This window comes from Coturnix japonica, chromosome 5 (assembly GCF_054131305.1).
Source record: "Coturnix japonica strain WE chromosome 5, WE-NBRP24, whole genome shotgun sequence".
Lineage (NCBI taxonomy): Eukaryota > Metazoa > Chordata > Aves > Galliformes > Phasianidae > Coturnix > Coturnix japonica.
This window is the reverse complement of record NC_140667.1, coordinates 44710691-44854869: the sequence shown is the minus strand read 5'-3', so window position 1 is coordinate 44854869 and position 144179 is coordinate 44710691. Positions and strand designations below refer to the sequence as shown.

At 38.0% G+C, this 144179-nt stretch overlaps 1 long non-coding RNA gene across 1 annotated transcript; it reads right to left on the bottom strand.

Annotated features, from left to right (window-relative positions):
- Positions 1–29436: 29436 nt before the first annotated feature.
- LOC116653545 (uncharacterized) lies at positions 29437–126697 on the bottom strand. The gene is made up of 3 exons (XR_004307634.2): positions 126433–126697; positions 31260–31346; positions 29437–29562 (listed from the first exon to the last, which is right to left on the bottom strand). It is a non-coding gene; the product is annotated as an uncharacterized LOC116653545 (long non-coding RNA).
- Positions 126698–144179: the final 17482 nt, after the last annotated feature.

Here is a 144179-nt window from a genome sequence, read left to right as displayed (position 1 = left end):
CATTTCCAGCAAGATACTCTTGCCTGCACTGCCAACCCTTAAAGGAGGTCTGGGAAGTTGGGGATCCTGGATCCTGGGTACCCTTTGGTGGATTGCATGCACCTGAGCTCCCCTGGGTTGGTCATGCCTTTTCAGCAGGTGCCCAGTCACTGTTTCAAGCCATGTTCACTAGTGCTTTGCAAAGATTAAATCCATAGACCAGATATGAGAGAAGTCAGTGTTTCTCTTGACTAATGTAACTTCTTCCATCTGATAAGGAAACAGGTGTTAAAAGCTGTGAACTCTGGCACCTGAAAGAACAGAGGATGATGACAACAAAGGAAAGAACCTGAAAGAACAAAGGTGGGCAAAATGCAAGAATTACTGGGTTTCAAATGCTATACAACACATACATAAATTCCCTCTATTGCAAACTTTCTTATATCTGTGTTTTTAATAATCAATTGCCAAACACTGTTATTAAATAGCAAACATTTTGACAGGATAAATTCCCCTTCTCTCTTTTGTTCCTTCTCCCATATAAATATTACAACTAATTAACATCACTTCTATAAGAGGAACAGAGTTCCTCCACCCACGAGTTGTTCTATCATTTGAAGCCTAGGTCAAATATCTAAAATGTCACACTATCATCATTAAATTGATGTTTTAATCCTCCTTAATACATGACAGAAATGAGCTGTCAATTACGAGAGGAATATTGACATTTTATTCCTGACATCAGTTTCAATGGAAGGAATAAAACACCAATTAAACAACAATTATACACCAAAGTATGACATGTTATATATTTGACACACAGTATAATAATAATTATAAAAAAACATTTCTCAGTAATAGTAAGGAGAATGGGAGTTTATTAAGAACATCAATTACTACTTGTTCTGATACTTTATCCTTGTAGATCTTAATACTCCTGTGGGAGTTATGGTCCGAAAACACAGCACCAGCCACTTAAGTTAGGAATGAAGAAAAAGAAAATAAAGGGAACATCAGAGGAAGCAGTGACCAATTCTTAAACTTGATTCTTGACAGTTCCAAGAAGGCCAGGAGCCTTTTTGCATGGACAGAGACAGAACAAAAAATAAAAGCAAAGATTACTATATGAAGACCAATTTTAGGCAGGCTACTTCCATTTGCTGTGCTTCCTCTTTGATCACTCTGGTGGTTGCAGGGAAAAGGCAAGTACTGGTCAAACTCAGTTGCCATTTTAGAGATAACAAATGGCTACAACATTTCAGGTCCTTTAAAACCTCCAATAGCAGCTCTTTGTGAGAAGAGCATTTAGTCTTTCCTCAAGTCTGTCTTGAAAGAACCTCATATTCGGCTATGACTGAATTTAGGACAGTTAGAATCCTCTCCAGACTGCTGAAATCAACATCAGAAGGTTGTTTACTTGTTTTCCCTGATGTTAAGAAAAAAAAAAAAAAAAAAAAAAAAAAAAAGATTTCAAAGAATTGCTTTCTATTTGAGCAGGGTAGAAAAGATTCAGAATCTATTTCATTTGCACTTATGATTTCATCATCGATTCACTAAGATCTTGATAAAGTCTTATATAAAGACATTTTCTTAAGGTTGTGACATAACTTTTTGTTTGTTTGTTTGTTTGTTTCTTTATCTGTGGACAACAATATGACAAATACCAAATGGAGACTCCACAGATTGTGCAGATCTCAGCAGGACACTGTTATGAATTCTAAGAATGTCTTGCAAACTGAATTCAACAGCATACAGTCAACAGATAACACACTCCACAGCAGTTGAGTTATTTATATTTGGGTGAAAGCTTCATTATTCTTCTGAAGGTAAAAGGAAACTGTAATATAAGAAAATTGGTAACTAGATTGATTATCTCTATAGATTCTGTCTAATTGTAGATGTTATTTCTCTTACAACCAAACTGGCAGCAAACAACGAAAATACATTTTTAGTTATGAAGCACCCAAGAAAACTTTGTTTATCTACTTGCAAAACACTGTAAGGGGTAAGCAGTAAATAGAAAAGAGAACATAAAACTGATGAGCACTTACCCTCTATTCCCTACTGATGCTTCTACTTAGCCCTGCTTAGCATTTCAATCTATATAAAGTCAATGGGCCATATAACCTTCTTCTATATACACTAACCAATTAACATTATTCTTTAATAGGAAGAAGTTTAGGGGATTCTTTTTTCCAGTTTGATTCAAAGTAACATTGTTACTAAGTAACAATGCTGATGGGTGCAAGATGTGAGTGTTAGAGGAAGATTTCGGAATACCTAAACTACCGAAAGCATGTACTAGTTTTTAATAATAGAGGCAGTTAAGTGAACAGTCATAGATTCTTGTTACAACAGTTACATTACATTATTAAACATACAGGGCCACTTAGGTAGCCATTAATTTAAACATTTTTAAAGGTAAAAGAGACTCAGTGGGGTTAAAATAAACAATTACCTTGTTTGTTTGTTGTTGTGGCTTTTTTTTTTATATGGTAATGAAAATGAAATTATTAAGTCCACTTTTATTTAGAGCACATTTATTATCCATTTAACCTGTAGTTCGAGCATTACAAATAATGACTACTTGCTTGTCAGTTCTTCAAAAGAACTAGATCTGAGATTTTTGGTGGTGTGTTTATAGGTTGATCAGGTTTGGTTTTTAGCTTCCAAGTATCTAAAAGAGTTTATCCTATATTACTTCTAGGGAACTTTTTCTTCTTGGAAAAGAACAGATTCAGTAATTTTAGTCAATATAAGCTTTTCAGTATTCTTTTCACCTTGATGCTGCCATATGGAAGTAAGATTATTTGAAAATATGTTGTTAGCATCACCCACAACCCACAACCAACGGTGATACTTTAAATCATCTTTGCTCATTCCACCATCATTTCTTTAGTCATTACTTTTAAGACCATTACAGAGGCTGTTTGCTACATTATGTCAAAGACAATGTCTCAAAAGTGAGAAAATGTTAATTATTTCAAGAACATCATACTATACCAGTGGGATGTTTGCCCACACCTGAAACAAACCCATATACTTCTCAAGATTCTTCCCTGCATTTCTTCTAACCTGCTTTTACTTTTGATACAGTAAAAATAGGTGAGACTACTTCTTATGTGGAATGGTATGTAGAAAGCATTCCAGCCATCTTCTCACTGGATTCTCACATACAGATCTGATCACCACTGATAGACTTAAGGAACAACACACATATTATGTGCTGCTATGGAGTGGGAGAGACTACAACTAGAATTTAGGCTTGATAAGAGTTTTTACACAGATAATGCAGGAAACCAACAAATCCACATAATAACACAGCAAAGTAGCTCAGTATTTTTAACCTGACCACTAAATCAAGAATAAGCAAATTAGACATCTTTTGAATAGTTAGTAAAAAAGAAGAGCCCAGAAGGTCAAAAAGGACAAAATTTATCACATTAATAATGCAAATTAATAATGCTAGCACCGGCCATCCAAAATTTCCTTGGAAAGAAGCAGTGAAGAATCTAGATTTATGCAGAGACGGTAAATAGGAAGAAAGCCATTTCGGAGTTAATTGTGCTCTGTTTAAAGATTTAAATGTGAAAAGTAATTTTAAAGTTACTGTAAGAAGATGGCAATATGAAAAATGTTTTTTTAAAAAAGTAAATATTAGTAGTGTAACAGAACTCACAAAGAAGAATTCAGAAAACTTGAAAAAATAGTAACTAAAATCCAATGGAAATGTGATCTATGTAAAATACTACAGAAGAGAAAATACCTGAAGGCCTTGCCACATACAAAGGATTATTATAAGGATGGGAGCAAGACCACCTTGCATCCACTGAAGACAAAAATCAGTAAATATGCAGGAAAACAAAGTTTTTCAGATATTAAAAACCTTTCTGTGTATGAGAAATAAAAAGTGAACCAAGGTATCTATGCAAAGCACTGTCTTGAAAGTTAGAGAAACATCTACTATGGACAATTATGTATACATTTTAATACTGCTCTAGAATGTGACTATTTTAATATTCTCCCTTTCAGTTTACATTTCCCTTTTCACTCCTATCCCAAAGCTAGACTGCCCTCCAGACAGTAACTTTTCTTCTGTATTTCTTACTGATAATTCACTCCAGATGCAAAAGTACACTTGAAACACAGCTGTATAAGAATCATTTTGCCATCATTCAGAAAATAAGTTTTAAACCTGAAACAGAATTCAAACAATGAAAATTTCAGACAATCCCCTAAAACACATTATTTTCAGAGAAGATCCCATGCAAGTTTTGTTATTTTGACCAGCGAACTACTGAGCATCAGTTTTGGAACTCCAGATGGTTTCTGAGCCTTCTAATCATTTTTGAAATATGTCAGAACTATCTCAGTCACTACTGTTCTACAGTGATCTATAGTTCTGATTTTACTTTATAATTTTATTTCTGTTCATTTTCATATGGATAAGAGACAGTTTCCAGCTAATTATTTGTCTTTTCTGGTATCTGAAGTTCTATGTCAGTAAGCTACTGAAGTAAGGAAAGATTATTTCACTTTCCTTCACATGTTCTTAATGGACACTATCAGCAGACTTAATCATATGAAAAATCCGCAGTCATACTCAAAATAAAACTTTCATCTGTGTTTCAAACCATTCTTCTACTGCAGCATATTATCATGAAAGTATACACTATTTTCTACCACAGATTAATTTCTTCTACTGATATCTTAGGATGTGAACTTAGGAAACATCCATTAACCTCCCTGAACTGTCTCCAGTTTAGATTGTTGATCTGGTCAGTTAATATGTTCACAAAGCATGAAAAGATTGTAGGTCTACACTTGGAAAAGGAAAAAAAAAAAAAAAAAAAAAAAAAAAAAGAAAAGGAAAACACGACAATCTCTTTCCCCTGAAATCTGGAGTTTGGCAGGATTAAAATAAGTTAATTATAAATGTAAATTGACAGAAATATATTAAATACCCAATAAAATATTAACTATCCAATTAAAACAATCGGTATACTCCATCAGACTTCTGGATGTGAATCAACTGGAAGGACTCGTCTAAAGTGTACTGCTACTATTACTCAGTAAATGTGAGCCAATTAGCAGATACTACATATTGGGGGAGAGAAACACAACTAGTTTAGCATATCCTGAAGGCAAAGTTCAGCTTAGGCTTCCTGTTCTATAAACATAAATTTACAGTGCTGCTTACACGAGGCCTAACAAATTTTGGATTCAGTTACTGTACTGTACTGTACTTCCTTATAACCTCCACTGAAAAGGATGTTGCCAGCTAGAGACAGGGTATTGGACAAGAGAGATTTAGAAAAATCTAGCCTGGAATCCTAGGTAAGAAATCTACAAGAGAGCTACTTAGCTGAATTTCAGGAATCAAGCCAGTTCCATCCACCATGACCAACAACAAGTGCACAGCTACAAATAGTAAATCAATTACTTTCTGATACCAGTCAAGTCTGGGATGCTCCTCTGAACCTCCACAGTCCTTCTGTAAAAACATTTCTATTTCCTAACATGCATCAGTTTGGAAGGCCATCATTTAATGGACAATTTTCTCCCTGAATCGCATGAAAATATGCAGTGTCAGAATCACTTTTACTCAACAGCCACATGGTATTCCCACAGTAAAAGAAATTGTACATATTTTCAATTGCAAGCTTTTCCTGTGAATAAGATTTATTTTTAAAAGAAAGAGAGCCTGTACGAGTCAAAAGGTTCATTTACAAGGCTGTCATGGAGACAGCATTTTTAAATAACCACAGCTACATCAAACGATAATCATCAAACCAAATAAACTAAATGCCAAAATGCTCTGAAACCTAAAAATAAAAGCGGGGTCTAAATTACTCTAATTTCTATGGCTTTATAACATTTCGAAAGGTAAGTCACGTTCTGAGTGTATACTCTTTGTTTTTCATTCTTGAAGAGTAGAGAAGTGGTTTGTGAATCAGGCTTTTAAGACATTTGGCTGTAGTAAAACTGTAATACAAAATGCATAATGTGTACTTAAGAAGGAAAGTAACACCTCTGTCATAAATTGGTTCTTTGAAATATTTAAATTAAAAAGACTAAAGCACACTATGCTTGAATAAAACAGAATTAAACAGCGTGTAACTTAGATACATGGGTTTCCTCACAGGGATAAATTTAAAATTGGGATTGCTCAAGGAAAGGAAACTTTTTTCAAGACAGTATCAACATTGTTAACAGGATTTTCTACAATTCAGACTTGCTTTTGTCATTGTTTGAGAGAACTTCCTCTGCCTTGTAATTCATAGGAATTATCATTAACAATGAAAAAATTACTCATTTACTTATGTTCCCTTTTGAATAGAAATTTCATTGAAATAATAATAAAAAAAGCCTCCTTTAATGAACAGCAGAGGATATCTCTACAGCTTAATGTCTTGTTCTACTCTGAACACAAAACCTTGAAGTCCTTATACTCAGTTCCCACTCAAGTATAATTCCCACTCAAGTAAACTGGTATTTTGCCTGAATAAAATGAATAACACCACAGGAGTTCAACCATGAGATTGTATCAGTTTATTGCAATATCTTCCCACAGACCACAAGGAAAACTCTACTCTAGATGACAAAATAGGGCTGCCCCTGGCACATATGCACATACTACTCCCAGCACATATGCAGCTACTGGAATTCTGCCAGTTGGGCAATATCCATTGTATCCCTCCAGTGTGGAGCAATAAACATACCATGAAAGATAACCAAAGCCAAAGCCTAGGACAGAGATAGTTCTGCAAGAAAAGACATATTTCTTTCTAGGTTCCATATTAAAATGTTTGCAAGAGACATTAAAATTAAAACAAGATACAGGAAAGAGACATACTCCAAGTTCATGACAGTGCATCTATTTTCCAGTTACCAATTAATCCTAACATTGAAACATGATCCTGCTTTGCAGAGGGACAATTTGGCCTTTTGCAATTTTACTGTCTTATCAGGAGTTCAAACAGACTGTAGATCAGGCTATAACATATATTGCACATAAATGGATGCAAAATCATTATGCCCAGAATATCCCATTCAGAAAAGGGAAAGTGAAAAACAAAGTAAAAGTAGCTAAAAGTATATAGAATTCCTCCCTTCTACACATGTGTTTCTCTCTTCTCTCTTAAGGAGTTTGTCTGTTCCATTCAGTGACTTTTATGTAGAACCCCTGCATGTTTTGTTTTGAATTCTTCTGTATTTGTCTCAATTTAGCCTCTTGGAACCTGTGGTTATTAGTACATTACCAAGGAAAGTCCAGATCTAAAATGAGAACCACCTCTATGGGCTATAAATACAACACAATTAACTTCAACAGTGAATTTATTGCAAAAGGCACCAACTCTCTTGTACCATATTGACTAGCAATTCAGAGGAAAAACTGTGTATCAGTAAACATATATTTATAATTGCATTCATTCTGATTATCATGTATATCTCACATACACAAATGGAATTATTAATAGCCTTCTCATTATCTGTATTTTCAGTGGATAATAAAAACACTCTATTCATCCTATATATCTTTTCTTGTTCAAAGTCACTTCACTGTGTATGACTGAAAATCTCCTGAAAAAAGAGCAATATTTATTAAATATCCAATTAAATGCATGTATTATATAATTTCTGTTTATGACATGGTAGTAAGGAGATGTCACCCTTCCCCTTACAAATCTGCTTTTCAGACATTTATAATTACAGTGTAAAATTGACCTCTTTCACTATAAAGTTTCAACTTGAGAAAAAAATAATCTGTAAAGATCTACTTTCAGCAAGAACTAGCTGGACTTCCCAATACACAGTGGTTAAACATGGAATTATTTTTCATTAATGAACAATGGTATTCAGAATGTATCAGACTTTTTTTTCTGTAATTTTCAAAGTGAAATGAACCTGGAGTCTTCAAACCTGAATTCAGCACTTTTGACCACCAGTTCCTACGTGGATTCTCTTGGGGGCTGCATGAAACAAGCAGGTACACAGTCCATGGACCATTTTGTCCAAGCCAGGATCTATAATGGCTTAAACAAGAACATATTCTTTCCAAGTACTGAAAATGTATAGTGACTCCCGTTCCTCAAACAGTGCGGTCCCAGAAAAACTTGTCTGACCTTTCAGATGTTAAACAAGACTTCCTAACCAGTAAAATGAGGAAGACTCCAGTTTTCACTGGCAGTCCCAAATAAGAGTGTTCTTATTGCAACAGAGCAGAGCACTTTAAAACAAACAAACAAAAAACATAAATAAAACCAAGCATATTTATGTGAGGTGAAATTTCATTGCAGAACTTGATGTGAGAATGGGTCTGCATAGACCTCTGAGAATGATCACTCCAAGACTACAAGCTTTGGTATAGCCTATTACTACCTATTCCCTGCCTCTTTCTTCACTTCCTTTTTGTTTCCTAAAGAAAATAAAGTTTTTCCAAGTAAAATATTTTCTTCTTATCCAATGTCATATATATCTCTCAGAACACAAATACAGTTACACGTACACATAGAAAGAGAGAGCCTTTAAAAACTTACAAGAGTTTCCCTGCAGCTACCTTCCAATCTCATCTCTTCTATTTTTTTCTCCACTTCACTTAAGTATACAAAAAATAGAACTGAGCCAGCATAAAAAACTGATGAAATCAGTTCTTAGAAGGAAATCAATTCTGTACCACAGTATAACCTAGATCACCTTAGAGGCACCACATTAGCAACTTGAGGCTGTACTCTAATCTGCTAAACTGTCATCACACTCCATGCTCCAACATTTCCCTCACTGGGCTCTTTCTGTCCTTGGTACCATCTGGCTTGCAAAGATGTCCTCATAAGTCCTCATTCTACAAAGACTACTATGGAGATACTGTCTTCCCAAAGAAACTGAGCTCTGAGTTTTTAGGAGCATACAAACTCACCCTAGATATTTAAACATCGAACAGTAGCCCCAGAATTCCACCTTGAATGCCTTGTCCTCCTATGTTACATACCAGTTGCTTTTGTTTGACACATGGCTGCTGGAATCAAATCGCTAACCATTACACCTCTGCTTCTGCTAAAACAGCAATAATTCCAAGCCATCAGAATTAGTAAAGAAAACTAGTGAAATTGTGAAAATGTGAAATTGTCTTTTCCAAAAACAAGGAGGCAAGTAAAAAGAGCTTCAAACATACTGTGTATTTCAAGACACAGGAATTTCAAGTTAGACTCCTGATTTTTGGCCAATGGTTGGACCTGGCAATCTAGACTAGCAATTATAGCTACAGCTACACCATGGCGCAGCTGAAATAAACAGAGATAGCTCTCCCTCAGATTTGCCAGTGTAACTGCACATGTAGCTGCCCCCTAATTCATCTGCTGTCAAAGTGGTAGGAAGTAGGGCTTTACAAATGCAGCCAATTCTGACTTACGCAGGTTAGACAGGAATACACACATAAAGAAACATAAAATGAAAGCATACAATACTGAAGAAGTACTAATTCAGTTTTAAGAAGTATTAACAGATTAAAACAGAGGTGGAATCATCTTCAGATATCTCAGGTATGTTCAGAACAAGAAGCTGAAGGTCATCAAGTTCATTTAACACAAGACACACTAAGATAATAAAAAGTATGATTCAAATAAAGCAACCAGATAGTTGTTTCAACAAAAATCTTTTCCACAATCAATTTAATCACAACCTGTGACATAATTTTGTTTTTAATTTTTAGTTATTAAATTAAAAAGTGATTTTTAATTGTTCATATAGTATTACAGCATCCGGAACTGCTGCTGCAGTTACAAACTGACATCTTTAAAAGTATTTTTCTACTTGCTGTCATAAACGATTCAATGATTGCTCCAGAAGTTATGTTCACTCTTTTTTTTTTTTTTCCTCCAGACACAGCCCAGTTAATATTAATTCAGCATTAAAGATAGGTATCACAATGGGATTTTATGTTATGACTTAAAAAGGAATTTGTAAGCACATATGCGAGCAAAACTAATCTTTCAGATGCAAATAAAGAAGCAACAAATTTCACCCAAAATTTTCAAACTGTTGTCTTTCAGGACAGTTCCACACCCTCTGGCAGCTAAAAGGAGTATGCCTGAGAGTTATGTACAAACCTGAAATCTTCAATATACCTTGCTTCCTCAATATCCTTATTACTGAGTGACTATGCAGTCCAGCTCTGATATTTGAGTCCAGTATACAGTGCTCCAGACCAGCTTTTCTGTCTTTCATGGAATTTCACAGCAGTGCTACTATAATCAGAATATAAGCTTTGTGCCATAGAAATAAACATTGTCCATTTGGAACTTAAGACGGGTAAGAAGAGCAGAGTAGAAAATAAAACCAGTGAGCAGTAATTCCAAATCAAAAATGCATTAAAAATACTGCTTTGAAAAAGTTTAACTGTGTATGTAGACAGAGTAAATTGACTGATTACATTACCTTCTTTACTACTGAAAGATGTTTTCACTGTGGAGCTTTGCAGAGAATAAAAGCCGGATGGCCCACAGCTGCTTATCCAGCAATCTAACAAACATGTTTTCCATAGAGTTTGCCACCTTGAACCACTTTATTCCTAAAAATCCAAAGGATTTGTTATATCAGGGCTTTCAAAACATTTTTTGCCAGAAGTGTTAATATGTGTCATTAAAGCTGCCAAGTTGCACATAACAGAGAGACTCTCACTGGAGTTTATAGAATCTGACACAAGAATGTTAAAGAAAACAGAGCACATATATGAAGAGTGACAGCTGATTATTTATTTCTACATATTTTTCAACGTATCAATAAATCCATCTGAAGCTTTATGGGCTTTATCTGTTCTAAGAACAGCAGTCCACTAATTATTATTTAGTAGCATTTGTCCTCCACATACAAACAGCTTCCTCCCAACCCCCAAGGAATCTTAAATATAAGATATGACTTAAAATAAGCTTTTAATAAAAATAAAAAAAATAAAAATAAAAATAAAAAATCAGCTTCCAGGAATACCTAGAAAGGTGCTGGTGAAAGAAAATTATTATGCAATGTCTACCGTACAAAATATTGAAAACTATTTAAGTCCCATTGCTATCTTAAAAGTTCAACAGGACAATTAAAATAATAGTGATTTGTTCCACTGCAACTTGAGAATGCCTCTGAAATACCTAACATGACAAGTTCAGAGAGCCACAATTAGAGGTGAGGCTGCCAATTTAAGGCAAGACATCATACAAAGCTAGTTATCGAATCTCACCATATTTTAATAATTCGGTTTGCTATATTTCTTATTTGCCATTTCCTTCATGTGTTGAAATTTCAGGGCACTATATTTGGTCACTGCTGCAGCTTACGGCACCATATGCATTTGGTCAAGTAGTAAGCTTTTAATAGAACAGAATGTTGTAAATGCTTGACAAGAAACTTTTCAGAGCTCTGCAGCTCCTTAAATATTTTGAGCACAGAAACCTTAACGTCCGTTTAAACTCTGGGGTCAAATGATCTTTTCAAATGACTGCAAGAAACAGCTATGAACATGAAGTACAGTGATGAGAATTTGAGTCTGCTTATTTTGCTTTAGCCAAGATCCCTGGATTGCAGGCCAATTACCTTTGAAGATGGCATGAAAACGTGCTTGTGGTCAGGACCACAAGCATAGGGGAAGAGAAAACACTGCTGCTGAAAGCAGCCCTTCCTCATTGTTCTCCTCTACTCTTGCCTTTTAAGGTCCCATCTGGATGGAGTACTGTGGGGGCCCTAACACAAAGAAAACATAGAGCTGTTGGAGCACGTTCAGAGGAGGGGCCACAAAGACTATCAGAAGACTGGAAAACCTATCCTATGAAGAAAGGCTGAGTCAGTTGGGCTTGCTCAGCCTGGAGAATAAGCTCCTAGAAGACCTCATCGCAGCATTCCAATACTTAAAGGGAGCTCATAAACAAGTGGGAGACCAACTTATTACACTGATAGTGTTAGGACTAGGGGGAACAGCTTTAAGCTAAAAGAGAAGAGAATTAGGTGGAAGGCAGTGAGGCAGTATCATGGTGTCTAGAGAAGTCTTGGGTGCCCCATCTCTGGAGGCATTCAAGGCCACTTTGGATGGAGTTCTGATCTGGTAGGTGCAACCAGCCCGAAGCAGGGGATGTAACTAGCTGGACTTCAAAGGTCCCTTCCAACCCAAGCCACTCTTATTCTCTCCCCTCAAGCAGCAGCATGACTATCCCAGATTCTCCTCTCAGATCTGCTTCTTACTCTTATGCTTCTTGCCTAACAAAAACAAAAAAAACAAAACAACAACAAAAAAGGAAAACACAGCCATGATTAATTCTTTATCTATTTAAATTTTTCCTACAGAATTAAAAGGCCTTGAAGAGGCTCCTAAAACAAAGTTGGTTCCATAATGTTCTCTCCCCTCCTTTGGTCTCAATGGACTGTAAACCTTGCATACCACAGAACAATTCAAATACAGCTGAGAGATTGAACAAAAACTGAACTTATTGGAACAGAAAGAGGGAAAGCCTATGAAATAATCCAGCTTCAGATAAAAAACTGAGACTGGATGCCCCAAAAGAAGGAGAAGAAAATAAGCAATAAGTTCAAAATAAATAACATGCCATATATTTCCTCTAGATATTTTGAAGCAATTCCTCACTTTGGTATTTACTTGTCTTTGGAATGCCAAGGGACACAGGGAGTAGATTTCACTTACAAGGACGTTATGGCATCTCAGCCCAAAACTGAAATGTAAAATCTCTCTGCTCATATACTGCTCATCTCAGAGAACTTTACAATCACCACTGCTTCCCTTAGTGCACAGGGTTACCACTTTTTAAATGCCAAAATTTCTCCAATCAGTGTGGCTTAGTGCTCATCTTCATCTGGGATCCACAAGAGAAATGCAACCTGCAGAAGACTTATACTAGGCTTGACCTAGCGTTTTGTCTGGTCAATGTAAGAACGTATTTTGTGATAATCATTTACCAACTGTGTAAGCAGAGAATACAGGTCTCCAGGGTCCCCATTACAGTATCATCTCAGAGCATAAAATTTCATGCAAAAATAAATATATCAAAAAGAAAATCTGTATTAATTAGTGACATGCTAGAAGAAAAAGATTTCCTCTTCTTTATTAAGAAGTTGCTATATATTACATCCCCTTAGAGCTTGGCATTTAAATATAGTTGTTTTCTTTGTTTCCAATAACATCTCAGCCACAATTACTTAATAAATTATAAATCACAATGTAGTTTTTATGTAAATGCATTTTTGTGCTCAAGCACAGGATTAATGTTTGTCTATGCAAATGAATAAAGGATATGTTCAAAGAGGTCGTGGTTCAAATCACTGCAAACTTTAAAATGCTTTACTGTGTTAATGCTTGAATATGACAGCATTCTCTTTTTCTCCCTTAACAATTAATAACTTGTTTTAAATGTACCTGTTGCTAATACCTAATTCCTGTTAAGTACAGCTTCATGGAAAATATGGTCATGTGTCAGTGTATAGTTCCTGCTTGATGTTGCATATAATTCTTATAATATTCTGAATGGCATGTGCTAATTATTTAGCACAATAGCTCATCTTATGGAGATGTAAGGCTGTAAAAGAAGGGTGGTAATTACTTAGGATGAAATGTCTTTTTTTTTCCCCCTTTTTTTTTTTTTTTTTGTAAAAACCAAAGTGTGGGAGGCAAAAATTAAAAAAAAAAAGAAAAAAAAAAAAGGAGGGAGCGGGGGGAGAATGACTGAGTACCAGCTTAAGAGGGCCAGAAGGATTAATATTTTTATGTTTAATTATCTTTAAGTCAAGATCTGAAGCTTCCAGTGCAGACAAAACAGAGCACAGAAATACAAAGCAGTTGCTTAATGGCCAAATTCTATTCTTCCATGACTTACCATGTGACTGATGGTGCTTAAGTTCTTACCTACTTCTCTCTTAAAACTTAACTGGAAGAGCTTAGCTATACACTCAGTGCTGAGGACTAAAGTATATGACGTTTAGAAACATTTCAGAAATCCACACACAGAGAAAACAGCCTAAACTGACACAGAAGTAAAGAAACCACACAAATGAAAGCAACCAAGAAAGCAGGTTCACACTGTTATATACAAACACTTTTACAATTATGCTAGGCCTAGATTTTAGATCTATATAATCTTTTATATATATAAAATGTATTATCATATATAATATATGATATGATATATATATAATAATATAGATAATATAGTATTATCTATATATATTATATTTAGATAATAAAAAACACATATACATAGACTAAATAGGATTTAAAAATATAACAATTCTTTGTGTTTCAGAATATGAATTCTCTAAGTCCTGAGGACCACAACTGCTTCAAGCTAAAACAAAAGGAGGAAATACTTGAAATCTCATTTAGAAAAAGATGAAATCATGACTAAACTTGGGATTTAGACAAATTGCATGGAATACATACAATTTATTAGTTCAATTTCACCCATAGTGATTGGTCCTAGTGCTTTTAATCACAAAATCTTGTCAAAAAAGTTACAGAAAGTCGTTGGACATATCATGATAGACAATGAAAATATAGATTGAATATAAAAATAGACACACAAAAAAAAGAACAATGAGACTCTTTTAACCCACAGAAAGGAAAAACTCAGTTTACATTCTGAAAACTCATAAATTGTATGGAGATAATAATGTATAAAATTGTAAGAGTGCTCATTTAAATCTACATATAAACACACTCCAGTGTTGGTTCTGCAACCAAGATTAATCAGCTCAAATGTTCAAGAGCAGTGAACCTTCAGATTCTCTGTGCTCACTGAGATACAACTTAAGAAAAAAAAAAAAAAAAGAAAAAAAAAAAAAAAGAAGAAGAAAAAAAAAGAAATTTAAAAAAAAAAATAAAAAAATCACTTTCCAAAATCCTTGCACTGGAAAGCTGATTAAAAGGCTTCCTCTAATCCAGATGAAATAGACACAAGGCCATGAAAACCACGTCACCAGAAACAACTAAGCTATATATTTTACATTTTTTGTGTGTGTGTATTAAGGATTAATTGTAAGCTTCAGGTTAAAAGGGAGGAGGTGTGGGCTGCTCAGAAAAATCTGCTTCCGTGAATTTATAAGAACAGGATAAATGCAGAGAAAATTGCAATTTGCTTGTGAAGATTTGTTTAAAGAAACCGGTAAAATCCATTGAATAGGTTGTAATGACAGAGCTTAGATGACATTTAAAATATCAATACAGTCCTCAGAGAGGTCAGATTGCTGATATTGAAACTGAAATAGGATAAACTAATATTACCTTAAACTGCTCTATATCATCATCTCAGAAATAGAACACAACACGATTCAGCTTAAGCTGAAATTTTACAGAATATTTGTGAATGGATGATCCAGATCTCGCAGCTAACTCTATGCTGAACATATATCTACTGCAGGCTTCCTGCTTCTACTGATGATGTGAACATTAAAATTGCCACTGACTTCTAACAGAACCAAATCAAATACTATAATTATACACTTTGTGCTATCTGTAGTGTACTGTATTATTATCTATAATTGATTATTCAACTCAGTAACTATTGTTCTTTACAATGCTTTTGACACGTTGTTTTATACAGCACTTTTCCTGCAAAGTTGATGAGCACGGACATTTCAGACATTTTACCACATGTAAGGATGAAGGTAATGCAATGCAGCCTAGTTCAACTTCTGCAAAGCCACAAGCAGCTCCTATGAGTCCATGTTCCACAGTGACAGCCTTCAGATAAGAAACAGAGCTCAATATTCTTGATACTGTGGAAATGCAGTAAGAGAAAAAAAACGTAATACAAAAAAGAACTTTGCTAGATGGATGAGAAAACTGATTAGCATGGGGGAAGAATGGCTGAAAAAGCATAGAGCAGTTGGTTATTCAACAAGGAGATGCAGCATCAGAAGTCACAACTCATGTTTCTGAGATCCTCATCACCAACCACAGTTAAGAGTGATTTCCATCCGGTGCGAGCCGACAGAGACACAAATTCCTGTCTGCTCCTGTGTACCTGCTCCTGCCTGGTGCGTTGTACCTCTGCTCACATGACCATGCACATGGTGGGCTGGAGCAACTAACAGCTCTCTGAAAAGTACTGGTTTTCTTTCTCTGGGCTAGTATTTAGTTTTGGCCCTCAGCCCTTAAAACATACAAACAGGAGATTTTCAGGCTCTCTTCTAAAATGATATATTTAAGTATCCACTAGGAAAACACTTGATTATATTCTCAAGAGAAGAAATCCCTGCAGCCTGTCCCCTCAGATTCCTTTATATCAACCTAAATAGAGAAAACTGTTTCTGCATTTCCCTTCCTAAAATGCCAGTAAGATAAATAAGAGTTGGATTTTTAAGATATCTAAAATAGTAGGCTTAGTTCCAAGTAGTTTCAGTATTTCCAAGAATGCCAAAGTAACATCTACATTACTTTCAGTTTAAGAAAAGAACCCTGAGGATAATACACACACACACACACACATATATATATATACATATACATATAATTGGAGTGTAACAAGTTTCCTAATCACAAAAATATTTATTTTTGTATCTTCAGAACATATACTACTGCTTCCCATAATTAACAAATGAGATTAAATGTTAACCAGTTTAAATCTGTCAAAATATTTTAATAAGGGGGGCAGATGTTCTGTTTTGTTAAGTATCACTATTTACTTTATGAGGTAATAATAACCTTACCTTTTCTCTGCAATAGTTAATAGTAAATGGTTAGAGCTTGCCAAAGAGCAAATAAATCATTACACTAAATACAGGTTGTCAGGCTAGTTTAGTACCTTGTACACTCCATTTTGCTTAGATAAATGGCTTAGAATGGAACTTACTGTCTATGTTATTTTCTAGAAAGATTCCAGCTTTTCTATTGCGCGTAGTCTCCTATGAGATATTTAAAAATGTACTAAATCAATATGTAGACTTTACGCTGATAGCTTACTTGTTTGGTTAGACTCCATAAACATTAAAATGTGAAACAAGCCACAGACCTCCCAAGAATGTCATTACAGTGCACTATTTGTAAAAAGACTGTGGTTTTGGTAAGTAAATAAATACACCAGCACAGAACTCAAGCAAGCTAAAATCTGGAGTACTGAGTCCAGGCCTGGGGCCCCCAGTACAAGAAGGACATGGAGCTTTTGGAGTGGGTCCAGAGGAGGGTCACTAAGATGATCAGAGGGCTGGAGCACCTCTCCTGTGAGGAAAGATTGAGGGAACTGGGCTTGTTTAGCTTGGAGAAGAGAAAGGAGATCTCATTGCGGCCTTCCAGTACTTGAAGGGAGCCCATATACAGGACAGTGATAGGACAAGGGGGAATGGTTTTAAACTGTGACAGGGGAGGCTTAGGTTAGATATTAGGAGAATGATTTTCTACACAGAGGGTGGTGATGCACTGGAACAGGTTATCCAAGGAAGTTGTGGATGCCTCATCCCTGGAGGCATTCAAGGCCAGTCTGGATGTGGCTCTGGGCATCCTGGTCTGCTGTTTGGTGGCTCTGCACTTAGCAGGGGGGTTGAAACTAGATGACCACTGTGGTCCCTTTCAGCCCAGGCCATTCTATGATTCTATAAGACTGACATATTTCCTGAGAGTTCACTTTTATTTAACTATATTAGTGACCCTTATATTCATCCTTCTTCAAATTTGCAAGTGTTCATCTCCAATGAAATAAGTAGACAGATTTTAAAGCTACTATTGGAGACAATAAATGCATGTAAAGTGTCAGACATAAGTGGATCCAGCCAAAATGTGACCCTGACTCACAAGACAGCTTCCAGTCAGGCTATTACACATCTCAAGCCCCAGTAAAATCCACTTTGGAAACTCATCAACTAAGAGTTCATTCTTCCTTATGACTGTATAGGTAATGGTTGCTTTCCGCACAAATAGACATATCTGAAATTTTGTTTAAAAAAAAAAAAATGTTTTTGCACAGAAATCTATTTATTCATTGTGCACTACTTAATTTTTCCATGCTATCAAAGTCCCACTAATCAAATCTCAGAAGAGGAATAATTTGGAAAGTTAAACAAGGCAAACAGCTAATAACAGCTGAAGGAAAGAGAACACGCATTTCATAGGCTGATGAGTGTATAAACTATTTGTAGAACATAGAACACTTGAGAACAGCCACCCTGCTAGTGGAAAGAAGAATGAGGTTGTGAGTGAACTGTGAACACAGGAAAGGTCCAATAAATTGGCTCACTTATTCACACTGAATAATTCAGACAGCTTGACTCAACACTAGACATACTCCTTACTCCTTTTAAAGGATTAAAATATTCATGGTTTCTTCTGTCAAATGCCATTATCTCTCCATAACATCAGGAGAAATAGTTATCTTACCAAGGGCTGTATGAAGACTTGGATGTGGGTCACCAACTCCAGATGTAGAAGCTGCCTGGCTAACTGCTTCTACCAGTGATCGCAGACTTCTGTCTGTGTACCCCACGCTGCACTATTCCTAGCAAAGACAACCTGAAATGCTATTGCCATCTTTATTGCTCCTGTTTTAGTGCCATGTAAGCACTTCTGTGCTACCTGAAAGTACGGTGTAGTAAAAGCTCAGGAAGAAGGATATCTCCTCCCTGTCACAGATGTTACAAGGTCACCTCGGGCATTACCTTAACCTCAATAAAACAAGAAATTCCCTTCACCAGCACAGACAGAATGAACCTCCCTTGCCCTTTCTACAGCCAGGCACTCAAAGCCAAATGGTAGCAAGTGAAAACAAGGAAGAAGAATGCTGTCATAAGTACTTTCTCTTAGGGAAAAGCACTAGAGCAGGTTACATGGAAGCCACCAACTTCCTTAAAGTGGTCATTAACATCTCTCAAAATAAAATGCCAGGGATGAAAAACTACTGTGTAGTACATTGTGAGACATCAGCCCCCAAAGATGCTTTTATTTAACTGTTTCAATCTTCCAGTTTGTTTCAATTCACTTTTTGTAAGATGCATAGGTTTTAGAAAATCTTTAAGAACTCTCTGTATATTTGGTAAATTCCTCTTTAAGACAATCCAACCTGTTCAGTTTTTTCAGTAGATTTTTTCCATTTTCTTTTAAAGACATCTTAATTAGTCTAATCCTGACTGGTCTCTTTCCAATGTTCCTGTTGGCACAGTAGGATTTCAATTAACATTCTGCTTCAGCGCTGCAAATGCCCTTGCTTGGATTTTTTTAATTTTTTTTTTTTTTAATATGTGCTATTTTGGATGCCATCTCTCTCCTTTTTTCTTCTTCAAAAATTGTTCAGCCTCTAAAAGGTTTTGGAAGCAGAGGTTGTTTGTGCTTTCTGAGCTTATCAAGACATAGCGCATCATTAAATTCTCCCCCCTCCCCCACCTGAGGGTTACGTTCCTTGTCTGCTCTGACCACATCATTCATCCCCCTTTCAATCCCTTCTGGTTTCATAGCAGCAAGTTCATGCTTCTTGTCCTCAGCTTCAAGGCTCTTCAAAACTCCACCCTTCTTTATTTGTCTGTTCTTATCTCTAATTGCTTTTCTCCTACTCACTCACATACACATGCTCTTCCTTCTAATCCACCAACAATAACAATCTTCTCTGCTGTTTGTCAGCTTCTCTCCCACAGCTCCACCCTGCCCCTCGCACATGCAGTGCCCTCCTTGAACTGAGCTGTCAGGCAATTGTCCTCATTCTTTGAAATCTATCCTTTAAAATCCACCTCTGCTACAACATCTAAAAGAAATCAGCTAATTAATGACGGTTATGTTGAGGGGCAGATGGAGTATCTGACATTTACTTTACAACAATAAAAAAAAGAAAGAAAAAAAAAAGAAAAACAACACTTTTGTGCGAGTGCATCTTAATCTATGCTAGACTGCTTCTGAAGGGACAACACTAAGGAAGCGGTGACTGGATCCTGCTAGCTGCACACATCATCACCTATTCTTCACCTGGTTTGCATATTTAAAATATAAACTGTAGGATAGCGTCTGAAGATATATCTCTCCTACGTACTGTGTAGGATAACTGACAGTCTTTAAGTGAAATGAGGAATGATAACCACAGCAGCACAGAGCTCCTAGAATACAACTCATTTGCTCAGAGATCATCCTGTATCATACAATACATATCCACAGTAATTAACACTACAACAAAATTATCTTAATTTATGTTGGAAACATGTAGCATACGTACATATAACAATACTGAAGTAAGTATCTTACTAGTACTAAACTGCCAAATAATGAAAACTTAACCAGACTTACACTTGACCAGCAAAAGCCAAGTTTTCAAAGACAGGTTGACTTGACTTTAAAGACACAATAATGCAGAAGCATCCAGTTACGTTTATGGTAGTTACAGTCAATCATAGGCAAACAAACAAAATGTTGCTCTAAATCTGTAAGCTTATGTTCCAGACCTGACCCTTGTAAAATTTTACTACTTTAATACCACTGTAAACCTCATCTATTATGCTAGAAAACAGAGACAGCCACATCTGTTCCTAATCACTCCTTTGTATTGCTCTTGGCTACAGAAATTGACTCACCTTAACCACATCAGTCTAATAAACAAATCAAACCATTCTGTACTTACTCATCTTCCCTTGAAAACCAGTTTAAATTCTCATCCCATCAGTTTTCAATCACTAAAAAAAGTAAAATATCTGCTAGTTAACAAATCTGTAGCAAAATTTAAATATTTAGAGAATAACAGATGAAGAACAGTGGTGAACCAGGACTGCTACCACAGTGAAACTGCTTCAGATTGAAACAGTTAATCTAGAAAGTAATCTGCAGCAGGTGGATGAAAGTTTGCAGCTGTGGATAAATAGAAAGTGACTAATAAGGAAAAGGTTCATTTCCACTTCCTTTATAGGGACAGAATAATGCTTATTCTGTTACATTTGTAATTATTTTGTTAACGTAAAACCTACTAGGAAACTTTAAAATACAATAAATAAAGAAAATTACGGCAACATTCCTTTCTGTATTAAATCTGAGTTTTAAGCCCTACAGTCTTAACCTGAAAGCAGCCCAGATGACCTCCTTCTCTAGCACTAACCCACTGCTACGAATTTCTGAGATTTTGTGAGAGATCAGGCGCAACCATATGGAGACGTAACAACATTGCCTGAGGAGCCCAAATGACCTTCCTATCCCGTTTCTACAGTGTAACCCCATTATAACCATTCGCAGATGAACAGTTTGTGGCTGCACCTGAAGTTTCCATGTCAAAGTCAATCCAGACAGAATGGGCACATGGCCAAGCTGCCACTCACTGTGTAACACCTCACAGGTCCTATTACTAAGGGGACTCACCCACGTGATCTGGGGAAAAAAGGGAGCATTGCAAAAGATGCACTCAAACAAGCCTGCCAGTGTGGAGGAAGTTAATTGAAAAAGAGCATGTTCTGTATATGGATTAAGTGAATATAATTTGGGCCACCTTAGATTATACTATATGTCAAAGTCACTATTAATTTAGCATCACGACCCTGTAACATTATTAGGTTATTAGTTCTATCTATCAGTGAAATGTAAATATCTTATTACTTCAGCTTCAGAAAACAACGTACAAAATGAGGTGTTTACCCACTTTATATATTAAGCATGCAAAACTATACATGCTTTTTTCTTCTTCTATTATTTTTTTTTTAATAAAATTGATGGTTCTAGCAGGTAGGGGAGGAACATGTAGCTGGTAATGGGAAGGAAAAGAAGTGTGTGGGATCTTTTGAGTATAATTCTTCAGTACATTAAATGAGACGAACAAAAGAGAAATTAAACATAATACTGTGCCATGGTACTGTGACATAAGTGTCAACTTAGAATTTCAAATACAATTATAAGAGTCTTCTAATAATTATATAGGTGGCAAACAAGGCTTTAGGGCAAACATATGTGGCAAAAAATGACTAATGGCATTCCACAGAAAATCAGCTAAGTCTGACCCCTCCTATGCATCATATTGTGGTAAGGTCAATCTGGTAGAAAGGTTAAGAGTAGTTAATGTTAAACACTGACCCATCCCTCCCCAGTCTTTTCCATATTCATAAGAAACTATCATCCATATTCATGCAACAAGATAAGTACCTTCAACATACCGAGGTTAAAAAAAAAATAAAAAAATTAAAAATGAAGATTTTACTTCTTTACGATCTTATTCAGTGCCATGACACTAATTCCAAGAGCGCGGATCAGGACATAAATTAGTGTGTCTGTAAAGTTGGGAAGGATGGGTGAACAGAAAACACAGTGCAGCCTCTGGGTGATCTTAAATACTGAAAATATCCCGTAATCTTGAAATTGTAACAAGACCCCAGAAAATATAATTCCAGCACAGGAGCAGAGCACTGATTTCAGGAAATACGACGCATGCAACGGTCTGCTTTATACAGATCTGGTTGTATATCTATAAATCCATAGTATCTAGACCTTGAACTTCTAATTCTCGCAAGTATGTTGCATGAGAGACCCAAGGCTATTTATGACAAGACTGGGAATATTAGTACACTTTTTAGCAGAAAACTAGCTAATAAAATCACAGTGTAGTATGCCCCTCCTCCTTTGCTGTTTGCATTTCTTTTGGTGCACAGCACTGAATGCCCTTGGAAAGGGCTTAGAATGAAGATACATCTCTCTTTTTGCACATCTTACCCTCCACGTACCTTGTTTTGTCTTTGCTATGACTTTCTAAATACAAATTCCCCCTTCGTTTCTTCAGTCTTTCTCTGCCTAGTTTTATTTCTCTCACTTTAAGAAAATAAATAAATTAATAACTTGGTATGAACTTTATACTGATTTTGCAAACCTTTCCTAGAAGTCTTTTTTTAGCATTATTTTGAATTCCTTTTCCAAAGGAAGGTTGCTCCAAAAGTAATGCTTTCTATCTATTTCCATGGAAACTAAAGTAGATACAAAGAGTAAAACAACACTATTTGATGGAGCAAATTCTCAGCTACAAAACTCTAGTTTTGATCATAGTCACCACTATGAAATATGCATTTTTGCCAGCAATGAATAAGAGCCTGCATACCGCTCACTTCAAAATCCGCATAGCCATCCAGAATGTGGCTTGTCTTTCACACTGCTGTTGGCATTGCTGAAATGCACCACCCAAAGCCTCACTGTGCTCACATCTACTCTTTCATCTCCATAAATTTTCAGCAAGCATCAATGAGTATCAATGGGTTCCATTTTCTTCTCATGGGAAAATACAATTCCACACCTTTACTTCATATGCACTTCCATATCAGACATCATTTTGTCAGACTGCCTCTCTGCTACCATCTGTCACATAGTTACAAAATGACAGGAAGGCTCAACATCTACTGCCACACCACCAACATCTGCCACCGATGTCCTGGGCCAACATCATAAAATAGGAGGCATTAGTTTTGGAACAGTCCTTGTAGTTCAAATGCCATCTCTCCTAAATGTATATGATGAAACAATCTAGCATATTTTGTGTTCCCTTGGCAAATGAACAGGGAAAAGCTTATGAGCATCCTGGGCTATGTAGTGTGGAAAAGTAAAGTAAGCACGCAGAAAGTACAGCAGTGGTTTGAGTTAAAATATATATTACTGCCTTGAATTACATGCTTTTCTGTATTTATTTTGTTTCCATTTGTCAATGTATCTGTAGCAAATTCTTTGTGGCTTTAGCATATTCCAAGGGCGTAAGTATTTCTTCCTCTCAGTAATCTACAGAAATGCTTTAGAACTTTGACAATGAGAATTACAGAGACTTTTTCTCAAGTAAATCAGACACTTTGGGATTCATGTAAATGCAGTGCTTCTCAGAGAAGCTGATCTCCATAGAAGCACTTGCCACTGAACTGTGAATGCCTTTAGTAGGTACCCTCTTTGCTAATGCCATAAAACAGTCTTTCTTTCTCTTTGTCCCTGAAACTTTCAGTTTTCCACTGAACTCTCAAAGTTTAGTTCAAAGTGTAAGGTTACAGACATGTTACCTTTTCTCCACAGCAGTCAGTGACTGGAAGGTCTCCCCTTGCTATACCATTCAGCATGGCTAAAGAAAAAGGATGCTTAAGCAATGTGCCCCTTTGCCCACAGTAGGCAATCTACCAACATATGTAAAGCCTGCCCTTGCTGGATATCACAGTTTCCTCTGACAGCATGAGCACTCCTGCCAGGAATCTATGAGGTCTGGTATCAGCTCTGGTGTCCATGTGTGCTCAGTTCTCCCTCTTCTTTGTCTTTTATTCTGCAACTATGCAGTCCTGTAAATATCCTGATCTTTTCTTTTTAGGATTATATTTTCAAAAATCTCTCAACCCCCATCACTTGTAATCAATAGAATGGAATCAATATATAAGGGTCAAGACCCTTTCTTTTTCCTGTGGCTAATCTTTTTGTAGCTTTGCATTTTAAATAAAACTTGTATGCCGTCTGGAAAAAGGATATGAGGAAAAAAGGCAGTTGATTAGTGTCTCTCTTTTAGGTCTTAGGGTAATGGCTGCTTTTACCTTTCTACTTTAATTTAGCACATTTACAAAGCATTAAATCTGTCAGTATGGCATTAACTTCTATCATGTGCATATTAATAGGAATAATAATCAAAACATCCACTGAGTTTGGGTGTTAAAACTGGTAATATTTTCTTTAAGTGCTAGTACACATTTGGCTTGGAAGGTACTCAATATAGTAAAGAATTGTAAAACTAAGATTTATCTCCTATCTACATAGAAGTGTTTTGTGTTAGATCTGATCATTTGTACCCCAAAGGGCATTGCTTTGCCATCATGCTGATGTTTTCATGGAACACATTTGTAAACCACAATTTCTAACTTTTGTCACTTCCATTAAGAAGAGCGTTGATTAAGTGGAATCAGCATGTAAGAAAATATTTAGCAGCTGTTCTCTTATTGCAAAATCGTAAATATATGGAAAAATAATCACACAGATATTTTATGCCAATTAGCAAATACTTCTTTTAATTAAAGCATGTTGAACATTACAGTACTGTCTTAATGTTACTGAAATTCAAATAAAATGTAGGGATGGTAGAATTTGAGTGAAAAGTCTTCACTGATGTATTACAAAGGTTTTGTTAACAACCCAGCTGAATTGATTCAGTGAGGTTCAGCTTTTTATGGTTTTTAATATTTTCCCTCTATACATTTTATATCATTAAGTTGCTCTCATATTAAACAGAAAAAGAAAAAAAGAAAAAAAAAAGCTGCTTTCCCTTTAAACAGCACAAAGGATGGGAAAAACTACTGCATTACTCCAAATTATTTGCAGCTTTGGTGCTGCCAACATAGAACAGTTGCAATTCAAGAATATGTTTTGAATTATCGTAGATCAGTTTTTACAAATCAGCACTCTTTGTAACAGCTTTCAAAGAATAAAAGAATACAGCCATGGGAATTCATATTTATGGCTGATGGTAAGTACGATTTAAATGTATCTATTTCACTTATGTTGCAAAGTACTATTATTCAATGGTCCAAAATATTATCAATTTATCTGTATTCACTTTTTATTAGGAAAGAGGTACATAACCATGCAGGTTTCAATGATATAGATAATAATAATCAGGAAAAGAAATACTCCCTGGTGAGGATGAAAGGAATGTATGCTACCTTCTTAGAGACTCAATGCTATATTTTTAGGAAAAGCAGTATGCATATAAGAACGCTGTCCTGGAACACACTAAAGGAGTTGACTGGCTTTGTCAACTGCAAAGTAAAAGCCTTTCCATACCTTCTGCTCATAACTAATCATTTTTGCCTTGCACATGCCACCTACACACCTAACACTTTGCTGACAATGCTTGTCTTTCCCTGCTACCCCCCAAACACAATAGAAAGTTAATTGAATGTTTTATGCTTTAGTAATATCAAAGAAATGAAAAGAACGTAGGTTTCAACTGTATTTCAATAATAAGTGCATTAATTTTTACCTTTTAACTGACACTTGTACTAATTTCCTTAAATGCTCTTTTTTACTCTTTTTTTGATCTGTCTGGCTTTGTCGGGTCTGATGATGAGGGCTTACTTCAAATGCAAAAAGATTAGCTCTCTTTCCTTTAATAGCACAATTATAGCTTGTGTGATGTCTAAATCATGAAAGATATCAGGGACAGACTTCTAAAGTCGCATCAGTTTATTACAAAAGTGGTAGTAATCATTTTAATATCAAAATTACTCTAATTTCCTAGTGGCATATAGGAACTGTTGGGCACACATAGATATACACACAAAGATTAGTAGCCATTTACTTTTAATTTGACTTGGATAATTGTTATAAATAACACAAGGAAAATAAAAGGCTCAGTGTTACATTTTCACCTCAACCCAAGATGTCATTCAGGCACTAAAAGAACGTTGCCACATCAAAGCAAGAACCAAGAGATCCAGCTCAACATTTTTAGATATGCCAGAATCTACATCTCATTTTTGGATTTAGTTCAACATGGGACTTATACTAAACACTGAAGAATGAATGTGCCTTCCTTAAAGATATGTAATATGTTTAATCCCATCAATGCTTAGTCTACTTTTAAATCCAGGATTTAATATACTTTACTATAAGAGGGCAAGATTAAGATGCCCTTTCTCACACTGGATCACACCTAACTACTCAAGTATTACTATTAGTTATATTATGACAGCAAGAGGAGTCCCAGTTCAAGACAAGGGTCTGCAACTGACAAAGTGGAATAAAATCTAAGGGAGAAGGAAGAAATAGTTTATACTTCAAACTTAGATTCACAGCGTTCATCAAATGGTCATTGCTGGCCAGGATAAAGAGGGATGTCAGAGCTTGGACAAGGAAGTAGCTATGTTTTTCATGAATATTCCCTGAAAAAACTATGCCACTTCTGCACTGGAGATATAATTTGATAAACAATAACAATACCCCAAAACATCTACGTAACATGCTGTGTGCAGGATGTGTAAGTGGAAGACCCTTGCAGTCATCTTTTTCAAGCACATCATGGTATTATACCTGCTTTAACATTAGTTTCAAAGGAGAATTTGATAGTTAAATCCAGGAGCAAAAATACAAATTGCTCTTGAAAGAATGAGTACAAGCTTTGATAAATTTTAAGTTCATAACAGATAAAGTGGAACAGTTTGACCCATTGTCAGTCTATTTTAAGACGAACATTTGTTAAGTTCTAATGAAAAAATGTAGCACTTAAACTTTGGCAGAAGGACAATAAGTTTTGGTTTTTTTGTTTTTTTTTTTTCCCCTGAATTGAATAAAATTGCATGACACTGATTTTTACTTTAACTGCAAGCAATGAATATGAGCTGCAACACAATCTAAAAGCTAATGGCCATACCTGCATGGATATGTCATGCTAGCATATTTTGCATCAGTCTCAAGCACACAAAATTCATGCCTACATCATACAGCTTATCATGCAGTAAGCCTGCACATGCAAGAGCTTATTTTCTAGTGTTAAGAACAACTTGCGCCTTTTTGACATGTAAGGCTATAATCAGCCCAGCCAATCAATGCTTCCTACACGGTGAAACAAGAAAAAAAGACTGAGTATTATTATGCACCATGAGCTAACTTTTAACTACTTCAGGCACTTCAGCCTGAGAACTTTAAAGTCAATTTACATTAAAACATATCCTTCCTGTCTGTACTGTGCTATGCGCATTAGGATTATTTGTTTGTTTTGCATTCTCAGAGATTGCTAGTGAAGTACAGTGATTGGGAAACACACTCTGCCTCCAGCAGGCACTTGAGAAAGTTTATAGGGCAAACAAGCTCCTGGTTTCCTTAGCCACAGTCAGTAGATTTACATGTTACTGTAATGAGAAAGAACAATAAGCTGTCATTCATCAGCAGATACTATACGGGTCTGTCCATTAAGAGAAGGTACTGGAAGTGGATAATCTTTGCATTCTTAGGCGCTGCTTTGAATATGTCGACTTAGAGGAAAATAACAGACAAAGACAGGCAGACCAAAAAGAAACAGCAGAGGTCTGGAAAACCTCTGGAAGCAAAGCTGATAGCTAGTGTCATTTATGAGATTGAGCAAAGTAAGTGAGGAGGGGGCTGTCTCCACAAGTTTTACTTTTCGGACTGACTTTTGCACGAACCCAAGATAATTAGAGGATGTACCAGCTCAGGACTTTTTGCTCTAACACAGCACATTGCAGAATACACAGAGTGGATTCTTATATTAAACAATAGCCCGCTATCTTATAAACAGAAGCCATAAGCTCCCAGATTCAAGCTTTAAGCTAGCTGAACACAAGAAACATAACAGGGCACTTTGTCAGGCTTGAAAGGGGCAAGCTGACCAGGTGGAGCTGGCTGAAGTGTTGCTTCCCAAAAGTGTATTTTTCTTTCTGGAGTTCTCAAAATCTTCCTGTGATGAGCATCATATGTTCCTGCCAGAAGTCTCTTTTACATTTAGTATGTCCATGCTTCGTCCTAGATACCTCTGCCATTATGATTCAGTCCTCCTCTTTAGTCCAGCTTATTGAATTTCTATCTTTCTACATAATTTACAATTTCCTGCTGAATTAATTTCTTGTAGCCTACTCCTTGAATGTATTCAATCAGATTTTCAGTCTTTACTGCACTGAAACCTCTCTTAAGGGTTTTCTATTCTTCTCCTTGTCAAACTTCAGGGACTGAATCTTCTTACATCTCTGAGAACGTCTCGACAGCTTCTCCTATAACCAGCTATCTTCGCTATTAAATCTTGTCCTCACCACTTTGTGTTACTCTAATTTCATGTGTTCTTATTAGCTCTCTTTTTGAGAGCACTTTTTTGATATTTCCCTCAATGCACATTCCTCAACTCCATCCACTACTATTTGGAGTGACCTCCCATCCTCATCTAACACAGTCTTTTCATACTAACATGTCTTTTACACAGTGTCATATGTATGAATAAATAAGCATTTTTTCTGTAGTATCTATAAAGATAACAAGAAATCAAACTGAGGTAGATAAAGATGAGGGCGTTAGAGCTTCCTTAAATAGATATGTATATGTATACATATACATACATATATATATACTGGAATAACCAAGTGAAAAAAGGTATGCGTAAGGCTAAATTAACCACCTACTCAGCTTCATAAATTCACACACATGTATTCCAGAGACCCTAATAATGTCTTGTTGAACTTGCCTACTTATATGGCTAACCCTTTTCTAACATAATCTTTTTCTATATTAATAACTGTTCCAAATGATGTATTTTCTTTATTTGGTAAAGGGAAAGAAGAGTTATCTACTGTAAAATGACACTGCTTTTCACAGAGACATCAGACTGTTTGGTCAGCATGCTCAGGCTTTTCTAGACATTCCTCATAGCTTTTCAATAGGATTGCTCACGTTCTGGATGGCCTTTCTTCTCTTCCTATGCAGAGTTCTCTAAATAGCTTGACACAAATGAAAGGGTTTTGTTGTTGTTGTTTTTTTTCTTTTAACCAGAGTTACAGTATGTGCAAATAATGAAATCCACACAGTAGGACATCACCTACTGCTAGCACCAATATATATACCTTACCTTTTCATTACTTTATTTATTTCTTTTTTTCTTTCCTTCTTTTTTATATTTCTGGGGTGGTTTTGTCAACTTTGAATCAAAACAGCTCCTGTAGCAGATAAAAATAGATGAGACCCCAATCACACGGCAATGACGCCAACTTTAGTCAGATTAAATGTGAGAAGAGGAGGTCAATTTTTTTTAATTGCATGTGGCTAATTCACTGATTGCTAAGAACCATTCATGAATAATTTATATCTCAAATATTAAACTACGTATGGGACAAGTTACTGGGGAGAGTAAGGAACTTTAAACCTGCAACTCTTCCTCTCTGGAAAGTCTGTGCTTAGATTTAACCTGTGTACCCTTTACTTCTTAGTTGGTTTAATGACTTATTTTAAAGTGTGTAAATAGCCAATGATTTAAGAAATCTTATTCAAGTATTTAGCAATTTTAAGAACAAATGGTGATGTGCGTAACTATTACACTAAAACTAAATAGGCCAAAATTGAAGCCTGCCATTTCTCACCATTTCACTTACAGATTGCGATGACTTTACTTCTCCATTCTAATCTGCTTACAAAACTTTGCAATGGCTGTAATATAGTGTGTACATGTGTATATGTAATATGCACATGCTTAAACACTCAGAAGTGTCTAGGATGTAGTCCCCATAAAGAGCTTCTTCATCATAAAAATGAGTAAGATGCATTTTTGAAAGTGTTACCCTAAAGAACATGTTGGACATCAGAGCTGTGTATTACTGACCTTTCAACCTTGTTTCCATAGCACTACCAGTGTTCTGTCTGTGGATGAAACTTCAGCCTGAGGGTAAATGTTGCCCAGAAAAAGCCAGTCACACCACATGCCATGCTTCCTCCCCAGCACGAAGCAGGTGTGCAGGAGGATGCTGTGACACACATACCAAGTGTGCTCCCCAAGTCGTGCAGACTGCACCCAGTGGAGGATGTGCTCCAACCTGGGGACTGGCAGATGTCAGTCCCTGACACCCCAGTGGTTCGTGCAAGTTGCAGGTCTGCAGCCTGGCTTCCTGCAGGACCAATGCTTCACACACTAACACCTGGGACATCGCTTGGACAGATCTAAGGGAAGAGTGCCACCTACTGAACCACAAGGACGAGCCATCAGTCCCTGCAGCTCAGTAGAAAGCTGCTCCACTGAGAGCCTGGACACGGGCTGAAGCAAATTGTTTGCCACGAATTTGAACAACAAAACAAAACAAACGTACACAACAACCAAGTTGGAATATAATGAAAAATAAACCAGTGCTGGATCATAGAGCAGATGTTGCTAAGTGTTACCAGGCAATGCTGGCACACACCTGTGACTGTCATGTGCATGTCAGTGTGTGAGAAAATAAAATGCATACTAAAGATACTGAATTATGCTATTCACTCAACTAGAGAACAACTAAACAGAGCATTTTTCTCAGCGACCTACCAGTAGCATTGCTAAAACCCTCCAAAAAAGAGATGAAGTGCTGAATTGGGTGAAAGAAAAATGCAGAGCTTAAGCAGCTCCTGCTTAAAAATTATTTTCTTTCCAATGCATCTATGGATGATTTTCTTTTAATCTTGGGATCTAACAGCCTGTCAACACAATTTCATAACTATTATGCAGTTTCTTAGCTTGCACTGCTGAAATACTCCACAGCTCACTCAGTATGTCCTTTTTTATTTACAGCCACCATCAAAATCACCTGAGACTGATATTTTCCACATAGAATCAATGATGTGGCAAAGTATCATACTTACATCAACATCTAAAAACATACACATGACTTACTTGGAAAACACAGCTCACTTCCCAGTCCTCCTCATCTTCTGAAGTAAAGTGGAATTTAGGTCTTCAGCATTATTCCAACCTCAAATGCTAAAAACAAAGCAAAACAAAACAAAAAACACAGAAGTGAAATAGTTAAACATTTTATTATTCACATTGCATTCAAAGTAAATTGTGTAATAGTTTTCATGTCTTAATTACTTAAATTTTATATTGAGCTATAGTGATATTATCTCTCTTTTTGTCTCCACACAATTGTATTTTATAATAGCTTTTATTAGGGCCTACATGAATGGAATTTAAAATGAACACATCATTTCTGTTACTCCTGCAGTTGAGAAAAGAGAGCATTTTTCTGATATTTGGCGTGAAAAGAGCTTTCCTTTGTGTTTTATGACATATAGCAAATTGTATTAGCTGGGGACATATTTTGAGCAGGAATGTAACCAAGAGAAGAACAGAGCAGTTCTGCCACTTGCAGCAACCATCACAGTGTGCAAGATGCCCAGCATATAATGGAGAAATATTTCCCCATCATCACCACCCAAAAGGGTTGTTCTTGTTCCCACTGAAACAAAAAGCAAAACTTCCACTGGAGTCCATGAAAGGAGCAGTGGGGCAGCAGATCCACAGGCTGATGCATGTGTGCACAGTCTCCCTACCAACCCTGAAGATGAGCCCAGTTCACCAGCTCCATCTGCACTGCCAGCAGTGCCCACCTTGATACCACTGCAAATGCCTCCACAGTCTCCTGTTGCCCTTGGCATTAGGGAAGCCTCCTTGAAACCTGGTTGCTAACCATTGCCTGAACCTCCATGAAACCCCTCCTTAAGTCTGACTTTGGCCAGCACACTTACTCTCAACCTGTTTTCAGGATGTGTAAATACATTTTAATAAACATTTCTATTGTTAACAGAGTTAACAAGAGATATTGAGTTTCTGCTGAGCTGCAAGAGCTGCCTGTGTGTTCACTGCTCCCCCACAAAAAATGCAAGGTGAATCAAGCCCACCTCACACCCTGTGCTGGGTGCTGAGCTCACTGCCATCACCAAATGCAGTATGTTGGAAGCTATTGGGTCACTCGTGGGCAGTCACCGCTTCACCATGAGTCAGCTGGTATAAGGCAACCTTCTTGTGTACAGCTTGCTCAGTCATACTGATTATTGACACCTGCCATTTCTCTCAGGTAGTTCTGGAGCTGCGGTATAATCATTTAAAAAGTGTTGGCTTTTTTTCATTTGGGGTTTGATTGATTTGGGGTTTTTGTTTATTTTTGGAAGTGTGTAGGGTGAGTTAGGATAATGTGAATCTACTCGTTCTATTAAAAACCAAACCTGTAGGCACAAAGACTTTTGCTTATTCTCTCATTGTAATTCAATTGATGATATTTAAAAACCTGTTAGCAAAAAAAAATCTGGTGACACTAAAATACAGTAACAAACCATGTACATCTGTTAGGCTAATAGGAGATGCCAACGAGAAAGGAGAGAAGGCAGTGTATCATTCCAAAGCACTGATGAAAACATTTAAAAATATGAATTTCCCTCAGCTCTCCGCGTATCTCTTCTAGTGAGCATTATTCACCTTATACAAACCACAGGCCACATTCTGCCTTCAGTTATCATGCCAGTAACCAAAGGAATAATTTAGCTTTTAATTTCTTTTCCTCCCTAATGCCTAAAGTTTGGAAATGTCACCCTATTCTTTCCATACTACATACCTCATCTCTGCACAAATGCCAGAATTTGCTTAAGAGTTCCATTCAGACTATTTTCTAAATGAAGTGCCTTCTTCACTGATATTTAAGAACAGTTGCTCATTCAGAGCATTTTTATTCTGAAGATTGGTTCCCTTTCTTTTTTTTCTCTCTCTCTCTCTCTTTTTTTTTTTTTTTTTTATTAACATGTCCACGCTGTTACTAAACATAAAGGGTTTCTCAAGGAACCAATTTTACCACATTTGTTTGGGTGTTATATAGATGTTCGGAATAGAAATCAAGAGTACAAAAATAGATTTTCTTGATTTATGAGACATCCCTGTTTTCAATTCACCATCAGTATGTGCAGACACGATTCAGTCAAGAAATGAAGCATCTGGTTCTCCCACGTTTCATTTATGAACTTTAGCACCAGATGTAAATCATTCATAAAATCCCAAAGTGTTGGAAGAGTCTCTTCCTTCATTTTAACAAACATATACTCCAAGTACTGTACCTAACACTTCACATCATTTGTTACAAATGATGGGATCTGAATTTTAATGACTTCCAGAAATATATTTCAAGAGGGAAGAAAAGACGAAGGAAAACAGGTGAGCGTGGCACTCTGTGTTTCTGACCGTGAATTCTCTTTGAAACCAAAAATGTCACTTTAAGTTATTATAAACAACGTCTACATGTTATTACCTGCATACGGAATGTTTTGAAGAGAACAAATCTATTAGCTTATAACTGTTCTTCTCCCAAATCCTTTCCATTAGTGTCACATTCGTGTCAGCAAATGCTGATTCAACATCAGATCTGAATTGCCTTCCTATTCCCATCTGCCAATCGCCCGTCCTCTCCTCCTTCAATCCTTCTTTCAGTCCCATTTGTTCAGAAAGCCCCTCTTGCCTTTCTCTCAACATCTGTAATCCCTTCCTACTCCCTTCCCACTCCTTTGTCTCACTGTGTGCATTGAATTTCATAGGATAACTCACACTTTGGGAATTAAGCACCTGCCAAAATAATTACGGGATCAAGGCCTATACTTTATGTTGAGAAAAGCTGTCTTCTTCTCTGCAAAGTAGAATCTTTTCAGTGATTACATATTAAATAACACTTTCAACAACAAATCAGCCTTTTCTGGTCCTCTTTTAATGTTATGTTTCTTACATATTAATTGTCAGGTGTGCATCTTATGCACTGAGTTTGCCTTACAATAGAGAGATGAGGAATTGCAAAGTGCACTGAAAAATGAAAAAAAGGTTCCCCTTCAGAGGACCCCTCATTGAAGAAACTTCTCCATGACAGGCCATTCAGGGCAGCTCTCTTTGCTTTCTGTCCTCTCTCCCATTGCTAGACTCCTCAGGGAATAAACATAATTGGCCTCCGGATCGCCTCCAGCCTGACGTGAAGCACTTTCTGCTGGGAACAGAATGGGTTGCTTTAAGCAAGCTAGGAACGCAGCAGGGGCAGATCTGCTGGCTGCAAAACTCACACAGAGTTCACAGCTGCAAATACAACCCAAAGTTTATGGCACAAGCTGTGCATGGGTTCCTTGGGTGCCCTATACCCTTGGGCATAGACAGATTCTTTCGCATTTCTTGTAGCCTTGTTCTCCAGCACAAACAGCAATTGTTCTGCACCTGCCCAGGAAGGGTTAGAGCTCCATTTGTGTTAGCTGCCTTAAAAGTGGGGAAAAAAGTAAAAGACTCTTTTTTTTTTTTTTTTTTTTTTAAACAGCCAAACTCAGCAACTTTTGAGGTGAAGCCAAGCAGATGTTGAACAGTGCAGGCAGCAATACTGCATGGTAAAGCTTAAGGCACCACATGGGCAGTACTGTATCAAATCAAAACTTCAGGGGAGATTTAGGTAGGCACAGTGTAAGAGCTGAAAATGAAATCTGGCCTGAATGTGGGGAGTTAATATCTCCATTCCTGAGAAATGTGATACAGACACTTTAATGATGGCATGAGCTCAGCATCTCAGCCTCCCACATTCCATCACCAGGAACATAGCTGACGCTCTGCTGGGCAGAACAGGCAGAACACCTAAAAAGCACCGGCATCACTGCACTGTGGCCTTGGATCCACTGAGTGGTGTCAAAGGTGAGTTTATCACGTTGCCACCTGACAAATCCCAGCCGAATACTTGCCCCAAATCAGCGGCTGACTTAAAACAGCAGAGGCAACATCTGGCTGAGAATGCTGTTGGATTCATTCTAGAGGTGATCAACCAAAGGGGGGAATCATCCCATGATGATTTTTTAAAACATGTATTTTTGCAGGAATAGTTTTCTTTTCTTTTTTTTTTTTTTTTTTTTTTTCATTTTATCTACATCAGCAATATAATAAAAAGGGAAAAAAAAGTATTAGTAAAAAAGCCCATTCAGGTAAATGACTAATTTTTCCAGCTGTTTGAGAAATACCATTTCTTTTATCTTATTCACCCCTTTCCTACCATGCCAGAGGCTGAAGCTTGAGCCTTTTGGAACTCCGCAGGCACAACTTACTGTCTCATCACAGTCCTACAGCACTTGGGTGGTCTCCCTCAGACTAACCAAGGCAGGAATACCACCTCCTTGATCTGTAATGTGCTCATCCATTTCACTTGTCTGCTCAGACATCCTAGACCAATGATTTATTTGCAGAGGTGAAGCTAGGAAAACCTCCCCCCTTCCAAACACACGTACACATACTTTTATAAACCGGCTGAAATATTCAGTAAGTTCCCAGAGGGGAATGGGTTTTCCCCCTCCTTCTCCTATATGTTTTATATGGTTTCCATTATTATTTGATAAATGTGCTATGACACACTATTTACCTCGGTCAGCAGCTCTGGGGAGCTTTGTGCAGCTTTGCTCCCCACCTCTGCCACCCACTAGATAGTTCACAAATAAATCACAAATCCAGATTAAGACAATACAGTTTGATACTGAGAAGGGAGATGAGTGTTGGGATAAGATATGCCGGAGGAGGCTTTGGTTTCATCTCTCCCTTTTGCTTCTGAGCCATGATGAGCTGATTCTCAGACTATTAACAGTGGCTCTGCTAAGTCCTTTTTTCTATTAAGGAATTGACGACATTCTCTATTCACAACTCTTATTCTGTCTCTGAGGCTCCCAGAGAAATGTTCAGTGTCCAGTGCAAGCGGGAATGAAACTAAGGACTTTCATCATAACGCTTGTCTCTACTGTTCCTGAAGTCACCTTCTCCAGCCAACAGCACAAAGTGTGCCAGGATGTACCTGTCCTATTGAAAGTAAAATAAATATATTTAAGGAGGATGATTAACGTTCTTTGTGGAACTGCTCAGTATTCCATTGCAGACAGAAGACCCTGGAGATCAAGAAGAGTTATCCAAAGCAGTTATTATATGACATTACTGCAGCAACAGCACATCCACTTAGAGGAACGCTCTAACAGACTAATATTTGGTGTAACTGTCATTTCTTTTTATACAAATTTGATACCAAAATCCAGGTTTGTAGTCACATTGGGCAATTTGGGAAGCATTCTGAAACCAGTGATACAGATGTGGATGCACATACATATGTGTCAGAATGGGGCAGTACCAAACCTGACTATGTGTTCTCCCTTGAAAATTACTGAAAATAAGAAGCTTCCTAGAATCACTGTCTGACTTTGCAAAATCAGAGACAACCAAACCTCTGAAATGAAATTAGGCCCAGGAGAAAGGACAGCCAGCTGTACCAAACTGGAGTGTTTCCAAGAAGGCTCCTGTTTCAAACACTGCAGTGCTAATTCCACTGACACACAGCACTATCTATCGAAAAGGCAAGAACCCAATCACAGCACTGTTACCTCCAAATATTTAAAAAGCATGAAGTAATAGTCTGTTCTTCTTCCTCATTACAGGTGGCTTATGGTAGAAGCATATTAGTATAAGGAGAGTTTCCTCTCCCATGACCTCAGGGTTCCTGACACTCAGGTTAGTGGAAAAGTACCCTTGGGCTGTGTTCAAAGTGAGGGACGTGATGGACACCAGTGATGCCATCTCAGAGAGAGCTGTAGTGCTTGTAATCCTTCCTTGTACTCACCAGCAAAGCAAACACGGGGACATCCTTCCTTCAAGGACTGGATGGCTGAGTGTTAATTACTCCTCCCCCTCCTCACCTACTTCTATGGTATTTTAAGCAATCTGTACTCAATATCACCCCTTATAGTTATCAGAGGAGGTGAAAGATACACTTTCCCACCGAGGCTCCCAGACAGGCTTCACCTTCCAGATAAGATAAGTCAACCTTCAAAGAAAATAGAGCCATAGTTTTTGCCATAGTTTTTCCCCTTTCCAAACTCTAAAAAGTTCATGAAAGAATATCGCCAAAGATTTGAAGAAAAAAAATATAAATTGTTTTATTGAAAGAAGAAACCTCAATGTCTTGCAAGTGTTTATTCTGTTTCCTTTATTTCCCCTGTCAGAATAATCCCAGATCATCTATCATCCCTATTCTCCCCCCACCTGTGTAACTCTCCAGCAAGGAAAAGATAATTCATCCTATAGTCAGTCTGGAAGCATAGGCAAGCTGTTTGGCTAGCTGGGACATGTCTACTAATTGGCTTACTGAGAGATAATTAGCTTAAGCTATTTTTTTTTTCTAGCCACACACTCATTTTCATTAAACTTACAAGAATTTAAATAGGGAGTTCCACTCCTCAACCAGTTTTGTCAGAATTGGGCCTTATTATCAAATGAGTTCAGGGACAACAAACAGACAGATAGTACAATTGCTTCAAACATCATTCCTAAGGGAACTGAAGTAAAAATTGAAGTGTGGCCGGAATGGAGCATGACCTGAGCACTCAAAAATCAAGTTATCAGTTAAACTACAGTGATTTACTGAAACTACAAAGAATTGAAAGTGTTTTACTACAAATAACACTATCAACAAAACACCTCGGTCAGAGTGCTGTCATACAAGCAAGCTGCTGAGCAAAAATTTCCACACATGGAGACAGAGCACTCTCAGGGGAGCATAGAAGACATAATCTTGATTGATAGAAAGAACAATCCTTATGAAATGCACAAGAACTTCATGCAAGAATTTCATGTTTTTGAGTTCCCTAGCACTTCAACAAATTTGAGTAAAAGATGCCAATAGTTTAGAAAGTTACTGGGGATCAGGAACTGACAGGTAAACATCATGATAGCATGTGCCTCTCTTTCTTGAAGAACAGACTGAAAAGATGAGAAGGCTCACATTCACCTGATTGTAAATGATTTCCCGTCACTACACTGTGTTTCTGTGACCCTGGTTGTTTCATATGCCTGTTTTTTCTTATATTGTTTGATACTGGCTTGGCAGCCGCCCTCCCTGTGACGATGACTCAATGTGCTGCTTTTCCTGTCTTATTCTACAAAACACATAATTTGATGTGACTAACGCAGCTCATTTTGATGAGTCACAGAGCCAGGAAATGTAAAGAAGATGCGGTTTTCTGAAGTGTGCAGTTCAAGCAAATGTTAGAAAAACAAACTTTAAAAAAAAATAATTATTCATCTTAAAATTGTGGATATGATGTAGCTCCTGTATTCCTACCCATATGGCAGACTTAATACTGTTTGAAATCATTACTAATGTGTTAACATTCCTAGTAGTGTGTCTGGTTAATTTGGGTGATGGGTGGAGAAAAGTCATGAAAGGACATTTTCATTGTCCATGTTATAAATTTGACTCCATTTATGTCATTGTTAAGGAATCCCCAGCACTCACTGCTTTCTGATTTCTAACACAGAGTCTGTAACTGCAGCCTTTACTTCAGTCCTTGCTTAAAGAAAGCAATATTCTATTTCAATGGGTCAAGCGAAAGAAACAATATTCACAAAAAATACAAAATCTGAAACACATCAAGGCTCTGAATATACAAATACAGCTCTACTTATTTCCAGTCTACTGCTATAACCACAAAACTATCTTTACCCTACAAGCAGTTACAGATGATTTGTCTGTCTTACATAGGAAGGATTTTCACACTGAGCATTGTCATTTGAGGCTGCTTCTTTCTGAAATCAGTGAAACAGCTGAACCAAGCCATCATTACCTCCTCTCAAATTATGACCAAATGTATGAGTTATAGAATATTTTTCTGAATAAAAGTAAAGTACTTATTTGAAAATAAAGCATGATTTTATTTTATTTTTTTAAGAAAATGGCAGAGAACAAAGTGCATGAGGCCAAACTTTCTAATAAATGAGATTTATTATGGGAAAAAAGTCCAATAATTGCATTTTCAGGGGAAAGGTCATTATTACTTAGAAGGAGGTTAATAGAACAATATTAATAGCTTTTTACAGGGCAAAAGAGATAGATGCAGTATTAATATGAATGAAAACAAGAATGAGGATGCACCCTGTTAGGCAAAGTTTAGACTAAAAATTCAGAAGGTCAAATTCATCTTTCATATTCCCCAAAAGAAAGAATTAGACAGTATAAAATGTTATCAAGCCTTTTCACTCAGCGAGTTTAACAGAAAGTAGCAGAAATTAAGTGATCAAAAGTTTTAGCCTGAAGCCAACAATTAGGAGCACGGCTCAAGTTCTGTGTCTCTGAAAGATTTTAAGGGAAGATTGTTGAAGATAAAAGTCAACATGACTCCATCACTGAACTTTTACTAAAGGAATTGCAGCAATTCTGTCTATTTGGCCAATAGTTTACATTAAACTAATTTTTTTAAGTAATGGAAAATTTCCAGAGATAAAAATAATTTGAAATATACATTAATAATAATTATATATTACACATTCATAATGCTTTTCATGCAAAAGTCTCAAAGTACTTTTAAACAATTAACCCTCTCAGCACTTTGAGAATAGATTATTTTTCTGAACCATTTACCAGTTGGAGAAACTAAGGCACAGGCAATTGAAAGCAAACCATTTGCTTAACATTACACAGCAACTAAAACTGGTTACAAAGCAAGCATGTAGGAAGGGAGAGGGCACATGCAAAAAACACTGCCAAAACCAAATAGTTTTTCAGTCAGAACCAAAAATAATCTTCCCACTCTCCCAGATTCAAGTGCTCAGCAATCTCTTACAGACATCTGAGAATCCTTTCCCTCACAAGTACTTCTAAAAACATCCAGCAAAATATATTTTCTACCTCCAAATACACAGGGAAGCAAGAGAAGAGTGTTTATTTAAAATACACGGTGCAAAAATAACAGTTCATTCTCATTCGTTAAACTAACTAAAGACAAAAAGAAAAATCAGCAATTTTGATTATCAATCCCCAGCACTGACCACTAATATTTATTTCCTCTTTTAGACAGTGTTGAGTGAGAAAGAAAAGAGAAAACCAAAGGTGATTATAAAGGCGGTTATTAACTGTCATGCACATGTGTAAACTTGCATGCTTTCACTACCAGGCTAAGCAGGATCTGTCTAACTAGTAACTCCAACCTTAATCCACTCAGCAGCAACACACCAGGACTCACAATTATATAAGTTTGCTATTAAAATGCAATTTGGAATCAACTGTTAAATCTCCATAGTGACGAATACACTGAAAAGCTGTCCTACTTTGGAAGATTAAATTGACTTTATTTTTGGTTATTGTATCTAAACACTCTAACTTGCTTTATTGTACTCTCCTAATTCAGTTTTACTTTACCAAGCACCCCAGACAAGAGAATTTGCATGAAGTCACAGTCAAGCAGGGAAACATATATATTTAGGACATCATCTCAGAATACTGTAATTATGTAAGTATAAGTATTTGAAGTCAAAACTCATAATTGTGTGTGATGAGGGAAAACTGAGGAATCTTTTTGTTGAATGTTTTGACTGTAAAGAGAGCTGCCAATCCCACCAGTTCGAGGACGTTTCAGAGCAGATGTCTGTATAGTGTTTGGGATGCAATTTTGTGACTGAGTTAAGAAAAGAAAATTATTCAAGGGTTACAATACTTTAAAAATCCCATTGTGAAATTTATTTTACTAGTAGTGTTGCATTTGTATAGTCACTTTAGGAAGAGATTACTTAATATAATGCAATGGAGGGGATTAATGTAAGAGAGTAACTCTTCAGCCCTTACTCTTGTACTGTGCTCTTTATATACTAATCAAGTAAAGAGATGGATAGCAGCATTTTAAAGGCTTCCTTTTCTGTGCTCTATTTTTCTGAGTGAAAAGATGATGCCTAGCCTTCCTCACACTGAATTCACTGCTTTGGTCTAGAGGAAAGGGCTTTTGGAGGAAAACCTTTATATAAGTCAAGGCAAATTAAACTGAGATAGTGGAAAAGGTATAATGTGAACAGAATATAATGTGAGAACACGAGGGCTTAATTTTCCCATTACTAAGGCAAGTCTGGGTGAAAGCTAATAAATCACAGCAACATAGCACTACATGGAAATCAGCATCTTAGCAAGGTGTATGTCACAGCTGACGATGGCTGCAAAACAAAATCCAGGATCCCTTACTATTAACGAGTTCCCAATCACCACATCTTTTACAAGGCATAATGAAGTACTGAAAAGTAAGAACATTTGTGAGTTTTGGCTTTTGCAGTGCATGCAGTCTGCAGAAAATCACACAGGCAGTTCAGCTTCTTCAGCTGCTGCCAACAAAAGCAGCCAAGTGAGAAGGACACACAGATCTGGGTTCCCTCCCCAGCTCTGCCACCTCGTCAGGAAATCACTGCCCTCTAATTCCTCTGGATTATGCCTGGAAAATGGATTTTCTTTTATTTGTGGGAAATTTTGAAGAGAGTTTTAAAAGGAGACTTCGGAAACATCTCAGTGCAATTCAGAGCTTGGTGGTGAAAGTATTTTGTTTTCTGGGGCTGTTATCCTTCTTTAAAATCTTCACAAGTGGAGAAATCAGACTTTTTCCCCCCCCCCAAATCCAGATATTTCTTAAACATCTTACTATTCATGTCCTAAAAGCTTACTCTTGCGCAGTCAGTATTGAAATCTGCTTGTTTCACACACACACTGGTATTATATGATTTGGTTGGACAGAGGGATGGATACAAAGGAACAACAGACCTTGCAATTAAAATTAATTAAATAAATAAATAAAGGAGCTATTATAAGACTTAAAAAGTACTTACTCAATTTAATCACGATTTTCATAAAGTAGTTTAGTTGTCAGTGGGTCTTAACCCTAGAAATGTGAACGCGTAGGGATTTTTATGGGTTGGTTGGTGGGGGTTTTTTACTTTAATATTTCAATTTTGTTTTATTTATTACTGAGCTGCTGGAGAGAAGAAAAAAAGTCTTATAACGGGACTGTAGCTGAATGCTTAATTAGGAACAGTTTATCACCTCTTCAAATAAGCCGAAGAGTTACATAACTAGTCCTCTCAATTCCTACAGATAAAGGCAGTTTAACTTGGCTTCCTATTGAAATAAGATTTATGTAACTGATTTGTCTGTCTCTCCATCTTTCTTTTCTCTCCCCTTTCCCTTCCTTCCAACAAAAGAACGAACCATTAGCCAATCTGAACTTCAGGGCTAAAAATCTCAAAAATGATATTCCTACTGGTTACATGAAGACAGCAGATGAGATAAGAGCAAAAGACCTAAATCAGTGCCCTAGTTTCCTCTAAAGGAAAACAGAGAAAGTTACAGAACTGAGAGCTTGGTGTGAGATTACTATTCTCAATGCCTGAGCTGAAGAATAATTTATATGCTTTCTATTTCATGGACTGTGTTTCATTGTGTGGTCAAGTGGGCAATTTGCCAGCTTACCTGAGGGGTAAACCCCTCCTGGGTCAGTCCAGACAAACTGCCTGTGCTCCCAGCTCAAAACACCGGACATTAGGAAGCATATGGTCACTGCTATAATGAAGATTACTGATCTCTGTGGTTTTTCTGTTTATCTGATTACCAATGCAGCTGACACTGTTCTGACTTTTCTTTTTGGCTGAATGGACTGCTAATAGCTGGTGGAAAGCTAACTACCCAGTAGTGCTTGTGATAGTCTCCTTTAGCACAGGCTGAGGCTGAGACAGGTCAATGTTGAGAGCAGTTTTGAAAACTGGAGCCCAGAATATTAATCCATTGTTTATTTCCTAGACTAATGTCATGACAGGAAAACATTCTTCATGCTATAAAACCAATTTACTCACATGTAATGAACTTTGGTTCAGTCATAGCACCTACTTTTGATTTGAAAATCTCAAGATCTGAGACATTTAACAGTAGTTATCTATTACCTACATATACTTTTTAATTCTATTTTTCTCCTAGACGTTTGAGATATACTTTAAATAAACATAAGCACAAACAAAAAATCCTGAATTTTCAGAAATATTTAAAAATTGCTGGATTTTGAGACAATTTTAATGCAAACTGAATTTACTCTTATCTTCACAAGCAAGCATCCAAATTCTCATATTTTGGAAAATCCCACCTGAAAATTGTAATATGGTAGTCCGTACTAATGAACAATTAAATCAGAAAAATCATCATCTTTATCTGGTCAGTATTTTCATATAATCCCAATATTGTATTGAATGTTTCAATTCAGTATTTTTATATCTCGCTATACTTGTCAGTGGTTTTTCACCTGTTTGGTCTGCATAGCTGGGGATGAAACACTCCTGGAGTCATTCCTAAACCATCACAGACCCACTGCCAAAGTGAGTCAGGGAAGCAAAATATCTCTTGTCCATACAAGTGTGATGTTATTTTTTCCCTCTCTGTGCTTTTCTCAGCTTTGCTTCATTATTTCTGTACATTGTTATACTCTACTGGTCTAGAGATGTAATTTTTCTGTGCCTCCTTTCCATGCCACTATGTTCACAAGACGTCTGTCTTAATATTATTTCACACAGGACTGCACAGAGAGTTTGTGAACAGTTCCATGATGTTCAGAACTGAACACAGAAACGTTCACAACTCTTTTTTTTATTATTTTTGAGATGGATGTGAAGGGGAATGTGGTGGAGCTTGTGAGATGGCTAAGCCATATATCTGTAGTAGGCACTAACAGCACTGCAGTATGAGAAAACAAAACAAAACAAACAAACAAACAAAAAACCCCAACAAGCTTTTTGCCAAATGTAAGCTCAATAAAAGAGAAAAAAAAAAGATGGTTATCTCAGCTAGTACTGTCATAATCAGGTATGAACTCAGAGCATAGCATTCAGGAATGAGTATAAAAGATAAATATAGTAAAAACAACATAAATGAGCAGTCATTAAAATACTCTCAAATAATGAAATGTTTAGATAAATTATGAAGATGAATACAGTGCCTCATACATCTGCATGTCAAAAAGAGTAGCAATGCTCCTTGCAATAATACAGAAATGAATAGTTCCGTCAAGTTTTTAATCCTGATAAAGACTTTTTCTTACAGTTATAGAAATGTATTGAAGTATTTAAATCACCTGTCAAATGTAAACCTACTCAAGCACTGACACTTTATAATGTGAAATCAGACATCATTTATACTTGCTGGGATTTTTCATATTGTCTTGTACAAATAGTGAGGCTAGATACAGAAATAGTATATTTTCAATTTTAACCGTTTTTTCTCAATAATTTCCAGAATGTAATTCTGCCCCCAGCTGGTTAAGACACAGCTGACATGGGAGACTGAAAGCGAGAGAATATTGAACCTATGAACTCTGCTTCTTCTCAGATGATGACTACAATTTGCATGCAAAGTATCAGCAGTTTTACTGTTCAACACAGGTGCTAATAGATTCTAAGTTCTTTATGTAAGTATATACTGCACCCTCTTCATTATAGTACTAATAGCAGAAAGATGAAACTGTTTTCAGGAAACAGAGTTCATTGATTACTGCTACAGAACATTACAATTAATGACATCGATTTGTGGTAATTGCTAAACCTGTATCAGATCAACAGAAAAGCAGAAATTTAATGCACACTCCCCTCACCACGTGATTCTAGAAAGTTGCATACATCAACTGCCTGGAATGGATTTTCATGGGCACATTTGTCTTCCTACTGCTCTTTTTCATCAGATTCTGAGTCTGTCTTTTTACAAATAGAACATATGTACAGAAAAATTTATATGACTTTCACTCCTTTTTCAGGTATAATTGTAGCCCGTCTTTATCTCCCGGGGAGGAAGAAAAAGAAAAGGAAAAAGAAAAGTAGGCAATAGAAAAGCAACAAAATAAGTTATTATTATTACCTTTTGAAACAAAAGCTTTCATTCACCCTTCAACCTTTCTACACTATCTTCTATCATATTTCAGGACATCTTTTCTGATGCAGCTGAAGAATAGATTACAAATACCTTCAAATTCATCTGACTTACTTTCTATTCCATATATCATCTTTTCATACGCAGCTGTTTCTGTCACATCAGCAATCCACTCCCTCAGTAACAGCCCTGATGCATCCTTTCAGGATCTAGTTTTCAACACCATGAGAATAAAGGGGCAATGTCAGGAAGCTTAGTCTCCATCTTTAGGCTTAATATATCCAAATAAATAAAAACTGGCAAGCAAATATGGTCTGAGCATAAATGCTCTTTTGAAATAGTTTTGCACAACAAGACAAAATGAAAAATTTATTCTGAAAAAAGAAACCAACACAATACATTCATATTGCAGCATCTAAGTGCAAAGTACAAACAAAATGGACCCTCTAGCAGGGACCGTTGAGTGATACAGTCTGAAAACTGCTGCTTCCAGAGGTTCCAGATGCATCCAGGCATCCCAAATACGGGAAAAAGCTCACCTACAACACCTGGATAAAACTGATTTACAGGTTGAAAATCAGATACTCTAAATCAGATAAACTTATAAATCAGTTTTATCCAGGTGTTGCAGGTGAGTTTTTTCTTGCATTCCATAACAGCTGGAGTATCAGTGTTTCCCTTCACCTTTTGATTTTTACATAACAGTGTTTTTGAAAAATGCCCCATCAAATGAGCATTGGGAAAACTCTTTCCACTGTCCTTTTAGAAAAAATAAAAGAAAAAGCAGGTAACTTCTAGTCTGTCAGCAAAGATTCAATTAAAGTAAATGTGTTCTCCATTTTGTGTTAGCTCTTGTGCTGTGGTTATTTTCCACAGGGCCAACTTCTCTATTGATTTAACCGAGTAGAAAATTTGGCCATAGACTGACCTGAAATTATAGTCCTCCATACTTGCAAAGAATATAAACCACACAGGCCACGAAAAGGAATGAGAGTTGCCTAGGTAATGTGACACGTTTCCATTCAGAGGATATTTCTTTGCCTTTCAACCTTTTAATTTTGAGTATACCTCCCTGTTATAATCCAGCTCTGGGTCCAAAGCTTGCTTTCTCAGGGTTTTCTTGACCCCGCCCCCATCCCCTACACATCCCACACCCCTTACTTCACATTCTCCAGAATTCTTTCAAAATCCTAGCGTAATTTGTGGTCAAAACAAAATCTAAATTAAGTCCATCTGGGGGAAGTAGAAAAATCTGAACTCCATCTTGTTGTCTTGAACATCCCATGGTTGCATAATAACAAAATGCCTTTGTTCTCACAACTAAAGTATGCATCAAGAATCAAAGAAGCAAGAAAAAAAGGGAATGTTCCAAGCTATTACTGTAACAATCCAATTACAATGCCTATCAAACTTAACTTCACAGGTTATAGCTCCTAATTGCCTGACAAAAATTGACACTTCAGTCGCAACAGCATAATATAATCAGAGTCCAAATTAAATTTGATCGTGGGCAGAAAACGATGCTATCATTCGGTGGCATGGAAACAGGAGATCAACTAGCATGATATCAAGGATCAGAAATGAAAATTATTCATTAATGGCAATGGTTTTCTGATAATGAAAATGACACAGTTCAGACGGCTTCGTAAAAACACTATTAATTAAAAAGATGATAGACCTAACAAGGCATAGAAACCAGTGGAACCTTTCTCTGTGCTTGTTAAGGTGAAGGATGACAATGTTTAAGAACAGAAGTTTATGCACTTTTGTGAAAAGTATTCCGCTGATTCTGTAGCAAGTTTACTGGTTCTTGCTTAGTGAAGCATCTTTCTCTAGGGTGCTATGTTATAGGGACATAAAAAGTGTCTAAGGCCATAATATGGCATTGTAATAAGCATGAATACTACCAGCTATAAAACAGAAGAGTCCAATTCATAAAAAAATGCACATGGGATTTTTGCATACTCCCAAGAAAAAAGTGCAGAGAAAACTATTTTATTTCCCTGTGCAAGCAGCTCTGTCTCCATTTTACTTTGGAGAAATACAGAAGTGCTTTATGCTGGAGAGAGAGCATGCCAGAAATCCACCCTCAAAAGCTTCCCTGAGCAAGAAAAGAAAAGGTCAGTGTCTCAGATTGCTGAAGTTCAGACAATGCCTCTGTGTTCCTTGCAAAGAGCTCTAGATATTACCACAATAAAAAACCCTAACACTAATACAATGCTGCAAGCTTTCTGTTTGAAATAACCATCTCAAAGGGTTGATGGCTGCACCACTGAAATCACTGGGTGCTTTTGGCACAGCTGGAATAAATCAAACTGCTGTTGCCCAGTTTGAGGAAGTAAAGGTCTTTTGGTTTGCTTGTTCTCCATGATCTCCTCCCATGCATTAGGTCTGAGCACTACACCCTGCTGGATGGGTCAGTACCCAGCACTCAGAATGAAAACAGCTCTGGAGGACTCTCACCTCTTTCAGTAGCCAAGAGAAACACAGAGACATCCCCTGCTGCAATTTCTTGTTCACCTGGCATCTGCTTTGGAAAGTAAAGGCCTCTGAGACTTCTTGCTGTGGGAAACCAAGGTTTCAAAACACTGAAAATTAAAGGACTTTTATAAAGAACAGAATGGAAGAGCAGGCAAAGTTAGATGCTTTCCTTGGAAAAGAATGACTCAGAGCACACCCTTTTGACCCTAGAAAGCAAATACAAAAGGTTTTAGCAAATCTGAGACCTAGGAACAAATCTCATGTTCCTTAAACTACATTACTGAGCCACACTCAAATCCAAAATGCATCATCCAAAGCTGATACTAATCTTTCTCCACCTGATAAGTAACATCTTTGAAGATCACCTCACTTCCAAATAAAATAAAATAAAATATATATTTGAAGCAATTGTGCTTCAAAACAAAAAAGCATGCAAATAATAGATGTACTTTTAGCTGTCCTTCATTGTTTGATAGTCCTTGTACAAACACAGTGCACAAAGACTGACTGAACTGTGAACACTCTTTAAAAGAATAAAACCTTAGAAGAGTGATGATATTGCCTAAAACATACATTGGCATTGCACTGTGCTGATAAGAGCACTTGGGTAGGTACTCCAGTTTTAACACATCTTTCTGTAATACTCTTTAGCTCTACATGGTCATGTAAGATAGATGCAAGAAGAGCTGGAATTCAACATGCAGACAGCCCAAGAGGAGACAATAATATATTAATGGAGAAGCAGCTACCCTGTAGCATCAGCCAACATGTCAGTAGACAATGTCGCAGCTACCACTTGATCAACTCTTGGATTTTTCTAACTTGACCTCATGACAGGGTGTTTATTAGTACTTTCAGAAATTTAAAAGCATACTGTATTGATAATATTTTCACATTTATTTGTTTTTTTGTAGTATGTAAAACAAGGGAAGAAAACAGTCTAGAGTTGGTGTTGAGGATTCATGATTTTTTTGGGGGTATTTTGATGTTACTGTTCTTGTCTGTTTGTTTTTAATAACCAAATTACATTCCTTCTGTTGTATTATGAGCCATAGTGTAAATTCCTTTCTGACATGAGTGCCACTCAACAGCACTGAAAGTGGGCATGCTCATTTATCCCTTCAAAATTAGTATTTAACATAGAGGCAGACAAAAATTAAATTCACTGTGACCATTAATCCTGCAGTGTCAGGTTATAGACCTAGTGACCTCATATAAATTCTCTCTCTAAATTTGAGCAAAATTACATTCCAGGTAAGTTCTCTAAGGAATTCAGGATCAAATTCATACTCACTGACACTCAGGTTTGTTGGGAATTTTCAGATGAAAAGTTTTGGTCAAAAAGGTGTTGGTTCACCAGCTTTGGCATATTTGTGGGAATCCTGCTCTCTTCAGGTATTTCAGGCATGCAGGAGAGAAAGTACATGCACTTTCTCTCTGATGTCCTGTGATGAAGAGAGCTCTGGCCATATCTGTGCAAGGCCTCCTGCAGGCCACGCTGGTGATTACAGGTTATTCTCTCACTCCGCTGCTTGTCTGCTCATCACACCGCCCTTTCCTCTGAAAATGTGGAGTGATCTTGTGATGACGCTATTGAAAACTCAGCATCTCCAGTGAAGCCATTTCTTATTTATCTCTGCTATCAGAGTAAAGTCGAAACAACTGCCACTGCCATTCTCTACTTCAGTCCTGAAAACTGGACGAAGGGATTCACTTACCTACACCCTACAGGCATGCTCTAATACTTTGCTAAGGCAGGTCTGCTGGCAGCACTCAGGCTATGGGATTTAACTTCTGGTGGGCACAACCTAAGAATTCTTTAGTTTCCCATCAGGAAATACACAGCATGAATAGGAAAATAAATAATGAAATTAAGCTTAACAGGGTTTCTGGCCCATTTTCAGATCCCCCATTCTAAAACTTGCAAGCATCACCATTAGGCACTTTGCCAATTCTATTTCCCCAGTGATTTCAGGCTTATGCACCACTCAAGAGGAGTCTGTTAATGACTACAAAGATCCACAGCTGTTTACAGTTCAGACTCAGTGGTGGACCAGGCAATAAGCTTGATCCAACAATGAAGTTGTTGGACTCTCACAGCAAGAGGAGACATTGTGTCAACTATTTGCTTGCTCACTGTGCAAGTGACTACCAGGACAGCTTAGTGGGGCAGTAACAAAAAGGGAAAGGAGGAGGTACGGATTGGAAAGAAGCTGTGCCGGGCCTTGAAAATGAAAATAGAAATGTACAAGGCTTAAATAGTTCACAGAAGCACAAATGAAGAAACAAAATAAATAAGCCAAGGAATTTCTTTACTATGCAGAAAAACAAAAAATATGTTCAGAATAACATTTCCAATTAGAGCTACAGTCATCTGTAGAAGCCTTCAGCAATATTACCTACCACCTTTTTTCATTTTTTATTTTTTGCTTCATTGCTTGTGTATTTTTTGGGAAGCCTGGAGTTTTTCATGAATGAATAAATGAGAGCAACAGCTTCTCACAGCAGAGTCTAGTCTTCAGGAAAATGATAGTTGAAGGAGAAAGAGAACACCAAAAACCTGCTGCTAAGATGGTGGAAATGATACGAGAGGCTTAATAATAATCTCCCTTATAAAGCATACATATGCATTTTTAAAAGAAGGATTCCTAGATACCAAAATAATTTGACATATCAGCAGCTCTGGGATAAGGAAAAAAAAAAAAAAACAGAAAAAAAAACAACCATCAAATAATGATAATTGATGAAATTAGAACATTTGCTCAAAAGGCACCTTTGTTGTGCTAGACTTTAAAGCATAACCTGAGAACTTGCACAGGTCCAAGTTTATTTCACTTAGAAGCAATGCATTTATCATTAGGGAAGCATTTTCAGTCTCTTCGCTTAAGATGGTTCCCAGAACTTCCACATCTGGTGCCAAGGGGTTGTTAGAAACTCACAGAAAGCATTAAGGACACATCTGTGTAGGTGGGCAGCTGATCAAGCAATTTATTGATTAGCCATATAGTATTAAGTGAAAAAATTGGACGGGAAAGGATGGAAGTATTTCTGGTAAGGTGAGACCCTCCATATTTACTGAGTAGACTATCCACAACAGGAAATACTTACTCGATTGCTTGATTGCAAAGTCAGGCAGGTCCTTGGCCCCACAGACTACATTGGAGCTACGACAATTTAGCAGCGGAAGAGCTGTGCCCCAAGACAATTTGTTAATGCAGTGGCAGGCTCTTACATTTATAAAAACAGGACATCAGGAAATGCAAACATGAAAAATCTTTCATTTGTCTAGTTTTCTCACATACAGTATTTTCTAACATATACCAGTCCAAAAATTAGGAAAACAGGAGAAATGCATAAACTTCCAAAGTTCAGTTTCAAAGTGAACTCTTGTTACTAACTCAAGTGCAAAATGTATCAATAATCTTAACCGGGAGCAGAGTACCTGCTGGAAAAGAACTTCATTTGAGGGCTCAGATATGCTGCTGTCAACTCAATACCTTTCTGAATTCTCAAGTACTTCAACCTGAAGCAAAATTTTAGAGGCAGAGCCCTGCCCACCTTCAGCTTGGAAAATTCCCTTTTCTTGTATTAAGTTTAAAATTTAGATGCCTAAACTGCAGTGTTCAGCCATTAAACAGCCCTATGAAAATGTACCTCTGTGCCCTGTGCCACTGATGCCTGAAAGGACTACCATCAGAGAAGATAAAGGGGTTTCTGTGATCATCCAGCTCTTTTTAATTCAAGCTCATGTCAGAAAGTGAAGTAATGTCATTATGTGGCACCCGCTTATATATTTTCTGGAGTGACTGCAATCTAAATATTGACAGCCAATAAGACTGAGAATACTATGCTATGCCATAAAATACTAGATACAATGAATTACTGCCCAAGGTGACTGTTATCAAGCAGCTGGAGGTCAAACATAAACCAAAAGATTTCTGGGTTTTGGGGGAAAAGCTTACTTTAATAGAAATGAAATTTTGTTGTCTCACTTAGCAATCTATATAGCCCCCCTTAACAACACAGGATTCTGGATACTCTCCTCTATTGACACCTAAGGGGCCCAACTTGCAGATGATCCCCATTTCAAATACTGTTTTGGTTTTTTTTCTGTAGCTATTTAAGATGCCAATTTATACTCTCTTACAAAATGGAAACTATATTTTTTGGTAGGCCATTCTCTTATTTCAGACTTGGTGAAATGCCAGTCACAAATGCTTATGCCCTTTCATTTCACTCATTTTTACCTGTATATAGCACAGTAGTAGCAGTTATTGCAGTGAGTGCATGCCACTATGTCAAGTTTTAGGATATCTGTGATCTAAAAAACCTGCTAACAAAGTAAATATGCCATGATTCATCAATTAGGCGGAGAAATACTGCTTTTCTCTCTCTCTCTTTTTTTTCCCTTCTTTTATTAGGAAAAAAAAAAACAAACAAAAAAACAAACCTAAATAGGTACTTCCCCCAAGCTAAGATATCATGTCGCAATGCAAAGGAGTTTGCTGCTATCTGCAGGTAAAATATTCTATTACTGAGTAAAAATCTGAAAAGCAAGCCAACCATTTAGCTTCTGGTTTTTAATTGCAGCTTCACACAGTTCCATGTGAAAACCACGGGTCTAGGCAGGATTAATAAAAGTGAAGAGAGGAATGCTTTCTGCCACCTAATATGACAAAGCATAGTCACACCACGCCTCAGATGTGTTGCTGCCAATATCTGCTATTAACCATGACAAAGTCAAGCTTTCACACAGCCGTGCAGGTCAGCTCTGACACCCTCTAGCTATTGCAAAAGTGAAGAACTCCCAGGACACAAGAGTATCCTCTCCCTGCTCAGTAGTCCTCAGCTGTCCCCTGAGCTGTGACCAACAGCAAGGTGTATGGGACACACAACTGGTTCCACAAATGCCAAAGCTCTGGGGAAAGGCTGTAGATTATATCAGGAAAGGCAATGCAAAAGTGCTGTAAACAAGCTGAGATTTGGCACTGTAACACACAGCAGGGCTAAAAAGCCAGCCATCACAAAGAGCATCTCTTGACTCCTCCACTCCACTCATTCTATTACATGGTAATATTTTTCCTTTTTGTTCCTTTTCTTTTAGTTTCACTTCATTTAGTTACAAGCATAGAATGAAGTAAAATACATTCAGCACACTAAAGGGGCTACTTAATTTCCCTGAATTTGAAAGTGAGAAGAGGGCAAAAATTTCTGCAATGTGCTTTTCACCTTCATGAAAACTAATCCGCAACTGTTGCAAATAACTTGTGTATTTCTATCAGTACGGTGCTTTGCCTATTACAAAAGGTGTCCCAGCAATATTAGCACAATTCTTTGGGAACACCTGGGATGACACACTTTGTCTTCTTCCGGAGCTCAAAAAGGATTATTTAAGATTTGTTTCAGTTGCAACAGGACAGCTTTGACTAGTTTGTGGATTGACAGACAGACATAACAGAAGTGCTGAAGCAACACTTCATCAAACAAGATCATACTGAAGGAGTTATTACAGGAAATATTGACTATAGGAAATGACATGTCCCACATTATCTCATCAAGGCATAGATATTCATCTTGCCATTTTGCTGTGTTGCACTGCTTGCACTGCTCTATACAGCTCGAGCTTGCTATCAAACTCACATCTCCAAAGGTCTGATCAAAAATTAAAGAGTCACCAGTGTTAAACTTTTCCTACACTAACTTTTTTTCTTTTATTTTTTTACTGTGGCCTCAATTTAAGAGAAGCTGACATAACTATTGCTTTGTTTTCAAAGAAGAGTTTCAACATGAGCTGATTTCAGCTTGTGGGGAAGAGGTGGGCACTAGAATCACTTAACACAAAGAGAATACATAAGAACACAATAAAAAGAAAATTACAAAATATCCATCACCCGTGATTCTCCTTTTAACCTTTAAGTGTAGTTGAAACCTAATGACTTACTAATTATCAGGAGTTTAATGATGCCTCTAAGCAGAGGTTGTTTTACAGGGCACAATGTCCATGAACCTCTAGGATCTGGGGTTACCCTGTGACTTCAGCCTGCAGTGAATTTTTCCCTTCTACAAGTCAGCTTCTAAGCAAGCTTTCAGCCCCCCCAGCTCCCCAGTTGTTGCTACCAACAGTGAAGGAAACAATTTTGAACTCTGGCGTAGGCTGGGCACCAGATGGCTGGCAGCTTTTCAAGCACTGAGTTGACTAACCTTGCTCAAAGCAGGTCTACAGAACACAGTGCTTCAAATATCAGTGTCTGGTGGGATTGCATCTACATACGTGGAGTCCCACAGTTCCTATTGGTAGCATAGTTGAATGAGTGAATTGGGAGCATGAAGGATAAAACTGAGGAAAATGCAGGAGACATTTCTCTCTCTGATGTTGAATCAGCCCATTAAATAGCAGTGAGCATCTTAGCAAAGATTTTCAATGTGTTTGCTGACCAGTAAAAGCAAATGAGGATAACCTGAGGCTGAAGAAGACCAAAGGGTTGACTTCTACATAAAGATGAAAAGGACTGTGCTGAATTCAGCCTAGGTTAAAAAAATAAAAAAATAATAAATAAATAAATAAATAAAAGAATAAATAAGAATGGTTCGAGATGTACTAGATAAAGGAATTCCTCCTCAGAGCCATTTTATGAAAACAGAAACTATTGGCAACAACAAAATTCAATACATTGATTAATGTATTTGTAATTATTTTTTCTTTACTAACAACAATAATAGCACAAGCCAAACCATTTGTGAATGAAGTCACTTTCTGAGCATAAACTTTATGGGGACAGTTTGATGCTGTTTCCCTGGAGCCTGTCAGTCTGACCTCAGCCACAAATAAAGTCTCTTCCAATGTAAGGAAATAGCTCTGGGATATGTAATATCTGATGTAAAGAGAAAAGGCACCATCTCCATCCCTAGCCACAGGAAATCTTGTTTTCTTTGGTTCTTGGCCCATATGAGAGTTAGTGCATGAAATATAAATTGCTGTTCAACGTTTAAGGTAGGCAGAGCCAATTAATACTGCCTTCTCAACTTGGGCTTGGAGGTTACTTCAATTAAATTCTCTGTACAAAAGTACACTGTAGTTCTTGGTATTTCTGAGAGGCTCTCCTTAGTGGGTAGTTTAAGTTCTGCAGTGCATTCACCTCTCCCTTCGATTACCACAGCCTCCCCCCCTCTCCTTCCCAATATCCATCTCACCCTCCTGCATGCCAGTCAAGCACTGCTGCCAAACAGATGGCAAAATGGTTCAGATCTCAATCAGTTCCCACTGATCCATCATCCCACTTCATAGTTTTCTCCTGCTCCTCCAAGTTCACTTCCACCTTTGCCCAAAATAATGAACTCTGCTTCAGTTCTGAGAGCCTACAGAGAGTTTCTGACTACTGTTCTGGCAAGAGGAGGGGGAAAAATTATGTAAAAGCAGGAAGAAAACAGGAGTAGGGAGTCAGTCAGGTCCACATGGCTAAAATATATTTTCTCCGTATTTCTGTAGGGATTTCTGAAGCCATAATGCTGAAACCAGCATGCTGACACAAGGAAAATGAGTTACATGATGGTGTGTAGGTCTCAGAAATCTCTGTTTTTGAAATACTCATCTCTTGAATTGTTTTTTCATTGATGAGTATTTTCATTCCTTTGAATGTGCAAGGAATAGTTAAAGAAACATGTTTTACAGCACAGTTTTCAATTTTATTTGCAAGTATTCATCAGCAAATTAGGGATCTTTATCCAAACCTTTTGCTAGTAATTCTGCACACTCAATACTATGTAGAGCTATAAGTGAACATACCAGTTTTAGGGCAATGAGAATTGTAACTCACTATCTTGATTTTTCACTTGTGTGTCTATTTCTCTCTTAAATCACATGAAGAACAAGTGTGACCACTGAAGATGTGAGCTTGGTAAGGTGTAGATACTGTGTTTTAAACAAAGATAACACTAATGAATTCACATTCAACCTTTTCAGCCCAGTGATAGAAAAAGATTTTCAGTCACTTTAGCCTGAGCTACATTTGCACTCAGGGTCACCTAAAGAAAAGGACAACACATTCATCTTTATCCTCCTTGAGTTGTGGAACCACTCAGATAATCTATAGTGAGTTACAAAGTGAAATTAAATACCTTAAAATGCCATCTATCTGATCCCCAATTAAAACGTAATCTTTTTAAAGCTGTCAATAGCTGCTGACCAGAATCAATAAGGAGAAGATTATGACTGGCACTTCTCCAGTGATCTTCAGGCAGACAGGAAATACATTGCTGTTGTCAGGTCAGTAGGAAAAGGGGAAAGATGGACCCCAAGCAGAACTACATCATAGGTAAGTGAAATCTGAGATCCCTGCAATAATTCTGCTGGACGGTATTGGCTGTTGATTTTTGTTGATTTATTTTGCTTCACTTTGGTTTTTAACTATCAAAGGATGGAGGAATAAGTTACATGTAAAGGTTTTAAAGAAATAACCACAAAAGTCTTTAAATCATGAATCTTTATAAAAGTATTTGTGAAAGAAGTTTACTTTGATTCCCCTACATATACATACTGAAGTTCCTGAGTCAGATTCAGCTAGTGTCTTAAGAATTTGAGGCATACATCCTTTTCATTTGCATTTAATAAACATAAGCTTACACTTATCTAAGTAGATCCTGGATATTCCTCATCATCGCTACAGGAGTTAAAGTTTTAGCTATCTACATCTACTGTTCGACATCAGTGACGTGAATGATCCCTGCTACAGCATGTAAGCTTAGGGTAAGAGGCCTAAACGACTTCTTTTCCTCCTGACCTACATTAGGAGTGCTTTTATTTCTAGGCCAGATTGGAAAGTTCAGGATAAAAAAAAGTTTCCCGGTGTGCAGAGGGCTTAGTAGCCTTTCTACCCACAAGCTGTTGCTTTCCTCCAGCCTTCCGCAGTACAGATTGTGGCACAAATGCTCCAACCTGCCTGTGAAGTTAGAGCAGTCAGAGTAATACATTTATTGTACCGATAAAAAAATCACCAGTGCACTACCTCTGAAGAAAATTCTTTCAACACAAGTGTTGAAAAGCTGGTGTTAAATTGTTCAACAGTCTTTACATCTACACATAGAAGAATGGCTCAGATTTTTGAATTTTCCTCCTCTTGCTGCAAAAGCCGTGAAGCAGGAAATGCTACTGCAGTGATCCAGTGTTACCTAGACCTTAGGAATGGTGAGCAGAAGTACTTGCTCTGACAAAGTGTCTGTAAAACACCCATTTCATTCCTATGCATCACTCCCCATTTGCAGAAAAGTGGATGACAAATATTTCATGGCAATGCTGATCTGCGGAGAAGCACAAGAATCACTCAGAATGTTGACCTGATAAGCACCTAAAGTCAACAGAAGCAAAACAAAGGTCTGAAACTGCCTATGTGAGAAAACACATAAGGGATCATAGCACAAATGTTTTACGCTGAAACTGCACTTTTAGGTGCCTCATGTATGTAAGTATGTCGATGAAGAACACATCTAACTTTTACCATGTTATTCATCATTTAAACAGAAGCTTTTAAAATTCCCATTTCCTCAGAAAACTTTGTGATATTTTGCAGGCAATTTGAGCAAGAAGATTCCTTTGCAAATAAAATCATTCATTCCAAAGTTACTATCACCAAAAACATTGTGAAGCACAGTATGGTAATTATATCTTCCTAAGCACCAGAAAACAAAATTAGCAGCATGTATCAACATCTCAAAACACAATGGTAAATACACCTGTACAAAATTTCTGAAATCAGAGCAGTCCTGTCTGGACCACAGTATATTTCCATATTACAATTCTTTGATATTGGCCACTTCTGTTGCGTATTGGACAGCATTATGATACCACCACTTTCTTCAGAGCTTCACTTTTCTGTCTTATCAGAACACCAGTGACAAGCTTTCCTACAACACGACTGCACTACTTTGGCATTTTGTAGCTCCTTTCTACCTGTTAGTGAGACAGAAAATGCTGCTGAAACCACACAGAACTCCATCTGGTCAAGGTTACTTTCAAAACTAATTCTTGCTATTCACAAATCTCATCTAGTTATTGAATAGTTGCCAGCACTCACCTAGCAGAACATGTCACACTGTGATCAGTACCAAATTTTATCCAGAATCCACAAAATAAAAAATAAACAAATAAATAAAACCTGCTAGACATTGGTCACTAACTAATTCAATTCTTTTCTGAGATTTCTATTGCTTTCTTTGCCAGATTTTGCACTCAGAAGTAAAGCTCCATCATTAGAGAATAATGACCCTTACAACACATTCTGAAATCCTTTGTCTATGAAAGTCTGCTGCATACAACAAATAATGACTGAAACCAAAATGAACTGAGGCAAAGGGACTAGAACCAGGCTCTGGATACAATCTATTTCTTAAAAGAATAAAAATGGCTGCTTCTCATTTTTTCCCAGTCAGGGGAGAAGGATGATAAGAATCAAGGAAGTAACATTTCACGGTGGTTCAAAGTTCATCTTATAATTTATCCAACATTCATTGGCCAAATTTATCCAAAACTTAGCACCAAAGGAGAAAAATCTGGAGAATAGAAAGATCAGGCCCAGGGAAACTTAGAAATTTGCTCCCAGATTATTTTCAAAGTCTAACTTTAAGCAACCAGGCTTGAAAATGTCAGCATAAAGGAAATTCTTGTCATGTGTTTGAACATGGTTTGTCCTACTGTGTTTCAAGAACTATTTTAATGGCTCATCAGTACGTAACAATCAAAACCAAAGAAACCAAAGAAACCAAAGAAAGAAAGAAAAAAAGAAAGAAAGAAAGAAAGAAAGAAAGAAAGAAAGAAAGAAAGAAAGAAAGAAAGAAAGAAAGAAAGAAAGAAAGAAGGAATGAAAGAAAGAGCCAGTTGTAAACAACTATAACCTCTTGTTCTCCTTAATCATTTAATTCCATACACCTATATTGAAATTTCACACTCTGCCTTAGCAGGGCATTGTCACAGCAAAACACTAGAATGCTGATATTGTGCTAGGTCATGAGTTAAGTAAGTTCATTCCACCTCTGCTATTTTGTGTTTTAAAGCAGTCCTTACTCTAGGCAGACTCTCTCTGTTATTATTACTTCTTGAATGATAAGAGCTGGGATTGACCTTCAAAAGAGATTTAAATGGCCTTATCCGAAAAACAGTCTGTGAACATCTATAAACTAATGTGCTGCCTTTACACCTCCTTTCTCAGAGAGGAGGTGTAAAGGCAGCACATCAAAGTCAGCAAGGAACTTACAATAATGGATTTCAAAGTCAAAAATCTAATGCAAATCTAAGTATTTGCTTATAGACTCTTTGAAGTCTTGACAGATTAAGTTTAGAAGTATTTTCAATAGATGGTATCTACATAATCTAATAGAGATGATTTCAGGAACTGAGTAGATGTTTCCAGTAGATGTTTAGACTACAGAACATCATTTTTCAATAGCATTAATAAAGAATACATTTTTCTTTAATTTCTTTAAAGTTTATAACACAATGCTGAGCAGTTATAAAAGATATTCCACATCTGTAGAAGGGTTTTTATCTCAATAGAAAAAAAAAACTGGCAGATGCACAGGATAAAGGAGTTCCATCTCTGTTAACACTTATATAATGTAATTGACTTTGTTAAAGGACATTTAGGTGTTGTTTGATTTACATCCTATTTCAGCTTAATGCACAACCACATAGGGTTCCACTTGTTTAAATATTTCATTTTAAAAGGTGCAGAAAGCTCATAACTTCCCCAGCATCCACACTTCCCTGACTAAAATGGATTCTCCAGTTTAATCTATTACAGTAGAAGTAAATGAAGACTTCACCCTTTCCCTTGACAGAGGAACTGAGGCTGTCATATTAGTTATTACCATCAGTGTTGCGCACGGCACTTATAAAATTGTGGCATTAATTACATGGCATTTTTCCTCTTAAAAATTTTGTAAAATAAGACTGAAAATGTAAAAATGCAAAAACCCAGTAATGCTTGTATTGCTTATTGAAATCATCCTCCACTGCTACTTCTGTTATCAGATTCTTTTTTAACCAAAGAAAAAAGTGTTTGTTTTCCAGGTTCAGTTTAATCTATCTATATATATATATGCACACATATATATATATTATCAGAGCAATCTTTTTCAAATTAGACACACTCACAGCTGTTGGAATTACTTAAAATGTGTTTGCAGACCTCATCTGTGACAGAAGAGCATTCCTGATTCTACAGCATCAGTAAAATGTTCTAGTATTTGCACTTTGAAATATCCCAATACTTCTTTGGTCACTGTAATTTTGTTGCTGTTGCTATTAGAACTTCTGCTAACAATTCATGAGTAACTAACTAACTAACTAACTAAAAACCTTAACCAGCATAGCTTTCCAGGAAATCACTGGCATAGACTTGCTTATACTTTTTCTGGCTGAGATTTCAATAGACTTCTGCCCCTGTGCTGTTACATAAGGATACCTACCATAAATTATAACTTACACAGATGCAGTACTGGGCATTAAAAATAATAATAAAATGAAAAATCTTTGCCACCTTAACCATAAAGAACTTTAGAAAGAGCAAATATGTCAGCTCAGCTTTCTGAGCCTCAGTAAATTGAGGATTTGAAACTGTATGTGATAGGCCAAATAACGTACAAACAGCTGAAGAGAAGAATAAACCAGAAGATCCTACCTTCTCTTGCTAGAAACTTGTTCAACTTACAGATGCATAAAATTAGAGAAGACAGGATGCTACAAATTCAAGTTGTCAGTTTGTTATATGCACACTATCAGACAGCACAGTGACTCTGCCGCTGAGTTTTACCTGGATTCTTTCCTACATATGCATGAAAACAAGGCAGAGAAAGAGAACTGTAGTCTTTTGTGTGTGTCAATACTGTATTACAAAGTTACTTAATACCCACAAAAGCTTGGAATTGTAAAGTGCCAAATATCATCAGAAGTGGGCTTGAAGAGAAACATCAGTTCTAAAGTACGTACCCAGGGAGTTTGACTGCTTCCTCTAGCAAGGTACACACAGCATGATTTTAAAACTGAATTAGAGTTCAGATCTGACCTCGTTTCTGGACAGGCCATTCCCCAGTCTGAGGAGTCTCGAGGCCTGTAACTAGCGGCGTCCCCCAGGGGTCTGTACTGGGTCCGGTCTTGTTCAACATCTTCATCAACGACCTTGATGAGGGGATAGTGACCACCCTCAGCAAGTTTGCTGATGACAAGCTGGGAGGATTTGCTGACACGCCTGAAGGCTGTGCTGCCATTCAGCGAGACCTGGACAGGCTGGAGAGCTGGGCAGTAAGAAACCGGATGAGATTTAACAAAAGCAAGTGTAGAGTCTTGCACCTGGGTAGAAATAATTGCATGCACCAGTACAGGCTGGGGGAAGACCTGCTGGAGAGGAGCTCTGCAGAGAGGGACCTGGGTGTCCTGGTGGATGACAGATTGACTATGAGCCAGCAGTGTGCCCTTGTAACCAAAAAAGCCAATGGCATACTGGGGTGTATTAAAAAGAGCGTGTCCTCCCCCTCTACTCTGCCCTGGTGAGTCCTCATCTGGAATATTGTGTCCAGTCCTGGGCTCCCCAATACAAAAGAGACAGGGATCTCTTGGAAAGAGTCCAGCGAAGGGCCACTAAGATGGTGAAGGGCCTGGAGCATCTCCCCTATGAGGAGAGACTTAGGGAACTGGGTCTGTTTAGCCTTGAAAAAAGAAGGCTGAGAGGTGACTTGATCCAGGTTTATAAATACCTGAGGTGTGGGAGCCATAGTGGTGAGGCTGGTCTCTTTTCAGTAGCGCGTGAGGACAGGACTAGGGGTAACGGGATGAAACTACAGCATAGGAAGTTCCGCATGAATGTGTGGAAGAACTTCCTTACAGTGAGGGTGACAGAGCATGGAACAGGCTGCCCAGGGGAGTGGTGGAGTCTCCTTCTCTGGAGATATTCAAGACCCACCTGGACGCCTACCTGTGTGACGTGGTGTAGGGAGCCTGCTTTGGCAGAGGGGTTGAACTCGATGATCTCTAAAGGTCCCTTCCAACCCCTACAATTCTGTGATTCTGTGATTTTGTGATTCTGTGAGTTAAACTACCTAAACAAATTGTCACTCTGCTTTGCCCTCCTGAATCCAAAAATTAACTAGCCTAAACTCTTGTCACAAATAGCAAACATAGTCTGTTCATCACACTGCCTGCTTCTCTGAGTCCAAACTAAAACAGACATGAGTATACTTGCCCTCTTTTCTTCCTACTAGTTGTATGATAGAAAGACTAGTTGTAACATCGTACTAGACTGAAACAGAGACCTGGGATTTTTACTTTTCACAGCATTAATGGCTGGCGTAAGCCCTTTTATGTCTTCCTTCTCTAGTTCACTCTTTAAAATGGAGATGACAATACCAGGTTTTGCAGCTCTGTGATCCACAGACATTATCCATGCAAGTTGCTTTTACTGCATTTTCTGTTCCTGGCACAGTGGCTCTTTTTTGCACTGGCACTATATCCAGATATTTGATGACTTCAACATTGGGTTACATACTTAACAGACTGCACAAAGTGCACTAGCTGGACCCTCCTAATTTCCAGATAGATGCTTAGTGAGTATGCAAAGATTCATAGCAATCTCTTCTTTCCCTGGGGCTCATGTGATACTGCAAGGGTTATTGCAGTGTCCTGTTCACCCTTACATGGGGAAGAGGGATTTAAAACCCCAAACCATGTTTGTTACCATTGCCCTAAAGTGCTTGTTTTTCTTTAAATGAATTCATCCTTTTGAGCTATTTTGGGGTGGAAAAAACCTTTCTTCTTCATGCTTGTGTTTGTTTTACTTTTGAGGTGTGATCAAAGTAAGTCCTGGCCGTGTAATCATATAATGCATTTTGGCTGCAGTTTCAGCCTCCTTTGAAATTTATCCCTTTTCTCTTGCCTGTGACAGCCAAACTTTACCTTCAGGTAGTAGAGAAGGCTTACAAACTCTTTTATATCTCACATCTGCTTTCAGCCCATTAATCACACAGATTGCAGACAGCTTCTCCCTGATCTTACAGAGTGTGACTTTGTCTAGACTAGGAATTAAAGGGTGAATTCTAACATGGTCCAGCTAACATGTTTAAATGTGGACCAGGACATGCATCCTTTAACACACATTCAACTAGGCAAGTTGGGCACTTAGGAAGAAATTATGCTTCAACATGACAAGGCTAGCACATGCCAAAAGAAGCTCTTCCTCATTTAAATTACAGGCAAAATCTTGGCCCTTATAAATTCAACATAAATTTGCTATGGACTTCAAGTGACCTAGAATTTCCCCATAACTTTTAGAATACGTTAATTGGAACAAGTTAACTAAAAGTGCCAACTTATTATTAGAGCTCTGATTTAGGAGCTCAGAATTACACTGTGACTCCATATCTCAAGGGACCCAACTCCTTTACTTTTGTGACCCAACTGCATAGAGATTCTGAATCAGAAATAGTTGCTGCAGAAGAAGTAAAACATTCACCCACCTATGAAACACTGATTCACAAATAGTAGCCAATTTAGCTTTTAAGACTAATGCAGAAATTCTATCATCTTATTTTCCTTGTGCTCCCAGCAGCTTATTTCCACCTTTCTCCAAAGATTTCCAGTTTTCTGGCTAGAATTCTTCATCAATAGTCCTGCTGTTGGTGGTTCCTGTTTCTCACCAGCCTCCAGAGTTCATTTTTACATCCCAGCCCAGCACTCCCTCAGCTGCCACTGGACCAGACATTTGTAATGCTATGTTTACATTCAGAGTGCTGAAACCTCAATCAGGGAAGAGCTAATCTGGGAGAGACAGGAATGTTCATGTTTTTAAAATCATATGTTCTTGGGTGTACAAAGCCAAGTTAAAAGCACTCGTTTTACCAGGCTTTGAATAGAGGGTCAGAAAACCATTCACTTACCAAAGAAAGTGGAGGAAAACCATGATGGAAGAGACAGGTTTTTGGGTTTAATAACATTTTATACCAAGAATGGGCAAAGCTATTGAATCAAAGACCCATGTCTAGACAGAGCCAGGGATCAGTGAATCAGTACTGGGGTATAATCTTGTTCCTGAAGTCTAAATTTTTGAAAGTGAATTAAAAATGTTGGAGAACTGGCTCCTATCAGCCTTCATGTCCCAAGAGAGATAAGACCAGCTTTGCCACTGTTTTCTGATTTTGGAAGCGTTTTGTTTTAAAGTATCCATTTGATTAATAAGCTTTGTATAAATGATTAATAAGCCATCAAAGTCCTTAATATCATTTTAACTTGAGCTTTGTTTACTCTCTATTTGCCATCTAAAAAATGTTTATGCAACATTATGAGGCAATGCATATTTATCAAAGACTGCAGGTTAATGGAGGATGATCAGAAAAGCAGAGAGAAAACATGATTTGCCTATTAAGTTGAATTAGGAGAAGTTGGAAGAAAAACGCATGGTAACTGTTACCCAACATCTGCCAAACTTTAAATCACCATCTTATATCAATGCAGGGCCTTCTGCCCCAAACAATATTGCGAGCTATGAGAGAATCATTTCACATTACCTTCAAAACTCACCCACCCCTTGAGTGGAATATAGTAACTATGCAGCATCCTGGTACAATAATTTTGGCTACTAAAATGAGCTCAAACACAATATCAGAATGAAACAACAGGATGAACAATGGAAGGCAGAGTACTGCTAGCCAACTGGAACATGACCAAGACATGAGGTTATGCGCTACTATTGTTTTTCCCCTAAAAGACTGCTTGAAAATTACAGAGATTTCATCCATAATGCCCCCCCAAAATTGCCAAGCAGTGAACACAGGACTTAAGGAAAGGCAATGGAGGACAGCCATGCAATGGATGACAGCCATGCTACATGCTAAAAGTACACATCTTCTGTCAAATGTTGTACATTTTCTACCGTATCTAATAGTTGCTACAGCATGGGTGGGAAGACATATGAAAGCAACAACCAGGAATATATTATAAGGATGTTATACTCTGGAAAATGGAGATACATTCCCTCTTTATTGTTGTTTTTTTGTTCTTGGATTTTTTTTTGCACGTAGAATGAATTTCACAGAAGGCAATACGTGCTCTGCAGAAAACAAGTCTGCATCCAAGAAAGTAACCAAAAAGACAAATAAACGTGGCCTAATAAATATAATGCCTTCGTCTGCAGTATGCCAGATTCCCCAGAAGTGTCCACTATTTTATAAATTCACCTTCATGATCAATCAATGAAACTATATTTCCATACAAACTCCTAGTGTATGATGTCAACACAGACAACATGCAGTCATTTTTTATTACTTCTCATTGCTGTTCAGCTATCTCTCAAAAGAAACTTTCCTACAGTTTATATTTTCCTGTTGAATTGTCACGATCTAACATCTCCAGAAATCCAAAGATCAATTTCTAAGATTGCTCTAAGAATCCACAGCAACATGACCCTGAACTTCAGTACAAGCCTGACCTTTCCTTTTCTGTTCCTTCTCATCCATCCAAGACATATGCATCAAATTACAAATGAATGGAATATTTCATTAGTTTTGTTCAGTTCTGGGGCTTAGCAGATTTTATGTATGTGGCTGGACTGGGAGGATCAAGTTTTAGCATATTCTGCTGTCTCAGTCTACATGGAAAACATTATTCTTCCATGCATTCTCATGAATGTAAGGCTCCAATTAATACATCCACATGGGAGATTTCAAGGAATTGTTTACCTACATCCAGCTCACAACAGGCTAATGGGTCTCTAAAGTTTTGTTTTTAAAGCATGCTGTCTTTGGGCATGTTTTACCATCATCAGTGATGGTCATGCTTGGAACTTTTAACTAATGTGTTCTCATATAAAGTGCATAATCCAGTTTGAGAATAAAGGAGCCCACATACTGTACATCAAAAGAAATTCTGACATGTTGAACACACAGTTTACCTTTACATTAATACAAGTAGGAAGGAAGCATTTTGTGTGTTATAAAGAGATTACGTTCTGGAACTCAGAAGGTAATTACAGCAATTAGAATGGACTTTAAGGTAGTCAAAAGATCTGATGAGGGTCATCACTTCAGCTGTAGTCTTTTGTTTACAGCTTGAAAATGAAAACAGCAGACAGAAATTGAAGTCTTTAGTGTCAACTGGAATTACTCTGGATTTATCAGGGAGAAGAATGACTCAGAATATGTTCCCATTGCTGAGAAGCAATTTCAGAGAAAACATCAGAAAAGGATGATGCAAGAATACAATACTTTCTCTCCAAATCAGAAGCTGTTTCTTATCGGATAAAGGTTAATGAATTATCAGGTCAAATCATTTTGTGCTTATGCAAAAATTTAATATGTTTGGCTAAAATCATACCATTTTAATCTATGTGTCTCTACTGCAAGAGTGTTACAGATATTTTTCAGAAATTTTAGTTCCACAATGCAGTAGACAAAAGCTCGAGCAACTTAAGAAACCATACAATTGGAACACACTAACAACAAAAATACACTTCTCTACTGGGCTTGACTCATCTTAAGTTTTAAATCAAACTAAAGCAATCAAATTTTTAGAGTCTGATCAGCTGAGAAATAAGGATATTAAATATGATTAAATGTGATTGCATTTGAGTATAAGGACTGTTCTTCCATTACTGCTTTGATTAAAAAAAGCAATCTGAGCTGTGAGGTAGAAAAGTCAAATGCAGCAGGAAAAAAGAAAAGAGCTTGAAGTTTCTTTTTTTAAAAAAATACACATATATTATTTCTTCTATGAGAAAATAGCATTATTTCAAGAATGTACTTCTGCAAAACTGAAAGCACATTGCCAAAGTTTCTGTAACTTAATATTCCTTCATGCTTTTTAATTATGGGAAATATGAAGATTTAAAATAAAAAAATAAAAAATTAAAAAAAAAAAAAAAAGAATAAAGAGTTGTTCTTATAGGATGTCTGAGAACAAGAATAGGAGATACATTTTCAAATGAAAAGTGGACTGGAAACCTTAGTTCTTAAGCTGGAATTTAATTGGTGCAATATTGGAGTTTAAAGAGTAATAAAGTTTTTGTCCTCAGGTTATGAGAAGAAAATTACCCATAACATTTTATTTTTTTTTTTTGGATTATAATATCTTAGCTGCTTCACCAATCCACCTTTTCCTGGTATTAACATCATTACTACTCTGACCATTTTCTGTGTTTCATACCTTCACCTCCAAGCATTTTGAAAGGTGCTGAGAACCCCAGTGAACTTTTCAGATGTGAGGCGGAGATCAGTCACTGATCAAAATGCACTTGAACTGCAGAGTCTTCTTAGCTGTTTTCAGAAAGGCAAAATGTGTCTCTCCTTAGAGATGAGATAAATGGCAAAAACAGCACAGATCACTTGCTTTCACCTCCTAATTGAAAAGTTGGCTGCTGATCAAGAGCTGGCAATGACCAGCTCAAACCATCAGGATGCCAATATATGCTTCGACCTTATTCCTCCACCTCAGAAAAGATCAATCACAAATTAATGTTAAATTAGTGAAAGTGAGGACTTTTACTGAACAGAGAAATCTATAAAAAATAGCATCCGACAAAATGATGAAAAACAAGCTGGAGAGAAAACTAGCCTAGGCTGTTAGTACAACAGTATGCTTACTCAAAGCAAGTAAGATAGTCTGGAAACTTAACTGTATCTAAAACATGATATAATAAAACACTGGTGTATGATTTATTTTGGTTTGTTTCAGAAACGGATTTTTTAATACATTTTCTGGTTAGAACATTTGTTCAAGTTAGGCAGTAAGTATTAGCAGTATAGTAATACTGCATATTGTCGTTCCTCCAAACCATTAACTGCAAGAAAAGTTTCTTAAAAGACTCTGGTTGTATGACAAAATGGAACATCAGAATGACTCTGAAGACTTCTTTCTTTAAACATGTTTGAATAGATAAAAGCTCTGGGCATCATACAAATGAAACATCAGCCTCTGCTTCTCTTATTCCTTGCTATTCTCTCATTTAAAAAATATTAAACACAAACCACTGAACACAGTAATGTAACAATACAATGCAACTCCTGGACATGGACCTCAGGTGGGTGTGCATGCCTGAATAGGCACTGTCTGTGTATTGATCCTCCCCAGTGCACCTGGAGTGCTTGCCAGCAGCTGTACACCAGAAATCCCAGCCTTAAAGACTCAGGGGAGTGAAAAAGAAAATATACCGGAGCAGTCCACGGACTAATTTTCAGGCTTGGTAAAAGAATGTAGTTAAGAACAGGGTTTACATACTTGAAAAGCTTTAGGACCAGACTCCCCTACTAAATATTTGAGACTCAGATAAACAACTCATAGAATGAATGTCTCTCCAAGTTTGATAGTCCTCTTTTGACTACATAAGAGACACAAGGAAGCTAAAAACAGCCCTTCACACAGTCACAACATGTGCACATGCTCCTAGAGACTTAAACAAAAAGAATAATGATATATGGTGACACCCTGAAAGATTCAGCTGAAGTTTCCCACTAAGAGAGTTTAGGTAGCAAGCAGTGAGAAAAGAAATTTCAATAAAGCACCTCTCTCTAGAAACAAACAGACAAACAAAACAGAACAAGAAAACCTACAGCATTCCAGGACATGGATATGGATGGAGCATGACAGCAATTTTGTCAGCAGGAAAAAAGAGAATTTCAAATAGAAGTTCTGAACCAAGTTTAGTTATGGAAGCATGGCATCCCTATAATAAAAAAAAGAAATAAGTCAACAGAACATCCTTGCCCGTTATCAAAGAGCTGGGTGCATTTGTTCACTGATACAACACTACAGAAGTTTACCTCCCTGTCAACTGGTTCCTTTCACTCTATCCAGTGTTGTACAAAAAATCCCGCAAAGCTCAGAGATGTACTGCTCTCATAAAACTGAAGAGCATTTATTTCTCTCATTTAATCTTTGGTTTGCCAGAACACCCTTAAAAGACAAACAATCTCATTTTCATGAGGGCCATGGTACAGCAGGAATTATATTCATTCCAAATTTCTGTGCCATCATATTAACATCTATGAAGATGAAAGTATGTCCCCAGATATCAGTCTAAGAATATGAGAGACATCTTAGCTTAGTGCTACTTCAGGAGATCAGAATTCATCTTTCACTAAGTGTATCACTCCCTCAGTTGTATAACAGAATAAAATAACATCATTTTGTGACTAGAGAAACATAGAAAGGTCTCTCTTCTTCAGCAAGCAGGGTAAACTTCGAGTGAATATATGATTTAGCAGAAGCATGATGCAAAATCTGCAGAAATCATTCTAGATCTCTCTAAGGTTTTCAGTGAGCTGTAAAGCATGCCCTGTTTTATGAAGACTTTTGTGAATCGTTAACTATTGACCTGAGTTTGTTATCAAATACTAAAACTCTTCATGTGGAAATTCTGACAGTTGTTTAAATTTCAATTTCAAAATATCTCTAAATCTTTGAAGTTAAGAAAGTCTGGAAAAACTAAGGGAAAAAAAAATCAATGAAATTTCTCATTTTTATACCTTTTCTTTTTTTTTTTTTTTGTTTTTTCTCCTGGAAAAAAAATGGTTTGAACCATCTTACCAAAATAGCTGAGGAATTTAAAATATTTCCACAAGTTCTGGCCACTCTTGGTTTCTCCTGTCCATTGAAGCACATACCACAGACACAGATAAAGACACTGGGCACAAGCAGGGAAGCCATGAGCTGTATGAACAGCTGTAGCTGTTTGCATTTTCCATCCCCTGTAACATCTGCACAGTTCTTCCCCAGCAGTAGATTTTGCAAAGCCGAGCCCTCTAGGAAGCCTACTAAGTTTATAAACCTCTAAATGGTTGTGGTAGACGCAGCATTGCTCCAAACCTCCCATAATTTACGCAATAAATCCAATAGGAAATAAGACATATCCTAGTACTTGTAGTACTCCTAGTACTGAATCTCATTGTACTGCATCACTTATTTTTCCTGCTTTTTCTTTAGTTTAAACATAAACATGTCCTTTTCAAGCCAAGAGCTTGACAAGTCCAAACACCATGCCAAATATTAAAGCACCATCTCCATAATTCAGCATTTATTTGTGGAGAGCAGTCAATCACAGCTCCCTTGTTCTTTTGGTTCTCTATCCAAGAGGACAAAGTCCTGCCTTCAGATACGCCCTAAGAAAATGCTGATTCCCATATGAGAAAAGCAAGGCAGATATTTGGGTCTCACAGGGAGAGTTAGCAGTTGACTAAAGGCTAATTGAGAGCCAAGTTCTCCCCACAGAAGCACAGGTGCCACTGACTGCAGCTCCTAGAACCCTCCTGGTTCCATATGACAATGGAACCCCTGTGTCAGAAACCTTTCTGAGGTGAAAGCTGTGGTCTCCTGCTCAGTCCTGTCAACATCTTGCCTAAAGCTCTGTGCCCTTTTGTTCACCTTCAGCATCCCTCCCATGGACCAAAAATAATATGACCCTCAACAGAACTATTTCTTCCTGATTAAGGCTGCAACACAAGTGGACCAAAGCCAGGAAGTTTAATTTTAAACTGACACTTTGTCCTTTAATTCCAGCTGTCAAGGAGGAGCAGAAGAAAAAAGGAAATCAGCTTTACAGAACAAGTTTTGTAACCCTAAGTTTTAATGAAGTTTCTATGTCCTGGCTTTTCATGGTTTATGTTCCAAGCCTATCATTATTCAAGGAGCTGAATTGTTCTTTATTTTTTAAACTCCTTTGCTTTTTAAAGTGAAAAGAAGAGAGTCAAAAGTCTTTAATGGAAAGTTCTCAATGCATATTAATTATCTAAGAGACCAGAATGACTGCTTTGGTAAAATGCATATTTATAAATCTTTTTAAAGTGTATAATATTTACTAATAGACTATAACTGATCTAAGGATTGCCATTTCTGTCTGAGCAGGTAAATAACCTCTTGCAATTTTTAATTAGGTCATTTTATGACAATGATGGGAAAAAAGCTGCTATCCTGGTAGGAGTCCGTAGTCTTACTTTGGCCTTCCAGAGAATTCACTCACAGACATCAGGAATCCGTCTCTTTATGCAAAATGTACACATTCCAAGAGTTGCTGAAAATGTTATACACACAGAGCCACTATTTTGTATAGATTTAGGAGGAAAGCTCCTTTTCTCACCTGCCAAAACAGATCACTACTTTTACTTTTACGTCTTTGACACAGCATTGCAAATTATACTGGTTTTAGTTCTTAGACCAATTTGCAATTTATGATTCTCAACACTATATTCCCATTCCCGAGGTTCTGCTCTGAGTACGTGCCAGTCAGGGGACACACACACGAAGTAGAACAAAAACCTGACTCCAGCTAGTTATGTTGGAAAGTTGCTTGCAGTCTATGACTTAAACTAATCATTTGGTCCCTGTCCTTACGTTTTCTTCATCTGCTTCCCACAGATTTCTGGCATTCAAAATTTTGATCAAAAACATTCCCATTATGTCTATCACACAGCTAAAGATTTACTGGTGAAGTTCAAAAGCAAAGGTATTGCTTCCAATACACATTTTTTAAAACCTGAAGGCAAAACCATGGCACCCATCAAAAGAAAATCCTGACTGTCCACTGTAAGCAAACTGAGGCGTCACTTTGCAAAGTCTGCTATTCAATCTCTGCATAAAACTTTTCCATGTTTATTTCCACGTGGAAGCTCCAAACTATTAACAGTTTTTGCATAACCTCAGATTTTGTTACAAAGAGCTTACACAGCTCTAATCTGCACATGAAACTCACACTGACGTCAGTGGCTGTTTTGAGCAGGGATCAAGGGCACACTATGCAGTCCAGATCCCCTCTGCAGATAACCCAAAAGGAGAGTTTTGACCTTACAGCTCAGCAGTGAAAGTAAGATGTCAGGTGAGATACCTAAAAATAGCCAGCTTCAATCCTCAAACAAATGTTCATACTCTAGCATAACACAAAAAAAATTCTTGGCATTCATATCCATTTTATATCTTTGTGAAATTATACAATCTTTATTTTCATATGAAAGCCTATTTAAGCCATAACATAGCTGAATTTAAAACAGACCATCCACCTGGTTTCCATCTTTATGCAGGTGATTTAAGTTTGAAAACAATTGTGGCCACAGATTTCATGTGCAAAATTTTGGGAGCAAGTGCTGCCCTTTGGATAGCATTGACCCAATATATTCAATGCTGCAGGCTCTGAAAGCACACTGAGGCAAAACTTCACTCTGTAGCATCCACTTCTAGAGAGAGGGTGGCTCCCAAGTTTATGACCAGAATGGTGAGAAGATGAGGGTATTTTAAACCAGGGCTATTGATTCTCATTTACTTCTGATAGATACAGAGATAATACTTGCATGTACCTATCATGTTTCTTTGTGGAAAATAATCTGTACCACCTGACAAAGCATGCAGCCATTTTCCCAGGGACTTTGCAAATAAAAAGTAAAGGAGTACTCTTTGATGTTGTTAGGAAATAGGAACCTGCTGATGAATATATTTAGAACCATCAGCTCCAAATTCCAGGATCCAATCACACCTTTACTTTGGTGAAGGCAGAAACGAGAATCCAGGCTCACTGATTACTCACAGAGTCTCTACAACAAACTTTAAGTAGCAAGGGTTGCTCCAAAACTAATGAATGCCTCCAATTTTATTATATTCGCTCACAACATCAGAGACAGATGTTGGTGGTACGGCAGTAGGGGTTGAACCCTCCTGCCAACACTCCATTACATTTTGTTGCTGTATGACAGACAGCAGCAGAGGGACACTCTGGCAAAATGGCGTCTGACACAAAAGTGTGTATGAAGCAGAAGTGTGTCACTGAACTCCTCCATGCAGAAAAAATGGCACCTATTGACATTCACTTACACTTGCTGAATGTTTATGGAGATCAAACAGTGGATGTGAGGACAGTGAGGTGATGGGTGTTGCATTTCAGCGGTGCTAACAGCGACATGAAAGACAAGCCACTAAACCAATATCTTGACCAAGATGATGTGGCAATGTAATCCCACATACAAGATAGAATCTGATCAGTCTTAGTAGTTGCTGTATTATATTAAAGGGTAATGAAGGGAGCCCAAATAAACATATGCAATGATAGATTACACAGATCTACCGTAATCTCCTCTTTGTTCCTTTCTAAATGAGTTTTTAGTTCTTCAGTTTTGTGTATTGTTATTTATTTCCACTGATTTTTATTTGGAGCATACCACTATTTTTGTTTGAGAGAAGCCTGGCTGTGATTAACAAAAGCTTTCCACTTGAGAGGAATTAACTGGTAGAATATGTGATAACTGCTTCGGTTAGTCCTTCAGCACCATTTTCACTGCTGTACATATCAAAATCTTTGGTTTGCTTTGTTGCTTAGTTTGCTGCACAGTATATAGAAGGTTATGTAGAACTGCCCACTGTTCCCAAGAAAGTAAACATATCTAAAACCAGCATGGTGAATCAGAAATGGTCGCATCAGGATGCCTAAATAGAAAGAACAGGGTTAAGGCTGTTTACCAAGCCTGAATTTTGAATTTTTTTAATTCTGAGGTGTTAAGCGGTAACGCTCCCCTAATGATTTTTTTTTTCTTATTTCAAAACTTTCTAGTAGCATTTTACTGGACATTTTGCAGGTCATTAAGGAGAGCACAAGCAGTGAAATGAAGCCAGCACGATAGGAGCATGACAGTCTGTCTTTCCTTCATCTCTTTACTTGTTTTGCAATGGAAAAAAAAAAACAAAACAGGGCTCAGAATAGTCAGCCATCTTCCCTAACCACATTGTAAGGTCAGAAAATACTCACTTCACAATGAAGGTAGCCTACTCTTTCTCCCCCCCCCTCAGTGTGCACACACAGGGCATGTTTCTCCTTAAGTGCATATTTTACAAGCCTAGCAGAAAGCCATACAAAAACTGTACAGAACTGCATGTCCAAAGCATGCAATTTCTAAAGGGTCATAATTCAGTCAACTGAAAACTGACATTTTCACCTGCAGAAGTGCACCTTGCCACTTATTGTTATTTCTGTAGCCCAAGCCATCTTTTCACTCATAACCATTTTACTTAGAAGGCTATTCATAAACAAAATGGCCACAAGGATTTTTGTTTCAATAAACAGAAACATATTTCTCTTCCCACTTTGCTCAGAGCAGATCAGACTCTACCTCTGACCTCCCCCATGCAACAGTTTTCTTTCAAACCATCTTAGTACAGAAAAAATTTGGCCCAAGAGGTGCCATTTTCAGAAACTTATGTATGACTAAAAAGGAACAGGAACTAACCGCAGAAGAACAGCACTGATATTTTGTTAGCTGTGACTTGACCTGACTTGACAGGTTTATATTTTAATGTGGATTTCCTCCCACCAGGGAGATTGTTATGCCCCATAAATCCAGTATTCACAGAACTCCACTATCGGCTAGGGCTGGAGGATGAAAAATACTAGTGACAAATACAGTTTGCCTTAGGTATTCAAAAGAGAAGTCTCCGGCATTGGAAGGAACCCAGCCATCCTCTCCACAAAAGCAAACAATTGTCTCTCCATGCCACAAACTCTCAGCTGCATCTAAGGATAAAAGCACATTTTAAATTGACAGGGTTAAGAAATCTGGAAGCCACAGGTATGGGTTGTTATCCTCGCTTCTGTGGTTAGCAGGCTATTACACCTCTGCAATAGCTTAAGACTGCCAGAATCAAATGCACTTGGGTTCTCCACTTCCTTGAAGCTTCGAGCTTCAGTCTCTCTCTCAAGAGTGAAGTATAAAGAGATTACTAGCAGCTGCATCTCATACCTTCTCCTCTCCAACCTTGTAAATCTGAAGCTGCCCTTGGTTAAAAAGCTCTGATTTTAAATACTAACACTGCTTCTCTCCTTGTGTCTTTCTCACTCTTCGCTTTTCTTTGCAGATTTCAAGGTGATGACAAAAGAGAGAACAGTCTTAGCATTTGTTAATACCCACTTGACCCACAAAAGAAATTCACTAGCATTCGCAGCTTCTAATTTAAAAACCATTAGACCGTTCCGCTTGGCGGACCAGATCTAAATATTCTTAAAGGGGTGGTTTAATTTAATCATTACCTTAACAAGCCCCCTTTTAAAATGATGATCCGCCAAATTCAGGGGATTTGTTTTGGAATCTGATCCAATAACTGGCTTTGTACAAAGAGAAGCATAGCCGCATCTGATTTGGTTCAGAACGGGGTGATAATCATGAAAATTACTTTGCATATTTAATCACTGTGAAAACATGAGTACAAACTACTTTCTAGAGATTACCTTAAAAAAAATTAAAAAAGAAAACCTTCAGGCTTTGCAGCAAGCATGCCAAGTACTTTGATTTACAGAGAATTATTTGGATTTTATAGAAAGCTCAGTGTTTCAAAGACTTCAAGCTAGTCAGCCACTGGCAAAGAAAAATTTTAAATACTAAAAGCAAAGAAGTTTTATATAGGAAAATAAAAATTATGTTGAGATCAATTATCTTGCTATTCCTTCCTCCCCCCCCCCCCCCCCCCCCCCCATTCCCAAGTCTATGCCACTCAGCAACATCAATTTGAAGCAAACGCATTGCACAAAATCAGGGGTTCTCTCATCCTGTCAAAATCTCTCTCTCCAAGCATGCTCTCCTGTGTTACTTATCACCAGGGCTGGGACAGAAGCTGGCAAACAGGGCATCAAGCAGAACTTTCATTTGGTTTGAAATAGAAGAGTTTGCTTCAGCACTGCTTTCTGGTACCAGTATGAAGGGCTTAAGGGTAATAACCTAAAAACTAAAAAGAAAAGAGACCAACAGAGCACACAAGTGTCATCACCCTTTAGCTCCAGGTTTTTCTGTAGATCTCATAGTTAACATTCAGCAACACACAGAGCATTTAGAAATAAATGACCAGAGAGATCAGCTCTTCTTACCCAGATTAGACAGAAAAACAACACTACGTACACTAGCAGTTTGCAAGGGGTACAAAAGAGATGTGCACATATACATGACTTGCAAAATTTTCTCCAAGGTAAAGTACCTGGGTTCCAAATTTGTATTGCATGGTACTTAAAACTAAATTTGCTGCTGATGTAGACAGGCCCAGCTCCACTATACCTATCCAAGCTGTCTCTGCTTAACCTTTGGAGCGAGTTAGCCCCTGCCTTTATTATTAGCTGTTCTTAAATCCTTGTACTTGTGAGACACCGATGTTTGTAAATAACCTAGGTTCTGGGAGTTACAGTGTACGGCAGGATATCTAAGGGATAACAGTCAAAGGCATCTTAGATTATGAAGCAAGCTGTACCAAATACTCCTGGAAAGCATCTCAGGGGTGTTTCTGTAGCTACTGCACACACAAAACTCATATAAAGGGTGCCTAAAGTTTGCTCTGCAAACTGACTTAACATACACAGAAATATATATGTATCATATGAGCTACTCAACTATAGATGCATATTTCTATATGTGTCACACACAAATGTATGTGTATAAATATATGCATACACCTGTATCTTTTGCATACTTTTCATGTAGAGTACACATTCCTTGAAGCTTTATATGTTCCACAGCTTCAGCAGTCTAGAGGTTAATGAACAGGCTTTTTCTCACATATGCACAGAACAGATAATTTTCTTTACTGTTCACGATAAGTTGAAGGAGCATTTGAGTGACAGACCAATTTGTCAATCAACTACAAAGTGTTGAGGAAGCTTCCTCTGCATAATTTTACACACAGAGATCAAATGTGACCTCTGAATGCATGGTGGGTATGGACAGTCAAGGTTACGAAGTCCAAAGGAGTCAAGCAAATCAGTTTCTTTTCCTGAGCGCCTTGTCTTTCTAGGGTTATCTGTGCACTAAAATAATCACAGGATTTCAAGGGAAAGATGAAGAAATCCTTCTTTATTACTTTTAAGTGCATGCATGCATGTGCAAGGAGGGTGTACGTATAAATTTGTTGTGGAGCTTGAATGTCTATGTTTTTATTTTATAGCCTGAATTATGTTTTAAGGTCTCAACACAGAGCCCCCGGTTCTGACATCTCATGCAGTTTCTCTTGAAAGCTATGTTTTAATAGCAGCACTGTTCATTTAATGTTAGCCACTTCAGATGATTTCTTTGCTAAAACCTGAATTATGAAAATCGCTTGTCAATTACCCTGGGTAGCTGTGTAAAAGAATTATTGCACATTCACAGTGAAAAGAAAACTTTATTTTCCCCACTTTCCAGTAAAAGCTAATTCAGAATAACTCCATTTAACAGTTATTTTATGCTGAAATACTGAATACCTCAGGGAGTCTTTTAGGGATTTTAAAGTCTCTTTATTTATAAATGATTCATGCTGCATTTTCAGAAAAACCTACAATTAGTGTGGGAAGCACAGAGACTCCTTTGGGAAAGGTAAAAAAAAAAAGAAAAAAGAAAAAAAAAAAAGAAAAAAAAACATGCATTATATACAGCCTTTTTATCTATTGTTGTTTTGCAGTGGACTATAAAAAGAAAAGAACTGGAAAAAAAAAATGGGTAGGAGATATTTTATCTAACCTTTTAAATATATGCCTCAGTTGACAGAATTTTGTGAAATAGTTACCCTTATGATTTGTACAGCCCACAAAATTCTTTTAATGCAGGTTTCATTTTGGTTTGCACTTTCCAACCCCAGTTATAAATGAGCAAGCTAGCTAAGAGGAGAAGCTTTCTGTGGTAACACAGAAGGACAAATCTTTCCTTCCCTTAGCCCCTGGTGAGAATGATGGTCACTAATGTTTCCATATTGTTTGCTTCCTGGAGAGATGCTATAACTTAAAGGTCTTTTAAATGTTTACACCAGCAGGCATCAAAGATCACAGGGCCTCATCAGCTTTACAGTGAATCTTTCTGCTCCCTCACTCCAGACAGCAGATATACATTGCCTTAGCAGTCAGCACTGCGGGAGTTTGTGCACACACCATCCCTGTTAAAAGGTGGCAAAGGCAAAAAGGTGTGCACAAGACCTCCAAGTCTCCTGCAGTTTCACCCTTACTGTTGGAACCATAGCAAAGATTGCAGCATCCCTGCAGCAACTGTCCAGTTAAGCCCAGCTCTTCAGGGGGAATGGTTTTAAACAAAAGAAAGGGAGATTTAGATTAGATGTTGGGGGAAGTTTTTTACTGAGAGAGCAGTGAGGTGCTGGGACAGGTTGTCCAGAGAGGTTGTGAATGCCCCGACCCTCCTGGAGATGTTTAAGGCCAGGCTGGATGGGACCCTGGGCAACATGACCTAGTACTTGATCCAGTGGCTGGCAATCCTGCCCACAGCAAGGGTGTTAAACCTTGATGATCCTTGAGGTCCCTTCCAACCCAAGCCATTCTATGATTCTATGATTCTGTGATTTAATAAACCAGAAACTTAAGCCTTCATTCAGTCAGACCTTTTCTGCATTGATGTTAGTCACTTCCAAACAGTGGAATCTATGAGAGAGTTGCACTCACACAAACTGCAAAGCCAAACAGATACTATTACTTCTGAAACTACTGGTTTCAGAAGGACAACAGCAATTTACTTATTTTTTTTGTCCTTCTCCATGCTACATTTGCACTCATGTTGGTACATGTGACAAACTACCAACTGCAAACACAATTTCTCAGGTGTCAGACAGGTCACCCACAGCCTTTCTCCAATAGCAGCATCATTTGGTGCAGTAACTGCAGAACTAGGAGTGCAATCATCCAGATCTGAAACCATTCAGACCTCTTTGTTCAGACACAGACAGCAAGAAGGACACATGGAGACAACATCAGCTACTCATTTCATTGGCCAGATGTATAAATATCTAAGGCATACTTTCAGTTGATTTTTTTTTTTTTTTTTGCTATTGATACTATTTAATTTTATATGGAATATCTTAGATTTAAATCTAGAACTATATGAAATCTGCGACACAGTCTTACTGGCTTGCATCCATCTTGACCCTTCCCCACGTACTTCCCTGTAGAGCTAAGAGCTCTATAGTAAGCAGAAACTCTTAATTTGCAGTTAAGTGATATTTTTCAGTAAAGGCCAACGAGTCATGCACATGAAGCAGCAGACTGAATTCATACCAGGATGTGCTGCAGCATTACCACAGTAGCTTTGATACCAACAGGTGCAAGGTGCAAAGGAACCATTTCAGCAATTGGGAATACCAGCAAGAAGGGTAATCACAAGGTAGCAAGTAAAAGCAGAACAGTATTGCTGAGATAGATACTGTGCGTCAGTCCTATAGAAAGAAAAATGGGGCTCTTTACTTCTGGCTTCTTAACACAGCAGTCTATATTTTTAAATTCTGCGCATAATCTCACATGGCAGTGCTATAAAATTCAAAATACACGGCCTATTCAGTATCACATTCAATGTAGTATCAACCAAAAAGCCAAGACCAATCTCTTGTGCACTGGGATTTCCACAACATTTGCCATCCGGGCTTTTTCTTTCACTTTTGAAACCATAAAAATAGCTAAGCCTACCTAGCATTTCAAGCATCCTCCAAGTATTATTCTAATTATACCTTTCCAATTAAGAGTAAACTATCTGCAAAATTCTCCAGAGCTTGGTGAACTGGTGAGTTGTATTACCATGACAGGGAGGAAAATGGAAAAAGACAGAAAGGAAAAAAGAAGGAAGGATTGTATTTTGTTTTAAATAATCTCCAAAACGAGTCCACTCCAGGTAAGTTCTTTCCTAAGATGTCAAATGATGGTGTGTGATTTCCTAAAGGCCGTGGACCTAAGAGGAAACAGCATAATTTCTAAAGCAGATGGTTTGTTCTTTTCTCCATTTATATTGCCACAGATCTCCCAACCAAAGAGCAGAAGTGCATCAAGATTTGTGTGGCATTCAACCCAAGAAGATTTCTGTTGATTTTCTTTTCATGGGAAAATTTCTGGAAATTAAGGAGCAGAGATCCTGACAGCTGTGATAGGAGAATTAGCAGAGTGAAATGAGGCTGAATGAAGCACTATTTTAGCTTCCTGGTAAAGACGAGGAGCCAAATCACTTAGACTTGTTTCTCAGAATCAAATAAAATATTAATGATTGGGAACAACATGTTTCATATTGCCAAAGCAGATTAGGCAGTATCTATATGCAAGTCAGCCATGATCTCCACCTCATCTGAAGTCCTGCAATCTCTGAGATGAGTTATCTCAAGTGCTTTAGGTATCTCATGTCCTAATTCGTTTATATCTGTGCATGGATCCTCAAAATCCCACTGCGTCTATATCATGCTTGTTCGCTGTGGGTGTATCTGGAGAAACTCAATACTACATAACAGTAGAGTCAATGCTATAGTAAGGGATGTAGAAGCAATGCTGAACTAAAACCAAATTCTATTATTATGTTACCCGTAGGAGAAATGCTATCACAACTTCCATGACTACAAAAAAATTAGGTATAATAGTTTCATTCATTTTTTCTTTTCTGCTCGCTGTTGTAGTTGCTGTTTTTTGTTTGTTTGTTTGTTTGTTTTTTTTTGTGGTTTTTGTTTGTTTGTTTGTTTGTTTTTCTAGAGAAAAGAAAGCAAGAAGTGTATTTTAGGTAATGAATGCAATATAAAATGACAATGCAAAAAATTCAATGAGAAAAATAACTTCATGTTAAAAAAAAAATCCTCAGAAATATGTAATGTGAAAGTAATCATTCTGGTATTTTGTTTCTACTTTACAAATAAGAAAGTGAGATAATTATGCCACATAAGTTGGAAATTGAATGAGCATGTGTAATACCTGAAACTGCTTTTAGTCCTAAAAATAATAATAATTCATTTCATAATGGTATCCAAAATGGAAGATTTAACTTTTTGAAGTGCTTCCTTACCCTACTTTTTTCTATCTATAAGAAATAACTCTTCAGCAGTAAAATTGCAAGCTTCATACTGATGTTTTGCTACCCCTCACTCTCAAGACATAAACTGGTGTTAAATCACAACAGTATACATTTCATCTTCTGAATGAGCATCACTGATAGCAAACCAAACACAGTGCTTTCATTGACCAAGATAATCCTTAAATTTGATAATGAACAAAATCCATGAAGCCATCTAGGATTCGCTGGTAGATGCTCCAAACAAGATGGGAAAAGCTCACTAACAAGTTGGTAAGGTCCAGTTAAAACTGCAGGTCAGCCATTCCTCTGTCAGGAGATCCAGCTCCTCAGAAAGTGCTGCAATAAGTTGTAGTGTTTGTTCCTGTGGAAGTGGCCTTTGGGGGAAGCTCATTTCAATGGACTTTGAGTTCCCTGGAAAGCTTTCACAGACTTCAGGCCACAGGATTAATGCCCAAATCCAGCAAAGCATATGACTAACTTTAAGCCTGTGTGTAATCTCAGTTAAGTCAATTAGGCTGCCTGTATGCTCCAAGGTAAGCAGATCTTGAAGTACTTTGCTGGTCTGGTGCGATTATCCCTCCTGATGCACATAGCAACTGCTAACCAGAACACTGCACAAACCTGCCTTCTGCCTCCAGATCTGAAATGCATCTCTCGAGTACTTGATGCACATCAGCAGTCCTGCTACAGCTCCCCTGAACCCACTGAAGGGCTGAGAAAGGAATAAATAAAGGGATGCTCCTTTCTCATTTTTTGCAACATAATGGCAAAGTTAGATGTGTAGCTAGATTCTTTGACAGGTGAGTAATACCTTCAGTATACTCCCTCTATAAAATGCAAGACAAAGCAAACTTCAAGTTCTGAAAATTATCTGCACAGAGCCATTTTTGCGTTGCCTGTATTACATTAACACTGTTCCTGGATACAGTATGATCTTGCCATCATACAACTCAGAACCTTTTAATCTAGGTATAGGCATATCACCGGTCATGCTACGAGGTCCTTGCAGCCAGTCTGTAAATGTCAGTAAACCTAGAAGTAGCCTATTAACCCTTGAATGCTTTGACCAAACCATTCTTCTGTGGGCAGATTCTAAACTTCTAAAGCTACACCCAGCACTCAAAAGCCTTCTGAATTTCTTTATCTTCACCAGCTTCCGGTAAATTGACAGAAATCTCAGTAAGACTGTCTCCACTTGATCCTGCCTCACCTACAGCAGCTTCTTCTGATGTCCTGAAGAATGAACCCAATTTGCAGTGGAAACACCATTGCTCTGCACTACATTTTAGGCAATGGAAGCCTCCACCTGAAAACTGTGCAAGACCTCCAGAGTAAGTCAAGTAAATCTATCAGGTAAATATGTACTCATGGGGTTTTCAGAGCTGGAACCATTGCCATACAGACAGTTCCCTATCTTCTGAATGTATATTCAAGGGACTTGAAAAAACAGAGAGCTCTGACCTGAGCTGCTACAACACATCTTGTCTCTGCCATGGCCACTGTACACACCAAACCTTATGCACAATTCAGGACAAGAGAAGGCTCCTTCTTGATGCAGAAGGGTGTTTGCTAAGGAGAAAGGACTACCACATCTCCTGGGACATCCTGTGCAGTCTTCCTGCACTAGAGAGCAACCTGAACAATTACAGGCAAAACCATGTGCACTAGTCTGATTTTTCAAGTGGTAAGAACAAAATCCCTCTTCCCATATTTAAATCCAAAGCAAAGCAATAACATCCATCAAGAAGCAGGATGGTATATTCAATCCTATTTCCCAGTTTAAACTTGTTTTCATATATAGACCCTATTCTTAGAGTTGAGTTCATCCTGAGATATCTGCCTTAACGCACTGTGTGCTGCTATCTCAGAATTATCTGCTTTTTGCAGCTATCCCAACCTGCTAATTAATAACGTGAATTCACAATGGGAGTTCTCTAGCTGAAATCACAGCTAGAAGTAGATAAGGAAACAGTATATATTTTTAATATTTTTTTAATAAACCGCACACAGTGGTTCTTGCTTTGTCATTTACTGTCTATCATGGGTTCTGACATAATGAAACATGACATGATGTAACCATAAAGATGACCCAACATAGCATAACTGAATGCAAAATTATTAATTCTGACTAAGCGTGTCAGAATTTCTTTTATTATTTGTATTGTATTATATGTAGGGCAGTTCTACACTCCGCCCTACAGTTAACCAGTGAATTCTACTTAGGTACCAGATATGGGACTGCAGCAAAGATGACTGTGCAGTATCAGTCAAAACATCACGTACTGATAAGCAGGAAAATAATGGTCACGTTCAAGGGATGGTAAGGCTACTTCTGAACTAAGGCCTCTGTTTTCTGCTGGGAACTAAAAAGGCAATGCTCTATAGAATAGAAATCCTCACGCTCAAAGTTTTCTAACACCATCAGGACATCAAATATGTTTGTGTTTTCTTTGTACACATTTTTTGTACAAGCTGGAACTGTGTAGCAACTGAAGAAAAAAACAAGGATAAAAAAGAAAAAAAAAAAAACACACCAAAGAAAGAATATTAGGAAGACAAAATGGTGCACAGAAGAATAAGGGTATGAATTTTTCTATCTGTCAAGGTGTAACTCACTAGAGTGCTCATGATATCAACAGAATGCATCTGTAATCTGTACTCTGGTGACTGTAAAGGTCAGCTATCCAGCAGAAGAGACTGCAATGCAAGAATTCCAGAATTTATTACAAAAAAATTGATACTACATGAGGACTGATCCAAAAAGCATGCCTCCTATTTTATTATGTCAACCTACAACACCAGAGGCAGATGTTGATGGTATATTAATTACCCTCCCACCAATATTCCACTCCTTTTTGTTGTTGTTATGTGACAGATGGCAGAAGAGGGGCAGTCTGACATGGAAGTACGTATGAAGCACAAACGCGTCACTGAATTCTTCCGTACAGAAATGACTGTACCCACTAACACTCATGGACATTTGCTGAATGTCTGTAGAGACCAAACAGCAGATTTGTGACCAAACAGCACAATGAAGTGATGAGTGGTACATTTCAGCAGTGGCGACAGTGGTGTGAAACAAGCCGCATTCTGGACAGTCATGCACAGCTGTCACAGCATCGAATGGCAAACATCTCGATCAGCTCATCTACACCAATCAGCAGATTACAACCAGGAAATGGTGTATGGAGCTGAATTTGGCTTCAATGATTTGGAAACAACAGTAGCAAAGTTGGAATATCAGCTCTGACTGCTGCATCATTTTCTTGACTAAGATGAAGTCCAATCTTTGAGACTCACAGAAGAAGACAACCTTCCTCTTGCAACATCATAACAGGACTTACCAGTTTGAAGATCATGGAGCATATATTGACAATATTGGCTAGATTGTCCTACCACACCCATAATATAGTCCAGATTTTGAACCTTCTGACTGCTGCTGGAAGAAGGACAGGGTGGGAAACATTTACCTAGCAACAACACCATTATAGCAGTAATTGAATAGCAGGTCACCTCCACTGGCACAGATATTTCTTAGCATGGCTTGCAGGCTTTCATTCATCGCTAGTGAAAATGCATAATGAACAGTGGTGTCTACATAAAAAAAAAAGGTGTTTTGTAACTGAAAATTTGCTTTATTAAACAGTGCATATTGCGCTCTTTGCATCTGTTGTAGCATCCAAGGAAATAAACAGGAGGCATAACTTACTTACAGAGAAACTTACAGAGAAACTTACAGAGAAACTTACATCTGCCTTCCATCCCCTGCTGTGACTAACAGGGTACATGGTGACAGACTGTACAGACACGCTTTTAGAAATATTAACTCCCAGGCACAGTAGCAAGGGTTAAAGAAAGAGTTTCAGATTTAAGTTCCCCTCATTACCATTCAGAAAACTATCATTTAATATTAAGGTAATTGTAACACAAGGACATGAGTCATGCCCTTGTATTACAATTACCTTTAATATTAAATAATAGTTTTTGTAATGGTAATTTCCTTTGGGGATGTTTCATTCTAAATTAGGCAGTTCTGAGTGATGCCTGTCTTTGCAGATATCTCTATCAGCTTCCAAAAGCTCTCCTACAAGTGCACAACCATAATCTACAGGTATTTCAGACCATGAATGCTGCTCCAATGAAGTCATTGTCCTTTGCAGTCTATTGACAGCTTGACTATCGCCACAGTCATGATCTCCCTTTTGAAATCTACACAGAAGAGTGTATCCCTTGCTCTACTGTGCTACCAATTCCATCCACATCCTAAGCTGCCTGGCTACAATAAAAGCTATGACTCTGTCACATCGTGAGTTGGGCAGTAGAGGAGTGGTAGGGTTTAACTTCTTACTCAGATGACTTGGTGTCTGAGGATGGAGGTGATACTAGGAGCTGGAAAAAAAAGGTTTTGAAAAGAATTTTGACAATAAAAAGCATCTCCTAATTAGAAACACTGTGTGAGCTCAGAAATCACAGGAGCTTTCAGTTAACCAAGTTTGTGCTCCGTATAACAAGCAGTCTATAAATTATCATAACCATATAAAGATGTATTATACCAAAATGTCATCTTCAGGAAGGTATTATTTTAAAAGATAAAAGGACAGACACTAAAAGCAATAAGACCCTGCTGCTGGATTACGAGAGGAAAGATCTTGCTAGTGAATCCTCAGTACTCCCTCTGAAGCTGTATAAATACCAAGGACATCTTTCAGTTTGCACAGAGCCTTCTGCGCTTGGAACTATAGGAAGAAGACATAGGCCTCCATGGAAACTTTGGGCTCCAAAGGAGGTGTGAGGAGTACAAAGCCCTGGTGCTGCATGGGATCTCTGTCCCAGTAGCAAGGACCAGCTCTTGAGTAGAGCAGTAACATCCTGATGAAGCACTTGTACCACATTTCCTATTTTGCAAAAGAATAGGGAAAGCACCAAAACTAGGTTTGAGAATAAATGGCTCTTAATGCCACCTCAGCTGCTAAATATAGACAAAAAAGAGATGCCGTTCTTCCTGGTCCTCACAATGCTGCTCAGTGAATGTTGCAAAAAGGGGAAGTACTAAACTCTGTTTAGAACAGCCATACCGATTAAGGGAGTTTGGAAGGGGGACTAAGATCTAATGCTAAGTGTCTGTAAAATTCCTGAAAGAGTCACAATTTCCCTTCCTGATTAGTATCTGGGACAATGTCAAGCTTTCCCCAGCAGAAAATATATATTGCAGGTATAAATTCTACAGAAATTGGGTCTCATAAAGGAATTCTATTTGAAATGACCATAACTTTAGTGTAGAAGCAGTTTAAAGAGCTCTGCATTTTTATCTCCAATATTGCTTGCCCTTGTCAGTCACTGTTCAGCCAATAGCTAGTTACTTTTTTTTTTTTTTTTTTTTTTTGTCTTTCAGAAGTTTGGAGCATAGCTAAGGGCTAGATGAGACCAACTTCTCTGGTTACTGCTTAAAAATCCCATACGATTCCACAAGGAGCAAGCAAGCACTGCGCAGCCTCTCTATTACATTTCAACAACACAGGTAATGAAATACTGGTACTTCAGATCATTAGTCAAGTAATTATGATTTTTGTTTGTTTGAGTTTAATTAAAATTAGTCTCAGAAAGCATCCATTACAAGAAGAGGTCCTCACTGAACAACCAATGCACAACAGTCCTCAGCTAGTAAATAGTCTCAGTTCTTCTCTCCAGCTTAAAAATAGTAATAGCAAGGAGAACTCGCTAACCATTTAACATGTTTTCCTCTGCAGATTTCAAATCACAAGCGAAAACAGGGCAGCATCACTCTCCCATGTAATGCAAAATCACCTAGTTTGGAGAAAATAAATCAAAACTCTGTTCCACAATTCATACCACCTGGTTATCTGCCCCTGATACACCACAAAACCGCACACCAGTATTTTTGTAGTAGCCTGTTTTCGTGTACTGAAAGGCAAAGCCATTGTGTAATTAAGCACAGCTCCACTGAAGACAACAGTTTTGTACCCACTTAGACCTGTCCAACATCTTTTATTTTTTTTTTTTCAGATGCAAACCATTCCATTTAAACAAATTTGTTTTCTTCAAGTGCCATCCTGTATGTATTTGCGGCAGAGAAATGGTAAGACAGCAAACACATTCATCTTTAATCTGATGAATGCTTCACCGCATGCCAGGATGTGTGCTTCAAGGTATATTGTCTGAGAGATCAGTTCTCAGAATTCATGGGGTGGAGGTTTATAAAGAGACAGATGTAGAAATACTTAAATATTGTGACTAAAAGCTGATTGGCCCAACTACATGAAAAAATACAGCACTAAAACTGAGACTAGTGTAGGCTTAATGATGCAAATTTCAGTTTTATAATCCTCATCAATTTCCAGGAAACAATGTAACATAGCAAAATTAGGGAGAACTAAAGGGTTTCTTGGTTTATTAGGTGCATGATCCAAATCCTGTAAAATTCAGAGGCAGTCTTTGCATAGAAAATAATGGACTTTGGAGTGGGCTCTCTGCTAGAGTTATTCCTGGCTGTAGAAGCAAAAATGCCCCCAGCCACAAAGCTGCCGACATGTACTTTATATGCAAAAATACAATTCCTTGGTGAGAACTCTATACATTATGCTTATAGGAAAAAGTTAAATAATGCATCTATCTGTTACTGTTGTTTTTCTTATTAAGCAGAAAGGGACGAATCCAATATGCAATTCAAGAAGAATTTTTGGAGAAAAGGAGGAAGGTGGGGGTAGGTGAATAAATATATGTAAAATCACAACATGATACTAATGTTCAATTACAAAAAACTTTAGAGAAGTCTATTTATTTATTTATTTATTCTAATTCTAAATCCCTACCACTACACAACAATGTCACATTTTAATGTAATATCATGTCCAATGCATATTCATGAAATAAAAATCTTGGCAGTGGCACAAGAAAAGTGGGATGAAGTGTGTTTGGTGGAGTGCGTCACGTTTCCAGACCAGCGGATTTTTTGATTAAAGTCCCTTATCCGTTTTATCATGCATATCCACTCTCTGATTAAAGTGATCTGGAGCTGACACTCACAATGTCAGTATGCACTGAGACCCTTCACACAAAACATGGTTGGAATTTATATGCTTAAAAATAAAAAAATAAAAGAAAGGGAGGGGGAGGAAGAAGAACAGACCAACTGAACCTGCTACATTAGAATAAGTATATAGGTATATATCTATGCACTGGAAAAAACACATTTTGAATTGTTTGTTTTAGTCTCTCATATATCTTTTTAACATTAACAGGATACTAATACCGCATGTTTCATTTCCATTTCAAAAAATATCTGCGGTGTGAGTTCTTTGTTACACTGGGCATTCTATCAACATGCCTCCACGCTGGGGTGAAGAACAGAGCAAGCTGAGGTCTCCCACAGACACCATTAAATAATGAATTCCTCCAAACTTACATGCAGCCCTTCATCTTTTTTTTTCTTTTAAACTTTGTTAATTAATGTATCATATCTTTTTATATTTAAACCACAGGTTATTTGTTCAGAAAACTGACTGCACAGCAGCACAGGTATGGGGACACAGCAAGGAAAAGTTTAACACAGATCCACAGATCTCTGTTCCAGCCTCAATAGCTTCCTAGCATGTTTGTACCACCCTGTTTTCAAACCTCAGCACATTTAAGAGGACGCAAATTACGTAAGTACAGGTCATTCTCTTGAAAACATGGATAACTGTTTTTCTGGTAGAGATGGATCTAGTCTTCCTCAAACGTAAAACATTTGTGGTCACAATCTTCACCTCGATTGCAGAAGGTGCTTAAGAATGAGCTCAACTTTAAACTCAAGACCAATGAAATTTAAGTAAGTACTCGAGGTGTTTGTGAACAAAAGGATTTGAACAGTATTGGTAACAAAGGTTTTACAAATGTTCTTTCTAGGAATCCAACAGTCTTTTGCATTTCTGAATAGAGTTCCATCCATGAAATAATTGTGGAATGGCAATTTTGGTTTCAGAGTTATCTTTTCAGAAGTCTCTGATGTGCTTTTTAAAACCTGCCTTTAAGCTCGAGAATTCTGGATCTTTTGTTATGTTTTTAGTAACTTGTACTTCCTGAATTGGTTTAATCTATCCCAGATAACTTGGGCTATTTAATAAATGACTTACATAAAGCTTGAACTTCATCCTCATTTTCCTATCTTATTATGTTGAGGAGTGGTTTTATTGTTTTGTTGCTGTTGGGAACTATTTTTTACTAGGCAAAGCAAGCAAAGCAGTGGCAAATTTAAGGCCTGTTGCTGTTACTCTTCTCACATGCTATTCAGACATTTGCTTTAGTGCCAAAGTTCAATCTATATGCTATTCCAATACTAGGCTTCAGAGCACTACCACCAGTCATGCTGAACTGTTGCTATATTGCAACTTTGATAGACATTAAGTAAGAATTAGTGAAGTACTGTCAAATTAATTTCACTGGTGATTTAAGCCTCTCACTTCAACATAAACTTTAATAAAGCAAATATAGTAAGATTCTAGCAAAAAGCATGTTAGTTTCTTTTTCTTGCAAGGGTCACAGTTTGAAGACCTTCCGCATATAAACCTCCAAAACACACTCTAAAACAGAAGGTAGGGGTAGGTTTTCTGCACTTATTCTTTCTGTTCACCAGAAATTCATCATTCCTGCATGATAATTCTGAAAGAAGAGTGGTCAGAACTTGAGAATTAGGATAAAACATGCAGAAATTTCAGGAAAAGCTTTCTGGAAAAAAAACACTACCAGCAATAAAGTGTGTTTTCATCAGCATGAACATAAACTGCTGGGCAGTTTCACAGTGAGTAGCCCAGAAGCAATGTTTCCACGCATCAATGGTGTGTATAGTCACAGTGGAAACCGAAATCTAGCAACCAGCATTGCTTCTCCTGTAAAATACACTCTGTGCTGCCCTGTATTTGCAGTGCATATGGGGAAATTAATTTTACACAGTCATTTCTGATAAATCCTTGAAAGGAAGTTGCTACTATGGCAAATACTGTGGATTAGGTACAATTAAACCATAATAGTGACCTATGCAAAAGTGATACTACAATAAAATAGCTCAGCTACTAAATACACTTAAGGGACTACAGTTAAAGGAGTTGGAGGTCTCCAATGACATAGAACATACAACAGTAACAACCTCACACATAACTTTCCCTTTCTACCTTTAAGGATACCTTGGAATGACCGAATGACTTCAAACAGCAGGCACAACTGTAAACAAAGGCCATGCTTTCATGCCTCCGTTATCCCTGTCTAAAATTCTAAAGAAATACCAGAAATCAGTTAAGCATTCCAAAATCATGAACTGAAAGAAAATCACCACCAAAAACCCAAACCCTTGAGCAGTTGGAAGCCTGATCTTGAGCATCTAAAAAGTTTCCATTTCTGAAATCATGTCCTATGTTTTCAGACCAGTTGCTGTGGAAGGGCAGCACTCTAAAGACCAAAGCAAATTCCTAACATTAACTACTGCTCTTAGCATTTACTTGAGATTTACAGGTCAGGAGTCCATTGCTGGCTCAGAGCAAAGATGCATTTCATCCCAACAGGGAACATCATATTCACTTGCCAGCCTGGCCCTTTGTGTTCAGTAGGTCAGTTAGGAAGACTGATTACTAAGCACTTCTGATACACTTGAGATACAACTGTATAGGTAAGCAGAAAATGTTTGTTGCCCACTTCATGCCCTACACATGCTGAGTGGATTCAAAAGTGGATTCTCCCCCAGCTTTAATATCCCCTTTATAGCAGAGTTCTCTGGGTGGTCAGTGGAGAGCAGTGAGCATTTGAAAGGATGGCTTTCATCCAGCTGTGAGCAGAAACAGCAGGTGAATCTTTCCCCAAATTTTTTCTTGTTTATTATAGGAGAACTCACTCAAGGGTCTACCTTAAGTAAAACAAATAAAGAAACAAATAAAAGAGACACTAGACAATTCTGTACATGCCAAAGGTGAATGAAATGAATCACTGAATTCCTACCAAATACTTTACTGCATACATAGCACAATTAATGAAACTGAACTTTTCCTCCAGGTACCTATGGAATTATTTCCACACTTTTCTATCATGCACATATTTACTCACTACCGTGAGCAGCACGAGAGCCATCTCAGTAAAACTACCTCATATATAGCCAAGGCCCCAACTAGGCTGAGAGGCAGTTGCAAAATCCTTCACTGACCTCTTATTATTCTCCATGGAAATAAAGAGCTCAATTTGCGTGTGGTACCCAGCTGAGCGCCATTTGTCCTGTGTGCTGACAGTAGAGATTTGCATGGATGAAATCAAAGATATATCTACAGGACTAAGAAATTGTTTAGATAATGCAAAACCTAACATACAGGAAGCGCACGACTTTTCAAGAAGCTGTTTACAAACTGCTCACAAGCCGAATATTATACTTAAAATTGTAGACCCGTATAGTTAGCAAATGCTTTTGAAGATTTGGAATTCTATTTTCAGACTCCTCCCAGAAAAGACAAATTAAAAATAAATAAATAAAATGACTGGGTACAGATTAACCATTCAACTCCCGTGATTAATGTTGATCTATATACTTGTTGATTTGCACTCTGAATGGCTACCTTGTCCCCACTTATGATGCAAGACTGAGCAGAAGCAATGATAAAAGTAGGATCTCATATCAGTTAATGTCTCATATTAAACTTCCTTACATTTAGAAGCTATATAGCACTAGTCAGAAGTACACGAGGCATTATGAATAATGAATAACTCACTACAGTATAATTGCCAAAGTAAATGAATAAAGCACAATCTCTGTTCCAGCATTCTTGCTTTTAAAGAGTATATTCTCTTACTAGAGGGAGAAATGAAGACAAATGTTTGTGAAAGATGCAACAGCAGGAGTGTTGGTAAGAAAGAGGGGAACAACAAAAATCATAAATGCATACACATGTACAATTACACAAGTGAGAAGAGCTACAAAATGCTGAGCTCAAATGCAAATCTAGGAAGAGAGGAAAAAAAAAAAAAAAGAAGAAGAATTAAAGTAAAAAGCAATATGATGGTTTGCAAAGCAATTGGAAGTGCTCAGAGATGGGAAACCGTGGTTGCAAGGGCTACTGACATCTGCACATGGGCAACCAGACATTCTCTGGTGCCAATTATTATTTTGAGGCCTCCCATTCAGAGACCAGAGGCGAACACCAATGCTTCTCAGGTAACTGTTAAGGCAGAATAAGGCTCAGTCTACTTAATAAAGAAGTCTTCAGCACAAACGAACAAACAACCTCCCACTTCATTCCCAAGTAAAAACTCAGTTAACCTCAGCCTTGGGCTGATCTCCTTTCGCAAGGGCTGAAGATAGCGGTCTTGAACCCAAGACAAAATTCAGTGACTATGGCATAACCTGCAGCTGTAAATCATCTGTGATGAGTACAGAGGTGACCCCACTCCCTAATTAATTTGTCACTGCTGTTCTTATATATTTCAATTAGTATCTCAACAAGGAGGAGGGGATCTACAGGATCCCAGGTGTGCCCTTCCCTTCCATAATGACCAAATGTAAATGCTGGTGGCACTGGAGTACACACCAAGGTGTTTGGGAAGAGTGGAGAGGATCAATTCTGTCTCCCCCTCTGCCTCTCAGATTTTAATTCAGCTGTCTACTCCACAAATTAACAATCACAACAGAAATACACAGGGCTACTCACATACAAACAACATACTGTACTCTACACAGTCCGTGTAAGAGATGTTATGAATATCAATATAACATACAGCTTCCAATTAATGGGATTTAAGGTTGGTGCTTTTTAACTTAACTACTATAGCTTCTTTATGAAACTTCTGCATATATTTTCTATTTTTGAGGGAGGTTATAAATCCTGTTTTAATGTTTTGCTGTTTATGCAAATTTCCAAATATAAAGGCATATGGTGACAGAGTGGCACTAACTATCTGCTTTTCAGCATACATTCCAGTGCTATTACAAGAAAAGAAGGCCTGATGGAAAGAAAAAGGGAAAGAAAAAAAAAAAAAAAAAAAAGGAATGAAAAAAAAAAAAAAGCAGTGTAAAAATTGACACTGCATTAGCATAGCACTGATTCAGATTTCTTAGCTTTACTCTTGAACTCTAAATCACTAATACCTCTACTGGCTCCTGCAGGGCAACTGTGGATGCTCCTTCATGTCACAAGGTAGAGTGGGTGCTCAAGTTTATAATTATAGTTTTAAACTGGCAAGAAAAGGAAAAAAAAAAAAAAAAAAAGAGAGAGAGAGAGAGAGAGAGAGAGAGAGAGAGAGAAATAAAGGAGAAATTTTTTCTTTGAGTCAGAGGTTCTCCTGACACTGGCTGCCTCACTGCATGGGTTTCATGTATCCAGTTTGCATTTTGCCTGATAACGTAGCAGGCACATCATGCTATTCTAAAACAGCAGGATTATTTTCTCCATTCTAATTGATGAACAGCTGTGCTGTAATAGACTACACAAAGCACAGCATCACTGATCGCTCCTCAGGCCACCCCAGGAACTGAACACTCCACAGGGAACCAGAGAAGAATGAAAGTTTAAAAAAAGAAATTTAAAAAAAAAAAAAAAATAGAAGAGAAAAAAGAAGAGACATCAAACATTTCAAAATATCCTCCTCTGGATTACTACTACTATTCATTATCCCATTTCACAATAATTAATTCAAATTTTCCCTGCAGTAACTCTGGTATATGTCCTAACCCTAAAAAAGTTGTACATTATAAAACATAAATATCAGCTCTTTTGAAAGTGAAATGTTAAGAGTCCATAATAGTTCATTACTGTGCATCAGCATTCGCAAAATTCAAGTCATTCCTAGAAGTGCATTTTGTCCTAAGAAGCCCACATTAGCCAATCATTAATCTGCTAGAATTCTTTATCTGTTCCTTTATTCTACTATGCCAAAATTATTATTATTCCATGTCTCACTATGGAATTGTAGCTCATCTCAGTTTTTGCTTTGTCTATTTTAACATGCCACCACAGTAAGCTGAAATACACTGATATGAAACTACCCAACTCAGTTTGGAGTCCAATTTGGATTTCCAGTAGAATGTCAGATGATGGCGAAGGTCAGGCTCAGATTCACTGCAACGGAATCTTGCAGTGCCTTCTTGGAATATTTGTATCCCAAAGGTTGGAAGCCTTAAGCATCACTGGAAATGAAAATTATTTGATGGGTGGAGACCTCATAAACTTATCAACATTCCTCAACTTTCCATTATCTTTTACTTCTAGAAATGGCTGCTCAACTTGAATTCAAAGTGTAATAGGAGATTTACCTTTCTATTATAGAGACAGTCTAGAAGCAAGAATCAACCTGATGTCTAAAAGATAGATATGCTTCCATTCCCTTACCAGATGCAATGGGGAAAATCAGATTCACAATCCTAATTTAAGAAACATTTTGCCTTTATAGCATTTTCTGGGGGCACAAAAGTGTAAGAAATAGTTAAAGTATGCATCTTCTTCTATAAGTGAACCAGTTCCAAAAGCACAGACTCAGTTCAATCAAAATTAGTGACAAGAAAACAAACCCCCCATTCTGCTCAGCAATGGAAAGGTTTTGTTCTTCTTGTTTTGTGTTACTAGAAGTGATTTGCTAAATCTTCCCTATAGGTAAGCTGTGTACTTATGTGTTCTTTTGTCTAGGTAAGTGTCCTGTAAATGTACACAATAAGACTTCTGTTTATCTTAATACTATTAAAAAAAAAATAATGATAATAATAATAAAAAAAAACCACTCACATATATAAGAAATCAATAACCATCCACAACAATTTACCAAGGATTCGGTCTGGATAGAAAAATTCAAATTACATTGATTTTTTTACGAGGAAAAAAAGCCAGTTGACAATAAGCTTCAACTAACAAAATGCCATGTGTACACAACTGGAAGGGATTCAGAAAGGCAGTTATTTAAAACCTGAACTGCCAATTAAGACAAGTAAGACAGCTCTGAATACAAAAATCAAGCTATGGACATTGACACGTGACTTAGTTTCCATGCCTCAGTTTCACCATTAATTACAGAAGAGGAAAGAAAAACCACAAAGAACTTTAAGACTCCTATCTAAGAGAAGCTTCATTTAGTGCATATGCCACCCCCCATTGTCTGCTGCATTCAGAAGAGATGCTTAAGAACTGTGCTCACCAGGGATGCCGAGTTCATCTGGGGGTATAATTTAAGGTGTTGATTTTAACTCACCATCTTTAAAGACTGGCTGTTCAAAAAGCCACCCTTCTCACTTTCGTAACTGCTAACTTCTGCTAAAGGGCAGAAGGTAGAAGCCCCTAGACTGAAAGGTCAGTTGTCTGTTAGATAAGAATCACCAGTGAGGAGATGGCTCACAGCTACACTTGTTGGAAAGGCCTCAAGCTTCCAAGCAAGCTTGAAGACACATTACATTCTTATAAAAATCACAAATTACAATGGTTTGAAGGTTTGGGGCTTTAGGGGGGAGTTGTTTTTTGTGTTGTGTTTTTGTTGTTGTGATGCTTTTTTTTTGTCAGCTTGCAAATCTGATTGAGCTGATTAGCAGACATGGTCATCTTGTTAATTGTTTTTATTTGCATTGTTAATTTAACATGATTTGTTCTTGCTCACAGAATAATGTGGTAAGCATATTTCAAAAAGAATTTGAGAAGAATAAATAATAAAATATGTGCTGTATGAAAGTGGAGCAAAGCACAAGATATTTTCCACATTTATTCTATCAGAATTCAAACATTTTCATCCCATTTCTCAGTCCAATTGTATGAGAAGTACAAATCAAACACTGGGAACATCTTAGTGGATCACATCAATTTTTCTCCAGCACACAAAAAGTACCTTTGAATTACCTTTGAAGAACTTATACCATACCCACAATCCTGGCACTGCCTCAGCAAATGAGCAGTGCCTTGAATAAAGATGTCTGGTGAAAGATAACATAGAAACATGCTTCCTAAGTCTGGGTGCCTTGTTAAAAAAAAACCTCTAGGCCAGTTACATCAGTTGGTGGCAATAGGCTGGGTTGGCCCTGACAGCTAGAGAAAAGGACATGCTTGGCCAGAAAGCATCAGCAAAAGGACCACAATAATATGGTCAAGTGACAGCAGCTGGCTGTCAAAAAGCAGAAGTGACAACACAAAAAGATCTAGGTGAAATATAGGAGTGGACTAATGGTGACCTCTTAGCAAGAATTTTAACTCAGCTGAGGGGCATCAACAGCCTGGATCAGAATATGAGAGTGTGATCCAGAACCAATCTGGTCAGATTTTGCCTTTAGCTATTCTGTCACCATCTGTAGAAGAAGCATTCTTGAGTACTTGCAGGAAATCATAAGCCAGGGAGAGCCTCATACATACTCTTTGTTACAGCAGAGTTTGATCAAATTTGTGGAAGAGGTAGAGAAATCAGTCTTGTTCTGTTCTGCAGTTTACAGTATGGCCTTCTGAGGTCTCCAACCTGTTGGCCCACAGCTAATGAACACAGATTATGACATCTGCCAGGCCACATATAGATTTGGTAGGTTCCCTTAATTTCATTTTAAAATTTGATTAGATGTGTTTTTCTCCCAGATACAAAGACACAACTTCTCAAGTTCCCAAACCTCACAAGTCTTGGCTAAACAGGGAAGGATGACAAGGCTGAAGCCAATTACTTTCTTTCAAATTTTTACAGTCAGAAGACAAAACAAAATTTTGAATATATACAGTTCACCTGCTTTATTTTCAAAGAGACTGATGAAATAGGAGTCGGGCCCACAAGTCTACTATACTCAGAGGTCTCATGCTACCATGCTGCACTGGGGTCATAATGAAAGAAGGACGTTTCTCTAAAGTAACCTGCCTATGGCTCCAGATTTCTACCAAAATTATTAATAAAGTATATACGCTCTCTTAGAGCAGCCTTGCACATATGAGAAAAGCAGAGAGAGATTTCTCCTAGAAAGTGAGCTGATTCATTTCCTTATAGTTATGTCCAGTATTTTGACAGTGGTGTAGTAATTAACCTTGCAAGAGTATTGCTCTCTACTCAGTATCACTGCATTTCTGCTGTGACCACTATGAAGTGCTTTTTTGTGAAAGGAAAGAATTAATCTAAGTGGGAAAATTACTGGAACGAGAGAGGAGCTCTAATGGCAACCTTGGCATCCTGCAATTTCACACATTAAAATATATTATTTAAAAAAAAAAACAACACAACAACAACAAAAAAACCCAACTACTACAGTGCTTGTTGTATAAGGCTAAGCTTTCTACTCTTCAAACTATTAATAAGGGCTTCCCATTGAGAAGACAAATACATGCTTGATGCATTTTTAATCCTGTGCCAATACATTTGACTAAAGCTGTTTGCTGTTTCAGTGACAGGATTTAACTTGCCCTTCTGAATTCAACATTTCTGATTATTAATGACATTTAGAAAACACAGGCAGTGGCTGTAAAAGTTATATTCTGGTCAATGTTTTAAAAAGTAAAAAGATCATCAATTAAAGGGCCAAATACTCACCACGCAGCAATTTTAATCATTTAGTAAAATAATTTTAATGATTTAGTGAGTTCAATGAAATCACAACTGTAACTAGGAAAAATATCATCTGACCCACTGTTAGAAATTGCCAATGTAAGCTGAAAACAAAACACTGCAGCCTTTTCAAAACACACAAATCTTATACAGATAGCCTGTATGAGACCAGTATTTACAAGAAAGTGTATTTGAAGACCCACCTTGGTTTGAACATATTCTTGTCTGTAATTGCTACCACAAAGACATCGACACATATCAGAAATGAGTCAGAGACCACTGCTGAAACTTAATACACCGTTTTCTTTCTGAAGATCTCTAAAGTTCCAAGCAGTTTGTTGGTTTTTTTTCCAATTGCAAAGAACACTTCTCTGAAGAAAGAGGAAATAACATTGGTATCTCTAATGAGACGAGCAATATAGGGATCACAGTGAGTTATTTTTTTTTACCTCAAGAAATGGGGAAAAAACTCCTCTTTCCCACAGACTGATTATTATTTTGTTATTTAAATGATGATGTAAAGCTAAGGTTAAAACAAAATTACACGTGGCGATGATCTCCTAGTGACCTCCGTTGTGCAGTTCCATTACAGCATACAGTATTAATACACTAACAAAATGCTCACACATACAGTACTGTCAGGCACCAATGAAAATCAAACAGTATAGACAGCACATTACTTTTGTTTTAACCATTAAAGGCTCTAAGAAATACAATATGACAGCCAGAAGAAAGCTGGCTAGGATTTTCTGAAGGTATGCAGGAGTGGCACTGATTTGTATTTTCTTCAGTATCCTTTTTAAGAGGCCTTTAGCTGTGCCAATACAATACATTCAAATCCTGACCTTTCTCAACACAATGAAGATACTCCGTATATCTTACCATATAACACAGGGAATCAATACTGTATTTTACTAAGTGTGAGTTAATTTTACCTAGGAAAGGAAATTACTGCTGTTAATACTAGAATTCTCTTTTTTCCTCCTCCCAGTCTGTGAGTTTCAGGTTTGCCGAACCCTATCACTGTTTAAAAAAGGTTTTGAGAGATTTTAATAGCTAATAATAGGAGGAAACATAAAAGGACAAATCCAATTTAAGTGAAAGGGTTCCTGTGTAAGCATTACTTGTCAGTCTTTGGTCGTACTGTATAGGGACCAGCTACAGAGCACTGGCAGCAAAGAAATATAAAGTCCAGATTTAATTCTGATACAGAGAAATACAATTTCAAAACCGGACGTCTTATCATAGGCATGTCCCATTGGAGAACTCATTTCCCTAGCAAAAGGCTGTCACTGCCATTATGTTGTACAAGGAACCAATTTACTACTACAGCTAAACAGGGTTACTGGTGCTGTTGGAACTTAAGCATTTGAAGTTATCGCTAGAAAAAAATAGCATTTCAAATGTCAGTGAAATGGGAAGGTATAATTGAAAAGTATCAATCAGAGAAGCAAAAGGGTTTAGAAAGCTAAGACTGCAGTTTTAGTGCTGTCTTCCCCCCATCCGCTTTGCACCCCCATTCCTACTTCCTCTTTTTATTTCTTTAAGCTTTTTTTCCCTCTATTTCCTTTTTCTCATTCACATGTTCAGACTAAATTCAGACTTAGTTCTGTACAGTAAAAGATTTGGGCTTGATACTTGTTCTTCATTAGACATGAAATAAATTTTTGTGGTTTTCTTCTACAGTCTAGTGACCATAATTTGACTACACAAAACTCCCAAATCACGCTGCCTCCAAAGCTGCTAACCAGGAAAACATCTAACTGAGTGAAACAAAGCATATTTGAATGTTGGTTGGTTTCATCCTTTGGGTTTCTATGGTTGTTTAATTTTTTCTTTTCAACCACATCCCATCTACCCATTCACTTCAGTTTCCATTCCTTCCTAAGATTTTCCTCCACCCCAAGTTGACCCTACAGAAAGTTAGAGAGTGAACAAACCCTTTCAGAGCCAGGAAAGCACGGAGAAATTATTTACAAAGCAAGCTTACAAGTGTCACAGGATCCTGCAGGTATTGTTACTGCTGGCTTCGTGTCTCCCATACAAACAGACAGAAGTGGACTTCTTCAAACTGCCTCATGATTACCTCCTCCAATTTGCTACATTTTATCACGTTTTATCCAGAATCAATGCCTGGTGACGATAGGAATATGTTCAGCTAATCTAACAATCAGAAGGCTAAAATTACACACTCCGTACCCTATAAGAAGAATGTCAAGCTTCCTTCATTACTGTTTTCCTATGCTGTGCACAGTTGATATCAGGGCCTTGAAAAACAGCATTCAAGCAGTAATTAGCAAGACAGAGCTGGTGTACAGTCACGCTAAAACTTGCTCATTTTACCCCTTAAATAGGCTGACAAATTGAACGTGGTAATTTATCTGTTTAGCTAAACATCACCGCCCAGGTCCCAGGGACAAAGGTTACTGTGCAGCACCAGTTCTGCTTACTGATACAGAAAACAAATTTATCTGTTGTTAGCTACAATTCGCTCAAAGCAAAACTGTGCTAGAAACATCAATTCACAATATTGGCCCTTCTTTGCACTTTGAAAGGGCTTTCACCAGCTAAGAAAGAGGTGAAAAGATGATGTCAGAAAGTTCTGCTATGACAATGTATAGTCATGTGTACTCATTTCTAGTAAAAAGAACGTTAATATCATGTTGCACATCAGAGAGACAAAAGTTTGTAAAGAGCCAGGGGAATTTCAGAGAACTCGTTATCAGGAATGGATCCAGACAGTAGAAAGATACATTTGTGTATTAGGACTATTTGGGATCTGCACAAAAAGAAGCTGATGGCTGGAGTTGAGGTTAGAATAAAAGCACTCTAGAAGGAAAGTTGAACCTGTTCTTTAGAGCTTCTTCAAACTTTTCTTCTTTCAGAAGTAACTTTACCTCGCACAGAAGATCCTTTATCCACATTAGAGTGCAGATATATTCCTCCTCCACCACCTTTTTGACAAATTTCAAATTCAAATAACTTAAGGGCTAACAGCCCGCAATTGTTCTTTATATTAATAGAAGTACATGGTATCTTTTGAAGATCAGGTAGTAATTCAGTTCTTAAAATTCTTCCGCTGTTTATAAATGATTTGAGCATATATGTCATAGCTTTTGACACATCATTACAGCCCATGGTCTGCTAGATTCTCTTATTCAACTGGAAGCAACTTTTATGTGCTCATGGAATCAAATGTCATGCTAACTTGAATAACAGAGTCATCAATTTCATTTATTTTGGGCCACAGGTTCAAGGTATTAATTACCTCATGTATCCATCTCAGGAAATTAGTGAGAATGATTATGAGACAACAGCTTTTTGACTTAAAGACACTCAGGATCAACAACAACAAAAAGCTAAAAACAGGACGCTTTAAAGACAATCACTAGCTTTCAATGCTTTCCAAATTTCAGTTCATTACAATTAAGCTGACAAACGAAAAATAAGGGAAGTTTCAGTACAAATAAATAAATTTTAAAAAACAAGAAATCAAAAAGAAATTTTGAATAATCAAAAATGTGAGATAGTAGAAAAGCAAATTTGTAATGAGATGCAGTTTTGCAAACTGCTTGTTAAAACTCCCCTCTACTGCAGATATAGGTGATGTGCTAACATATCCTGGAGAGCTTCAGTTCTCTCTCTGTAGTAAAAAATTCTAATGACTTAACTGAAATGAGTCATCGTTACTAGAACTGGAGGGGAAAGGGGGCTGCAAAATTCATCAGCTAACACTGGGGGGAAAGCTGCCATTTCTAGATGGGCTGAGTGCAAAAAATTTCTCCACTCTAACAGCCTTCCATGAAGACAAAGAAGCGTAGGTTGTTCCTTATCCTCTTGTCCACAGCCACCTCTGCTTTGAGGGCAGTGAGAGGCAATGAAATTTAAAAACTGAGCTCAAAAACATATGCCAAAATCTCATTCTCTTCATCAAATCTGTTCACCAGAAACCCAAAGAATGAAACACAATTTCTTAGGGAAAACATGAAGACAAAACCAAGACAAAAAGGAAATGAAATAGGCTGTTCAGTGAAAATTTGCAAACAAAAAAACCCTAATTTACAGTCATTTTTAAACAGTAAATCGAATTCTGATCTCAAAATAGAGTTATTTCTTAAGTAGCTTGCAGACACTTGGTAAGGAAAAGCCTGTATTTCTCTGATGATAGTGCTGAAGGAAGGAAACAGGGCAGCACCACCACTTAAAGAATGGTCCTTCCCCTCAAAGGAGAGAAAAGGCCTCCAGTGAAGGAGTAGCTCTTCACCATATTGGTTCTTTAGCCATTTCTTGTAAGTAGGTGAATACAGGGGTCTATTCCAAAAGAAAGAAAGACAAGAAAGCAAGAAAAGAAAAGAATAAAAAAAAAAAAAAAAAACCACACACAAAAATATATATGCATTATGAACAATATTTGAATATTTGTGGGGTTTTTTTGTTATTGATTTTTTGATGTTTCTTTTTGTTTGTTTGTTTGAAAGAAAGAGAAATGCCTAGGTTTTTGTTTCTTTTCTTTTTTTTTTTTTTTCCTAGGATAAAAGGAACAAGCTAGTTTTTAAGTCAAAACTAGTAGAGAGGGAAATTAAGAAAAAAAAGCCAGAGGGAAAAACCAACAGGATTAATATTGATGCAGCTATGGCAAAAGCAAACAGACAGGCAGGGACAAGATTGCATCCAACCTCCAAAACACATGTAAAGTTGGAGCTAAAATGTCATATGCATATGCAATTTATATGCAAAAATCTTTTACATAAAGCTACTAACTGCCAAGTCTTCTTTCACAACTTTTTCGAGGCTTGAAGTAACTCTGGGATTTTATATTCTCCCTCCGTCACCTTACCAAAGGCACGACTGTCTGTGAAGAACACAGAAACTTTCTTAAGGCCATGGTATTAAATCCTTCCTTACATTGCTGGGCTGGTGGCTCTGCGGGAAGACCTATTTTTTGCTTGTGTTCAAGCAACTTCCCTGGCAGTTATTGCCTGCAACAGACTGTAGGGAAGTTGCCAACATTCAGAAGCTCTGATGATGTGAGCCAACCTTAGACTAATAATTTTTTTTTATCTCAATATAAGTGGAAGAATTACATAAAAATAGACAATTTTTAACAGTATGGTATTCTGTTATGAGAGAAGGCTAAATAACACGAGTGCCATATGAACATCTTTCTCCTATCTGCATCACCTAACTTTAGCATAGTCCATATGTCTATTTGTCTGATAGCTGAACTTATTGAAATAACGCAAGGTTATAAAAGAGAGTTCTAAAGCTCAGCACCTCCAAACCCTTTGAGGTGAAACACCTACCAGCTGTAAATGGCTTTTGCACAACCTTCAAAACAAAAACCAATTAACAAGTGCACCAGAATATTACATGGAAAACCCAAACACGTTTTTAAAAGTCCAGAAATGAGGATGAATATGTAGTCAGGCATTTATAGTCAGGCATATCTTGACACATGGAAAGAGTTTCTGCAGTCAGCTCTCAAGAACCTGCAGGACGACAGCGTAGGCTGGAGAAACGAGCTTCCAGAAAACTCAGCATGCACACAAAGTGAGTCAGTGGCCAACACTGGGCGACAGTGTATGAGGGAACTGGAGACAATTAGTTTCCAAGTTATTTTAAATTCAGACAGAACAGTTTCCTTCAGACAGGAAAGATGGGCAAAACCACCAGAAGGAGACAAACAGACAATGGTTTTACAAACATTTTGCTTTCACTTCTTGATTCTGTGGCTATCGTACATCATCAGAATGCTTAGTGTGCACACGCGAGCATTTCCAGAGCAGAGGCTCTGACATCTCTGCTCCCAGCAAACAGTTTAAATGTTGGCTTTAAATTCCTTAACAGATTCCAGGCCATCATCTTTTTTAATTAAATGCAAAAAAACTATGTTAATGCAACGTTAATGTTGAGATTGTCATTGGACAGATGTCAAGAAATTCAAAGTTATGGTTCCCACAGCAACCATAATTTAGCAACCCCCTCCCCCACTTCCCCAACCACCCTCCTGAAATATACTGGGCTCAAATTGTACAACAGGCACCAAACCAAGGGGAAGCTCTCACAGGCAGAAATGGTGCATGGGACCTCTTGAAGCCACTACAATGTGTGGACTTCACCTCAGTCTTTCTGAATGCAAATACTGGTAGTGGCAGCACTGGGACAGAATGGCCCCTGCTTGAAGAGAGCACAACACTGATTCTGCTCATGTGTTGCAGAGGGTACTTATTTCATCTCTTTCAGCTGAGAATCCACCAGCAAGACCTGTCCAAGCACTGCCCAGTGTGGTTACTAAAATGACCTCAGCAGTCCACGTAATTCAACCAAATTCTGAAGGGAACCGCTCGTGCCAGAGCACAGCCAGAAACAGACACATTATCTCCGCAGTCAGTACTGCACAATGGAACTATCCCTTCTTCATGCCAGGATGTAGCACACTTTACCCCTATGCACCAAGTGAACACTGAAACACAACATAAAAAGTGCAGAATCAGTAATCACAGGACTGTAATCACAGGTTACAGTACAGCTCTTCCATCTCTGATCTCTCAGACTTCACATGTGAAGAAGACATATGCATTACCTCTATAAAGAAGAGTTTGGGAACTTTAACACAGAGCTAAAAATCATGAACCTGATAGCAACATTAGTTTCATGGCATTTTTATAATTTTCTTCATATGCTATTCCAAATAACCCAAAAGCTCAAACATTAAAAAATTAAAATCCATTCAGACAATGACCTCATCACTGGTCTTGTTAGCATCTCCCAGTGCTCCACAGGTCCCAGCTACCCTTTTCTTTACAGGTTTTAAATCAGCCAAACAGTTACCCTCAATACATACTTGGAAGTTTGCTGCTTAACCTTCAGACCTGAAAAAGCAGTTACCTGCACAAAAGCTTACTGTTTTCTACAGCTGTATCAGTTTTTCTGCTCCTCTTGCTGCATGCTTACATTATTAGGCCTTTACAGCTAGAACAACACTGGCTGTTGTCATTTTGCATGTCCTTGTTGAAGACCTGGAGTTCTTGATTGATTTTGCAGTTAATACCAAATTCATTATGTTACAACAATCCAGCATTAAAATGGTTACTTAACCTTACATAGCCATCCTACATTCTTTGGCTGAGATGGGTAGACATATTTCTAGGTGCAACATCATTAGAAAAGGATACTTTTGTAGCAGAGGTTGCCTGCAGCACAGAAACAAGCATTGGAGTCAATCGGAATCCGGATACTTCATTTCGCAACAAGAGGACCAATGCTCTCAGCGAGAAGAGTGGAAGGACTGACTGCATTAGCCTCTCCTCACATACGTCTCTGTCACTCAGGCACTGGCTCAGCTTTCTCAGCTGGATTTAGACCAACTTTTTCCTTCACTAGGTTTCAAACTGATATGGAAGAAAAACTATGCTTGCAAGCAAGTGTAACAGTTATTTACAACTGCTATCCTTGTGCCTTACGCACTCGTTTTGCTAGCCTGGGGCTATGGGAACCCTGCTCAGAGCTTTTACAACGGGTCCTTTCCCTAAGAAGCACTTGACCTGCATATGAGAAAGGAGGAGAAGGTGACAGAGGGAAAGGAGAAAGAAGCTGTAACCTGTAGGAGATCCATCAAGTGTCTTAAGACTATACATATGGCTGTAATTTTGCCTTTGAAAGATGAATCAAGTAATGCTGCCGACACTTACTCTTTCCTGTCAGGCTCCTCTTTTACTCTCAAGTCTGTCAATAGCTTAAAAGTTACATTATATCTTCTCCAGTGTTAGTGCAGCAGTTTCCCATTTGATTTCATATTCAGTTCATATTTGTGGAAGCAGGAGGGGCTCTTTACTTTACTTGATAAATGGTAACATCTGGCTTTGTGATGGGCCATCACCAGCACGTTTAAAGAGCTGCTGACGCTTCAGGGAAAACTTGGTAAAACATTTCATTTAGAGGCAATTCTGGTTATTTATTCTATTTTCTGCATTTCTCATCCTCCGCTTTGTGCTAGGGACATTTGCATGAAAACAGACTGCAGCTCCTGAAGAGTTCCTCTTCACATAGCCTCTTTAAATCTGATGTCCCAGTCGCTAACCATGTTTGTGTCAGAGCAATCATACCCATAGCAACCACTTATGATGTCACAGAAAATTAGAGCTTCTTCTATGGGAATGAATAGGACATAATGGTACTGCAGGGCCAAACTCCATACTCCATTACAGCAGCGTAAATTTGCTGAAAGTCTGTAGCAGAAGACAGAATTGTGCTATTTCTGTTCTATAACCACACACAGAACTTGATCTCTTCTTTTGATTATAGAAATACAATGAGCTATACATTTCTGAAAAATCAGACTACTAATATAGCTGCTTTAACCTGTCTCTGTAGATACTTATTTGCAATTGAATAAAAAAGAATAGGCAGTCTTGAAATCACATTGTGCACATTCTCACAGGAATCTTCTTTGCTTGAAGTAGTTCCAGGTCAAATATAGCCAGAGGTGTAGATATTGCAAAAGCAAGATTTTTCAAAAGCCCAAGTAAATTTTCTACTTTTATATAGATTCTTTAAGCCTTGTGCAGTTTTGTGTTGCATATTTGTAAGCAAATAAATATTCTCCATTCCTTAAGCAGGTGTTCAGTGTTTAGCCACAGCCATAAATCATAAGTCATTAGCAGGAATGCAATATGAGGATGGCCCAAGCTTTAGAATAATGATTTACATTACAACCACTAAATGCTAAAACATTCTTGTTTCATGCATAAAGCAAAAGAAAGCAAAGCTCTTCATCTCTATAATGTATTTCATCCATCAAAAAGAAGAGCTCAAATTCTTCTCTTAGGTCACCTCCACAGAATTTGCAAGAAGTCCACTTCCAAGTACAGATATTTGATCATTTGTGCAGTTCTTGCCTGGTCCTTACATTGTACATTATCACTCAAAGAAAAAACAAATTCAACCACAGAAGACCACTGAATGGTTTTGACACCATTTTCCTAAAAGCAAATACTACTGCAGCTGAGTTTTCCCTTAAGTTTGATACATACTGTGGCTCTTTACATTTCTACTTACAACAGCATCATCTGGAAATGCCTACTTATGCACATATATATATTTTATCATAATGTGCAAAAACTTGGAATTGAAAAGAAGGTAAACAGTACATCTTTATGCTATGTTAAATTTTCTAGAAGTGCAATTGAAATATCAATCATTCCATTCTGGCTGCATTGATCGGTAATTTTCATTCTGTAATTTCAAATAAAGCTTCTCTCCACAGCAGCAGCAGCAGCATTTTCCAGCATATAACTTCAGTTCATTTTAGCTTCATGACTTAAAGATCTTCTCATCACTCTTGCACATCTTTTAAGTGGTAATTCCACTTTTCCAATTAGATTACTGGAACATACCAAATGAACTTGTACCTTTTCTTGGAGCCACAACATCCAGCAAACATGAAAACTTGCTGCAAGTAATATCTTGGGTTCAGTCCCTACATCCCCACTGTAGGTATTCTATTTAGAATGCAAAGAGAGAAAGACAGACAGAGGGAGCAAGATACTGTCTTTATGCGTTGTGCATATATACTCTGTGTGTATATATACAGACAGAGAAAAAACATATTAAAAGAAACCTTAAATAGTACAAATGAGAGCAGCTGTTGAATTCACGTGAATTTTCAAGAAAAGGGACTTGTGGGAAAAAAAAAAAAAAAAAAGAAGAAAAGAAAGAAAAAAAGAAGAAGAAGAAAAAAAAAACATAAATCAAGTGGCCGAATCCTGAAGTCAGGTGTGCTCAAATCCCATTTACCACATAGCCCAAGGCAAGTCACTTCTCTCTGTTCCTCAGTTTTCTCATCAGTAGAACGGGGATCATAACCACTCAACAGGCCATTGCAATGAAATACAAGTTCATTGCTCTTTCAAAAGCTATGAGCTCTCCTAATGAAAGGCTCCACTGAGACAGAAAGAATTCATTGTGGGAAATTAATAAAGTAGGAATAAGGCTCATTCTGATTAGTTCTGACCAACAGCTTTCAATGATAGCTGGTTTCTTCAAAAGACTGAAGGAGAGGGAGCAAGAGTGACATTGTCAAGACCAGTACTACTTTTTTTGAATGATTCCTATTGTGCTTAAATACCATGTACCAAAATACTTCAGGCATATCAGAAACATTAAAAACAAAGAAGCTTCAGGAAAGTTTTACAACTGACAGTAAAACTAAACTGAGAAACAAAGATAATATCACCTAAAAGCTCCACACATCCTGGATAAGGCGCCAAGTTACTAAATTAATTATAATACATATGCAATATTTTACACATTACAATAGCACTTTTGGATGATCTGAATTTGTGATTCAGGATACCATACAAGGCTGGGCACTGGACTTAGCAAAGAGAGATGCTGAAGAGCCATTTTTGAAGCGGGAAAAGGAAAAGAAGCAGCAAGGCATAGGGGGAGATGTAAAGAGTTGTTTCTCATTACATCACAGCAGAAACCTGGCTATACCAGGGTATAAACTATATAAACTAGGGTATGGCTATAAACCATGTGGCTAGAAGGCCATTCACACACCCCACACAATCTAACAGTCAGTGGCTGCACAACCTCTTGTATTCATGTTCAGCATATCTTCACAAAATTTATGTTCTGTTCTGATAATTAATAGCTACGCCTCCCCCTGCATTTTCAACCTAATTCAAGAAGCAATGCCGGTCTATTTTGCCTACTTCGCAAGCAGGACTGCCTCCTGGCAGACATCAACCATGGGCAAGACTGCAACCTACATAGATTGGATATAAGAAGTTGTGTGGCTTTTCATGTTTGTTTGTTTTAGAGTAAGCGTGGTGAGGTACTAGAACAGGTTGTCCAGAGAGGAGTTAAGTATCCTGTCCCTGGAGCTGGACAAATGCAGACAAGGATTTCTATGAATCAACTGCATTCTCTCCTTACTTCATGCAAAATTTCATTCAACTTGGCTTTAGCTGGGAGCATCTGAACAAGAAAAATCTAGTTTCCCTCAGCAGCTGAAACTGGAGTAAATATTTGTTTACTTCATAAACAAATTGGAGATTTGGAAAAGCTGAGTAGTATTCTTTTTCCAGTTAAATCTAAACATTAGCATGTGTGAAATATCTGAAGTTAAAAAAAGCTAATCTAAGAAACATCTAAAATGCATACAAGTGGGCCTTCCTGTTGTTTCTTTTCCTGATTTTTTCTCCCACTTTGCATCTCTGCAGTGTCTGTCTGCAATGATTAAGTTGACAAATGAAGTTCTGACTACTAATTAAACTGAAAATAGCAGATATACTGTGACAGTGATCTCTCTCTCCCTCATACATCACCAGTAACAGCAATTGTGCATTGCTTTCACTGCTCAGCTATCTCTGAGCCCAGTGGCACACAGCAGAGCAGCTGACCCGAACCAATGAGCGTCTCCTCTTGCATATTAAAAAGAGAACAAGAGAGTTGAGACATGTTAACTATCAATACCTTGAATCAACACTGAACCAAAGCAAGCATTGAGGAAAAACCTACTTTAACTTGTCATGCTTTACCACAGCAGAGGTTGTTTTACCTTCTAGGATATACTTTGTGACCCTGGAGTGTTATAACATAGCTATGTCTGTTACTCTATTTATTTATTTTTTTCTACATCAACCTCACTATACTGGATTCCACCAATTCTAAATTGGTAGAAAGAGGTCATGAAGAGTATGAAAATAACTAATTGTCTGAAATTTCTATTTTCTATGGGGAAACCAGTGCAGGGGTCACTTGCATTCCTACAACATAAGAAAGGAAAAGATACATGTGGGCTCCAGTCATCCCTAACTCCACCAGCTAACCCTTATGGCCTCTTCTAATAACTGCATCCATTACTCAGACATTCCTCACTAAGTTACTATCTTAATTATTCTTCTCATTTTGTGATGTTTTCTTTTTTCTCCTTTCACCTACATAAAGAGCAGAAATTTGAAAGCTGCTCTAAGTGCGCTAAATACTCTTATCTTAAAGAAACGCTTGATTCATATAAGCTGTGATAATTCAAATCCAAATCTTCTCTGAAATTTATGATTTCTATCTGGGGATAAATTTGTTCAATGCTTCTCACTGAACTTCCTATTTTACTGCAGTTGTCTGTGGACTGCTTTTAAATATGCCATGCAGAATGTGACTCATGGCCAGAAAAATACAAGCATTCCTAGTAAAAATGTCAGCATGTGTATCCACCTATATAGTTTAGACACAAAGATGAAAACACAAGGACAGTTTACGAACGGTAAGAATACAATTTGTGTTTGCATTTGTGTCATCTGAAATATTATTTAGCTATTCTTTCAAATAATTGTCTTGTGATTCTCTTTTTGGTCACATTGAGCCACCTGTAATCCTCATTCTTCATAAGAAAAAAAACCACTTCAACAATGTTTTCCACCATTTTCAAATGGAAGAAAATTATAGCCAGCCCAATCTTGCTTTGGTGTTAGTAAATTGACAATAGCAGGTCCAATCTTACTTTAGTGAAGCTTTGGAAGCATTTAGACTATCATGGCAAATCAAGGCCAGGGGGAGGGAGAGCAATACATAATTACTCTGGAAGCTCTTTATGTCAACAATTATTTTTTTCATTCAGTTTTCAATCAGAGCCTCACACAATAGGAGCTGTGGTGGCAATCCAAAGCACAGTCACAACAGCCAACTTGATCTAAGTGTCTTGTAAAGAACATACCAACCAAATCCAGTTGCTGAACTACCTGCCTATTCCTCTCCCTTCTTTTCAGTCTCCCAAGTATAATGGACTCCATTCCAGATAAACTTTTGCTGATACACAGGATGAGAAGTTGAGACAAGACAGCCTGACTCATCCATGAAAGCTTAGACAAGAGTCATCACTGTGAAATGCACCCAATCTTCCCCACACCTCTTTCTAACCAATTCAGTTTGCCTCACTCCTATGCATAGAAATGTACTTTACCCTTTATTCACCCAATTTCAAGGTTATACTCAAACACGTACTGGAAGATAAAAGCTTTAAATAATGTACATTCTCTCATTGTCCTTTTCATCGAGATCACAGGTGCATGACCTCGTCCCCCAGCACAAAAAGATGTTGTCATGGAAACAGCTCAGGATGCCAACTTGACAACAACTGACATTCAAACCAGGAGGGACACCTTGTCTTATGCCCTCCCCCACCAAAACAGCATATTTCAGCTGGGGCCAAATCTGCAGTACTCCTTCCTTGCCAGGGCTGGGATGTACTCAGCTGTCAAGAGGAGGTACAGTTGATTCCAGCAACGCATGACCATATACACATACTGCACCCCAAAAACTGCCTTGAGAAAATAGCATCCAACATTACAACCTGATCAAGAGAACTAAGAGTATCCTTTGCTTTCAACACTATTTAAAACATGGTACAGGAAGAGGAGGCCATGTTTCTTGATGGTTAGAATAGCGATTCTCATACTACATCTCAGACAGAACCACTAAATCATTTGGTTTCTTCCAGAGTATCAATGGATCACTGCTTTCCTGAAGGAAAATAACTTCACCACATTGTATTTCAGTTTCCTGCCTGTAAAGTGTTGATAATAATACCTACGGCAAGCCCCAGATAAAGAGCTTTTAGTAATCAGTATTGTAATCCATTTTTTTTTTCTTATTCTATTTCCAGCTTTATCAATACTTTGTGGTAATTATTCACCATCTACCTCTTCTAATTGAGTAATAAATAGTCTAGGAAACAGGAGATGCACTTCTAGGCAAGCATGCTGAAAAAGTGGAAGCACATTCCAGAAAGAAAAATAAATAAATAAATAAAAAATAAAGGGAAAAGTCTCTTATTTATTTATATTCTCTCCTCTAGGAGACTTAATTGGAAGAAAACATACAGTTAAAATTCACCTACACTCCTTCCCCCCCTCTATACCATATGACTGAAAAATAAGTGAAACTGTGATACAGAAATTTTAAAAAAAAGATATTTTGGGGTACATATATATGCATATTTATCTATCTATAAATAAATAAATACATATCATTAGGCTTGGGGGAAGGGGAGCAAAATATCCATAACAACATTTGCTTTCCTGTAGGCTTGTGCATGTTCTTGTGCCTGTATGCTGTCGTGTGATCTCTACATAACCTTTGAAACACAAGTGCATATTTCACCCTTGCAGACTAGCACTACCATTTTTTTGTCATTCCAATTTCATTTCCAGTGCGGTGTGGACTGCGGGCTCAGCAGTCACTGGAGTCTGAAGTGACTCTTGGGACCTCCTCACTGTTCTATATGCAAATGGCCCTGCACCTGGGCAGCCGAGCGGGCTTGCCGACAGTTTAGTTATGCAAATCTGATTGATCGAGAGCATATTGCAGAAGAACACACGCAGGCCTGAGACACTGGCAGCTATATTTCACTGGCTAAATTCCCGAAGAAAAAAAAAAAAATTAAATGCCAAGCATTTTGATGCATATTCCTTTCAACCCCTGAAGTGCAGTAGCATTTATTTCAGTATGTTTTCAACACTTTGTTTAAATGTTGTTAATGCAATTTCTTTTGCTACTGCTGAATTCACAGAAGAGCTTGTTTTCTGTGGTTAAAACAAAGGCAAAAAGAAAAAGAAAAAACAAACCCCAAAAAGAAAACCACAACAAAAAGAGAGCTACTGTGATGTCGCAACACAATAGGTCTGTCACTTTATTTGAAATAATTCTACAGGCAAATGGAGTAAATGCAGTGTTAAAATATAATTAGGTCCTACAGTACAGAGGAATGCAAAGAAACTGATGTACCAGCGCAAGTTGCTCAGACTTAATTCTTTCTGTAACAAAAGGTAAAACAAACAGTGAGAATGTAGATTACATACTGTCACCCAATGTCGAAAGCACTTCTTTCTATTTACCAAACACACTGTAAAAAAAAAAGGCAGAGAGGAAGAAGAAGAAAGAGAAGAGAAGATAAAAGAATCATTGGGAATCAGCTTAAAATAATAAATTCATTTTTATTTAACAAAAAAAAATTTAAAAAAAAGACAATCCACCTATGTATGTGCACGTGCAAACCTCTAATATAGAGCATGCTTCAGGCATCAAGTTAATCTTGGTTTATTGCATACAACTGATTTATTTTCATTTATAAATGAGTGGTGAGCCCTGGTTCTAATATTTGCATTTCTTGTAGTTGTGTTTATGTGCTTTAATGCCTTGGGGAGCCATTTATGGCATTGAAATAACATTATTTATTTTTTCTTATAGCTTTTCCAACTTCAGATACAATTTCAATACTTGGACAGTGGAAAAGTCACTGGGAAGAAACATGAACTTAGCCTTCTCAAATCACTTATTTTATCTTTTTCAAACAGAGGTTTTCAACAACAACACTGCTAATCAGGGTGAATTTGAGATATAAAATAATTCTGCATTCCTTTGAGGTTGGGATTTTTGTTTCCTTGTTTGGTCTGCTTAATACAGTCTCTCCACAGGCAAGTGAGGTGTTTGGAGCTAGCATGATAGCTATAGATTTGCAGCTCCACAGATTCCAAAGCAGAGAAAAGAGAAACTGCTTCAGACGGTGAATGACTAATGCAGCTGGGTCTGGCCTCAGTGCGAGCCACAAAACATTCTACAATACAAACTGTTGTAACAGGCCATGAGACAAACATCTATTACTGTGGTTCTATAGAATATGCACTCACAGAAAATCCTGCAATAAGCTATTGGGAATCAGTGAGCAAAGTTCCATACTGAAGAACATTTTTGCATAAACATCAATTAAAATATGTATCATCAGGCATAACTCAAAAAAGTATTTGATTTTTAATCTCAGTGTTAAATTTGTCATAATCTCAAGAGGACCGCGCACAGAACAAAATTTCTTAGTAACAGAAGATTGTCCAAAACCATGCTTAAAAACCCCCAGAGAAATACAGTTAAAATTTGTAGAAAGAAGCCCAAGTTATCTAAAGGACTTGAAAAGTAAAGCAACCCCACTGTAGCAATGTTCAAGCACAACTTATTGAATAGAAAACACTTCCCTGCGCGTTAAGTTGTATTGCCTTTGGCACAGATTCTTCAGCTGTAAATTTGTCCAAGGAATGACATACAGTACACATCAGAGAAGTAATGAAGGAAAAAGGTTTAGATGGGCACTTTGCAGCTGACGGGGAGCCGTTATTGAGCCCTGTCTGCTGTATTTAGCAAAAGGGGGGGGGGGGAAAAAAACAACAACACAGAGCAAGAACATCTTTGTCTGTCCCCAACCTCTGCGGCTGCCTTTTTATAATTAAATAAATGGGGAAAATAATAATAATAATAATAAAAAAATAGCCATCTGACAAGCAAAGCCTAGCCAGAGGGTCAAAAATGAAGATCCTGGGAAAGGTCAAGTTTAATCTCTACCCACGATGCCCTGGTGCATCCCTCACAACAGCTGACTAACAAAAGGGGCTCAGCACTGTGACTGACAGAATTCTTAATTGTATCCACTCATTCATGACAATTTGATTAAAATATTACGCCAAAGTCTCACCCCCTGTTTGCTTCGATCCTCCAAATCTAATTTTGAATTTTCAGAAAGGAGATTACCTCCACAAGCATGACTGGGATGCTATTAACTTCTACTTAATCTTTATTACTGATGTGAATTTAACATATGTATGGCTTCGTCTCGCTCCTGTTGTTTTCTCTCTAAAGTAACGTCTAGGCAATATACAAGTGGCGGACATTAATTTTCACTTTGATATTCTGTCATACGAAAGCTCATACTTACACATGAAAACTTAAAGATGTACTGTCTTAATACCACAGTACAATTAGATCACACTAAATAAAATAATAAAAAGCCTCATGTACAACCTCCCCTCGGCCCTCGTCAAAGAAAGGAACAAAAACCTGCTGAGCTACAAAATATTATAACTTTTTGTTATTATCTTCAGCTACTTCCTCTTCATTATAAGAGTTGCTCCAAAACTTACAAGAACCGGTAAATTCTATTCAGCATCAATAATAATTGCAAAGAAGTCAAGCAGGCAGTATAAGTTCCAAATCAATTTGGATTACTCCCAAATTTATGAAACTATTAAGTGAATGTAGTCATTGTTACCTGTGCATTTACTTTCAAATGATACTTGAATAGAAGATGCGATTTCATTTTCAAAGATGCTTACTACTCCACCCATTTCCTTCCCACAAGTAATGCAGAGAAAATTAATCATCAGCTGTATTTGTGTTCACAAGAGCATTCACTAACATACTGGACATGAAACGTGACTAATAAAATGGATTGGGTTGGGAAATTAAAAAAAAAAAATCCATGAGATTTTTTTTTTCCTTGTTGTAGCTTCTTATTTTATTTCTTTTTAAAACTCATCTCCAAAACCCAGGGAGCATTACAGGACTTGTGGAATTACAGCAAGAAAAGCCCAGATAAATACTCGGTCATGCTGAGCCTAGCTGCAGCCAGCAGCCACATCAGCTGCACCGCGTGCTCCAACATGCCTGAGTTCCTCATGAGCTCTCTGCGCCAAGCAACTGGTGGTGAGAGAGCAACAGCCAGAAGACTAATGGGAATAGAAATAAATAAATAAGGGATTGTATCTTTAATATTTTCAGTATTGAAAGGGGAGCTAAAGGAAAGAAGAGGACAGCCTCTTTAGCAGGGCCTGTGGTGACAGGACAAGGGGAAATGGTCTGAAACTAAAAAAAAATAAAAAGGAGATTCAAGTGGGATATAAGGATATTTTTGTTTACAGTGAGGGTGATGAGGCACTGGAGCAGGTTACCCAGAAACGTGATGGAAACCCTGTCCCTGGAGACATTCAATGGCAGGCTGGACCAGGCTCTGAGCAACCTGATCTACCTTTGTTCATGGAAGGGGAACTGGACTAGATGACCTTCCAACTCTAAGCTTTCTATGGATAACATTAAGGCTTAAACATAGAGGAAGAGAGTCTTTGTACAGAAATGGGCTGAAAGCTGAATATACCATATTTTTAAAGTTTCCATACAAAGACATCTAGAAAGGCAGGCCAGGAATTATGAATGTATGTTTTCACTGTTGAGTACATACTAATACTGGACTCATTTTCCAAACTGGAGGGGAGCATCACCTCTTTTCTCGTACTTGAAGAGATAACTACATGCCCCTAGTAGGAAGGCTTCCAGGTATTAACTCAGGTACAGAGCTTGGCTGGAACAAGGAAAACAAACAAAGAAAAAACAACAACAAAAAACCAGCCACTCCCAGCACACCCCACATAGTTTCAATATGCCTACTCCCAGAGCAGAGGCAAGACTTTCGTCAAGTCTATTTGATGAGTAATATTGAGTAGCTACAATATTTTTAATTCTAGCTAGGAGTTTTCAACTCATTGCACTGATATCCAAAGAACTGAAATCAGACCTGGGGGAGGGAGAGGGAAGAGAACAGAACACCCCACAATCGCTCCAAACAAATCTGATGGCTGCTTAAGAATTCAGCCATCGTTTGAATAAAACCAGTCTGCTCTCTGTTCAGCATATGCCAAATGGTTTACTGTCATTTTCAGAAGGATTTTTCTTTTTGTCAGTTCACAACTGCCTTCTATTGTCAATGCTGTGAATAGCCAACAACAATTTAAAGTAGTGCGCTCCTATCAGTATTGTTCTCCTGTTCAGAGGCACAGAGAACAAGAATACATCTATGTTTTCCATACAGCGTAGAAAAATGTAATTCTCTGTTTAGTGTCATATCGACAACTCTTGTCCCAATTCACTGCCATGGGCAATGAGTGACAGACTGAGCTGTCCATTCTGACAATGTGACCAAGATATCTGCAGTTGACACTGCTATATCATTTTTCCCCTCCCCAAAAACGTTGCTAGAAAAATCTCCTATTTTGATTCCTTTATTTGTTTCTTTATCTACATACAAAGTACAGATAAAAATGAAATTGAGTTCATTAAACAAGCTACAAATAATGCCTTGATAGCACAGGAAATGTAGCATTCCCTTGCAATGCAGCATGTGCTCTCAATGGAGTACGAATTTCTTTATAATACTAATAAAAAATAGCTGTAGTCCCCTTCTTTCAACAAAGGCTTCCCCCCACCCCAGCAATTCTGTAGAATATATCTTATTCTCTGGAATAAAAAGCAGCCTTTTCCTCCTTTATAGGTAGCAGGCACATCACAGTTAACAATATGTAGCTGAAGGGCGATTAACTCCTGGTACCATAGGCCTGGAAATGGCAATAAAGAGGTAGCTTGGAGCTGTGCACTGAAAACAGCATTTATTCAAGGGAAGGGAAGAAATGAAACAAAACTTTGACAATGTTGGAAAAGAGAAAGAAGAAATAGGTTAAGGCAGCTATAGCAGAGAAATGATTTACATGCTGTTAATGCACATTGGCTGTACGTTGCATTCAAGACAGTATTTAAATAAAAGCCTTGTCAGCCTGTGTATTAATATGCTGAATTTATGTTGCCTACAAGGTAAAGACTACCTTCTTACTGTACCATATACAGGTATTATAATATGTCAAGAGCATTTTTGGAAGTACTTTCTACCTTAAGCACAGTTTCTGGATTTGTTTCAGTTTGTGTTTGTTTCTCCATTGATTTTTGAGTGTTTTCATTTGTTCCTAAGTTCTTGATCGTAATTTGTTCTTTCTATTGCTTCCAACATCAAACCTCTCCAGCAGAGGGAAGAAAAAGAAATATATTTACATAGGAGATGAAGGAAAGTAGAGGTTTCAGAACACAGTTGAAGTTAATGGAATAGAGGTATTAGCAATGCAATTTTGCAGCACGAATTTTCCTATCATGCAATGGTTAACTTCATAGGAGCTGGGGGCTGGTGCTGCGGAGAAAAGAGACAACGGTGATGTCTCTGAACAGGCCTTTTGACACTATGCCAGCATCAGTGTCATCTCTATGTTGATCTTCCTTTGCTTCTTACATGGCCCTCCCAAAACTATCTGAGCTGCCAGGTAATGTTGGTCATAGGGGGATCTTAGCAGCTGGCTGTTTTGTGACAAATGACACAGTATCAACAATAGTACATGACCTTTATGGATTCTGGCTGTCTCTTAGAAGTATGTGAAATATTCACAATGAAATACAAAACCTACTTGAAATTCAAGTTGCTCCTCAGACAATTACTATGGAACCCAAACACCTAACTGCCCTGTATTGGCAAGATATTTATATTTCTACTGCCCCCATAAAGTTCTCTGCCTTGTGCATCATTACAGAAAATAACAAGTCAGAGCTGGTGTTCTGTTTTTTTGTGTTTGGTTTTTTTTTTTAAAGTACAAGGCCTACCCCTAGATGACTGCCTGAAGTACAAATGAATGACAGTCAAAAAAAATAATCCCACTGGTAGCAATATGATCTGGAGGCATAGCCGTGGAGCTGAGGTGTGAAACCCTTCAGACTCAGCCAAAATAAGCCATTGCTACTAGGAAAAAAATAAAGAAAAAAGAAAGGCATCAAACTCAGGCATTAGTTTAGAAAAGCAACAACAGCAGTTGCTACAAACTTCTGAACAAAGCACACTGAATCAACAATATAAGTAAATCATAACATCCCCTCGTGCCTCCCAGAGCAAAAACGCTAATCATGTTTGGTCCCTCTGAACATCTGTCATCCTCCACAGTGTATGAAAAAGGGCGAGTTTTAGATCAACAGCCTCAAATTCTGTCAGATCAAGTATAAGAAAGTCAGTGTCTTCTTTCATATGTCATGTCCCCTTCCAATTTAATTGAAGGTAGGCTTCCTAGCCCAAATTCCTTAGACTACCATTTAGCATCACACTCAGAGGTAAATCTCTGGACACAAAGTCTGCTGTAGCGAAATGAACAGTCCCCCTGGGCTTAAGGACTCTTCATGCACCTTAATGCATCTGGTAGGATAATAGGGAAGATGACAATAGGAGTAAAGTTCCATATTTGGGAATTATAATTCAACAAAACTGTACCCGAGCTTATATAACTTGATAATATAATGCTACAGAAAGTGGAAATTATCAGCCTGAGGCAGGTGAATATTTTTATTTAAAGACTTAATGAGCAGCATGAAAAAGAAACATTAAAAAACGTAATGCATAGCTGCATCTGCAAGAGCAGAACTAACACTTTCTGCATTTCTAACAGCTGGGAAGCAACATGGACTGCAGTCCAGGGGTTCCAGGCACCCTCTCAGTCTCTCTTCTTCCAGAAACTAATAATATATCAAAGACTACACCCTTGCCTTCATAGCACGTCCTGCTGGCCAGATCTTTTAGTTTAAAAGCCTTCAGAAAAAGAGCCCCAAATACCGGAAAGCCTACATTACTACTTGAGGTCTAAAGTGCCAAGTACTTAGGTTAGCAAGGAGTGTAATCATGAGCTCCAGATTATTGTTATGTATCAGTCTGCTGATAGCAAAAGCACCCTAAATCAGGAGACAAAAAATGTACTGGCTTGATAAATTCAAAGCAGGAATAACAGCCTAGCTTTGAAAGCAATTGAATAATGAAACACCTTGGCACAGAGCAGGGAGGTTTTCTCAGCACCAACAATCCTTAAGACAAGACTACCTATCCAGCTTTGCAAACAGATATTCCTTGGCTCAGGGATTACCCACAGAAGTGACGTTACCAATTCTATGCACAACCAGTGCTATCTACGTATTGACAGTCACAACAAGCCCAATGTTCACTAAGAATCACCACAGAATCTTTTTTTTTCCCTTTTGTTCCCCACATGGTAGCTCTGAAACAATGTCTGTGAGAGAACAACGCTAAATACAGTTCTGAGAGTTACTTAAAACTACTACCAGGTCACAAAAATCTATGAAAAGGAGTGAGGTCAGGAAGAATTTGTGTAGATGAAGCGACCTCTAAAGTGAATAATAAGAGTTAAGAGAAGTGTGTTCAGATAAACTAATGCAAGAGCATATGAAGTTGGTACACAAACACAAAGTCCACGCTGATTATAATGTGATCTGATTTAAAATCTTCCTTGAGGCGAGGTTTTAATAATACTTAAAAAGGCTTGACAGCTCCCTGTCATGGTATGTCCATGTTATTAAATTGTAAAGCAACTGTCTTGCTCATAAAAAAAAAAATCTAAACGAGAAAACACATGGTGGACAAAGCCAAGGACAATAGCAGAAATCAGAGTTGAGCCTCAGTTTATTTATGCATTGGAATCATCTACCTCCTAAGAACCAGCATTAGCTTCGGAGGTCACGTCCTCATGAAATTAATCCACTAAGCCTTATTCTGCTGAAACTTGAAGAAATAACAATTGGGCAAATTGAAAATAGGCAGGAGGTAACGAAGGAGCTTCAGTAGGACAGATTTCCCAAGTTGCTCTCAGAGCCGCACACCAGAGCTGCAGCGAGAGACAAGATGACGATCTGTGAAAGCCTTCTGTCACTATGTCAAGCGAATGCAGTGGCATCATTTCATGCCCACATTCCAGCCAGTGTTCAAGACTTTCCCCAACCTTTTCTGAAGCAAATTCTGTGTTCTACCATTAACTTGTCATTCTCCTCATCAATATATTATTTATGCTCCCTCTTCTGATCTTAATCTGCAACTGTTTCTTTTCCATGAATTTCATCATATTGATGATTTGCATGTGCTCTACAATTCAGTTCTCCATTCTTTTGTTGATTCACACACTTCCAATCTCTTTTCTTCCTCAATCTCTCCAATCTCAGTCAATCTCCAATCGGCTGAACATGAGCCGACAGTGTGCCCAGGTGGCCAAGAAGGCCAACAGCATCCTGGCTTGCATCAGAAACAGTGTTGCCAGGAGGAACAGGGCAGTGATCGTCCCCCTGTACTCAGCTCTGGTGAAGCTGCACCTCGAGTACTGTGTCCAGTGTTGGGCCTCCCACTGCAAGAAAGACATCGAGGGCCTGGAAGGTGTTCAAAGAAGGGCAGCAAAGCCGGTGAGGGGTTTGGAGCACAGGCCTTGTGAGGAGTGCTTGAGGGACCTGGGATTGTTCAGTCTGGAGAAGAGAAGGCTCAAGGGAGACTTTATTGCTCTTTATAACTACCTAAAGGGAGGCCGTAGTGAGCTGGGGATCAGCCTCTTCTCTGATGTAACTGGTGACAGTTCTACAGGGAATGGCTTCAAGCCGAGCCAGGGGAGGTTTTGGCTGGACATTAAGAAATACTACTCTGAAAGAGTGGTCAGGCAGTGAAATGGGCTGCCCAGGGAGGTGGTGGAGTCACCGACCCTGGAGGTGTTCAAGGAACCTTTGGACACTCTGTTGAGAGACATGGTTTAATGAGAACTATTGGTGATGGGTGGATGGTAGGACTGGATGATCTTGTAGGTCTTTTACAACCTTGGTGGTTCTATGGTTACTATTACCTTCCAATCTTCAGTTTATTACTTATACTCATGTCCTGCATTGCACCCAAAACTAATTTTGCTTTCATCATCTTTTCTACTATCTTTATGATGTTCATTAAATCATTTTCACTATGTTAGCTTGATGTTTTCAAAAATTAGACAGCCCTGTGTCCTCCTTGTCAAACAGGCCCAGTTTCATTAGATTTTACTAAATGTGGCCTTGCCTATCAGAACAAGATTATTTTGCTTCTTTTGTATCTGAGCTTGTTGCACCTAAATATAAGAATTTAGGTAACTGTTTTCATAATCCATCATACCACTTCCTCCCTAAACTAACATCTGTTGTGAGTCTATTTGCTTCAAAATTTTCTTGGAAAGTACACCTCATTCCCAAATATTTAGCATTTACGCCTGCTCTCACTCAAGTGTTTTTAGGGTTTGTTTTTATAAAACATCAATGGACCTTATGCATTATCCAATTTTGATATATACATGAAGCAATATCACACTGACAGATCTCAAGATAGTTGAGATTAGTCCACTCAGTCCTTCACACAATTTACAAGTTCTGGATATTTCCTCATACTTTTTCTTCTTTCCGTACCAGTTTCTAGGATGGTACAGAGTAATTTGTTGGGTACTGGTGAGAAAAAGGACAGAAGAGGATCCAGGGCTTTACAGTACCAATACTGGCAGGTTTTGGCCATAGGAAAGAAAGAGAATGAAAGAGAATTGAGATTATAAAAGCTTATCTAAGAAAGAAAAAAATGTTCTGCTCATACAATAGACAAACTGCTTACTTTTAAAGGTCAGCAACAACAAAATGACACTAAAAGGATAAAACTAGGACGATGGATGCAAGCCTCCAATAACAAGTGGACTGGCATGACCCCAGCAACATCAAGCTTCCTACGGTGGCTTTTTCTCTATCATCTTGGATATCGCTTATTTTAAGAATGCATCTACTGATGAGAGCAAAACTAATGTAGCATGAAGAAAAGGATGAAATAGAAAGTATTTTATTTGTCAATACCCTGTCACTGTCACCCAGCTTTGGTATGAAGATACAATATGAATGGCAGCCTGATTTTCAGAAGTGCTTTGCACTATCATGTCTCTTTGCTGTCAGAATAACTGAAAAAAGATTATTTATTTTCCCTCTCCACTAGCTTGCATGTAGGCCACTCCAAAAGTAATGCCTCCTATTTATTTCCATGGAAACTACAACAGATACAGACAACACGATAACACTGTTTGATAAAGCAAATTCTCAGCCACAAAACTGTTTTTCAACATAGACACCACCAGTAGCTATGCACCTTTGCTGTTGATGAACAAGAGCCTGCATACCACGCTCATAAGAATCTTCACTGCCATCTGGAATATGGCTTGTCATTTACATCACTATTACCACTGCTGAAATACACCACCCACCACCGTGCATCCACTGTTTGGCCTCTAAACATTCAGCAGGTATAATGAACATCAAAGGGTGCCATTTTTTTTCTGCATAGAGAAATTCAGTTATGCACTTTTTACTTCATCCACACTTCCACAACAGACAACATTTTCTCAGACTGCCCCTCTGCTGCCATTTGTTGCACAGCAACAACTTGCAACAGAACGTTGGCAGGAAGGCTCAACCTCTACTGCCAAACCACTAACATTCACCTCTGATGTTACAGGACAACATAATAAAATAGGAGGCATTATTTTCAGAACAGATCTTGTTCATTTATGATGACTATCCATTTAAGAGTAACTCTAAAATCTACTAGAATTAATGCTTTGTGTAGTACCCAATTCTTATGATTCTACCACTACATTTATGTTGTTGGGTGCTTTCTTTACAGTGCAGCTCATGCCAATATCACCTCCTCTTTCATTTTTTGGAAAATACAATCAATCTAATTGTAAGGAAGAGATAGGAAAAAAAGACTTTTGTCGTACAAAAGACAACAGTACAGTGTTTTGCTTTATGTTTTGAGAGAAAAGGGATTTGATTCATGATTTCTGAAAATCTGAGGTCAGTAACAATTTGCAGATTGTTTTACTTAACCATAAAGTAATAATAATAATAATAATAATAATGATCTTAAAGTTATCCTGTCACTGCTTCTGAAGAGAGATTTACCTCCATTACCTAGGGATTACCAATTTAATAGCCTAACAACATGCAATTGTCTGACAAGCACATTGTATTCCTTCACTTCAACAATAGCCCAAAAGTGCCAAAACCATTTGCATTTATCTTCAGTCAGTCAAGTAGACAGCAAGACCAGAAGGAGCTTTATCTAACAGTAGCTCTAGTGCCTTACAATTGTCTTAAATATTTCAACAAAGAGATATCTCAGTGTATTTCCCCAGCTACCAATGAGTTTCCAAAGGTCAATAACTTCAGCTTCAAACACAGAGTGATCTCTAAAGCTTTTCTTGCAGTTGAGAGATTAAGGCAGATTCTTATAAACATATTTATGAAATAAGAGCAAGGAACTTCAGCCTGACAGTTTGGAATGTAACACCATTCTGTATCTATATTATTTTCAGGATTAGAAACCATTAATTCCTAAAATTGTGCTGTGGAGCATAAGTGGCAACAGCTGCAGATATCCGTTTGCTGTCTTTCCACATGGGCTATTTCCTGCACAAGATATGCATGAAGAACATAAATGAGGTGCTACCTCCTTAGACAAGCCTTGGCAAAATAAAATAAAAAACTAAAAACCATGAACCATTTTTTGTCTTAAAATGATGAACTTAGATAGTAATAAAAATGATGGCATCTTAAGGCATTCCTTACACACTTCCTGTTTCTGTAATCCATTCTTCTTCCATGCACAAACTAATAAAATGCCTCTTCTTATTATGTCACTACTGTACACGAAACATTTCATGCATAAAATATTAATCCCAGACACAGGTCTTTGAGAAAATGATTGTACTGGCTAAAGGAAAAAGACTGAGGTTTCTGGATATAGCTCCAGTAATGCTTTTCCACCCCAAAGCAAAATTGCAGCTATATTCAAGCCCTGGGTTTTTCAGTGGCACAAATAATGGACAAAAGATGTGGACAAACAGACTCAGAGAATCAGAATGAGACATACCATGTGTATTTGGTCCATAAAGTCGAAAATGGAATCTCAATACTGGCTTTTCTTTGTGCTCTACTTTTAACTCATTGAGTAAAATTTCTAGGCAAAATTGAGAGAAAATAAGTCTCAATCCCATTAAACCTGACTTTTACAGTTGAGGACTATCACCAAGTACTTCATAAGTTCAGAATACCACACTGTTATTAAACTACTCCCTCAAACATGCAATATCACAATACAAATACTGTAATTAAGAAAATTAGGGATGCCTGCTCTTCCATTCATTTTCAATAGTATTACAGGCTGCACATGAGCCATGTCCCACATCAACACCTTGTTTCCCTTGTTATTTCCTACCACAATTTCCTGTCAGAACACAACTGAGGTTTTACAATTGTGAGATAATTCCTGTTCTTTCTGTTTACACCTACACTCTGATATACTGACAAAGAATTCATTACATTCACCTGCCTTCCACATCAAGACCATCCTCCAGAATTAGTTACACAGTTCTTCATCCATACCACTTCTCACAGCCTTGCCTTCAGGAACCTTTTTGTTTCTCCTAAGACTGTTTTATAGTAAAAAGAGGTCTGAAAACTCATATAAAGAACTAGTCTTTCTGCTGGCAGTAGTATAGCTCACACGAGTAAACAGTTGCACTATTAAGCTTAATAGAGTTCAACAGAAGTAAACACTTTTCAATGGGTATTACTTTGCTAACCTGCAATCATTCCTGATAATCCCTCCTTGGAGTACACCAGGCAATTTTTCATTGTCCAAAGTATCCAAATCTTTATGAATATTTATTTTACTCTTTCGTCTTTAGAACTATATCTCTCAATCTTCCACCTTCCATCTCCACTGTTATCTGGTTATTGCCCTCTGAGGTGATATGCTACAGTCCCAGGATGGTTTGTGGTACAGTGGTTGTGGTCTCACCTCTAGACCATGAAGTAGTACTATGTACACACAGGCCAAAAAAAAAAAAGACCATGTTATAAATTGAAATTAAAGGCCACTCAGCAGTACAAGTAAATTTCACTGAGAAGAGGTAAGTGCTGCTGCTGGAACAGAAATGACCACTCACACACAGGATTGCTTCAGTATTGGGTGGGAACAATGTCTGATTATAGGCTTTTCTTACAAAATAAATTAGAACTTCAGTGGGCATACCAACTAATTATCTCCTAGGAAGAGAGTTTTAATTTGATGTTAAAAGGGCTATAGGAATATTTACCTCTGACATTTTTATATGAAATGGTACTATAAGCCCTTGACTTCCAAGCACTGAAACTGCTTAAATAGTAGTCATGGTCCCGTATAGTAACCTTATGACTTTTTCTCTCCCTTTTTGAATGATATACAGAAAATTACTAAAGCTGCACCACTGGATTAATTACAGACTTGTCATGAAATTCTAAAACCACAATACTAAGGCAGCTAAGCAAGAGCAGCTTCCTAATAGATTTAATCATCGGCTGGATAAATGCTCCGACCAGGGCAGGAGATTTGATGTAAAAATAGATATATGAATTTTAGAAGACTACAATGCCATTCACTAGGCTTTGTTTCTATAGTCAAAATATAGCATTCAAACAATTAAAAATAGTACAAAATAAAACACTTTGAAGTGGTAGAGGTCATGCTTACTTACATTAGAGACTAGAAGTAAATAGTTTCTAAACCTACTAAAGGTGATCCTCCTTGCAAGAAGGAATTCTACCAGGAAATGTGAAGATAGCTTATCTGAAGGCTCTGTAACCATGAGATGCTATAAATGTCATTCCCTACTCTTGGCATCAGGATGCCAGTTAGCTTTCAGTATAGGGAGCGCCCTTTCCTAGATTTGTTTTAGTAGCTAAGGCTATTATTACCTTAGACTCTCACATAGTACATTACAGTACAAGTACACTAGCATAGCCAAGCTTCCCTGTAACCAATTAAAAATAAATAGCACCTGAACAAACTGGCTGTCAATTAGCAAGTAGTTGGTTGTTTTGATAATCACATCACAGAAGGTGTATCTGCAGAAATTCAATCAATCCAAAATGAACAGTACCTCAAAGGCCAGGCAGATGCATAGGCAGAACACTTCTGGAGCATGGGAAGGTTAATTTCCACCTCCACCCCCCACACCCACTCCCCTCTCTCAAAAAAAGGAAGATAGAACCAGGCCATCTACCCTTCTAACATGCTAAAGCTTTCAAATAGCTCCCAGGCATTTTAGAAGCAGTTGTACAGTGTTTGCTTGCCACTTCCAATTAAACATGGTACAACAGTCTGATGTCACTAGGCTCTACTAATAGGAAGAGTTGCTCAAACTCAAAACAAAGAACTATTCATAGAGGTAAGCATTTTCTGGATAAACACTGAAGCTTTTTATAGAGAACAAGAACAGGTAAAACAACATAAAGCACAGTTTTCCCAATCCTTAAATTCTCCCAGTATTTGGTTAAACCAGCTAATTTACCATGTATGGCCAAAAATACCTCGATTCTATAAGTTCTAGATTTTATTAGCTTTGTCCATCTCCTTAATGCAGACAGAAAAACTGCTTTGTTTTGTTTTGTTTTTTTTTTTAAAAAAAAAACTACAACTTAAAAAGTACTAAAAGCACTTGAGCCTGAAGTGGATTTAGGCACCATTTAACCAAGTTCCATTTTTCCAGACCTAACAGAAGAAGGAAGTTTTTCTGGTTAGCCATTTTCCCATCTTAAAATAGTTATTTCAATCACTTAAACATGCAAAGACCTGAGGAAAAGTTGATAAAAAACTTTTCTTCCTTGGCCTCTCAGAAGGAGGTAGAATGATAGAATTAGAAGCACACAAGGTGGAAATTAGAGCAGAAATGAGTAAGAAAGGGAAGGATGAAGGTAAATTCAAGCACTGATGGAGAAAGGGGAGGAGACAGTTGAAAAGCAATGGAAAGTCTCAATAACTAGAAAGGAACAACTGGAGAAAAAGTATCTCAAAACTGTGTGTTTTTGTAAACCAAAAACACAATTAACTTTATCCACAAGAGACCTGACCTGCAGATTCATGGACACAATTTTTAAGTACCTTCAGATAGTAACTGAAGTATGGATACTTCAGAGCTTTCCTTTAAGCATTCATCAAGTCTACTCATAAAGTTTGGCCCAAGTATCACATACCTTAATCCTTTGTGATTCAAAGCAGTAGTGTCCAACATGCTTCAGGATTAATTGAACAGCAACCCGTTGAAGGCCAAACAACAAAGCAAATCTCCAAACACTCTTGTCCTCTCACTGCATATGAGCACAGCCCCAGATAAAGGTTCTGATAAGCTCCTCCCTCTCCCAGATACCACATGCAGTAATTTAAAGACCGGGAGACAAAAAATGGTTTTCCATTTCTCAAGGATTAGAAAATATCTGCATGAAGTGATGATAAAATAAAGCCTAGTAATCTCATCTATATTAAAAAAGAAAAAAAAAAAAAAAAAAGGAATAAATATTACTCTCAGCTGTACTCAGAAGGCACAGGATTATCACAACAAAGTCACATCTCCCTATGTACACTGTTTACTTCTTGTAAACAACTCATAGACTGAAAGAAGGGGGAAATCAATCTCACTTTTACTGAATGAGCTTGTCTCTAATCAGGTTCCCTACCTGTTTTTCCGCACGTGAAGATACCAAAATCTTTGAGTAACAATGCTGAGAAATAAAATGCTGCTTCTTTAAAATTAAGATTCCCACAGACTTTTTTTTTTTTTTTTTTTTTAAATGTCATGGAAGCTTTTCTACTGCTGCCAGGCTTTATACACATCGTTGATTTACAAAACCTTAGTTTTGATATTAGATTGACTTGACAGCATCTCACGTAATGAGTAAAATTTAAAAGGCAACAATAGATTGTACTCTTGGCATGCAGACCCAAGTTCAGCTGGAAGCTGGAAATACACAGGTGCCTCCTTTCCACATAATTGTGGCCTCTTGGGGTATTTCCCATGTGGTTCTACTCAGGAGAGCCAGGACATGCAAATTACTCACCTGAATGTAGCTGCCGTCATGCCTGCTTTTAAGAGAAAAAAAATCCAATGTCTTCTGCACTGCTTATCTTCCAACAAGTTACACAAAAGCCAACTCCAACAATTCTGTGGGCAATGAGATTTCGTGGTGACAGTGCACCCACACAGAGACAACTAAAGCTTATAGAACTTTTAGACTTGGGAATGACCAGACAATAGCTCAGCTCCAGGGACAGGCCTTTGGGCACTGCACAAATCATTTAACATAGAAATGATGAAAGGCTGTGTGAGACAGAATCCAAGAATACCTCTAGAAAGTGTTCAGTCTTTTTTTTTTCTTTCAATTTTTTTTCTCTCATGGCTTCAGCCTTTCTCAGATAAAACTCATTTCCTAGCAATTTACTCTCCCTTGCAGACACTGAAGAATTGTTGTTCAACTCTTTCACTGGTACTTCCAAATTCCAAATGTTAAACTACAAATTATTTTAACAACTCCCCCAAAACATATTTAATTACTAAGAAATAACAAGAAATATGTAAAATGAGACAGAATCCTGTATGACAGGACTACACAGCACACACACACAACAAAGTAGAAACAAGAGCTTTTCCAAAGGTATTTGTGGGCAATAGAGAGTAATAGGTAGAACTGCACCAGTAAATGTTTACTCCACTGAATTAAATGCAGCTGCCCTAGGAGCATGACCCCACCCTGTTCTGCCTCAGAACAATGTCCCTAGGGTCTTTGCTGCTCCAGGACACATCCAGAACAATCTCAAAAAGACACATGGAACAGCCACATGGTTTACAATTGTCTGCATGGATAATTACATCAGAACTCTAATTGTGACTTTCTCTCCCATTGCCATTTTCATTGATAGGTATATGTTTTTCTGTGGTATAATAAGCAGAAAAGCAATATTCAACTCCCTGTCTGGATTACATTTTTCTCAGGTACTCTGTCCACACACCTGTCCAGTCAACCCATAATCTTAACTCTGAATTACACAAGAAACTTAAACATAGTTAAAACTAATTTGTTCCTCCTTTTACAAAAAAATCCTACAGCAACAATGCACAGCCCTGAGCAATTGTGTTTCACAAAATGAATCTCAGCTGTTAGCTTGATGTATGGTCCTGACTGGGTCAACACACACATGAACTGGAACTCTAGTGTGAATCAGAGCAGCTACAGTTTAATGGAGAAACAAGCAAAAATATAACAGTTAAGGAATTGTGCAGACAGTGTTTCTGAAAGTTTTATGTCTCCAAAGTTTACTTTTTTTTTTTTTTTTTCCTTTATCCCGTTGTGTTTTTCTGAGATCAAAACTGAGGTTTTCATCAGCTTTGATTCCTTGATACCTTCTTATGTTGAACAGCATTCAACAAAATTAAGCTTATACACGGAATAGTTTGCATTAAAATGTCTCATCTCTTCAAACTGCATCAGAATGTTTGCCCCAGTTTTCACTTTCAGTTTGTGTTACTTCTACTTTTTTTTATATAACTCTCAATCTTCTTTCTCTCCAAAGACTAAGTTCTCTGCTGTGAAATGATAGAATCCCAAAGGATGCTATATATTTTAATTTAATTTTATTTTATTTTATTTTATTAAGATTTCATTACACAAGCTCCTCTTTTATCACTCATAAGCTCTCAAAACTTGGACAAAAGTTTTTAGGTAGTTTTAGTCCTGATGTTTTGATTCCAGATTTGATTGGAGAGGAGGTGGGTGTCTGTTCAGCTGCCTTCATTTCAGTATTAATTGTAGATAATTTACAGTATAAAAAACTCTCACAATTTATCACAGTTTCTGCCTGTGGCATTTCACTTTAGCCCAAGGATAAATCTCTCTAACTCTGGGAAATGTCAGGAATGCTCCTGTGATACAGGTGATTCTACAGAATCACAGAATCACAGAATCACAGAATTACCCGGGTTGGAAGGGACCTCGAGGATCATGTAGTTCCAACCCCCCTGCCTAGCAGGGCCACCAAACATACACATTTACTAGATCAGGTTGCCCAGGGCCCTGTCCAACCTGGTCTTGAACACCTCCAAGGATGGGGCATCCACAACCTCACTGGGCAGCCTGTTCCAGGACCTAACCACCCTACTAGTAAAGAACTTTCCCCTAACATCCAACCTAAATCTTCCCTCCTTCAACTTAAAACCATTTCCCCTAGTCCTGCTATTATCAGCCCTTTCGAAGAGTTTACTCCCCTCCTGGGAGTAAGTTCCCTTCAGGTATTGAAAGGCTGCAATGAGGTCACCTCGCAACCTTCTCTTCTCCAGGCTGAACAAACCCAACTCCCTCAGCCTGTCCTCATAGGGGAGGTGCTCCAGCCCCCTGATCATCTTTGTGGCCCTCCTCTGGACCCTTTCCAAAATCTCCATATCTTTTTTGTACTGAGGGCTCCACACCTGGACACAGTACTCCAGATGGGGCCTCACAAGAGCAGAGTAGAGAGGGACAATCACCTCCCTATCCCTGCTGACCACCCCTCTCCTGATGGAGCCCAGGATCCCGTTTGCTTTCCGGGCTGCCAGAGCGCACTGCTGGCTCATGTTAAGTTTCTCATCTATCAGGACCCCTAGGTCTTTTTCAGCCGAGCTGCTCTCAAGGACCACTCCTCCCAGCCTGTACAGGTGCCTGGGGTTCTTCCGGCCCAAGTGCAAAACCTTGCACTTTGCCGTGTTGAACCTCATTAGGTTCACCCGAGCCCAGCTTTCCAGCCTGTCAAGGTCCCTCTGAATGGCATCCGTTCCCTCCACCGTATCGACTGCACCACTCAGCTTGGTGTCATCAGCAAACTTGCTGAGGGTGCACTCCATTCCCTCATCGATGTCATTAATAAAGATGTTAAAGAGCACCGGTCCCAAGACAGACCCTTGAGGGACGCCGCTCGTTACCGGCCTCCACCTGGACATAGAGCCATTGACCACCACCCTCTGTCTGCGGCCTTTCAACCAATTGCTTATCCATCTAGTTGTCCACCCATCAAATCCACCTCCCTCCAATTTGGAGATGAGGATGTGATGGGGGACCATGTCAAAGGCCTTGCTCAGGTCCAGGTAAATGACATCGGTCACCTTCCCTTCATCCACCAACGCCGTCACTCCATCATAGAAGGCCACAAGATTAGTTAAGCATGACCTTCCCCTGGTGAAGCCATGCTGGCTGTCTCGGATCACATGCTTGTTCTTTATGTGATCAAGCATGTTGTCCAGGAGGATCTGTTCCATAATCTTCCCAGGCACAGAGGTGAGACTCACCGGCCTGTAGTTACTCGGGTCGTCCCTGCTCCCCTTCTTGTAAATGGGAGTGACGTGACCCTTCCTCCAATCATCCGGGACCTCACCTGACAGCCACGACTTCTCAAATATGATGGAGAGCGGCTCAGCAACCACCTCAGCCAGCTCCTTCAGGACCCTGGGATGCACGCCATCTGGCCCCATAGACTTATACTCATTCAGTCTAAGGAGGCACTCTCGGACTTGCTCTACCCTTACAGTGGGGAGGGATTTACCTCCTTGGTCCCCACATGGAGGTATGGGGGTGCAAGACTTAGGGACGTGAAAAAGACTAGAATCCTGGCCACCAGTGAAGACCGAGGTGAAGAACTCATTCAGCACCTCAGCTTTCTCTTCATCTGTTGAAGCCATTTCTCCTTTTAAATTTACCAGAGTAGGCACGTCCATTTTGGCCTGTCTCTTCTGGCCAATGTACCTGTAGAAGGTTTTCTTGTTGTTTTTCACATCCCTCGCCAAGTTCAGTTCTGCCTGCGCCTTGGCTTTCCTGATCCCACATCTGCAAGTTCGGACGGCATCCCTGTATTCTTCCCGGGTGACACAGCCTTGTTTCCAGAGCTTGTACACCCCTTTCTTCACCCTCAGTTCTCTTAGCAGGTCCTTGCTGAGCCATGCCGGTTTTCTACCTCTCCTGCCCACTTTCTTAATCAGGGGAATGGAGACCTCTTGTGCTGCCAGGAGGGCATCCTTGAACAGTAGCCAGCTCTCCTCAGCGTCCTTATCTTTGAGGGCAGCACGCCAGGGGATCTTGGCCAGCATTCCATTGAGTAGCTTGAAGTCTGCTCTTCTAAAGTTGAGCATCCTGGTCCTGCTCTTTGCCAGGCCCACATCGCTTGAGATCACGAACTCAACCAGGGCATGATCGCTGGAGCCCAGGCAGCCTCCAACCTTGACGCCTTTGATGATCTCCTCAGCGTTGGTGAGCAGCAGGTCCAGCAACGCTTGACCTCTGGTCGGTCTGTCCAATACCTGAACCAGAAAGCTATCATCAATGGATTCCAAGAGCCTTCTGGAGCTCTTGCAGCTCGCCGTGTGGTTTTCCCAACAGATGTCAGGATGGTTGAAGTCCCCCACCAGGACAAGAGCCCGTGAGCCAGACGCCTCACGCATCTGGAGCAAGAAAGCCTCATCAGCAGCCTCCCCTTGATCAGGTGGCCTGTAGTATACCCCTAATACCAGCTGTCCTTTATTAGTCCCATCTCTAATCCTAACCCACAGGCTCTCAACCTGTTCTTGACTGTTTCTCATGGGGAGCTCCTCACAGTTTATCCAATCTCTGACATAAAGGGCGACTCCCCCACCCTTCCTACCTCGCCTATCTCTCCTAAAGAGCCTATAGCCATTGATGGTAGTAATATATGGCCCTTGTTAAATAGGAATGAGATGAAAATTTATAACTGGCTATAAGTATTATAATGAATATCTACAATAAAGTCTGCTTTTTAGCTGTTGATTTTTATTATTGTAGAATAATAGCTGAACTAACACACTTGTTTGAGTTTCCTCCCCTCCTAAATAAATAAATAAATAAATAATATCCTTTGGAATCCTTCCATTGGAAAAAGAGCGAGCCATTCCCAAATGTGTTTCTCAGGACAATCACCAGTCATTCCAAGCATTGTCCTGAAACTCAAGCAAGAATGACATATTTTATTTCTCGTTTTACATTCCTCAGAAAACACCGTCTTTGTCTCTGCATCAAGGAAACTGTTATTTACAGTTGCAGTTCTGTTGATTTCTCTCATAGCAATGTCAAACAGTTTATATATGAGAGGAGTAGCTGAGCCCACTTCTTTGTCACCAACATGCACTTTTTCAAGAACAGAGACTGTGAAAACAAAGCTTTGCATAGAAAAGCTTTCTTTGATTTTTGTCATCTTTGAGCCAGTGCTTAACCATCATCACGTTTTTAGATGTGTCACTGGATACTTCTGAAGAAAAGAAATCAACTGCGTTCCTGTAGTTGTGTGTGCAATGTGTTGACTCCAGTCTGGAAAACCACCCTGCCAGAACAACTCCAAAGGGAGTATGCAAATCGTCTTTAGTAACACTATTCACCATAAAACATCAAAACACTATCAGAATACATCTGGGAGATGAACAATAATTTCGTTCTGGTCAGGCTAATCTCTAGTATTAAATCACAGCTACAGGAGTGAGATGAGAAATAGAGTATACAACAAGCAAAATGCACTTGAACGAGAACTTTCAGAAACACCTACATTCTGCCATTAAGATCGCTATTAGCAGAGACACAGATTGTAGGGAAATTTGTATTTATTCCCCTATTAGTATTTATCGGAAGGTTACAGTTTATATCAGTGCTAACTTTAGAAGCACAGGTTCTATTTGAATTGTTTCTATTATATTATTGTGTACTCAGTAAGTATATAGTATATATACTATTCCCTCAGTATATTACTATATTGCTATTTCACAGCTAAGAAAAAAGGGCACAAGGACACTGAATAGTCTTCTCAATTCAGGAGTTCCACCAAAAATTATAGGAATTGATGACTCCTTAAAGAGATTGATTTTTAAAGGTGATCAACTATTTCAGGGAGATTTTCTTTTAAAATGGAGTATGATTAAGATTTGAAATGGATTTATGTCAAATAATGTCAAATAACTTAACTTGCAAATTAAGATACATGTTCATGAGAAGTCAGTCACAAGATTTACTTCTGAGCACATATGGCTTTAGTATGTTTCCAGATTTGCTTTATCTTTTTCACAGAGCTATTATTTAGATGCATGAAGTATATAAGACACGAAGTACAGCTTTACTTTACTAACCTTTACCAAAACAGAATCTCTACCATCTTAGGAAACAGCATCCTGTAGACTGAAGAGACAACGTTCAGTTCAAAGACGGCTACCTGATCTCAGCCCAAACGCAGGGAATTCGTTTGTTTTAAAAATGGCCAGTGATTCTACTTGCATTTCTTGAGTGCAGTTTTCAGAAACCATTCATGTTGTTTCAGAAACCTGACCCTAGAATTTGGGAGAGAGAATGGAGGGCAGCTCTTACAGAAGAGGGAAGGAAGGAAGTTCTGTGTGCTTCAAGCCAAGTCCTCCAAAACTGGGAGCTATTTTGAGGTCCTGAATCTTTTTCTCATTCTCCTCAATCTATAAAATGGAGACAAGAACATTGCCTTCCTGCCCAGGGAATGTGTGGATAAATACATTCATGTTTGCAAGACATTTAGATAAGATAGCTGAGGAAGCTATGTAAGTTGATAGATTCCTTGATCTTAAGGAACTGTACTCTTGAAAGAAACAGCTTGACTGAGTTATAAATGTCCGTATTATTCACAATATGAAACTGCCAAAAGATAAAAAACATTCTAATGATACTTGAGAGCAGGAACTCCCCTTCTCCCCCATACTTTGAGGACTCTGTCCCTTTGGAGATGGTATGCCTTTCAGTGAGGAGGATTCCCTATTGTTTTCTTCCCCATTCTTTATAATGTAAATGTAACCTCGCTTATTTATTTAATTTGTATCCCAGACCTCTTTTCATCTGGCAAGATGGCAGGGGAGGGGGGCGGAGGGAAAAGGAGCTGAAAGAGGGGGGCTATTTAATAATGTCCCATTAATCGCTGTGCACTATCAGCAGGCTTTAACCCTGTTCCAATTCTTTGATTGCTTTTTAGGGATTAGAGCAAACATCATTGTCATCCATTGCATTGCAAATGGGTAAATTTGAGTGATACGTACACAAAATATAGATAGGCAGATAGCACATCGATATATGTGCAGAGTATATACATGCATTTATATAGCTTGTACACACACATACACATAAAAATAAGCTACATCGCCCTGTATGCCATACGAGAAAAATCAAATCAAGGCACGGAGAAACTGAAAAAAAAACCTACATGTATCATTCACCTGATTTCAATTGTGACTCCCTTTGAACCTCGGCCAAATCATTTTGTACATTAAAAATTGGTCAGGGATGATAAGATTCCATTTTCATGGTTGGTAATGCAGAACCGGTGAAAGAATACAATTACAGACCCCTGAGTAAACTCTGCGAATGTCAACTTGATGTAAATGATCAAGTGTCGACAAAGGGCTGGCGGGAGGGGGGGCAGGCAGAGATGGAGGGGAAAGAGAGAAGGAGAGGGAGAGGTGGAAAAAGAGGCTCCAACTTCTTCACTCACTGACATGCCAGCACCCCCCTGGGCACAGCATTTTAGGAGCCAATCCTTCTGCACCAACACAGTGCCCAGAGCCTCCCAAGGCTGATACACCACTGCCCTGGACTGGAACATCACTCTCATGGCAGGAGTGACCTGCCCCTGCCTCCTGCAGGCCACCCCAGGCAGGCACAAAGAGCTGCTGCCAAACAATGACATGCCTCCCCATACATCCTACCAGAGCCTAGCACCCAGGTCATACCCTGAGGGCCTGTCATACCCTAGCCCTTCCACAGAGGGGCTGCAGCAATGCAGGTGCCAGAGCTCTTGATGTCAACCCCGTGTCTCACTGGCTCCCCTTTCTACTCAGACCCTGCGGTTCCCTAGGCCCCAAGCAGCCCCATTTGCTCCTCTAAACCTTCCCTGCCAGCACCAAGTAGATGCCATAGCAAATTCTCTTTTTCTTTTTGCAATGAGCTGATGTGGGAATCTGAGGGTGGATGCTGCGACCCAGTGGGCACACAGAGCTCAGGGAGTGAAAAGGAGGTGGAGGTCTCCTGCACCAAGGGAAGGTTGTGGGCTGGAAAATCTGCATGTCCTTTACACAATAGACCTGGGTAAACACCTTCTCTTCCAAGCAGAGATACTGAGGCAGGGAGCAGTGAACGGGCTTCACTTTACTCTCAAAAGGAGCCATGGGGTGAGGACCAAGTGCAGCGGACTCCTGCAGCTCCATGCCAGGCACCAGCCCGCACTACCTCCTGTTTCACAGCCTGCTCGCAGATGAAGTTCCACACAATCCAGCCCCACGTTTCCATGAGGAGAATGAGACCAGGAAAGGATTGCACGTTCAAAAGCTTTTCACTGTTCAGGAAACAAACATAAGAGCCATATTTCCATTTATTTTAGAATTATCACCTGAACTGATTAAAGCAGTTATCAACTTCAGTCGTTCTTTACATGTCGTTTTTGTTTCAGATTTTGAATGTTTTTCATGTGCACGCTGCATAAATTATTGAAACATTATTTTATTTATCCATCCCCCTGTGACAGAAATAGGTTCTCTGAAAGCAAATCTTGCCCTAATCAGTTTTGTTTGTCTTACTTTCTCTCCTCAATACTGCCACTGCTTTTAGGTTAGCAAACAAGTAACACTCCTTTGCTTTTGTGGAGAACAAAAAGCACTGTGGGCTGATAAAAACAGGGTGCTGAATTAAAGGTTATTCCAAAATGCATCTCTGGTGGCTTAGGAAACAATAGGCCTGTAAAACTTTTAGCAAGTAGGGTGGGAAGGGAAGATGATATGCTGAAGTTCAGCAGAATGGGGTTTGTGTAGACCCAGCAGCTCTGCTTCCCACTGAGCCCTAACCTCAGCACAAAACTTGCCTGGTTCACAACTACCTCCAGAATTGGCCATCAAGAATATGAGACAGTGAAATAAGGAAGCCCCAGGATGCCAATATACGGGCTTAGGTTTATATCTTATATAAAAATGGCATAATAGAATTGTCCATTCCCAGCCTGTGCTCAAATCTTTTTACACACTAATACATCAACAAAACCTGTTCACCCTACCAAACCACTGCTACCAAAGTGCTCATTTAAAATATTGCTTTTTTTTCTCTCCTTTTGAGCACTGTGCATGTCATTCCAATTATAAATGCAATAAAATTAAGCAATGGTATGCAGATGAGAACCTGCTAAAAGTAAGTACAAGAATCAAGTTTGATGTAAACGTGATGCAATTCATTTAGCTGGTAAGGGGCGTAAACTCTAGGTAACTACCTGTACTTTTAAAATTAGCTCTGCTCAAAATATCTTGAGCAATATTATTAAAGAGCCAAGTGATGTTGAGAATGTTAGCAGAACTGTTCTGGTTTTGAAGCACAGTTTCAAATAAAATGAATTTTAAACAGTTCAAAACGTTGCAATTTCTCACCTGCACATATGGCTTACGACAAATTTGAATACTGAGTGTTATCTGAATCTTAAACTCTGAACCAGTGTACACAAATACAGTTAGGGGGGTTGGGTGCTGCAGTCAAATCTATTTGCTTCTCAGGCTAAAATTATTTGAATAGTTATTATTTTTCTCCCTTTCCCTCCCTTGATTCTATATCCTGTGTTTTATTCATGGCTCCCCTAAATGGCACAAAATTATCTATTGAATTTATCCCCAGCATCACAAACAAATAAAGTGGACTGAACCTATTAAGAGGAGAGTTGAGGCAATGCATATCATCTGTTTGTCAGACTTTACTGCACACTGCCGTACTTGGATATTCATTATAGAAATTTAAATTCAGTTTGTCTTTACAGAATGTAAGAAAATGAAAGCATTTTTGTACGTTCTGTTCACATCATCAGAAAGATCTCATGGATCTAATGTGGACTAGGACTGCCGGACATGCTTATAAAATTTGGCACAACCTATTTCAGCAAATGCAGAAATGACCATTTTTACCTAACACTGTTAAAGCACTGAAGAAGTTCTAGATTTGACATTAAAAAAAACTGCAGCTCTAATATTAGACTTAAATAGTGCAAATTACAGCACATGTTAAATAACTATTCCCTTGAGTATTTATAGCTTTAGGTTCTGAGCTTGCTGCCTTGCATATTTTTCGCAGTCACTTAAAAACGTTTTCAGTCCTCTGTTATTTTTATTATTAATAATTATTGACAGATATTTATTGTTACGTTGAAGATGACTGATAAGTATCAATTTTTAATAAATGTGGTAGAAGTTTTTCTGCTGTTAAGACAAGTTTATGGCAATTTTTTTTTCAACTAAGCAGTTTCTTTTTGTGATTCAAATCAATGCTTTTTTTTTTTTTTTGGTTACACATGCTTAATTTGGAAAACAAAATATAGACATATATTTATTGATTGTAAAAACAAAATTCATAATGAGAAAAGATGTCATCTCAGTCTGATTTGCCAATTGCACTTTACTACCAGCCGATAAGAAACTGAAATAATTTCAGTTTGAACAATGGAGACACATTTTTTAGGGAATACTCCTGTTTAAAGGAGATGAACAGTACATCTAGCAATGCAAACACCCATATGCAAAAAGTAGTAGTCAACATTTCTAAAACTAAGCCTGAGGAATTTATTCTCAAAGGGGTAGCCTACCTTCCTCAGGTTATAATCTTTTGTTTTGCCAGCTGGACACAGATCCAGACCCAAGAGTTGGCCATGGCTTATGGAGGCAGCAGAGGCCAGGGAGGAGAAGCAGTTGTAGGCACTGTGTTTGAGCCATGTCCAGCTGGGCTCAGCATCCTTTTCCACTTCACCTTCAGATATCCCCTTATAGACTTTATGGTGATTTTTCATAGATGCTTTTGTTTGTTTTTTACACATTCAAAACCACGTAGATAAAAAAGCCTATTATTATTTATTATTATTATTATTATTATTATTATTATTATTATTATCATTATCATTATCATTATCATTATTATTTTTTTTCCCTAAGAATAAAAGAACAGTCAAGGTTTCACAGTTAAAAGGCTACATCTGCATTTTGAGCAAGCTGATTGATCTAATGACTGAAGACCTAGAAAATGATCTTGTGGAATAGCCTGCATGTCCACTTGACAGGATGTAGCATCTCAGGGTCACTGCTGAAAAGGGAATAAGAACTTCTGAGATTTAGGTATTTTCACAGTCTACCATGTGTATTTAGGCAAGAAACTTCATTGATCCTTGCTTCAGTTTCTGCTTCTACAGGAGGAGGGAAATTATTTGTGTACTCATCCTGGAGGGTGGCTGAGCACCTCCTATAGCTAGAAGAATAGCAAGTAAAAACAGTGAGCAGTGATTGCGCACACAAGAGAAAACAACATGCAGCTCTCCCAGGCTGAAACTTTAAAGATATGGCAGTACCTGGGGAATAACATACAAGGTATTGTTTCTTTGGGCTAAACTGTCTGATACATTGCCACTGGTTAGTGGGTTCTCTGGCTTATAGATTAATAGATTTGAAATTTGCTATGGCAATGAAAAAACTTATTCTTCCCTTCATGCATGTTCACATTTGAGGAGAAGCTTTCAAAATCTACTACAGCTAATTAATTAGTAATTCAACAGTAGCTTGAAAATTATCCTAAAGTAAAGGTATTGGTACACTTACAGAACTGTACTTCTGCATGTAAACTTATCAGTTGTTTATGTCGATAATCTGCAGCATTAAGTACATGACTTTCTGTAATGCAGGCATACATTCCTTTAGCTGAATATAGTAGTGGGTCTTTTTTTTAGACTCACCTCTCTGCAGGTAAATACAGGAGCAATATGATAAAGACTGAACAGATGGGCTACACATGCTTCTGATTCTTTTTTAATAAGAATAGCAGAGTCAAATTCAGTTTTAAGTGCAAAATCATACCTAAGATTTCTGTATATGAATGGTGTGCAGATATTTTGGTGTTTTGTTGTTGTTGTTGTTGTTTTCCAGGTGAAATATTTATCACTGTTAAGAAACTGAATAGTGGATGAGGTGCCTGGAAACATACTCATAGGCCTCTTCCCAGTGCCCATGGGTCAGGAGCACAGCTACCCTGAATTTTGTCTTTACTCTTATATGTACCACTCAAAGCACCACACTTCTAAAGTGAAGTACAAGATCTTGAAAGAATAAACATGAGAACTTCTGTCATCTCTCAAATCAGAAGAATATGTAAAGGGAATATTACATATTTAACTTCCTCAGAAAGATTAGCTCATTTGGAACACCTACAGTCATCCACACAGCGAAGTATTTGTGATAGTCAAACACAGAGGTGTTGGGAAAGGAAATGGCCTGTGAAAGTGTGGTCTACAGAGTTAAATCCCTAAACTAGGCTCACCTCACAGCTAATTTTAGAAACAGATTTCAGGTCAGAAAATAGTAGGGAACAAGTTTAAATGAATGTCAAACCCACTAACCCTTCTCCACAAGTGGAGAAAAAGTAATTCACGAAATCAGCAAAGGATTCCAACAATCTATGCAGCTAAGGGAAAGCAGGTCGGTGTCCTGAGGCCCTTGGCAGCTGACAACACTTGATGACCACCTCACCTTTTGGTTCTGCTTTAGATTCTCATCTTGACATGGCCTGGCTCTTAGACTAATCTTCTACCTACATGGACAACTCCCAAAGGAATAAAGAATGTCCCAAGTTTGGTTTTTCTATTATATGAAGCCCCCCTAAACCATTCACGGAAGCTTCACACCTCAAAAGCCTCTTCATGCTATTTAGCAGAACTCTTCAGCCTCCTTCCCAAGCACACAAAGACCTCTCTTTGCTAGTCAGCCATTCTTTTCTGAAGACACCCAAGCGAAAACAAATATAACCTCTCTCTCCAGGGCTGAAGGTCAGATCCATGCTTCCACTCCAGACCAGAGCATCCCAGGTTTTTCCTAGACTTCCTCTGCAGAAAGGCAAATGTAAACGCCAACTGCAGCTAGCAGTACAGTTAAGAGCAGAAGCTCACTGCTTCCACCTTGGAACAACCACAGTCCAGATTAGAAAAGTTTTTAGTCTCCAGCTGATAAAGGCAAACTAGTCTGGCTTTAACTTCCACTCTGATCTTAAAGGACCGCTGTTTAGAAATGCACTTCGCTCAACATTCTTCATTCAAGAATTAACTAACGTGTTTGTTCGATCTTTTTTTTTGCATCACCCTTGCTCATCCAGTAGAGCTGCCATTGTGCAGCATTACACCCAAGCTGCTGTATATGCCAGATCAATAGGTATGCTATTGCTATCATTTCCCTAATAAATCAGTACAGGTATTAAAAAGGAGAGAACATTTCACAGTTAGTTTCTACTCCATTTAAATTTTGGTTCAAAACAGCCTTCAGATATCAGTGCAAAACCAGTCTTTTCTTTATAGCTTGCTTGCAAAAGATGAGCAAAGATATGGCTGGAAGGAACTCTGGTGGCGATTTGTTAGTAATTTTGATTAAATTTATTGTAGTCACATGGTTGTTGTTGCATTTTTTTCCATGGATAATTATGGAGTCTGCTCATTTTATGAGATGTATTTTTAAGAGTTTATCAGTGGCTTGGGATGAGTGCTCTTTTGTTTAGTGATGTATAAATTTGAATAATAATAAATAACAAAGTGAAGAAGAATGGGGGAAGGCAGGAGGCTGAAGTCTAGGAAGATGCCTCGCTATGCATGTCTGCTGTGTTTGTTCTCAGCATAGATGATACAGCAGTGGGCATTATAGAAAGCCCCAATATAAATCAGATTAGATAAATATTGTCATGTACTAACCGGGTACTTTACTGAGGCATGTTGATGTTTTCAGTAAAAGGCTCGTGTTATTAGCATGCACTTAATGATCAGTCACTTCCCTTTAGTAATGCTTTGACACTGAAAAACAAGACTGTGATACTGCACCGTGACACTGCATCCCAGCAATACATGGACTCCCTTCAGATCTCCCAGTCCTGTGCCACATCAGCCCAAAACATGGGGCACCTTATCCCACAGACCCCTACAGACTGACAGTCTCCAGCCAGAACACAGAAAATGGGAAGGCTCGTTACTGTAGATGTAAAAATAACATCTCAGTATCATCACAGTGGCTGCATTTTGCACCCTTCACACGTTGTAGCTGGATGGTATGCATCCTTCCCTGGCTGTGGCAATTGTGCTCTTCATGGTGTAGAGAAACTGACTTTTTGGATTCCTGGTAGTATCACCCAGGCACTTCCAAGCTTTTAATTTGGCTTTCTTAAAAAAGAGACAGATAGGACTTCCATTCTCCCACATTGAAAAGACTATTAAAAAAAAAAAAAGTTTCTACTCAGAATCAAACACTTACCATGAACTTAAATTGGGGTGGAAATTTCCAGGTTAGCTGCTGTTAAAATAACACCGACTTGCACAATTTTGACATATTAACAAACCTGTTAATCATAGAAGAATACAAAGCTACAAAGCAAAGGCATGTAGGAATGAGCAGATTGGTTAACGTCTGTATCAGTTAACTTTGAAATGTCATCAAATCAAGGAATGCTTATGGAAAGTACTTATATTTACAAAGCTGCATTCTCCACTCAATTTAATATAGGAAGATTTCCTCATAATTAATACAAAGCAATAACGGGTTACTGTGGTGCTTTTGCAATGAGTTGTTTCCTTTATGAAGTAAGAGGCAAAATGTTTTGCGTCTAAGCTGTAGCATCACTCACCACAATCAAATTATGCAGTAATGAGTGCATATGTCACACATTTATTCCAGTTTCATTACAGACTTGTGCTTTGGGTCCACATTTTGTTCTATAAGAGCACAAGCTGTGTTTCTCTAAGGTGCTCTGGTCCAAGGTGCCCACACTGGTCTTAGGTGTGTACAGCTGTGGCCAGCCATGCCAGCATCCATGGAACTGCCACCTGAGAACAGCTACTTTTGCTTATACATATAGACATGCAACATGTCATCATACTTCATGACTGTGCTGAACTACGCTAATATGGGCTACGGCAACGCTGCGTTGTGCTCAGCATTACTGCAGGTTGTTCTGTTCTGTAGGCATGAATGTTAACGCTGTGTGATTACTCTATAATATCACTGTGCTCTGCACTGCCCAGTTGTGCCAGGCGAACATTCTGTGCTATGTATTATAATAATGTTGATATAATGCTGCAGTACCGGTGCAAGGCGGTGTCAGGGCCTCTTGTGCTGCACTGCCAGGCTGGGTGATGGTAGCACAGAGTCTCTGCGCTTGCATTACAGGGACGTGCAGAATTAATCTTATGTAATCTGCACTTTGTGGTTGGTTTGCATTAGTGCCGTGTGCTCTCTGCGGCTTGATTGTAGGGTATTAATGTCAAAATCCTCCATGATCTACTGCCGTGTGGTTGTGGTGTAGCCTCCAATAAAATCATGGCTTGGTTTCTTAATAACGCTGAATTTTAAGAGACAACAAAATGTATAGGAATTGTTCTATATTAAAAATGCAGCATAATTGTATAATTACAGTATTTGCATCATGCTAAACAGATTGGCTGGGTTATTTCAGATTCTTTAAAGTCGGGATGGCATCAGGCCTACAGTATTTCTAAACTGTTTTGCCCGTCTGCAGTTGTATAATGAAACACCACAAATTTTACCCAGCAATACTTGTGCTTTTCTAAGTGCTGCATTATGAGCATAAAATTACCAAACGTACTGAACACACTTACCAACACTGAACTAAAATCCCTTATCTCTCACCCACAAATTAAGTCTCCACAGATCCCTTTTTACAGAGCTGAAGTAATAAATACATATACATTTATTTCTACAACCATTTTAAGAAATTAGAAGGAAACCCACACAGTAGTTTAGCAGTTAATTTACAACAGTACAGCCTCTTGAGTAAGTATGTAAAACAAACACACATCATTTATTTCCCTCATTTGAAATCCCTGCTCCCCGACACACAGACAGACAGACTCATACACACAGATCACTACAGCCCAAATTGGACATCAGAGAAGAAACTGGGACTTCTTTGCTATCATCCGTGATTGCCCTGAGGCTTGAGGAGTGGCCAATTTACAGCATGAATATAGTCTAGGGATATATGAATCATGAATCATGTTTGATGTATGGAAAGGCACAGTCATTCTGAAAGGCTGCAAATGCAGTCATCTGCTTTTTAAGTGGGGAAAAAAAAGAAAAAAAGAAAAAAAAAAAAGATGCTTGCAAAACAACAACAACAAAAATGGAGAGATGAAATACCTGGGAAATATTATTTAAAAGACACAATCTTCCCTTTTTTTTTTTTTTTTTTTAATTGGGTTGGAAGGGGTTACTTCATTATGCAGCAAATTAGAAAATTCATAATTTATCATTGCACCCAGTCGAAATGCCACCCAACTGAGTCGCACCCCTGTGAAAACCATCACATAGTAACAAACTGTCAAAGCCTGCTGCAGCCGACGGGCAAAATTAATATGCAAATGTATGCAAGAAATTAAAAAGCAGAATTACCCAGGCAAATGAGGTAGCTATACTTGAATTGTTAGAATTATGAATAATTACTGCGAATTTTCTGCTCCTAATATAACTTGTTTTTTGATAAACAAAGACTTAATTATCGAGATGCGCTGGAGAATTTCCGTGGCGCTCATTAATCTTGCAAAAAAAACAAGTCCCTGGTGCCCAAACCGTAATGAAGAGCGCGTGCCCTGAATCTTCAGAAAGATCAGAGGCACCAGGGTGCCAGGGCTGGAGAAAAAAAATGACAGTGCCAATGTCCCCTCCTGTACCCTGGAGTGTCATAACGTCTTCCACTAACTATCAAAGGGACTTATTTATGCCAGCAGCTGAGCTATAAGTCCAATTTACGATGCCTTAAGCAGTGGTGAAATGATCTGTTGATGTGCTATGGAAATGCCATCTTGCAGTAGCTCGATTTGGTCCCAGTGATACCAACACGATGAGGACCCTCCGCTCCTCTGCTAA